Raw genomic sequence first — 121,896 nt, forward strand, 5'->3', positions numbered from 1 at the left:
AGGTGTGAGCAAAAAACACAGGAATGTTCATGTCTTCCCAGCTCATGTTACATCCCCAATCCTTCTCCTACAGCCTTTGGGCACCTGGTTGCACAGCCCAGCTCAGCCCACATGTTTGCAGGAGTTTGAACGGTTGGGGTGGCCACAATGGAGAAGATTGGACTCAAAACCAAAGTCCGGGGGAACCAGGCCCCCCAGCTGACCTGGAGGTTATGGGCTTCCCACGCGGCACCCGCTGTCCCACCCCACCTGGCTCCAGCCAGTGGGCAGGAGCTGCCTTTGGTCAGCCCCTGCCCATGCTGTGCTAACAGCACCATCGCCGCCTCCTGTGACCAGGCTCACCCCTCCCTGCCTCATCCCCAAACAAGGCTGATTTGCAGACGCACTTCAGAGATCAACTTTTTCTTCTCTTTCTCAAACCTTTCCCAGTCCCCTTGGTGCTCTCTCCCCTTCCCAGGCATGGTGTGTATTTGCTCTCCTACAGGTCTGGTGGCTTGTGGACAACTACTATCTTTTCTGTTGTTGTACAGCTGCCTCGGAGCTATCAATTGCCTTTGTTCAAAGGTCACCTGCCCAGATGATTTTACAACATGACTACAATGATCTGTTCCATTTTGCACTTTATACTGATGCCACGGTGATTTTTACCAAGTCAGCAAGTGAGTAATGAAGCACTTGAGTCTGTAAACACATGTTGTTCTTGTTTATGATCATATTAATAGCACAATAAACCATTGCTCACACAAGCAGCTGCTTTCAAAACAACAAAAAAAGTTTGTTTCTTTTTGATTTCTGCATGGAAACTGGAAAGTTGTGGTTTAATTTCTGCTGGGAGCCCAAGACTCTCTAATGGGGTGTCACTTTTAAGTTGGAACACAGAGCCATCATTTTTTCTGCATTGCACACAGAAGTCTTCAGCACAAATTGTGTGGCAGCTCAGCTGCCAATCAGGCTCTGCCTGAACTGCAAACACCACCCAGCTGGCAGATAGGTTTGAGCCGTCCTTCTCACAAGCTTTGGGAACCCACAACACCCAGATGAAGCTGTGCACCAAAGTCCCTGGTTAGGCTGATTTATGCCAGCTGAGGAACATGCCCATCGTGGTTATAAGAAGATGGGGGCCTCAAGTTTCTCTTTCCTGGTCCTAGTGGTTGGCAAGTCTATGAAGTATTGTGTGGATCCAAGAGGTTTTTCCTGGAAAGAAGGTGGAAGCAAGGCTCTGAGTGAGGTACAGCAGTGCTCCAGGGGGTGTAGGGGCTCTGTTGCTCATTTTTTGATCACTCTGGAAGTGCTTGGTGGTGCAGAGAGGCAAAGTCACTGTTACTTCCCAGTCCTTGTCCGCTGCTTCCTTGCTCCTCTCCAGTGCTTTTTATTGTGAAGTTGGTTGTGTACCAGCCAGGGAAACAACTCATGTTGCTTTCCAGATCAATGTGCTGCAGTAAGTAAATGTCCAGGCTACTTACTTGTGTAGCAGCTAAACCAGAGCTGAATATTCAATCTCACCATTGTATGCATAGAAGAAGAAAACAAACAACACTGCTCCTTTCATCACATCAGGTGGTCCTTCTTGGAGAAAGCTCTGTGGCCAGGGGTTGTAGGAGGTAGTGTCTCCAAGAACCTTTCCTGTTTAGAACCAAATTTACATTGAATAACCCAAAAGACACTTAATGAGGAGCAATAACACCTTTTGCAAAGTCTTTTTATTTCAGAGAAGCTCCTCCTCAAGGGGAAGCTTGGTGAGAAGCAGCACATCCTAAAAAGGCTCTTGTTAAAGGGAGTTTATCCCCAGCCTGTTGTCTTCTCCGAAAACCCCATATACCATGTTTCAGTAAAATTTCTATCAGTAAAATTTCTACCCAAGAGTACCCGCCACAGTAGGTGTTGAGAGGAAAGAAGGGGAGCAGTGTTGGACTGTCTTTATGGTCAAACTTGGCAAAAAGCAGCTTTACAGTGTTCTACTGCTACTGTGACTGTCAGCATTTACCAGCCTTCTTCATGTTCTTGTATGCTGTCTTTAATGTTATTAGGAAATGCGTTACTATTGGAATCTAAAGATTTTTATAACAAGCATTTCCACAGCAGTGTTAAATGTGGCTGAGAGCAGACCTTGGCTATTGTGGTGTTTGAAAATATTGGAGTCTGAGCTGCCTCCAGGGCCAATTCCTCAGCTGGTGCAAGGTAACAGTGCTGAATTGGTCTCCCATATAAACATTTAACCTCGTTGATGGGATGTTATTTACATTTCCCAATAATCCAGAAAAAACAGGAGAAAGTGGGAAAATGTTATTATTCAAGTAGAAGAGTCTGTCTTGCCCTGGGTGCAAAGCTAGCTGCTTCATGTCTGTGAAAGCTTTGGGAGCCCTCCTCTCAGGGATGAGTGCAAAAAGAGCACATGCGGGGGAAAGAATGGATAGAAAAAAGTAAAGTAAGAGTGCCTCTTACTATTTTTTCCTCCAAACCAAGTAAATGGCTCAAAGAAAACACTGATGAAAAATTTCAGCCCTTGTCCCGTCTCACCTGTGCTCACATTTCCCCTGTTCCAGGGCAAGGCATGGGACTGACCCTCCTGCGGGACTGCCCGAAAGATTGAATGGGAGGAAAGGAGAGGTGGGCACAGACGGGATGCGGAGCGGGGCCCTAATGTCGCTGTTATTTCAGGTGTTGGTATCATTCTTCCCATCTGTTCGCTCTTTGCCTGTAATAAAGAAGAATAGCTCTGGCTCGTGAAATGAATGGAAATGACAGGCATTTAGCTGCAGGAGCCCGCTATAACATCCGACTGAAGCGGTGCTTAAGCTGCTTTTAGTGATATGGCCTTAGCGAGCAGGGTAGGAAAATAGTGCTGGAGACACCACCCCTCCATGTGTGAGCAGGAGGACTAAGGTGAGCGGCAAGGTGGAATCGGCAGTGTTAATCATTTACCCTGAGTGCGACGGAGGCTATAATAGACACTCTGTGTGTGTATAGGGATCTGTAAGCATAAATGTTAAATGGGGAAGCTGCTGCTCAAAGGGCACCATAAAGTGGCCTTTTGGGGAGGCAGTTTATCCAGATCCACCTTTGTTCGCTTCGTGGGAGCACTTTCCTGTGCTGTGGTGCTCTGTCATGGGCAGGGCCATCACCATGAGACAGCATGGATGGGGACTGCAGGGTGATTTTCACTCCTGAGCCTGACCTTGATGTCTTTCCTCCCTGATCAATAATGCCTCAGCACCAAAGAGGAGCAGAGGACTTCCATGGAAGGTGATGGCTAATGGTGAGCGTTCAGGAATAACAGTGGTGTTTGAGCCTTGCTCCATGGGAATTCCCTTGGAAGGGTGTAAGCTTGCTTTTCTGCTGTCCTACAGTATTTAAGTCATAAGTATTATGTCATCATGGATATAATATATATTATTTCTATAATAACAAGGCAAGATTTGGGATTGACTTGGCAGTCAGATGTGGCTAAACATGTTGCCATCACCTTCCTTCGACAGGAACAAGTGATAAATACAGGTTGTCATTTCTCCATAACCAAGTTTATCCCAGTCAACAGCAACACAGACCTTACTGTGTCTTTAGCTTGGGTTACTGGCTGCAGCGGTGCTTCAGGTCATGCCTCAAAACAGGCTTTCCCCAGGAGCAAGTTCTTCCTGCTTGCTGAGGTGCAAGAATGATCTTGCAGTTCCACAAGAGTCTGTAGAAAGCCCATGATAAAAACCAAGGGTAAAGGGATATTGTTCCTGGATGTGTTTCTCTCTTGGTACATCACAGAGCTTGCTCCTAAATCCGGCCTTGCATCCACAGAAGAGGGTCTATGAGCATGAGCCTGGTGTGTCAGCTTGGCCCTGTGCTCTGCATTCAGGGTAAATGTACCTGCAGTGTCTGTGGCTCCCAGGAAAGTCCCAAAGCATGAGAGGCCACACAGCTTCTCTTGGAGGAAGCAAAGCTACTCCAGAAGTATCTATCCCTGCAGGAAAGTTGGTCTCATCAGTATTCCTGCAGCAGGCTTTGCTGCATGCCCCGGAGTGATTGGCAGCAGCTTGAGCTTTGCTTTTAAATCATGCAGCTTTGCCTCATATTAGAACATGATTAGAAAGGATTTAGCAATTTAAAATATTAATAATGGACAACTCATTTCGGAGCAGCAAGTTTTAATAACAGTGATCCTTCTTGGACGGGCTCTGCTCTGAGGTTATTGACTTTGACATTGCTGCTTGTCCTGATCTTTAGACAAAGATGCAGAATTCGTCCTCATGTTGCTTCCTTTCCCCTACTGTGTGGGCTGCCCTGGGCACCCCCATTTCAGAGCCAGTGATACCTTTGCTAAAGGTAACATGAGTAAATAAACCTGGGGAGAGAAGAGCCACATCTGCCCCATCACCTTGAAGTCGCATGGTTGGGAGAGCACGAGCAGCACCCTGGGGTGCTCATGGGGAGGGAGAGCTTGGCCTGCCCTTGTCTCCTACCCCTGGAAATTTGTATCTATGTCTAAAACAAAGTTACAGACAGGAAAAGAACTGCCTTGTACAATTTTGCGGGATGACAGCCAGGGCGTATTGGAGACACCACTAGCTGGTTTGAGATGGCACTTCTCAGGAGCTCCAGGTTTCAGAAGGTCTCTGTGCTTGCTGTGGTTTTTCTTTTTGAAGCCTATGGTTGGTCTGACATGAAGATACCTCTTGACTTTTCCTTTTCTGTCTTGCTTTTCCTTTTTGGCTTGGTTTGTGCATCACCAATCATTTTAGTTACAGCAGTGTCAATGGGGCTTGTAACATAACCGCAAAATCAGTTACATCTGGAGCATGTGGAGCAAGGTCACTGGGGATGGAGTTTCTTTTGTTTTTTAACGGCAGCCTGAATAAATGGCAACCAAGCCCTCTTGCATTTGCAGGAGGCAAAAGCCAAAAATAAAACCACAATAGCATCCATGTTTTCCAGTTAAAATAGCTGTCTTCTACTCTTGTAATTAAATTCAGTTTTGATTTTTCAAAGAAAAACAGGCTAGGGATCAGTCCATAATTAGTAGGAAATTGGTTTGGATAGAATAAGAATCTTCTTATCTCTTCATCAGAAACCAAATCTAAACAAAACCAGAATATGATTTGAGGTTTATAAGCTTTTTTTAACTCCGTATTTTAGTGCTTCTGAATTTCCCACTGAGATCCAAAACTAGGAGTAAAAAGTCAGGGAGCAATCCCTGTGATTTCTCGGTCCTACTCAGAACCAGGAAATTTGGGGACTTCCTCAGGAGGTTTCCTGGGAGACAAGCATGCTTTTTTTTTAATCACTGATGCCTTTTTTGAGGTGCACAATTGGGCTGCAGAAAACACCGCAAATGTTTAGGTTATTTTCCACACTGAGTCAGGCTGCCCAATGTGTTAATTCATCAAGTGTGCTGTGTTTCTGCTAATTGCCAGCTTGGGTCTAGGCTTCAGCCAGCTCAAAGTGTATCCTCGGAGTGGAGGCTTATCTCATGAGCTTCCTGAGTCTGCAGAATTGAATGAAAGTCTCACCAGGAAAAGTGGTTTGTTTTGCTTTTAGTTTGTTTTGTAAGAAAGCTGAGAATTTCCCTTCCCAGCCAAGTCTGAATTGACCACAGAGAAGCTCACAAGTTTCAATGCTTCAGATCCTCGGGCTCTGCAGACTCCAGAAGTGCTAAATGCCTCTTAAAAAAAAAAAAAAAAGTAAATCTTGCTATGCATTTTCAGTCCTCCATTGAAATTGAGTATTAATTCAGTTCCAATTTGGAAAGAGGCTGTGAATATGCTGTCTTGTCAGCTGATTTCCTTCCCTTCCCCAGAGAGATTTTTGGTAAAACATTGCTAAAATGTTTAATTTCTATCAGACTTTCAAGCTTGGTTTCCCACCTTTAACCCTGCAGTGATGAGGGCACTTGCGGGTGTCATCTTCACGTAAGAGGTCATCTGTTGCTGCATCCACACTTGGTCAGTGAAGGAGCTGAGATGCAATGAGGCAAAGTGACTTGCTGAAGGTCCAACAGGAGGTCAGTGGCAGGAATGGCCCGGGGTTCTTGTATGTGGATTTTGTCATGGGACTGGAGTAAAAACAATCTATATAGTAAGGTTTGGATTGGGTTTGCGAAATGCAACCATTGCTGGGGTCAGCCAGCGGGCATGGGACAGTCCTGCTGATGGACCTGAACCTGCAAACCCATCTTGGAATGGAGTTGAGCTGCTGTTGAGCAGCCCTGGCCATCCCTGCCAGCACCATGCTGTCCCTCCTGGGGCTGGAGCATGGCTCCTCCTGGGCTTCTGTGCTCCCAAAGTACCAGGGGCCTTGTTCACTGCATAAAGGTCAGGAGGGTATTTATACCACTAAGGTGATGCCCAAACCAAAACATCATCTACTTATATAAAAATCCTGTAAAGGCAGATGTGTAGTAAATGAAACTATTCTCTACTAGGTGGACTTCTAATCTGTGCAGTAGTTTTCCTAAAAAAGATCATTTCAGGCTGAAAGGCAACAAAGGTCCTCCATTTCAGAACAAAAAGGGATTTTGTTGGGGGGAAAAATAGACTAAATTTGGAAAACACTTAATAACAAAGTTGCCTTAATTTAACAACAGCTTTTATTAGATTGCACTTGTCCAACGAGATTAATGGATGTTTTCCTTTGAAACTCTGGGAGTCTTTCCTAGACACTGGGAATAAGTAGGCTCCTTCAAATGTTCTGTTTCCTACAGGATTTACTGGTGAAAGATTTAATACAATTCAGCACAAACATTTTAACCTTTCCATCTAAAATGCTGAATTCAACCGTTTCCTGAATGTGTATAATTTAAAGGCTTGTGTTTTCCTGTGTCATGCTCTCTGAAGCATTTTATGTCGCCTTGCTCCTATTGACTCTTTTAAGAAAACACTGCATAAGTATACAGTCACTTTCAGATAACTCATATGTTTACTTTATGAATGAAGGAGGAAATTGAATACTCAAATAAAGTTATGCATCTAAGTGCCAGAAGCTAACTGCCCTCTTAAATTTGCTTGTCTTCTTGAAAGAACCTTTAAATACAATTTATGACGTAAAGAGCCTTTCTGTAGTGCTGAGTAGGATCTCCACTGTCTCGGTTATAAATGGATGCTCTCAGCAGCTGTGTGTGGCTCTTGCTGAAGTCCAAGGCAGGGACAAATGTTGTGCCTCTGGGAGCTCATGTGCATCCCATGGATCTGGCGTGGGCTGCGAATAAACAGGCTGCTGCCTGCGCTGCTGTTTTGATGTAGTTATCTAGTGCAGGCGGAAGTACAAGTGGGTATAAAGCAAAAGGAAGGTTTCCAGCATCATCTAACCACTGTCATGGTAAACTTTAATATTAGGTTGAGATCTCACAACTCAGGGAAGTGGTACCTGGCTGCCTGGGTGAGCAGTGCCATTTGCTGTCCTGCTTCTCCTGCCCCTGGTTTGGAAAAACTTAAATCTGGTTTGGGTTTAGGGGTATAACTCAGGTCAGTCCCCAGTTATGCTTGTCTCTGCAGTGTGCTAGCACCTGAGGTAATTGTTTTTTTCCTTGAAATAATTAGCAAGCATGATTAAATTTGCCTTAATTAAAAAAATAAAGCAATTCACCAGTGAATTAACCTTGCAAACTCCCCAGCCTGTTTCTCTTCCCCTTTCCTTCAAGAAGGTTTCTCCCAGGATCTCATTCCAACTCACTAATGAATTGCTACAATAATGGGAATATGATTGACATGTTAAGTGTCCTTCCTTGAGCTGGAGTTGTTATAGGATGATAAATATGAGAAGGCACCTCTGGCTGGTTTGGCTCTGCCAGCCATGGGCAGGGCTTGGTGGGAGGCTTGGTGTGATCCAGGGCACCAGAAGGACTTGGCTGTAGCCCTCCGTGCAGAGCCTATGGCTTCAATGCACCTAAGCTCATCATTTGGCACAGGGCTTCTCAGCTTCACATCCAAGTATAATGCTTTGACATATATTGCTTTATTTATAAAAAGAAGAAAGGTTTCAGAGTCCCTTTGGGTCCTGTTGGCTGGGGTTTGGTTGCAGGATGAGGGAATAAAGTTTACTCTTGTGGGTCCTAGTTGGATGTGAAAGCTTGCTGGTCTTCAGCTCCGTACTCCTCAGCAAAGCCATGCCATGCACAGAGCAACCATGAAAATCTGCATGCTTCTGTCCAATGTCTCTGTCCAGAAGCAGGGCCATGGGCCAAACTCTGCTTCACACAATAACCTTTGAGCCAAGGACAGCTGTCACCTGCTCCCTGAAGGCCAGGCGGTGGGCAGGGGTGCAGGTATTAGCCCTGAATGGATTATTCAGGGAGCAAAACACTTCTGCCAGTGCAAATCCACTCTGTTTGTTCCAGTTCAGTGGGTTCTTACAATTTCTTATTAGCCTTGGAATATTTGATTTTTTTCCTTAAAGCTTCTGGTTTCATGCTATTACATCTCTGCCTGTGTTTTAAGAAGCAGTCGGTATCTCCATGGGTGGTGAGGAGGGCAGTTGGATCATGCAGGTCCAGTGAGTTGAGATGGAGCCTCAGATGACTGCAGCGCTGATTTAGGATGTTGGGTTTGGAGGGATGAATTTAGCTGTGGCTCAGAGCTATCCTGGAGCAGGGTGAGCTCAGGAACTTGCCTGCTGGGGACAGTTGCCTGGCTCCCCTCACTGCATTCTGCACCCAAAAAAGGGAGCAGTGGGGCTGACCTGCCGCTCCAGAGCCACTGCCCTGTGCTGTGGGGGAAGCAGGTATAAGCAGAATGAAGTGCAGGTAATAGCACTCCCAAACCTCCTGTGATTACTACATTAAAAAGAGAAGGCCCTTGAAAGCTGGAGTAATTGAGCAAGTGTAAGATAAAGAGCAGGAACCCAAATGAGCTTGTAGCCTCCAGGGCAGAGGAGAGGGCCAGATCTGGAGGGCAGATTGATGGGAAGAGGCATTGATTTGCATCCAACCTTCCCTTCACCCCCCCTGCATCTCCCCAGTACAGAGATCTGTTTCCCACGGACCTTCCTGCCATCAAGCTCAGGCAGCTTTTGGGGTGTGATGGAGGCCCACAGAGACCCAGCTATTCCTGACGGCTGGTCCCTTTTACAGAAGGGCCATGGCTGATGAGGAAAGGTCCTGGACCTTCCTCTCCCCTCCCAAAGTCAAAAATACCAGTGTCTGAGCAGGGACATGCTGGGGGTTATGCAGCAGGTGAAGGCAGACCTGCGAGCCAGGCAGAGGTCACTCGCAAGGTCCAATCTCTCCCCCAGCACGGGCTGCACCACCAGCAGGATCCCTATCGCACGCTAATATTGGATTATGATCGTGAGACTCCACAATGTCACACTGATAAGGGCGAGGTTTTTCCCTGTACGAGCCTGTTTCATTTTAACACGTAGGTATGTCAAGTGAAGGGAATATTTTCCCTTCTGCATCAGATGCCAACTTCACTGAGGTCAGTCACAGAAGCGTGTGTGCAAATGTCAGGGCTGGCAAGGAGTGCAGTTATGGGGTACAGGGTTCTTCAGAGCTGTGGGGAAGGGAAGGTGCTGGGTGGGCAGCCCCCAATGGGAATGGGGTGCTGTGGGCCAAGAGGTGGTGAAGGAAAGGTAGGTGCTCATGAGCTGTGCTGGCAGAGCTGCCTGGCTCTGCATTTCAGAGGTTACTGCAATGTTGCAAGGACAGACAAATCAGGAGGAGTTACCAGTTTTCCCAAACTTATCCAACTAGTGTTTCTAGAGCAGGCTAGAAGAACACCTTTCCTCTTGCTCAGGTCCTTCTGACATGAGCAAGAGCTTGGCACAGCCTGGGAGGGTGTCTCGCATCTCCATTTGCCTCATCCATCAGTGGCCAATGTGAGGTGCTTCAAAGGCAGAGTTGGACCAAGAGGTCATGGTGGAAACAGCTTTGCTAAATGAATGAGAAAGCCCTTTTGCAATCCTAGGAAAAAATTTCCACAAGAAACTGATGTTGCTGAGACAGAAGTACTCTGGGGACTGGAAAAACTTAATGCTGCTTCTGCTTGAACATGGCTTGCTTGCAAAGTGTGCCTCCAAACTAAGTCATCTTTGTGGAAGGAGAGGTAGGAGTCATTTGAAGAGGAAAAATATGGTGACAAAAAGCAACTTTGCAGCCCCCATTGTCCTGGACTGGTTCCCACACAGGCGGTGTGATTGCCTTCTTGCTCCCTCCAAACCCAAGGGTCCCTGGGGGAGAAGATGAAGTGGTACTTGAAGAAGTACACTGGCTTCCCTTGGGCTGAGCTCTAATTAATGAATTAAATGCAGAAATGCATCACAGCTTGTGTTCCCTGGTCACTTCCTACTGAAAAAACCCTTCAAAATCTCTGCCAGGTCCATATACATCTAAGTCAATACTGTACACCAAAATGTCAAAGTGGACAATAGCAACTAAAAATAGGCAAAGACAGGAATTTGCCTATAATATTTTTAAACTTGGAGGATGGCAAAGCTATATATAGTCAATACAGAAAAATGGGTTTTGTTGCTTAAATGAGGAAAACAAGAGGTGTGGCTGTTTAGCTGGATATCTGGTTTGATGCAGGTTTGATTTCAAAACCAATAATCCTCTTTGGGCACTGCACCTTTCTGCACTTACCCCAGGGCGGTGTGGGGGCTTCCCAGGGGAGCGGAGAGGCAAGTATGGATCATATCGCAAAGACACTGGGAGGATTTTACCCCCTTCTCCTGTTTGCTATTTAGCAGAGTAGGGGAGAGGGGTGGAGGACAGGGCTCTGACTGCAGGCGCAATTTAGAAGCAGGATCACGCAGCGGCCAATGCCTGGCTCCTTGGGCCGTGGAGCAACGTGTAAGGTGGCTCCTGCCTTCACCTTTTGCTCTCCAGTTTGTGCTGGAAACCTGCTATCCACACTGCTCCTCAGAGGGACAAGGAGAAGTGAGCAAGTCAAGGCTGCTGCTCCCTCTGCCGACTCCGGCTGAGAGCGAGAGGCTCAGCTCGGGGCAAGCTCCTGTTTGCCCAATTCCACTGCGCGCATCTCCAAGGGTGGAAACGCCATTGCCAGAAGAGCTGCTTTGGTAAATATTCAAAAGAGCAGTTTTGCCTTACATCAGAAGTAGACGAATAAACAGGAAATAGGGGGTTGAGCAACTCTTTCTCTTTTTTTATGTCTCTCTGTGATAAAGTACATGATTTTTACCAAAGAATGTCTTGATGATAAAGCATTCAGTCAGGATCAAATCTTGAATCAAGGAAAACTTTGCCATTGAATTTAATGGGAACAAGTTCAAGTCTGTAATCTGCAACTTGAGTTCCTCGCTTTTTTTTCCTGCAGATCCCTTTAATCCTTTAGCAACCATGTGTATTTTCTAAAGAGGTTTTCTGTGCGTCCTGGGGGTATAAAATCACAATGGGAAAGAAGTGCTGCTTATAAACTGCGAGCAACTGCAATCTGCCTCCAGCTCTGTTGGTAACACCCTGTGGATATTTGCTTCTCAGAGATTAGAGGAACAAAGCAAGAAGAGAGCAGTGTTCCATTATGGTAGAGCATATAATATTGTGATTATTACTCATGCCCCTCTGTCTAATTAATCATTTTGTGTGTTATTTGAAGACAAACAGGGCCTTTGGTTCATTATCGCTTGTACATACACAGAACTGGAGTCACTTCAGTGCTGTCAGACTTGGTTAATCCCTGCCTGGGTTTTGTACATGTCTGGGTATCTGAATCATGTACATGGCAAATGATCTACTAATATGTTTGCTCCACCAGTTTGCTCATATGGAGCCAAATATATGAAAGCATTCAAACTCCGGAAAGTGCAGATATGCTCTTAATGGGCTTGACAAAGGCACCTAATGTTAAAGGTTGTGAAAAAAGGGGTTGCTGATGAAATGCTTTTTTCTTTTAAAGTATTTTTTTTTTATTTCTTTTATTATTTATATTTTATCCTGCTTAATGTTTTGAACTGGGAGGCAGGAAAGGGGATCAGGAAAACTCCGAAAACTCTGAAATCTATGAAAACAGAATTAGGGGGCAAAAATGTCAATTTAATCTGAAGCAGAGGAAAAGAGTGATTGCTGAAGATCAGTGTTTTGTGGTACCCAAGAATTGGGAGCCAGACTATGAGCTGCAGCTCAGCCAGTTAACAGAGTTACTGTGATGCTGCAGTTGTGGAATAAATCACCGTGGCCACCCGGTCACCCAGGTAGCTACAACGTGCAGTTATCCTGCCTGCCTGCTCCATCAGGGCAGCTGCCCTTGCCCTGTCTCACTTCACGGCAGCCTTTCTTAAGCTGTCATTCTGAAAATCTGGGCCATGAATTTTAAAATTTAAAGAACCTCCACATGCTTTTCCTCTCTGCTCATCTGTCCGAGGACAGAGCCTATTTTCAGGCTCCGCACTTGGAAAGCTACATTAAGACTGTAACATTTTGATTACAAGTGATATAAAATGCAGTTTGCTTTATTTCCTAATTAATGACAGTACATAAAGCAACAGTAAACTCAATTGCTTCCAACAGCTTTTTATATTCACTTGGAGGCATTTTCAGAAATATGACTCTTTTACCCAGCAAAATCTTTCCTTGACCAGATGTACAAGGAAAGCACTTTTATTGGCTCCATGATAATATCGCTAAAGAGGAAACAAGCTATAAAAATAAAAAAACCCACACAATTTGAGAGTTGCTAAACTGAAAGATACAGAAACAAATACGGAGAAGATAATAAGGCCTTTAACTGATAGTAGTGTCCTGTGTCAATAATGCAGACACACTGAATAAGTCCCTCTGCAACAAGACTCATTAGAAACATGTACATCGGCCCAGAGCAATTACTTTGATTGTTCCCCGGCTGCTTTTCACAATAAATGTCCGCAGACCCACCAAGGTTGCAGTCATTTCACTCACCGCACATCCTTGCAGATATATGGCCATACTGAAAACAGGTAAGTGCAATGTATTTCCCGCTCAAGATCTCAGGCTTGTTGCTTTATAGACCGGCTTTCAGGAGAAGTGCTAGCCCAGGATGGTAAACAAGCCTGTTCAAATGGGTGGAGAACAAAGTACCCACTTCCATAAGGAATGACTATGGCCAAGGAATGTATTGACACATGGCTGTCTGGCGCATAGATCTTGTCTTGGGTTTGCATCCGCAAAGGGGTGAGATGCTCCTGAATTTCAATGAAGTCCATGTAGACCTTGCCTCCCTAAATGTCAAACCTGGTCACGAATGAGTCTGTTTGATTCATGGGTGGTTTTGCTTGAAATTGAAGATAATAGACTTCTCTACACATTGGCACTCCAAGAGCTCAGTGGTAGGTTTTTGGAGATGGGAGATGTCTGCCTCTTCCTTAAGCATGGGAGCAAAGCAGGGATTGCCATATTCTGTCCCGGAGGTCCAGGCTGGAGCGTCGTATGTGTCCATGGGGTAACATGGGCATCGAGAGCTCAGCACCAAGGCAGGAAGCACCCAATAAGTGCAAAATTATGCCTTGTGCCACCCAGACACAACAGGGGGGGGGAAAAAAAATGGAGCCAGGGAAAATCTAAGAGTTTAGGTGAAAGACATACTGGTGGGTGGCTTAGATCCACCAGCTGTTGTTTATTGCTTAGCATCAAGTCATAGCCTGGGTGGTAAAGACCTAATAAACAACTGGCTTCATTTTGAGAGGTTGCAGCAGTGACAGTTGTTAGCTGTGGGATCACCTTCGACAGCCTCTTCAACTGGCATAGTGCCCTAAGAGAAAAGTTGCCATCAACTAACCAGAAACGCCAGCAATGTCTTCAAGTGATCTTACTGGAAAATAAGGGCTACATGCTGTTATGTGCAGCACAACAGGACAGGCTGCATGCTTTATTTAAATAAGAGAAGTATAAAATTCAGGTGTTGGTCATGCAAATAGCTTTACTAAAGGAAAACTGAAATATTTTGAATTCTTGGACAAATACCCATCACCTCCCCTTGCAGAGGTAGAGCACAAGTACCTACACTGCAAACCATGTTTCTCCTGTGGGAATTGCAAGAAGTCTAGAGAAGTTTGGCTGAAAGGCAGGAATGAAAGCTAAATTTCCAAAGGTAAATTTTCTTTTTTTTTTTTTCCTGGTTTTAAATATTTTGACTGGGGAAGGTCCAATGAAAGGCCAAAATAAGTGAGCATGGGAGACTACAGCCCTTGGCAACATGATAAAGTGTAAGGTAATAATAAAAGTAAACTGAAAGCTGGTCAGAGTAAAAATACATAAGTTGAGGACGCTTTTGTATTTGCACTGTACATTGGTAGTCTGGAGGTAAGGATGTGGATAAATTATACCCAACAAGCAGAAAGACTAAAGCTGACTCAGAGCCATAAAATTGCATGGTAGCATGGGGAAAGATGGGCAGTGAGAGTCAAGACTGAACAAGATAGTCAAATAGATTTGTATATCACTGTTCCTAAGTGGCAATAACCCCCATTTCCCTCTTCTTGGTATCTCCAGTTTCCTCTTCTCTATACAAGTTTTACAGAGGGGTTGGACAAAGCCAGCCCAAAGCCTTTCTCTAGCAGAAGCTGGGCAGTTGCTAACTGTCCAGCTTCTGAAGGCAACTCTTGTTTTGTCATGACCATCCTGCTGTGGCAATGGAAAGAAGGACATCTCCTTTGGCAAGGCTGGAAAATGGGACCCCAGGAACAGGAATGCATAAAAAGATATATGGACAAAATTGAAAGGAAAGCAAAGAGCTGTCTAGCATTTCCTGAGATCCCCTTCCTTTGCAACAGTGCGATCCTCGCAACTGAATCAGAATGTGTATTTGCTCAAAAGAGTTAATCTTTATTAACAGCCCCAGAATGCCCTTCAGCTGGTGTACAACCTGGTTCAAAGGTTTTCAAGAAAAACAACATACCATAAACCAAAGGGCAACACTAATTGGAAGCAATGTAATTTCTCTGAAAACAGCAATACCTTTCTGTGGGTTAATAACCGGAAATTAAATTTCATGTATGTTAGCATAACCCATCATAAAGCACCAGGTGAATAAGGGGGCACAGGCAATAAGGGCAAGGGTTCAGAGCACACACAGTCACTGTCCTACAGCAACCCCTATTCCTTGGCCAGAGTCAGTATGCCCAAAGGATTAGTCTTCAGTCTTAATCCCCTTGGTTGAAGAAAACTATTTCCACAACATAGCTCCTGTTGCTTCTTTGGTGGTAGAATAAGGAGGGACATAAATTCAGTTGTCCCCAGAAGCAGCATTGCTCTGCTTGTGTCCTGGCACGTGGAGCTGGGGCAGCAGCAAAGGGTTGCTGTGACTTGTCCATCCAGTTTGATGTTCCCTCAATCTCGTGCTCACAGGTCACTGGTGCTTCGGGTGACCTTGCCTTCTGTGCTGGATACACAAATGAGAAACTGGTCTTAAAAAAATGAATGGAGTTTCAATGTTAAAATGTCATGAAATGGAGAGTGGGTACAAATGCATGCTGGGATCGAGTTTGCTGATGATGGCATTGCCTGAAATGGAAACTCAGCTAATATTTGGACTGCAGGGCGTGTGTCTCTTATAAGGAAATGGCTTAATCTGGAAAAGGAGGCAGAAATACAAGGTCAGATCTTCTCCTCTCTGCCCTCATTTCCTCTTCTGGCTGCTCAGACACTGCAGAGGAGTTGAGAGGCTGATGTCTCTGAGACTGGGCCCTGGGATGTCTCTCACCAGGGAACCGCCAACCCAGGGTGCACTGGCAGCTGTGAGGGGTGGGCACTGGGCAGGGATGCCAGAGCACCTCTAGTTTGGTGACATCTTGCAGATAGTACAGTCCTGAGGAGATGGATCCTGCCCAGAAGTTGTCCTGACCCTGCACAATATAATGAAGTCATCTGCTGGTCAAGCCAGGCTGATCGCAACATTTAGTTGGAGATACCATTGTGGACCGTCTTCTTTCCTGGGAGCTTGGTAGTGAATAAACAGAGATGTGGCCTCAGGCATTTACTGTGTCTGCGATGGCATTCCCTCCACCTGGAAAGCCCACACCTCTGCTTCTTAACACACTAGAGAAACATTTGCTGGTTTTTGCTTTATTTCTAGCTGCTGATGGTTAAGCTGAAGGGTGGGAAAGCCTGTAACCCAAAATACGCCTGGGCAAGAGAAAAACTCTCCATCTGCAGCATGGACTGCAGAAAGGATGGTGACAACCACGTGGCCCCGAGGGGGACGGCTCTTTGTGGCTGCAAACCATGAGCTCTGCTCATAGCAAGCTGCTGCTGCTCGGGGTCTACTTTATTTTTGCCTGTCGCTGTGTTCGGGAGACTTTTTGTCTGTAGGCCTCTCTCCCACTGAACCCATCCATCACCAGCGCTGACAGAGGTTCCTGCTGCCCGAAACGGCCAGGAAGACTCAGTGGAGCCAGAACCTCAGGGGTCAAGTCCAGGTTGTCGTGTCTGAGCAAATGCTGCTCAGGATACGCACGGCCCAACGTCGTGTTTGGAAGGCAGTAGCGGACTGAGAGGGAGGAGAAGGAAGGATAGGATGTAATCTTTCATCCTGCGAGCAAGCATGTGGGATGGGAATATTTCTTTTTGCTGCTGCTGGGGGTCTGGTCCCGAGCGGGTGGAGGAAGGGAGTCCCCAGCCCAGGCAGAGAGCAGCTGCTCTCTCCGCAGCCCTGGCACTGCTCTCCTGAGAATCTGCTCGCTATTTTTGGCTGCAGGAAAAATATAAAGGCAGAAAATGTTGGAGACACTGTACTGAACTCAGTGGTGCTTCTTGTGTGGATGAAGAAATAGAAGATCTAAAGGCACAAATGTGCCACGGTCATGATCCAGTGTGGATGTGCGAGCTGAGGAGGAAGGCTGTATGCATGGCATCAACCTGATGGACACAAGCATGAGCTCAGGGTACCCCAGGGCAGCTGCTTCCCAGCCCACCCCCTAAAGCAGGTTCTGGATGCACTGGGCTACCTTCCTCTGCAGGGTGCCACCACCATCTTCCTCATCGTTCTCACCAGCAGCACCAGTACTGTAACTAAATAATACATGCAGCTGGTTCTACCCAGAGCTATTGCCCAAAGCTCCCTGCACCATGTCCCTCAGTACTCCCAGTCCCAGTGCTCAACTGGTCCAGGCTGGCAGCCCTTATTCACCTGCCAGTCTCACCCACAAAATGCCATGTCTCCCTCATGGGTTTGGAGCATTGCCCTGGGGCTGAGGCCCCAGCACACGGTTTCTCCCACGTGCTACCCCAGCTAACAGGGACCGGGGGGTGCCACAGCCCACCTCAGCACTCTCACTTCCTATCAGGCAATCCCCCTAAAGTGACCCTTACTTGCTCAACATGCTGGGATGATGGCCCCAGAGATGGGCACCCACAGAGCTTCCTTCAAGCAGGCACTGGAGATGCCCTACTGAGCAGTGACAACGGGTACCCTGGTCATAACCCGCTCCCGAATTGCACTTTATTTGGTCCTGTCTCCCTGGAAGGATGCTTTACCCCCCCACTGTCCCCTCCCCAGGAGCTGCAGTGCTGCCTCCTGCCCCGGGAGCAGCCCCAGCCAGCACGCACAGAGGAGCGAGCACCCAGTCACACTCACGTTGTTTCAACACATTTACTTAATTAGCTTATCAAGAAATGTGTTTGGCCTCGTCTGATACTCGGAAAATGCTGTCTGTCATTTGCAGGCATCCTGAGGGGCCCCGGGGAGCTGACAGACCCTGGCTCCTTCCTATCTCTCCCTAACTCCATTTGCTGGGCCTATTTCCCATTATTTTTTTTTTTTTTCCATGTAGCACTCCCTCACCATTTTGGGATTAAAGTAACAGATAATGAAATTATGCCTAAAAGAAGACCATGACAGGTAGGGGAACAATGTGACTAAGGACTGGGAAGAATATCTGGAAAAATTTTAAATTAATGAAAGTGTAGGAACTTGAATTTTTTTTTATACCCCTCCAGCTAAATTCTCTGCAGATTGGAGCCACTTCATAGAAGTGGCAATGAATGAAAAATGACTAATTATGCATAAAATATTAATTCTGTGCTTCCCTACGCAGAGCAGAGGATGCTCTGTCCATGCTGTGTGGCCCAAATGAGAGGTGGGCGCTACCCTCATCCACCCCCAGCTGTAGCACATCCATCAGCCGCTGCCCAAAGCTTCCCTTTGCAATCATCTCTGTCTAGCAAAGCCTGTTTCAATGAGGATGGGCTGGATCTGGATAGTACTTCTTTAAGAGCGAGCAGGATGTGCCCCAGCCCTGTCTGGAGGGGCTGGGCTATATAAGGGAGGTGCTTGGGTGTTGTTGGAGAGGGGAGGTGAAGGTGCTGCTGGTCTCAGGTAAGCAGCAGCCACCCTCGATGATGCAGCATTTATCCCCATGTGAGTACTTGCTGCTCTCCTGGCATGCAGCAAATGAGGTTCAAAGTCCAAGCAAGCCCAGGACAAGTGAGAGCCATGGACCTGCTCCTGCCTGGGGCCCCTGCAAAATGCCATCTGTGTTACGTTGTATGTTGTCTCAGGGATGCAGCTTCAGGGTCTGAATTAATCTTGGCTTCTGCCAGAGGTGCTTCATTCTTCAGTGGAGAAGCTTGATATCTTCTCCCTTCCTTCACGGGGCTTGGGTCTGAGACGTCTCTGTTCCTCTTCCCAAACTGATGACAAGGACATGCCACTTTCTGTGCTCAAGTTTGGCAGGATGTGGCCCAGGGGAGCTCACCTATTGAGCTTCACCTGCAGCTGTTTATCCATGTGTGGGATTACTGGGGTAATGCAAGTAGTCCTGGCTGCTTTATTAGCTAAAAACCAGCTTTGCTGTGCTAAGAGCTGAGCATTTTCAAGGAATTATTTCTATTCTAACACTTCCTCTGGCTTCTGATGACAGTCTTGGGTATCTCATTTTGTTTCCTCTTGCTTCATAATCATTTTCCATAAGTTCACAACGTGGGGATTTTTTGGTGGGTAAAACATAATCATAGGGCTCTCATCGTTTCTCCTCTCAAAGCCATGTTAACGGCCAGCTAGCAGACAGTGAGGAAGCCAGCACTTGTGGGTACTAACCTACTGTGTCTGGTCTCTAACAGCCAGTTAATCACTGGTTGGCAAAGTCCTATGGTGTCCGAACTGATGCTTCATGGGCTTAATGTCTCTTATTCAACTCCATTCTTGTCTCAGACCCAACGAGCTGGAGTCAGACTTGCGGTGCTTACACAGCAGCCACTCTGTTACCTGGCATTGGTACCATGAGAACAACTTACTGCTCTGGGCAAGGCGGGGGCAAAAGGGGTCTGAAGAGGGTGACCCAAAAACCAGTTTTTGATTTGGTGGGCTTGGTGCAGATATGTCTCTTCTGAAATGAAAGCCTAAAGATGACCTTTAGCTTATACAACCTGCAGAAAAAAGAACATACTATGGCTTTTTCCTCCTGATAGTCATCCTTCTTTGTTAAGTTAAACAAAAATAGCTCAGGTGGCAGGGGGGGGAAACTTATTCTGTTCAATGCCTGGAAGAGGAACACAAGAGGCATTTTCAGACTAGTCTTCTCTTCCTAAAAAACATTTTCCCTAGAGGGGTCAAAGTTTACCTGTGTAGGCATGCCATGCTATAGCATCAGAGACCTGCCAGATAATGTCAAATAACCAGTAACATTTTGGTCTCCACGCAGGCACGTTGCTGCTCCAGCAGAGCCAGCACCAGGGAAAGACAGGAGAGCTCGGCATGGACCTACAGCTTTGACATGCATGCTCCAAAAATCCCGTGAGTACATCTGATGATCCTAAAGGGGTCTTCCTTATCTTTACACTATTACTTGGAGCTCAGGTGTGTGGCTGAATCATGTTACCTAAACAAGCCACTGCAATATCTGCTGAACAGCAGCGAAGGTCTGGGTGTGCTGCCAGCCCAGTGCCAGTGCTCAATGTCTGCCCATGACTGGTGGGGTGGAGGAAAAAAAAAAAATCTTCAACTGCTGCTGTTAAATTCTTGTTTGCACTGATGGGACCATGTGTGATAACTCAATGTGTAATGGCAGCTCTGTTGTCTTCAGTGTGTCTAATCCTCCCTGCTCATGTTGAAACTTGTGCATTGTGGTTGTGCAACCCTGCTTGCATCAGTGAGCTAGAACTGTGGTTTACCCCCCCTGTCCTAAATCAGACAGGAGATACTGTAACTCATCCACCTGGAAAGTGATGTCTTTCTCTTAAGATCAATGTAATTCTGCTTTTCCTTGTTGGGATTAGGAGGAGCATGCTTGCAGGCTCCCATTATCGTAGCGGAGGCAACATGGGATGGAGAGAGGGCAGGTGGTGTTGAGTGATCTTTGCCAGGTACCCAGCTGGTGTTGCCAAAGCATGTGGGGTTTTCCTCCAAACGCTTCCACGACAGGAGAAACATGTCTTCTGCTGCCAAGGGTACGGGAATGTCACTTTACTTGGGGAAAGCACACCATTGCAGTATGACAGCCACTTCACCAGTCAGTCCAGCAACGCTCTGTAAAAACAAAAGGTTGCGCGCTCCATGCCAGAAGGACTATCTTCACTCCCCGTGAAATACATCAGATGTCTGGCAATTTCAGGGAGACTTTCTCAATAAAAACATGAGGAAATGGGAGTCATGAGTTACACAGCAGTGTCCTCTACAGTTCAAGGCATGTTGGCTAAATATATGTCACATTCCTATAGCTCTCCTTAGGATAAATGTTGTACCAGCTACATCCAAAGTCTGCTTTCCTTCCCTATCAAAAGCCCCTTCTAGATCCAAAGCTATCTGAGCCACTTACATCCTGGATTTCTTTTGTTTGGGGTTTTTTTTAGCAAATGAACAAAGGTGGGTGCTTGTTTCTCAGATGTCACTTAAAATATAACACATTCATTTGACCTGCTTCTATGTGCTTCTCTCCCTATCACAACATCCTTTAAAAACCGTGACACAGGACAAGGGAAACTTGTCTCCATTTCATCAGTAGAAAGCTGGTGCATTCCTTGTCCAAAATTCCAGAACAGGCATATGGGGGTGGAAATGGAGAGGCACTGAAGAAACACTAGCTCTTAGTCACAGGTCTTTAGAAAAATAAGTTAACAGTTGGAGCAAGTTGGTGCTTCCACTGTCCAAAAAAAGATGGAAAGTAACATGAAAGCATCACTAAACTTTCCTGTAGATCTAAGACCAACATGTTAGCTCTCTGAGTAGCTGCACAGCTCTGAATAGAGTTTCTCTTTATGTAGGGGGACTTAGTTCTCAGTAGAAAAAGTTCAGTGCATATTGTCCAATGTAACTCCCACTGCAGTCTTTTCATCGAGGTCAGTGAAATTTAGACTGGTCTAAGTACTATTTAAGCACTTGCTTAAATTCAGGATGCAGTCTAACTCAGGGCTCTTCTGTGCTGTAAGCAATGCTTGAAGAGTGAATGCCGGTGCCCTTGGAAAGGTGACCAGGGCTCTCTGCTTGTGCACTCACAAGTCCTGAAGACCTCCACACACCATGCCCATGTTGCTGAATTCTTACTGATTGGTCATGCTCCCCTGTCCTAGAGGGATGGCCTTTAGATATCTAAGCTCACTTCTCTTCTGGAGTGGCCGGTAACATCACTCTTGTTCCCACGGGCTGGGAGAACGCAGCTTTCACAGATGCATCCTAAACTATATTTGAAGGAGTCCCTTCCTTTACTGAAGGTCTATGCCTGCATCTCAGTAACAATAGCGTGGTGTCCACAAGGCCACGCTGGCCTGCTAAACGTCACACAAATATAGCGTGAGTCACTTGCCAGCACTAACACTCAATATAAATACTCATTGCTGAAGAATAAATAACCCCTCTTCTTAGAAAGGGTCCTAAGCTTTGTTGGGTGGCACGTGAGTTAAGAACACAAGAACCTGTCCCAAAGGCTGTGAATATATGCTTAATTAAGTATGTAACTAAGTGACAGTATAGATATAACATATATACGACTCGGAAACAAAAAGCTCTTACTTATCCCTTCCTATATTCCCTCCAAATGCCTTAGGGAGACCACCTGGATAGTGTTACTTGCTGAGGTACTAGGAAGCACATAAGCGTATATCAACCTCATTCCCAACTCCACTAAGCAAGTGCATGAAGCACAGTTAATTAAAATACTTCAGAGAATCCAGTAACCCAGACTGGGATTAAGAAAGGAGCATCGGTCTGCCACCACCACTGTGCTGGAAGGGCTGTTTGTTGCTAACTATATTCCAGATTTCCCAAGGCTGTCATACCATCAAACACTGCCATGATCTGGGAGTCTTTATTCCTAGATAAAGATGTGAACTCCCGGCTCTTGTCACAGATAACAGCACAAAGCATTACAACGACAATACAAGGACTTAAAACTCGGCTTCAAATACGCAGCCATTTGTTACTGTCCTCAGTGCAGCTGCTGAGCCAGGCTGCTGCAGGTTGTTTGCAACCGGGAGAACTGAGCTGTGAGCTCATCTCTATGTCCTCCGGTTTCTTATGGGTTTTTATCCCTCCGCGTTGCCGTATGTTGCCTCTGTACGTGCCACCAGCCGCTGTGGGGCTGTTAAAGGCTTGTTACAAAGTGAGGATGTATGGCCTTGAGGTTCTTCATCCATTTCCTAAATCCCAAAAGTACCTGGCACTCGGCAGGGATGCTGCATTTCTCAGCTGTGGCCCCATGGGCATCTTTTCCTGGCAGCAGGTACCTCATCGCTGCTGTTCGACTCTTTAAGTGCTGGCACAGCAAGAGTGGGTGCACATCAGGGGCTTTGTGCTGCTGGGGCCAGGATCTGGCCCCGTGGGTTTCTCTCCTGTTGCATTTAAGGTTGAGAGTTGAGATCTCATTTTCCGGTTGCACGTGTTTGACCCATCTCCACTGGAAACCTGTAACTCTGGTTCATTTGCTATGCCGTAGGAAAGTTCTCCAAAAAAGCCTGCTTTTATAAGGAAACCTGTTCTGAAATGGTAAGTTGTTCAATGAAGACGCATCCAGAGTCCTCCACTTAGAATGACAATGAGTACAGAGTAATTCAAAATTATCTTTAGAGCAGTGCACGGCAAGAGCTACATCTTCTGAAGGTGACGTCTTTCCTTCAAGTAGAGTTGCACCAACTCTGGGCTGATGTAGCTGATTTTGGGGGACTATTTGAATTATTGATGATGTACTTCATTGCCTGCTTAGAGCTAGAAAAGCTCCTTGTACATCTCTCCCTGGTAGAAAACACTTTAAAAAATAATTCTCTGCTCTACACCGTTGCAAGTGACCTTTTCCATGGAGGTGGAGGCTGGTACTGTGGTGGTCCCCAGCATCCTCCTTTCGCTCAGCCCACTGCCGGTGACCAGGCAGGGACCAGCAGCGCCTGCTCAAGGCAGGGCTGGAATTGGGATCCCCGGTGCGGGGCCGCGGCCAGGCTCCCATTGTTCCCGGCCTGCCAGACAAAGGGTTAAGTAAATGTTTGGAGAAGATAAGGTGCCCTGTTGACAAGCAGCAGGCTCCAGCGGTCTCAGCAGGATCTCTCCCAGCAGTGATAAATGGGGAGGTTTTCAAAGTGGGATCAGCAGACGCCACGGAGAGGGCGGTTGCTGATGCCGTGATTGGCAGCGGGGAAGGAATCTGAAGGTGTTTAATGATCCCACACTCTGCCGCAGCTTTTTTAAAGACTCTGTGTCTAGCCAGAGGAAAGTCCTCTATCAGCCTCAGAGGCTCACACTCCCAGGTCTTTTTTGTTGTTGTTGCCTTTTTTTTTTTTTTTTTTTTTTTTCCCACTAAAACATGGGAACATCCACTGAAAGGGATTCTGATAAGGACCCTCTGGGATTCCTCATCCTCTCATATCGGTTTTGTCCCCTTTAATTTTCTCTTTGAAGTGTCCTGCATATAGTTGGTGGACTGTTTTGTTTGGCTAAATTTAGTCAGGGGTTGTGTTTTGGGGGAAATAGAGTGTATTAAACTAATAAGGTGTTTTTTTCTTCTCTGCATAGCTGTGTTATTCCAATTACTGACTTGCCATTCCTTTGTTATAGTAACTATATAATCAAATGGCATCAAGGATAAAATCCTCGGAAGGATTTGCACCCCTGATGTGACATTATTGGGTATGCAGACCATTAAAGGGTTTTCGCCCTCCTGTAAATAGAGCCCAAAATTTTTTTGAAGGGCTGAACAACAAATACTTTTTTTCCAGATAGGTGAAATATTTTCTGTCCTCATCTCTGGCCGAAAGCTGCCCTGGGTGCTCGGAAAAGCTGCGGTGGTGCTGTGAGAAATAGGGTAGGGAGTCAGGTCTGGGAGGATGAAGCTTTTCCACATGCATTCATGGGCTGCCTCTCAAATTAGGATTTTAGACAGTTGTATTCCCCGTGGAGTGCGAAATAGGTATAAAATGCTGCCTGGTCCAATCTACACCTGATTTACACCAAGAGGAGTGAGCTGGCTGGGAAAGCTGCTGGATAACAGGGATCCGGGCACAGGGAACGAGCTCATTCTTTGGGCCAACCTCGTCCTGGAAGGACTGGGATGGATGGACAAGTCTTTTTTTGGGGAGAAAGCAGCCTGGCCAGTGCTGCCACTGCTGAGCTGAGCGGGCTGGAGGGAGCGAGGGATGGGAGGCTGCTCGCCGGGCAAAGATGAAAGGAGCCGGGTATAACCCAGCAAAGGGCCAAATGAGTCGGGACATGAAAAGCAGCGGAAAGTATCTCAAGAATGTAAACACCAAGGTGGAAGAGGAATTATTTAGCATGTTACGGGACTGGAACTAGGTGCGAGGGAATGAAACAACAAGGAAAACTCACCCTTGCTAACAGGGAAGTCTTGCTAGCAGCTAAGTCTGAAGGTGAAAAGGAAAGAAACGGTTTCAGCAGAGCAACTCTAGAAGTCTCCTTGCCTGGAGGTGGGCGGGTGCTGGGGCAGGGGGGCAACTGGAGCCGCTTGCTTGCGGCACGCATCCGCGTGCTCTGCCGCGCCGCCTCCTCCTCCCGCCATGCAGGGGCCAAGCCCGGGCTGCGAGCCAAGGCGGGGTCACGCTGAGAACAAATAGGATTTAGTGATCGTAAGAGGGGAATGCGAAATGCCCGAAGGAATTTTGATTGAAATTTTATAACTTAAAGAAAAATCTTTTGCAGATAAATCAGGAGGTGGTTTAATAAACAGTTTGAGAGATTAGTATTGAAACAAATCCCAGTTAAGTCTCAGCAGAGGAGCGGGTAAGGGAAGACCACTGCAGCTAAAGGACATCAGGGGTATTACAGGCACTAAACAGAAGGCTTTCCAAAAATATAAACAATCTGGGGAGGGGGCAGATTGGGAAACCTGTAAAAATAAGCAGAACCACATTAAAAGGCTAAACAGTGGAGCAAAATCAAATATTGAACATGGGGTTGAGAGGGAGCTTTCAGCTCAGTGTTGGCGAGACCTGTCCTACCCGGGCAGGAGCCAAGGCCAGGTCCCCGGGGGTGCGTGGGGCCTGGGGGGCACAGCCCGTGCCACGGTGGCAGCCTGTGGCCGCAGCGACCAGCATCCTCCTCCAGAGATCAGGCATGAGATAACAGGGGGAAATATCCCTTTAATGAGTATCCTGAACACATTAGACACTAAGCAGATGTCTTCCACCCAAGATTTCCTAATATCTGAAGCAATAAAAGGGACCTGCAGCTAAAGGACCGTGTAGCAAAGCCCTGAAGATCTGCAGGACACAGGGATCCAAGAATAGAGGAAGGATCTGACATAGAGTGTGTGCAAGTGATTTACATGGAGCGAAAGCTGGGCCAGCAAAATCTTGCTGTAAGAAACAAGCTACAAGAGCAGGAACAGGTCTGCAGCAATCTTGCCCATCAGAACAAAAATCAAACCTATTTCCACTACAGAAATCTGTACATTGGTCAATAATGTCACTGAGAAAAGGAGAGGGGGCGGAGGCAGGGATCTTTCATTTGGGAAATAATTTGAAGCCAGAGTCTAAAATGAGCATGTAATACTTCTTCAGCCCTGCTTCCCACTTTCTCCAGGGTGCCTATGGAAGAGCAGGCATGCTGCTCCCTGCCCAGGCTCCAGGTCTCTTGCCTGCCTGCAGTGAAGCCAGAGTGATTCCCAGGTCCTCTCCCAGGTGGACACACCAGGAGCTTCAGTTCAGAGCCATCCATTGGGCATATTTGACTCCCCGGACACCCGTTACCGGCATCTCTGTACCACATCACTTGCGTCAGTGTGGGCAGCCCCTGTAATGAGAGCTGCCGTGCAAGAGGGTCCGTCAGGAGCAGGAGCCCCTCAGCCAGGGTGGCGGAAGGAGCTGGGCACTGATGCCGAAGGCACAGGCAGGTTTGCATGGGTGATGTCTGGCAGAGGAGCAGAGTGTCCAGCTGGAGCTGGTGGCATCCTCAGGTATCACTGTTGCATCTGCCAGGACCCATCCCGATGAAGCAGTGTTGGTCCACCCAGCTCATCTTTTGACAATCAACTTTGCAACCGTGCCATCTGGACTTGAGCAACCAGCCCTAGTCCGAAACAGCCCTGACGGAGGATCTGGGTGATCCACAGTCTTTTCAAAGCAAGATGTACTTCAGCCACCAGCAGAAGTAAAGGGAGATGTCCTGTCCTTGGGTGATGTGACCCCTGCAGATGGGAAACTGAGGCATGGGCAGGAGGGGACTGCAGAGAGTGACGGAGCTGAAACCAGGAGGAGGTGGTGCCTCCATCCTGGTCCTCTGGCCGACGTTTCCCATCGGTGGCACAGTGACAGACCCCGTAGGTGTCCACTGAGGGCCTATTTTTAATCACCTTTCCACTGGCTTTTTGCAACGCCCTGTTCACACTTGCTCTGTGAAAAAGGATGTCAGAGCAGATTAACAGCTGGTTCCTGCCTGCTCCAACAGCTCTGACAATGCGTCCCTTCTTCTCAAGGTGACAGGAACATGCAGCTGCCTAATGGGTACAGAAGTGTCTATTCTTTCCCAGTGACATTTATTGTGAAATATCTGAGTGGGACTGAGAGACATGCAAGGCTTTCCCTCCCTTATCAGGCGACCCTGGTCAGTGTCCTGCTGTCAAGGACTAAAGTAATTTATGTCAGAGCTGCAAGTGTTTACTTATCTGCCCCAGCGCCCAGCTCGGCCGAAAGCAGCCAGACTGGCTCCGGTGGGGCTCACCAACTTTTCCTGCCGGTGGGAAAAACTGGGTGCCGGCCCAGCCAGCCGGGACAGAGCCGCGGGGAAAGAGGGCGGAGGGGCGAAGTAGGGCAGCCGAAAACCTTCCCTCAGCTCCAGCGTGGGGAGAAGGCAGCAGCACGGATGCGAGAGGCAGGGCTGTGCTGGCAAGAAACAACATCCCAGGGCAGAAGGGGCTAAAGCAAAGCCCGAGCAGTGTCATGGGGCATCTGCAGAGGCGGCACAGGCTGAGGCGTGAATTTAGAGAGGGTTTTGCCAGGCAGAGGGGAGCAGCGTCCAGCCGGCGGAGGCTGTGGCAGGTCCCTGCCATGGTTTCCCTGGCATCACACCTGGGAGCCTGCAGAAAGCATTGTGTAAGGGTGGGAGATCTGCTTGACAGCTTCATACCCTCCTGGTTTCTCATTTTATGGACCCCTGGGGTTTTAGTGAGTGCGGGTTTGTAAGGGCAGCGGGGCTCCAGGAAGGCAGAGCTGCTCAGGGCACAGGAGCAGCCCCATACTGGGGACCCACGGCTCCGCAGCAGCTTGGCCAGAACATCCCAAACCCCTGTGAGCCTTGTGGGTGTCTTTAAAGGACTTCTCCCATGCTTCTGTCTTGTGTCATGACAAAAGCTGGAGCTTTTAGTGCATCTGGCCCTGATACTCTACAACTTTCCCTTAGATTCAGTTCCAAAACTCTCTAGTTTTATAAAGTAGCGTGATTATCCCTGCAGTCCTCCCCCCAAACCAGCCACCATCTGTCATCCCAAACAGGGGGACAACTTTCATCTCATCTGGAATCGCACATCCTTCGCGGCACGGAAGAGATGAGCACGGGCCCGATAGCTCCGTGCCCGCGGGTGACTCTTCCCTGATGTATGTGTCCAGAGATAAATATTAAGCAGTGGTAGTTTCCTCTCTGGAGCTCATGAGCTCTTGCTGCCGGGCTGGGAAACCTTTAGCTAGTTGGGATGTTGTGAACAATAGATTAAAGGAGACGTACTATCTCTTGCTAAATGAGCTGTTATTCTAAATTAGCTGCTTTTTTTTTTCCCCCCCCTCAATCCAGGGCACTCCTCAGAAAAAAAATATTCCACTGACATTGTTTTTCTCTTAACAAATATTTTTCTGAGCTGTCTCCCCCACCCAGCAGGGCATGATCAAAGGGCGAGTCCTGCGCCGGGGAGGAGCTGGGAGTGTTTGGGGCGGCTGCGGGGCCCCGGTGCTGAGCCCCCATCCCTGCCCAGTGGCACTGGCTTGAGCTCTAAGGGACCCCGTGTGTGCCCCCATGCTCTGATATTGCAGCAATGCAAAATTCTCTGGAGATGCTCTTTGGGGAGGGAATTGTGTGCCCATCATGGAGCCATTGGTCCCCTACCCTGCTCCCGCTTGCAGACGCGTAGCAGCTTGGAGGAGATGGGTGCTGGACGGAGGTTGCACCCTTTGGGCCACCAGCACTTCTCTGTAAGCCAGGCCAGGCTCATTGCATGGCTCCTCAGCACACCGTGTCCTAAAGGCAGCTCCTCAGCCCCAGGCTGCCCAATTTTGTGCCGGCGTGGGGAGCGGGCAGGGCTGTGGGACACGCTCATCCCAGGAGCGATGCCAGAGGGACGGCGGAGCAAGGCAGGCTGCAAAGAGCTCCGCAAGGTGCCTTTCACCTGGAGGAAAAAAAAACATATCTGCAGTGGGCAGAGCGGGAGCCTGACGTCTGCTCGTTTGGGTTTTTTTTTTCCAAATACCGGGAGATTTCTTAAGTGCAGTCTGATCCTATGAAGTGTAACGCCTCATATTTCTCGGTCGAAACCCAAAGCATGGCAGACAATAACACACAGCCCCAGAGCTCGTCCCTCCACTCTCTGACAGAGGCTTGTATGCAAAAGTACAAAAGCCTCGCTTAAAAAAAAATCAGATATTTATTATGCCTTTGATGTTCCATAAGAACAGTTGTGGCTTCTGCTTAGTCTCCGACGTCCAATTGACAATTGTTTATTAGTTTTAAAATAGCTGAAATTCATGTCAAACATTCCGCATGTTAGAAAAATGTTTATGAAGTGTTATCATAGTTTATTTAACTGTGAATGTTTAGGAAACCGGCATAAAATATAATGGACCACACAAGGCTCCGAGCAGCCTAACAACGGTAGGCACTTTTTATGGACCATGGGGAAGAGCGATGCCACCTTCGGTCTCGTGGAGAGTCCGGTGGCATAAAATGGTCTCTGAGTCACAGCACTGGGAGCCCAAGAGAACGGGCGTTTGGTTGGTTTTAAGGACATTCCTCCTAAAAAGTTTACTAGAGCAACGCTCACAATTGCAATTTTTGCGCAACTGGATTGAACACAGGTTTTAAATCAAGGGAGAGAAGGATCTCTTCTTGTGAGCCACAAAGGTTTTCTGACGGGCACTGAGTGCCCTGAGAGAGATTTCAGATGCAGGGCATTAATATTCATGCATCATGAATAGTTACACGGCACAAGCATGATATACTCTGCATTAATATTCATGGTGTCCGAGATACGGCAAATTTGGCTCCGTATTTGGGGAAAAAGATGTCTTTCTAACAGGTTTGGATGCAATTTTAGTCCTCCTTTCTCCAGGGCTGGAACTTCCAGCCCGGGGGTGTGCTGGCAGCTGACCATGCAGCCCAAACTCTCTTTATGTGGTCCTTTGCGTTCAGCTGGGGCTGGGCAGGCAGCATCCTCCAAACGTGAGATACCGAACGCAATCTGTGCGAGCAATGCCCATCCTTTTCGGACCCTACTGCTCTGCAGCAAAAATTTCTTCATCTTTAAGAAACCAGAAGAGGTGCAGGTAAATATCTAGAAGACAAGTATTAAATCGGCAAATGATTGCAAGCTGGCTCAGGAGCATCCCAGTGCCCTGACTGCATTCAGGACCCATGGATGTTAATGTCAGTGAAATATATGGTAGAACAATCCCTACAAGCAGTGACCATCAACAGCTGTTTGCCATCAATGGTTGCATATAGAATCATACGGGAGATCAAATTTTAGAAATTCCCCATTTTTGTGAGGTTTCCCTTGAAACCTGCGGTTTTAGCAGCTGGACGGGGGAAGGAAATGCCAGGTTGTTCTTCCCAGCCGCTGACAGAGAAGTGGAACAATAGGAAGGGATATTTTAGTCACTGGGTTAAAATGCTTTTTTCCCCTGATAAAAATGAACTCCTGGGTCTCTTGATTATTCCTGAGCCCAGGTGAACCCAGGAAGACCGGCCACAGGCTCAGAGGTCTTTATTCTGTGGCTTTAGGCCACCAGTTCTGCAAAGATGCTCTGACACTGTGAGCTCTTCCTAGAGCCCATTTCTCCAAGCCCAGAATCACAAAGGAATGATCCACACCCAGATTAATTGCTTTTGTCTCTAACATTTGAATTTGACAACAAAGCGCTGTTTCTTTCATTGATTTTATTTTTGGCCCTTGGCAAGCAAGTGGATCTGGTTTAAGTAGCTTTGCTTGTTGTTTTACAATAAGAAATTACTTTGTGCCTGTATCTCTGGCCTCCGGGGCCTGAGACTGTTCCCATTTAATAACAAATCCCGCCGGTTTCTGCGGATGCAGAATGGGTAGAGGGGAGGGTTGACACGCTGGGATGGTGGGGACCGCGGCTCAGCACGGCAGCGTCGCTGCCCTCGGTCACTGCCAGCACCACCAAAGGTACCAGCACTTTACTTCTGAGTTCTTGCCACTCCTGTCACCTTCATCTGAACATTTTTTTTCCCCTCCAATCATAAAATTTCTACTTTTAATATTTTAAACTCTTATTTCTCATAAAACCCCCAAGTATGAAAACTTCTTTTAAAGAAATATACCATTAATGTATCTTTATGATGTGCAGCTGATGCTCACAGCATGGGCTATGACTTTTTTATGTTCCTTGCTTGTCCTTGAGACATTTTATTTTGACACCATATCCTTACATTCTAAATTAAACCATATTTTTATTATCTGTTATATGCCAGTAGACAGCAGTGCCTTAAAGCCGTTGTACAGCTCCTCATGTCCATCTCAGGGCACCTTCCCCTCTTCCTCCCCACTCCCCCCATCCCTCCACCCCTCCAAAAAAACATGGATCAAGTTATCCCCACTGACAGCAATTTACAGTCCCCATTAACGGTCATATAAATTCCAGTGGATCAAGGAAGCTTGGAGTATATGATATTCAGGCACAGCTAATAGCTCTGGGCTAATTGCCATCTCGTGTTTCTGCTCTCCAAGCCCCACTGTTTATATCTTTGGTACAAGCAAGCGGTAAAACAAGTTTCCAGGTTCCCCAAGTCACCCAAGGAGGGCTGGGAGCTGCTGGCTCCAGTAGCAGGCGGAGGGCTGGAGGTGGCAGTCATTTCCCATATTTAATGCGAGCTGCTTCTGCGGGGCTCTCCCACTCCTGTCAGGAAACGGGGTCGGTCTGATGGTCCTTCTGCAAGAGTTGTAGGGTCAAAAATAGAGTCAGCCTGGTGTTATTACAGTTATCATCATGGACTGAGGAAACGGTGAGGGGCTGGTGGCTTCTGTTCGCACTGGGAAAGTGCTGCTTCGGTCTATAAAATAACCTGTACATAATCTATAATTTTATTTTTTTAATTGGTAGCTTGAAGGCTTGATCAATAGGGATATTTATTGTGGAATCATTGTTGGCTTGGAAAGCTGGATTAACAGGGATATTTAGTGTGAAATCTTTGCTGATAAATTAACACATGTTGACGGTCAAAGGAGTTTGGAAATTGGGACATTGCTCATGCTGCGGTGGGTTGGCGTGGTGGTAGCAGCAAGGAAAGCTGTCCCCCTTCTTCCCTCAGCCTACGGCAGAGGGGTTGGTTGTGTAGGACCTGGAATATATGTGCTCTGAGCACTGCAGAGCCAGAAGGAGCGCGTCTATGTGCATCCCATCACCGCGGCAGTGCTGGTGCCGCAGGTCCTGCCTAGGGAACCTGCGTCAGCATCCCCGGGAGAATTGTCCAAGTGATGCTGGGTCAGGACCAGCATCGCCTCTCAGACTGTGTGGGCAGTTTGCAAAGAGGTGGAGAGTTGTCACACAGGAGTGTCAGGGTTCGGTTTTCTATAGGGAGAAATGTTCATCGTGAGGATCCGGAACCTCTCCAGGGAAAACAACCTCAGTTTGGGGAAAAATTCAGCTTATTTTCCACATGTGTTTTTCCTCTTCCCTGTGATGCCAACCAAATGTTATTCAAGGGATGCAAAACTTGGCACCTTTATGACTTAAATCCTGCTCATGTGTGTCATTTCACCAGGATTTTTTTTTTTTGAGGGGGGAGTCTGCTTTGTTGGAAAATAAATCCAGCGCAGAGGAAAATTCAAGGGGGTCTGCATTTTCCTAGGCAAGACCAATACTGCTCTAACAGCTTACTTCCAATCGAGTCTTTTCAATCCTGTTCAAGCAGACAGCACCACAGCAAAGTCTCCGGAGCAGGATGCAATCCCTGGCAAGGAGCCACCCCACGGTTCCCCCAGCCCCGTGTGTCTGCCCATGCCGCCCCGTGCGCAGCCCGGCAGCAGATCCCCGGGGGGAATCGCCCCTTGGTGATGGTTTGCAGTGGCTTTATGGGCACTTTGCGCCTCCGCGTTGGGGTACACGGTTCTGGGCACCCAAGGGAAGGGCGTCGGTGTAGTTACAGGTTTCCATTGCTGATCGGTCATCCAGCATGTTGGAGGTGATGGGGACAGCTCTTCTTCTTGGGGAAAAAGCAGTCAGCTGAGCAGTTTGTGGTGTACCCCATGCCAAGAAGCAACTACTTTGTGTATTAACAGGCAACTAACCGTCCCAAAAAGTACGGGCAGAGCTCTGCGCTGGGCAGAGCGGGCAGGACACCATGGCCCAAAATCAGGAGCTATTAGCTGGGGGGAAGGGGGCTAACAAAAGCCAATGTCCCCACTACCGTGCCTCGGGGAGGAGGCATTGCCCCAGCCCCCAGCATGGCCATGCGTCCCCCGGCGGGTGCCCCCTCCAGCCACCCCATGAGGGGTGAAGAGTCCCTGGGTTCCTGAGCACGACACGATGCTCAGGGCCGAGCGTCCGCAGCGGAGACAGCGCGGCCCGTCCTCCTGCATCCCCCCCGCCCTTCCTCCATGATTCACTGCAGTGTAATGCCTCTCCCCCCAGCTCTTGTTTGCTCCCTTGCAAGCCAAGAAAACCCTTCTTATGTTTTTTTAGGAAATGAAAACGAATCCTCTCCATCACACATATTTTTAATAAATTATTTGTGAGCTCACGCCTTTCATGTCAGTGGGGTCTGTCAGCGGTGTTTGCTCACGATTGATTCATCCTGCCCCATGCCAGGGGGGGGATTTGATTACGGTACAATTAAGCCTGACAGGGTTATCAGATGACCTCTGGAAAAATTGTAAAGCACTTTCCATCTTTTGCAAGATAGATTGATAAAGCTTGAGGGGCTGCTTTGGTGCAACAGCTGAAAAATTGAGCTGGGGTGGGACTGCTGGAGGGGTGTCAAGGCGTAAGAGAAAGGGCAGAAGTCCCATCTGCATCTGGAGTGGGTCGTGTTCACGCCGCTGGCGCGTGCCAGGGGACGGCATCCCCTTCGCAGCCATTTGGGCCGTCGCGTAGGTACCGTGCTCTTAGCAAGGATGGAAGCAAACTGTGCTAAGCCTAAAAATGTGCAATGCAAAGGCTGTTCACGCTGCGTGGCTCTAAAAGGCTGAGGGATGCAGCTGCCCACAGGATGCGAGTGTCACTGTGGGGGCAAAATGGGGCTTAAAAAATCAGCCCTTCGTCAGCAATGTTTTCATAGTGCCTCTCCGGCACTGCGTATCCAAACATCCCCACGTGCCTTCCAGCCTGTGCACTCCCAAGGAAGGGATGGACCCGCTCTTCCCGGGCCCTTGCTGTGATTTTGGGGATGCCCAACGGCCCTCTGGCCAGCTGGCAGCGAGGCAGCAGGGCCGGATGCTGCGCACGGAGCCACGGCTGTTTACACTGCCCTATCCACCGCTCCCCCATCAATCCGCGGGCCTGGCGAGCGCCGCTGGCTCTCTGCGGGCAGACACCAAGGCTCGCTCCAGAAGCACCTCATTTATACGAGGCCCCCGCAAATGCCGAGCCAAGGACCACGCTCGGGGCTGCCGAGTGGCCACCTCAGACTGACATCCCTCCCTCCCCCCTGCAAAATCTGGGATCCTCACCCTCTTTTGGGTGGCAAAAGTGGAAACGTGCGTGCGCCGGCTCCCAGGTCTCCTGTACCCAAAGACAAAATCCCCGGGGTGGTTGGCAGTGCCAGCCCCGAACCCCATTATCGCGGGGTGCATGGCACCCCAGTACCCAGCCTGGCCGGCACGCTGGGCTTCACATCCCCTCCTTCCTATGTACCTTGTTTTAATGTGTTTCTGACTACGTTTCAGCATGGAAAGTGGGCCAAACCTATTAATATCGGGTAGGAGTTTCACCCTCCCACCTCAAACACGCTCTCCCGAGCTGCGCCTCTCCTTCCCGGAATTCGCTGTTATCCCCAGCTATTTGCTGACTCGCTCGGTTTGGCGGCTTTCTTCCTCCTCATCACTCCTGAAACATTTGCTTTCACTATTTGTAGAGCTGACCTAACCCTCTTTCAATATTTTTCTTTTTTTTTTTTTAATTTGGAAATTTTTTTTTTTTTCCTGCTACAATTTTTCCAGAAATTATCAGCAGGGCTGAAATTCTCTTTATGTGAAATATTTGCACTTACAGAGAAATGGGATTTTCGGTGGGGGAATGTGCTGGACAGTGAAGGATTTGCAAAATGTTACCATCGTGGCAGCCTGGCCATGGGTCTCTTCTGAGCCACTGCTAAGGGACAGCAAGCCTGAAGCGCTTTGGCCAAACTCTTTGCAATGCTTTCCACTAGCTCTGTTAAAACATGCATTGATTTTAGCCTTCAAAGCTCTAGAAATGAAAGTAGAGGTGTGGCTATGTGGGATTTGTTGGTAGGTTGGGTTGCACTGAATGATACCCAGCCACAGTGAAGTGACTTCTATGCGCCTACTTTTCCATTTTTAAATTATTTTGACCATTTGAATCACTATTACAATATCCTAATATTATTTTGAACATGCAGATTTGCACTTTCCAGCAAATAGTCTGGTTCCACTATGAAGAAGTTCACTTGAGGGTTTTTGCACACAGGCTGCTTTTAGTAGCCCCTTTTCTTGGCTGTATCCGGCATCCCCATCCCAAACCACAGCTCATGGTGGGGTGATAAACACAATTGAAAATCCTGTTGGAGAGAATAGGCCATTTCCTCTTTTCTTCACGGTTTGTTTTTTCAGGTTGGACTCTTGGTCTGCTTCTCAGAGAGGTCCAGCGGGAGGGAGCCCAGGTAGGCTGTCAGCTGTGGAGGGCGGCTTGGCTGTCATCGGGAGAGGAGCCGTGGTGGGGACAAGGCAGAGAGCGGGGCTGTGCGGGACACGGCTCTCCCGGGCACAGGAAGGGAGAAGCAACAAAGCCAAGGATGCTGAATGAATTCAGGTTTTCACTTTTGTGATTTTGCAGTAAACCCAAGTTCAGTAAATTGATTTTCGTAGTAATAAAAGCTGAACACTCATAACCCCCAAAGCGATAAACATTTTACTGCTGTTTAGAATTTATATTTTATTTCTAGTCTTTTCCTTGGATATGCCCTGAGGGGGATCATTTTATGTGCAGCTCTAGAAATGAACTGAGTGCAAATATTTTTATTTTCTGCTAAGCATCAAAATTTTGATGCATTCTCATGAGGCCAAATGCACTTCTTAAAAGTACAGTGAGCCAGCAAAGCAACTTGGCTGGGTTTTTTTCTGAAGAAAAAGCAATATCAGTAAAAAAGCTGGGCACCAGGCACTGAGCAAAACAATAAGTACCAATCTCTGATCTTGACCCCCTCATTTCTTGATGTTCAGAAAGAATTAATCAGGTTATTTTCTGTGCTTATGAGTCCCTGTATTTCCTACTCTAAGAACCAGAGGAGAAGATATTGAAGTGTCTCAAGAAGGATCATTCATGTCCCTCTGGTCTTGGATCAGTGTTTTCTAGTCTAATGCTGCGTAGGGCAAGGTCTTCTGCTGGTGTACAATAGCAAGGCTTGGTGGCTTGGACTGGTGCTGGGCTGATTTCCACCCATGGAGAAGCTGGTCCACCTTTTTGATTATAGTTATTAATTTCCAGGAGGGTGTGGTGAGAGGACATGCAATGCTCGCTTGGAAGCTTGGGAAGTCCTGAGATGTTGAAGCTTAAAATAACAGCACAGTGATGGATGAGGAAACTATTGCAGGTGCATTTTAGAGATTTCTGAAATGTTTGAGCTATAACTCTTCTCTCCTTACAAGTCCCCAGTGACCAGATTCACAGCAAAAAAATACACCTGGCTTTTTATGCAAAGGGATAAAAGAAGCAATACATATAAATGATATTAATGCTCTCTAAAACATCCTGGAAATATTCCTTCTGTAAAATCTATATGACAAGTATAGATGACATCTCGTAAGGTGACCCAGATGATTCAGCACTTGGCTGCACATGAGTAATGTGGCCATCCCTATCTCTATAGAAGTAACATCTTTATGCCGTGTAATGCCATCCAGGAGGAGGTGTACAGTGTTTGCTGTATATATAAATGAAGGCTGGGGGATCCGGATGCCCGATTTCGGCCAGCTCTCTTAACTGTTGCAATGCCCCAGAAAACTTGATGTGGGTAGGGAGCCTTGTTTGTGCATTCGCTCCAGCCAGTCGATGGGCTGCCTGGGCCCTCAGACATGCTCCATTTGGGTTCTCTTTTTATTTGCGTTTAAGATTAATAGCCACTTCTGTCCTACACCAGCAAAACAAGGGCAGGGTGGGACCTGGAAACACTTCCTTCTGCTTGGCACCAGCTCCAAAATTGCCTTCTCATCAATGAAACCATACAATGAGCCATGCTTAATGAATCAAGATGTTAATTCACACACACAAGTTCAGCAGCCCTGCCTGGATGATGGCTGGCCCCCTCTGCTACTATGAATTCCTCCCCCTCATCATCATCACATCTTCTGGCTCTCCCCTTCATTAGTTTTTATTTGATGATTTAATACCACTGTTAGCCAAAAAATTATTGGTGCTAGCATGCATGCACAGCAGACTGCAAGTGAGCGCTGTAAAACATGAGGCAATTCATGCTGCAAAGATGTCACACAACTAAAGAAATATCTCCCTCATTTCCACTGAGGACTGAATGGACATAGAGACTGAAAACCTGGCCAGCACCAGTGGATAGCACTTGATTCTTGTAGGAAAAAAGTATATAAGAGCCAGGTAAAATGAAAGAAAAAGTAGCTTCTTTGCAATAAAACTGGGTATCCTGGCCAGAAGGAAGAGGAGCATCCCCTCCTGGGACTGGCTTTTTGGAGGACATTTTCTTCTCATTGCATTTGGTATGAGGTGCAAAAGAGTCCTGTGCAAGCCATGTTACATTTAAGCATGAAAAGCGTAAATACGGCTCCATCCAGTCTGTGACCAGCCCTGCTGGCTTTCCCCTTTGGGTCTGCCTCTGAGAACAGCCCGTTTGCCTGTGAAAACAGCAGGTATCATGTTTTCCTCGTTTCAGGAAAGCCGTGTTCATTTACTCTCTGGTCTAATGGTTTCCATCCATCCCACCACAGACACACTCGTTCAGTGGTCTGAGTCAAATACAGTGGTAAGAGAAGGAGCAGGAGCCCTGAACGCCAAAATACGTGGGGCCCTTTGCCTGAGCTCTGCCAGAAGAGCTGCCAGCACCACGAGAGGAGCAAAGCCCTGCCGGCTGGTGCAGGCGGGGGATGTTTGCTGGCAGTTTGGCTGTTCAGCAGTGGGGCTGGGGTTGGAGTTAGGAGGAGTTTTGCAAAAGCGGAGCCACATCCAGCCCTTCCGGATACCTTGAGTACATCTTAGGTATCTCTCTGCCCCAAAACCCAGCCAAAAGGGGTCATTAGTTCCTAGTTAGTTAACCCTTTGTGGTGGTCCTTTGCATTCTTGATACTGCACTGTAAGAGCAGCTGTTGATGTGGCCATGTAACCCGTGGGGGAACCCCCATGTCCCTGCTGTAGTGGGATCTCCAGCCAGCCAGAGCATCCCATGGGTGCTGCTGGACTTGGGGAAAAGGCCAACATGCCTTAGGGATGCACCTAGCCCCTTCTCCCAAAACTGAACCCAAAAGCAGTTCACCCACAGCTACAGATAGTCTTGTTTTACATGCAAAAATGATAGGGGTGGTATTTTAACATGTTTTCTTCTCATGAGTGGAGAGTCCCAGCAAGCATGATTGACTGCCCTCGTAGAAACGACTTGCAGCCATGGGCCGAGGAGCTCTGGGCTGAAGATAAAGCACTGGGTTGACGGGTACCCTCCAGGGTGCCTTCTCCTGCCCATCAGCATTCACTCAACACACTCCTATCAGTTTGAATTTTGGGGAACCAGCATCAATCACCATGGGTAGAAGTGTTTGACATTGGAGCCTCTGGGTGGGCTCAGAGTGCTTGCTTTTCTTTGGTAATTAGGAAAGATTACACAAATGATTAAGTCTTTATTTACCATTAGTGACTTGGGTTTACCAAGCTGGAGCGCTGATCTGTCAGCTGCACACACTGGGGACTCATCCTGAGCGCTAGGAGCCAGAGGAACCCTTGGGCAAGCGCAGAATTGGGCTTCAAAAGGGACTTTTGGAGAAGGATGGGGGCTTACTGCCCTGCCTCTCTAAAGCTCTCAAGCTGCTCATGGTGCTACTGCAGCCATTGCCTTTGCTGGGTTTGCCCTTGGATGCTGAGCAGAAGGGAATATGTTAAGCGTCCCAGGCACTGACAGCTAAACGTACACACGGCCTAAATAGCTTGCACACTAGATAAAGGAGAGAAAACATCTCCTTGAGAGAAAACACAGGATTTCTCCCTCTGCCATTCTTCATCTTTGTTGACTCCTGATTTTGATCTCCCAGCCCACCAGGCAGGCGGCTCCTGGCTGCCTTCCCCGGCTACGGGGCTTGCAGAGCCACTTTCTGCAGGGTAGAGTTGCTTTCCCTGCAAACCATATCATCGTCAAGGTTCCCTATAGACTGTTCAGGTTTTATGGGGAAAAATTGGTTCCCTGTGGTCTTTGCTGGGGTTGCTGGGTGCCAGCAGTGGCTCGAACAGGACAAGGTCCTGGTGACATGGAGCACTCTGGACCACCCCTCACCCTTCTTTCTCTAAGCATCTTTCTGCGCTGTGCAGTACAAAAAAATTGCAAATCCCTTTTCTTTGGCTTAGAGAGGGAAATGTTTCTGGATCTAAACCAAATATTCAAACTCTTGCTTTCTGGCATCCAAAGAAATCCAGAGAGTTTTGTTTTGGGAGAAAGAAAGTGCTAGAGATTGAAAAGTGGTCTGCACAGGTTAAATACAGAGAAAGGTGGGGGTTTAAAGAAGAAAGCACCTTAAGAATAATGTTAATTATTTAAGACTAAGTGCACTGAACAATACGCCGGGAATTTTTTGTCCATCAGACAAGACTTTGGATCAATTTGTGTTGCCTTTGCACCACCATCGATTTCCACTCCCAGACCATTAGTGCTGCCAGGGGGACCTGGCTGCGGGTGAGGGCTGCAAGCTCTGCCGGAAAACTTCTGGCCTCATATCCATTCTTCACATAGGAAAAAACCTCAGAGGCTATGCAGTCCCTCAGAGATCAGTCCCTTTGCCTGGCTTATATGTGTCACCTCTCACTGGTGATGGGCACTGGGACCCCTGGCCAGATCCTCCATACTGGGCTTCAGGAGAGCTGCTGAGTGAAGTCAAGGATGGATTTGGTGAGTAGGCACAAAATCTTCCACTAATGGCCAAATCCTGCTCCCATCCCAGATGGCTGGAGGGCTGCACATATGCCAGTGTGGGCAGACTTGCTTCCTAAAATAGCTTTTTGGGGTTGGTGCTTGCAAGGTTTAACATTTCCAAAGATGTCGGCATGATGCTTTGTTATGATGTGCCACATCGGCCCATTAAACAGCATGCCATCATCCCTGATAAGCATCATAGGGACTAAACAAGCTACAGGGAAATTAACTGGAAAACTGCATCAGTCTCCGCCCAGACTCACAACCCTGCGTAAACACGTAGCTGCCGTAAGGTCACTGGCTGCCCGGAGCGACAGCAGAGCAGAGGTCTCTTGTAGAAAAGCAGAGATTTCAGGGATTTCCTTCACTCCTGCTCCAGGCAGAGGGAAGTCTCTCTGGACATGTGTTAGTGTGAGTCGCTTTCATTTGACCAGAGTGCTGTGAAGGATTTAAATCCAGGATTTTGCACAGACTGCTTCAGTCCTGCCTTTTTGATTTTCTCTATTTCTTTAATACCCACGAAAGACAAAACTGAAATGGGATATTTGTACCCCGTAGCTCTGCAATCCTCAGATGCCACAAATCTCTCCTAGCATTTTTATAATGCTGAAACATGGCCATTGCAGTCCATCCTTTGGGACAGGGAGACATCATGGTCCTGATCCACCAATGATAGAGGAAACAGGGATCAACCACTTCTAAACCAATGGGACCAGCATCACCAATTAAGCAAGCATTGGCTTTAATTATTTCTCTGCAACCTTGCTTTTCAGTTAATCTTCAGGAGCAGGGCAAAGCTGCAGGGATGGGGTGTCTACACCAAACCGGAGCCTGTGCAGCCGCCACGTTCCTGCTGGGATTTGCACCTGCACCCGGGTCCTGCACGAGCGGCAAAGCAGCCAGCACAGAGAGATGGGGGAAAAAGATTACTGAGAAAGAAAAGGGCTCTACTGTATCCAGATATAGATTAATAAGTGAACCATTCATCTGATAGGGACACGAGGGAAGTTTGCAGGTATTCGGCCCCACTACAATTCAGTAATCCCACTTGGCTTTATCTCTTGCCCGAGTAACACAAACATTTATGGAATTACATTTTAAGGCTTTTAAAGGTGTATTTAGAACATGTTTTCTTTGAAGTGTTATCTTTGCAAGCTCTCATACGCTGATAAAACCCGTGTTTAGCTGTCTCGCAAGTAGCGCTTGAAAACTGTTGGTTCGGGGATATTTCACTCTCTTTGGCCAGGGACAGGGCAGCCTCTGCGGGGGCCATGCTTTGCCCCATGCCGCTGGCGTTTGCCACGGCCCTTTCCCAGCAGAGCCACGGTGTTTGCAGGAAAGCAGCGGTGGGAAGTCAGCCTTGGTGGGACCGATGTGGTGGGTTGATCTTTGGAGGTGGGTAACATCCTTGGGGACTGAGCAGCAATTCTAGGGCTGAGGATGAATGTAAAGCTTTAACACAATGAAACAAGAGCCCTGGGTTTTTGCAGACATCGCCGTATGTGAGCTCTGCTTCCCTCTCTGGGAGCCTTCAAGAGAAGGGAAACAGCACAGCGAAACAAATGACTTCACTCCAGGCTGGTTCCAGTTAGCATCCCCATCCCTCCTCCCGGCCCTGCCCAAAGATGAAGACATTGTTCAACAGCTCATCACTCACCGGCAGGCTCCGAGCAGGCAGCCAACGCGCATACCCCGAGCCTCATCCTGCAGGCAGAAGACTTGACCCAAAGCTCCTTGAGATCCATGGAAAGGTTCCAGTGGATTTCTATGGGTCTTGGATCTCAGCAAATGTTGGCAAACTCTGCCGAAGCTAATGGGAACGCTGCTGGCAGCACAGGCTGACGGGTCAAGCAAAGGGAGAAGATTAATTCATCAACCAAGAGGATTTGTCTTCCCTTGAAGTTTCCAAGGAGTTTCTTAGCGGGGTACTCATTAACATACCTTTGAGGGAGGAGAGACGCCTCTCTACGTGCCATTTTAAATACCAACAGCTCCAGATTGGCAGCAGTGGTATTGCAAATAGCTCGAGGGGGTGTAAATATCTCTCCCCATCCCCTTTGCCCCTTTTCTGGTCCTCCCCAGCTCCATGCAGGCTGCCTCACTCCTGACCTCCACCCTCGCCTGGAGCCGAAATCTCGGCGCTGGAGACGGGCCATGCTCACTCCAGCCCCGCTCGGCCGCCCTTGTGGAGTTGCTTTCATTCATTTTTTTCCCCTCAAACATAGCACACACACCCCCCCCCAAAATCACCAGGCACGACTTGTCTGAACATATGCCGAACCTGATAAGCCTTTGGCAACCGCAAGAATAAATTGCTTTAATAAAAATGAAAACCATTTCGGAGGCGGGGGGGGGGGGGGGGGGGCAGGGAGGGAAGGCAAGCAAAAGCAAATGCAAAAGTAATGTGCAGGCAAGGGCCCATGTGATCACCTGGCAGGAAGAGGCATTCGCAAATCAAAGCGTAAATCATGGGGCTGGGAGCAGCCGGGCCAGGCGTGGAGGCAGGCGGCAAAGCCCTTCACCTTCAGGTTTTATTTGCACATTCATTTCTGCAAAGAGCATGGAGAGGGTGTTGCTTTTACCAGGTGATGGAGAGGAACTTGCTAAAATACTTCCCAAAAGGAGTTGCCTGAGGACCAGGCTCCCGGGGGGCACCCAGTAGCATGTGGCTTCAGTGGGTTTGCTGGGGTGGGTGCGCTTGGACCCCTCTGGGCAGGGCAGGCAGGTGTAGGGGAGAGGGAGGGTTTGCAGGAGCCATACCCCGGCCATCCTCGTGTGCTGAGCATGTTTGCTCAACATCTTCCCACGCCAAGGCAAGGGAGCAAGCCAGGAGAGGGGAACCTGCGAAGACCACAGCTGGAAAGTCACGATTTGGACACAGCCCTTGGCACGGGTCAGGGAGAAATCGGCCCAAATAAACCACGTTCCCCAGAGGAGCTTTCGCACTTGGAGAAGGAAATTTCGCAGAGATCCCTGCAAATGCATGGGACGATGTTGTCTTCTATTTGTGCTCATGAGGAAGGGACAGAAATCACAGGATGGCACAGCTCAAGCTGTGGCATTGCACAACTGCCTACGCCACTCTGTGACGGTTACACCACGCAAACGGCCGATCAGCAATGAGGCCTGAGGGTGAGTCTTACATTTCCAAATGTTTTGGCCCCAGAAGGAGAACATAACATCAGTAGCACCAGCTTAGCAATTTGTCTGTGTAAGTGCAGTGCTCGTTTCGGTCCTTTTCTTCACCTTCTGGTTTGGAGGCTATGGGAAACCTCTTCTAGGGGTTTTACAGCCTAACTTGGTGGAGAGCTATTTTGTCTTGCCTAAGAGCTGATCAGCCACAAATGCAAACTGAAGAATTGTGTTTTCTGTGGTTTTTCTAGAGCAAATCATTAGACACCAGGAGACTGGTGAGAAACCAGTGGTAGGCTAGTGGCAGTGGATGCTCCACAGCTGGTTTGACATTCACTCTTTCCACTCCAACCTGACTGAGGCAAATCATCTCTTCCTGCCTTTTATTTGCCCTGTACTGGGACCGGTGCTGTTTAACATCTTCATCAATGACATAGACAGTGGGATTGAGTGCACCCTCAGCAAGTTTGTAGACAACACCAAGCTGAGTGGTGCAGTAGACATGCCAGAAGGACGAGATGTCATCCAAAGGGACCTGGACAGGCTGGAGAGGTGGGCCTGTGTGAACCTCATGAGGTTTAACAAGGCCAAGTGCAAGGTCCTGCACCTGGGGTGAGGCAACCCCCACTATCAGTACAGGTTGGAGGATGAAGGGATTGAGAGCAGCCCTGTGGAGGAGGACTTGGGGATACTGGGGGATGAAAAGCTGGACATGAGCCAACGATGTGTGCTTTGCAGCCCAGAAAGCCAACTGTATCCTGGGCTGTATCAAAAGCAGCGTGGCCAGCAGGTTGAGGGAGGGGATTCTGCCCCTCTGCTCTGGTGAGACCTCACCTGTAGCGCTGTGTCCAGCTCTGGGGTCCTCAGCACAAGAAGGACATGGACCTGCTGGAGCAGGTCCAGAGGAGGGCCACCAAAATGGTCCGAGGGCTGGAGCACCTCTGCTACGAGGACAGGCTGAGAGAGTTGGGGTTGTTCAGCCTGGAGAAGAGAAGGCTGCGAGGAGACCTTATAGCAGCCTTCTAGTACTTAAAGGGGGCCTACAGGAAAGATGGGGACAATCTTTTTAGCAAGACCTCTTGTGACAGGACAAGGAGTAATGGTTTTGAACTAAAGGAGGGTAGCTTTAGACTGGATATAAGGAAGAAATTTTTTACACTGAGGGTGGTGAAGCACTGGCACAGGTTGCCCAGAGAGGTGAGAGATGTCCCATCCCTGGAAACATCCCAGGCCAGGTTGGACGGGGCTCTGAGCAACCTGGTCTGGTTAAAGCTGTCCCTGTCACTGCAGGGGTTGGGCTAGATGACCTCTAAAGGTCCCTTCCAACCCAAAGCATTCTATGATTCTATGATTCTATGATTGTGGTGTGACCGCTTTGTTGCTGGTTTTCCATCATGGGGTAGAGGAGATGGAAACAGAGTGAGAAAAACCCAACTCTGGCACTTTCAGGGTTCATACGCTGGGTAGTCAGGTGCTGCTGGAGGTAACACATCGAGGAGAGCCGAGGAGAGCAATGAAGCATCTTTCTTTCCAAGGATCTGCACCAGAAATGAAGTTCAAAGTAAGTTTTCTTGTCTTTAAGACTGAGATGTTATTGATGAATTAATTACAGAGGGATAAATGACATAGTTGTGTGTTATGGGTAAACCATTTAAAGCCTACCAAAAAAAAAGGGGCTGTCATCCTTTCCCATCTCTCGAGAGCAGGAGCCTTTCCAATGAAAAGCTTTGCTAATAAAGCAGTTGTGAAAAATATTTACTGCCAGAGTTTCTTCGATTGACATTTGCATCTTCTGTAATTTGCCAAACTCTCTGCGCAATTGGAGCCATTTTCATGGGACTATAACTTACGAAAAGGGTTTTTCCTGCACTTCTTGGTGTCTACTTAAAAAAAAAAAACCAAAAGCATCTTTGGCTCTGAAATTCACACTTAATTTTTTATTTCTTTTTGGCCAGGGGAGGAGGGAGGAGCAAGGGAAAATGGATATTGCAGGAGACAGAGCTGAGATGGAGGAGTAAGAGATAGGAAGGACTGTTAAGTGCAGAGTTTCTCAAACTATGGGTCATGACCGCTTAAAAGACAGCCAAGATGTGTCAGAGGACAGCAGGGTCCTCCCCAGTTCAGCTGAGCAGGAGCCAGCTGAAAACGGACCCAGCTTCTCTCTCCCCATGGAAAAAAAAGATGAATTTTGGGCAGGATCAGCATCCTGGTCCAGCTCGGACGGAGGTGCAGCCTGGAAGAGGGGCTGTCCAGCCATCCTCCATCCCTGGGAGGAGCAAGCCGGCTGCGATCACTGCCTGCACGTTTTCATGTTACTGAGGAAATGGTTAAAAAAACCCTAATTGCATTCATCACCTCCTTGCATAAGGAGGGAAAGGCAGAAGTGGAGGGGAGGTGAATCCCAGCACGTGCAGCCCATTCTCACTTCCCCAGCCTGGACCAAGCCGCTGCCAGCCAAGGAGTCGCATGAAGATGGATGAGCCAAAAAGAGGGCATTTTTGTAAAATTTAAGAAATGTTCATTTCAACACGCTGGTTTTCTGGGAGAGAAGGGGACAACTTCTGGCACAGCCCGCTCCTTGGCATCAGGCACCAGTGCACCCTGCAAACCACCCCATCCACAGGGCCGGCTATATTTTTTAGGATATTAAATATCCATACATTGAGCTATTGGGAAAATCTGAGCAACAGTGATAGGAACAGGTGAATTTAGGTGGGATCATGAAAACTTACAACGTGTTTTCTGACTAGAGAAGTTGTGCCAAAACCTGACATCGACAGCTACGTTTCCATCATCCTTTTGCACTTCATTGAGAACAGCTGCCACCCAGTTTGCTGATGTCTTTGTACTCTCCTGCACGTTTGCAGCACCTTGGAAGGCAAGAGCTGTTCGTCTAGCGTGTTTGCAACCCAGATGGTGCAGGTTCAAGAAGGTGAAGGAAAACTGAGCCGAAGTGGAAAGGACTCATCTGCTTCTCCTTCCAATTGAGAGAAAAATTACAGCTAAAGGGCAAAGCAGCACCAGTGGGAGGAGGTCTGGGGCATGGGTGCACCTCACCGGTGTGCATCCAGGGCCGGAGCTGGCAGCGCTGGTCCAAAGAGAAAGAAAAGAGGGTTTTTTTGCAGGAAATTTCCCTGCTTTCTGCATGAGTCTGGGCAATATATTGCCTTTTTGCGAGACAAAAGGATAAAAATTGGCCAGCTGCCTGATTTCTGAGTGACTCGAAGTTGTTCTTCTGGTTTTGTATAGCACGTTTGCCAGCGCTGGCATCGCTGGAGCAACACCAGCGACGGGCTGGATCCGTCCCTGCTGCACGAAGGACCCCGCAGCACCACAGCCGCCCTCCCACAAGGTGTCAGGTACGGTTTCTAGGGCCGTGAGCGAGCTCCGTTACGTTGGACAAATAGCTCTGATCTCAAACTGTCAGCTTCTGCATCTGCAAGGGGGTATAAAGGCATTTACGCGCTTCGGAGCAAAGAGCCGGGCGATCTGCCGGTGAGCAGGGCTGCCTAAGCACCACACCTTTATCTGCTATCACCATTTACTTCGAATCTCCATGGCTGCGTCTCGTGCAGGTGGGTCCTTGGATGCAGGAAAGACCTGCCCAAAAAGCGCTCATATCCTTACACCAAATATCCTTTCCAGAAATAGCCGTTCCCTGCCCACAGTGCTGCCGTGTCAGCGTGAAGCTCTTAGGTCTGGGAAGTGATACCCGTTGCTGTGGGTCTAAATGTTTAGCAGTTTCCCAGAGTTCATCCTCTGCTTTCATATGCATTTTGCTCCGGTTTGCTAATTATGAAAGGAAGCTTGCAAGCAGGTAGCTCCTGGCTTTGAAATCAGTGAGATGACTCAGAGAAGCTGAGTTATGCTCTCCAGGAGCAGATGGCAGGAGGCAAACCCATGTAAAAATTTAATTTATTCTGCCCATGCCATCAGTACACTTGCAGTGGCAGCCCTTCTCCCAGCTGATCTGTCTTTATATCTCTTAGTAATGGAAATTGAAGGTAGGTAATGCCTTAAAACAAGGTTTTTTGCAAGCAGATTTCTGAGATCCGTGGGTGTCCTCCAGGGTTAAAGTGGCTCCCTCTCACCTGTGCCCTGCGTCAGCCAGTGCCACCCCATGCAAACCCAGGGTGAAACGGTGCGACCGCAGCACACAAAAGTGGCATGCCTTTGTTATTTAGTGTTATTTAAATGCTTATAGCACCTGCAAGCAATGACTTAGCTTGATGTCTCCTTATCCCACTTTTGCAGGGCCTTTCCACCTTTGCAAGGCAAGAAAAGCAACCAGCAAGCTCTTCGCTCCGATCTTCCAGGGGACGAGGCATCCATCCCTCGGGTCCAGCATCCAGCGCTGCTCAGTCTGCTGGGACCCCCTCCAGGCCTGCGGGCACACGGATCCTGCCCCAGGCAAGGCCCGGAGCCGTGTCCTGTGCCGGCAGCTGCAGGCAGCAGCGGCGTTTCCAAAGCCGGCGAGCAGCCTCTGGTGGATGCTGCCTGCTATGTGTGCTGCGTGTGCTGTATGTGCTGTGTGTGCTATGTGTGCTATGTGTGCTGCGTGTGCTGTGTGTGCTATGTGTGCTGCATGTGCTGTATGTGCTATGTGTATGTGCTATGTGTGCTGTGTGCTGTGTGTGCTATGTGTATGTGCTATGTGTGCTGTATGTGCTAGATGTGCTGTGTGTGCTATTTGTGCTATGTGTGTGCTATGTGTGCTGCATGTGCTGTGTGCTGTGTGTGCTATGTGTGCTGTACATGCTGTGTGTGCTGTATGTGCTATACACAGTGTGTCTGTGTGTGCTATGTGTGCTGTATGTACTGTGTGCTGTGTGTGTGCTAGATGTGCTGTATGTACTGTATGTACTGTATGTGCTATGTGTGCTGTGTGTGCTGAGCAACCTGAGCACCCTGATCTGGTTAAAGCTGTCCCTGCTCACTGCAGGGGGGTTGGGCTGGATGACCTCTAAAGGTCCCTTCCCACCCAAAGCATTCTGTGATTCTGTGATTCTATGTGCTGTATGTACTATGTGTGCTGTAAGTGCTATGTGTGCTGTATGTACTATATGTGCTGTATGTGCTGCTCGGCCATAGCTTGCAGCCTGCCCGCGCCAGGGAAAATTCGTTATCTCATTGCAACATCTGCCTGGTTGGATTTATACAGCTCCCCTTTATATTTTTTGCCTTTGTTTCTGCAGGTCTGCTGCAGAGCAGCGTCCTCCCAAAATAAGCCTCCTAGTGATGCTGCTCCTGCCTGCTTGTTCCTGCCAGGGAGAGCTCTGGGCATCGGCCGACGGGTTTGCTCTGTAGGGGGCTTTATGAAAAGCCCAAGTGGATCAGGCTCTGAAGTGCCCTCAGGCTTATAGCAAATGTCAGTAACAACATCGGTCAGTCAGGGCCAGAAATGGGGAGGCATCAGCCTCAGTCCTAGTGGGTCAGGCTCATCCTCACCACCACACACCCCACTGAAGCCTCGTGCAAGGGGGACGTTTCACACCTCACCTCCACACTCAGCTTATCAGCAGGGACCCATGGGTGGGTGTCTGCAGTTGGACCAAGTTGAAAAGTCCTGCATATCCATGGGAAGATTTTATTTCCCTGTTAGTATGGGTTCGTATGTGGCACGGACAACTGCAGTCAACTCACTTTGCTTCCCAGGAAACCCGTGCCAATGGAGCAGTCGCTTCCCAGCAAGGTTTCTGTGTGCAGAGACCACATCACTTGCCTTCAAATGAGGGAGAGGATGTATTTCCAAAAATTTCCTGTTCACATGACACACACTAACGTTTCTTCAGAGAAACTGTGCTAATTGTGGCTACAAAAATGCCAGAGCCCTGCTGACAAGGCAATGAGGATTGCAAGCCTGGAAAAATGTTTCTTAAATCTGCACTGAAATGACTGTTAACAAGAATGAAACAGAAGAGGCAGCAAGAAATCCTACATGGACTTTTTTTATGCTAGATCTCCAATCTGAGATAACCAAAGTCATCTGGAGCTCTGGGCTTTAATTGCACCGCCTGCCCCGCTGCACCTGCACTGGTAGGTCCTGATTTCAGCCTAATCCCAATTTATTGTTTGCTTACAGTGTAACAGGGATAAGGACCGTGCTTCTTGCAAAAAGGCAGCCGCTGGCAAGGCAGGTGGAGGATAGAGTCTGTGACCTTGCCTAGTATCTAAATAGGAGTAAGGATGGGCAGGAAAGCTTTGTGCTGGGTGACCATGCCATGGAGTGGGAAGGTCATGGCAATGCAGCCAGGAACTGCAGTGGGTGCTCCTGCTGCGCATCCTGCCCTGCAGCTGGCAGACGCTTCTGGCTCCTCAGCCTGGGTTTATACTTCTTTTTTTTTGGCCTCAAAATACTCATCAGAATGGCAATGGGGTCCCGTGAAGTTACATTAGCAGGCGGGGAGGTGTACGCTGCAGAGCCGCCGGCTCCCAGGCTGCTGCGGGTGAAGTTGGCTCCAGTATCACTGACACGTGCTGCAGTTGGCACTATGGATCTACCCTAAAATTAGGCATTGGGCTCTGCTCCCCATTCACCTGATTCTTCAAGTCCATAAGTGATTAGTAATGATGCAGGGATGGTTTTGTCAGGGCTGTGAGGGCACTAATGGGCTTTAACAGCCCTGAGCAGCCTCACCTGGGGCCTCCGCCCACACCCCTGGCCCAGGAGCCCATTTCAGCCCAGCGTGGGGCTGTTGGTCCCTGTCCCAGGGATGCTGCAGGATGCTGGTCTCCAGCTCTGGTCAGGTCACAGTGAACTCACTTGGTGACCTGGGCTCTTGGATGAACCTGCCTGTGATCTCCAGCTCTGCCCTGCTCCTTGCTCAGGTACCGCAGCCCAGCCTGTGGGGAGGGCCCCCTTGTAATCACGGGGTGTCTTTAGACCCCTGGGGTGGCCCCTTCAGTGGGAACAAGCATTTGCTTTCATGGAGTTCTTCCATGAAATAGGAACTTTTCCCATTCTTTTGAAATCTGTGGAATGAAGGATAACCTACATCCATAGTGATATTTGTGGCACCCATTTTTCCATGAAAGCTTAACTCACATTTGCTCTCTGATTTTGGGTGGGGGTTGGTATGAATCAGCTCAAGGAATGGGTTTTCTCACCATTAAAACAGTTTCCTTGTTACATATACTGAGCTGATTCTCTCAGACCAATTACCTTGATCTTCTTTAATGTGCTATCAAGTGCTCTGGTACAAAAAGGTGGTGGGAAAACTATGAGGGTTGCTTTCTTTGGTAGCAGGAGAGGGAGGGCTGCCCCCCTGCTGCCTTTGGCCCCTATTTAGACAGTCCTCAAAGCTATGGGCAAAGAACAACCAGCTTTGGGAATAACAGCTGCCTGGGCCCTGGCTCGGGTGGGTTGTGGCAGAGGATGGGGATGGTTCCCACAACATGGGACTCGGACCTCCCAGGCCTGCAGCTGGGCTCTCTGTCTTGGGAGGGCAGGGCTCTCTCTGTGATTTCAGCCGCGTCCTTTCCAGCCAGCACATAGGTTGAAATCTGTTGAAGGTCTTTCTTGTCTTGTGCAGTAAAGGTAAGAGCTGGAATTTGGCAGGGTGAGAAGTGTGCTTACAAAGGGAAAAACATGCCTGGACTTACAGAAAGAATCAATTCAGGATAGGACTTTTTTTTTTTTTTTAATATGCATTCAATCTAATGCTTAGAGTCTGCTCTGGACACCCACCCTGGCAAATACCCTCCTCCAGGTTTCTTACAGGTTCACAGCGCTTTCCCAGCAGCGCATGCCCAGGGTGACTATGGAGGAATTTCTGCCCTGAGTCCAGCTAGTGATCACCCTCTTCAACAGCTGATACGTTCTGGCAGCAGCCTCTGACAGCTCTGGCTCTGAACCAGATTGCTTTTTCCCAGATGCAATTATCTGATGGCCCCTTCTTCCATGCTGCCCGTCGCAGCCCTGGTGCTGCAGAGCCTCCCCGCCTGCCCATGCAGTGATGCTCTCCTGCCTCACTGGTTTTCCAGTTGCAGCCATGTGCCTCAGTTTTGATTAGACACCTCCAGCTTGCATTAGTGGTTTTGTGTTTCTTTTCTTGGAAGAATTTTTTTTTTCTAGAAAAAGGGCTTGAAATTATTTATTTTTATTTAAGTTCCTAGTTGGAAAGAAACTGATGTCCTGTCCAGATTTTCTAGCTTTTCAGCCTGGAAGCAGAGCTATCTTGGTAATAGTGGTTCCTGTGAGCCGTCTGCGTGGTGTCCCATAGACACCTTCAAGAGAAGGTGGAGATTATTTCCAAAGTGCATCACTTTCTGCTTCCTAGAAATGTCTGTTCTGCCTTCTCGTGCACCAGCACAACCCTTCCAGGCAGCTGCTCCTACCTCGAGTCTCCTCACTCCCCACAAGCAACCACAACCATTAAGCCCTCTTTTTATTGTTTCCCTTCCCAATGCCCCTGTGTGTGCAGATAGAGCAGTTGCTGAACTGTTGGAAGCAGGCACAAGGTGGTGGTGGTGGTGCCCCCGTGGCTTGTGCCACATCTCCCACCGCCGCTGCTCGGAGGTCTGGCTGCTGCAGGTTATCTCCCCACGCCTCCCTGTTACCCTACTGCCGCTCCCATGATATCACCGGGCTGGTCCAAGCAAGGATCTCTCTTCCATGTGGTTGCCCTTAATTCCGCCACCGCAAACATCAGCCTGAGGTACTGGACCGTATTGAGCAATCAGTCTCCAATTGCCATATCCCTCAGTAAAACAAAAAGACCAAAAGGAAAGAGGGAATAAAGAGGCCAAGAGCTTCCCTCTGCCCATTGCAGATGGCTCATGAGAAGCCTCAGATGGAAAATAACACCCCTTAGCCCCATGCTATGTCCCTCTTGCAGAGGAATGAGCCAGGAATTTCATGCACGTAGAGCAACCGCCAAACAGTCCCTACAGGTCTGCCCAGGACCACTGCTCACCAAGTGGCTGCTTGTTTACCTGCCGCCCATTTCCATAGCGTGGGCGTGCAGCTGCATTCCTGGGAGCCCCGGCTGCTCCCCGCCTGCCCGACCTGTCCGTGCACAGGTAACAAAGCTCAAAGCCACCGTTTGGCAGCAGAGCTGCAGATGAGCGATGCAATTGCTGTGGGGAAACGCTGCCAAGGATGCTCAGCGCCGGCTTACTTAAGGAGCCAGCTCAGCAGCTGGGGTGTAAATCAGCGTGGTGATATTGCTGTCGGTGGCTGGACACGACTTTACACCAGCTGAGGGTCTGAGCTGTTGGCTGGGGACCGAGCTAAGGGGTTGCACAGCACGGCAGAGCTGCCTTCTTCACACAGGATAACTCGGAGGAAGAGCTCAGCCTCGGTGCTTCAAATCCCCTTCTTCAGGAGCTCTCCCTATCCACTGGCCCTGGAAATATCACAGGGAAACCACCCTCCCAGCTTACGTGTCCTGTTAAGCAACACGGACGCGTCCCTCCTGAGCACAGAGCCGCGCTCAGAGGCGGCTGCGCCGGCACAGCAGGGCCCTGCGCTCGTCAGGCAGCTCTCTGCCGAGCAGGACATGCCATCTGGGCCTCAGATATGTAGGCAACAACTTTTTATTGCTTTTTATTTGTGTTGTGCTGGTGGTGAGCAAGTGTACCTCTCATTTTCACAGCCCCTGTGTGCCGCTGCTGTCTGCAGCGATGTGGGGGAAGGCTGTCCCTGCCCAGCTTTGGCAGAGACAGGCAGGGGAGCCAGTGCCAGCTTTTTCCTGGGGGATGCTGAAGTAGCTGCACTTCAAAGACTCGGGACGTGTCCACGTTGCCTTTGGCTCTGACGGCCCACGGTTTGGGGTGAAAGCTGCTTATGTCAGCAGCTGGAGCTGGGAGGCAACCCGGGCTGAGCCAGGGCTGCCAGCCAGGATCAGCACCCAAGTCATCCTGCCTTTCCCTGCTGGTCCCCAAAGCATCCCCAGCCACTGCAAAGTGCCCCCAAGAGACAGTCCAGGACCACGGGCTTTCATCCTGCACTTGCAAGTAGCCATTTATGGCAATTTGGGCACGTTCCTTCCCCTCTCCCAACCTCTTTGGGCTGAGGGCTGTTTGCTGCCTGGGCTGTGCCACTCTGCAGCAGCGTCCCGAGCTGAAATGCAGCCTCTTGTCCAAGCTGTGCCACTGGGAAATGGCCCTCCCAGGAAGGCCACGGCAGAGCACTCCACGGAGGCAACATCCCTCTGAGCAAGGCAAGCAAGTGCATAAGGGATTAGTAGGAGGATGCTGCTGTCACATTTGATTTTTCTTTTTTTCCTCTTCCTCTCTGAGAGAGCCAAGTTATGTAAAATGAAAAAAATCCCATCTTAATGGTGGATGAATTATTTAAATGGGTCTGTTTGCTAATGTGATTGACTTCAACCAACAGCACAGGTTGAACTGTAATTATGGGAAAACAATCAAATCTCTATCTGGGTTCAAACCATACTGGTCTTGCCACTTTTTTGTATTATAGCAGAACCTGTTAGGCAGCTTTAGTTAAGCTGAGCCTCCTTTCTGCTGCTGGGGCAAAGAAACGCAAACCAGTAGAGCCAGTTAGACTGCAAAGAAAAATTATGGCTTATTGTCTGTGCAAGTTCACCCACACTGCTCACTCCTGTCTCCCGTGTCCCAGATGACCGTCTCTTGATCACGACTTAACTGAGCCAGAGGAGTCGAGGGACAGACACACAGAGACAGCCCCCCAATGTGAGTATTGTGCCTGCACTGATTTTTATCTGTCCCCGGCATCCTCGGCAGTGTTACATAGCTGGGAAGGGAGCTGGCTTGAGCTGCGCATGGAGAATTGCCCAAAAACCATGCAGCGCGCTGGGGAGAGCTGTCACTCGGTGCTGGCAGCCGGAGCCTGCTCCAGCTCCCATCTGATGGGCAGAGGCTGTTGAGTCACGGGTTTGCTTGCTTTTCTATCCCCTCTTGGAGTTCGTGGAGGAAATTTTGGATTTTTCTAGCAGCTGGGGACTTGATGGCTTGTTGCAAAGCAGTGGCTCTGCCTCTGCGGGCGTGCGGGGTCGGCAGGGAGCGGAGCTGAGCCAGCCTGGGCTGCGCGGTCACTGCCCAACCAGGACCCCGCGGCTCTCCTCTCCTCTAACAAAAACTTCTCCTCTGGCGTTTTCCACTTGAGCATGAAAGGTAATGAGATATCTCTGGAATCTGAAATGCAAAGAAACGGCATCCAGCTCTAGCTCGGGTGAAATGAAATAGCTGTGCGAGGGTCAGAGCAGTTCGTGGGTGTCAGGGTTTATGTGAGTACCGGGGAGTCTGGTCACGTTTGCATCTAGAGAGCAGGGACCAAAGGCAGCAAACATCAAAGCTTTCTCTGAGCAAACATCCAGGGTGTGCAATAGCCATGGTGCGAGCAGAGCGGGGTCCGCGGCCACATCGGGATGCACCACGGGAGCGTGTGGGGTGGCAGCAGTGCCCGTTCCGGGCAGGCAGCACTGCTCACCCAGGCATTAGTGCCGGGCACCAGGGGGGCATCACCTTTCACGCCCGATCCACCTCCCATGCAGCATCTCGCGCAGCACTGGCCTGCGCCAAACCACGCGCGTGCTCAGCAGTAAATAACTTTAATGGGATAGTGGGGCTGCAGTGACCCCTGTGAGCTGGGCGAGGTGGCCCTCTGTCCCCACCACCTTCAGACCCTCTGTTCCCATTGCATTCCCCATGGGACATCCTGCTGGTGCCCTCCCAGGGCAGGCAGATATGCTCCTGTGGAAAGTGCAAATATTCAGCAACGCTGGAGCTTGCCGGAGCTCCAGGGGCAGCCCCAGGCACGAGGTGTGATGCTGATGTGGGCCGCCGTCCCCCTCGCTGCTCTCCCCTACCTTAAATCCAGGTCGAAGGAAGCGATGGTGGGATTGCTGCAGGGGGAAGGCTGTGTCTGCACACGCTGCCTCCCTGCACAGGCATTTTGCTGCTGTGGGTTGGACTGTCCCCATCGCCTGCTCCTTGTCCCCTCTGCTGGGACGGTCCCATGATGGGGAATGCCCTGAAAGCACTTAGAGGGGAGATGACCACAGATCCTCTCATAGCTTCAGTGGAGGGACACAGGACACTGATGCGTGGTATTGATGCAAAACCCAGCCTGTGCAGCAAAGTGTCCCCAACACCAATGTGTCACCAAGCATTTGGGACAAGCAGAGGTGCCTCAGCCCATAAAAATGCCTGGCTGTGCTGTCCCACTTGTTGAAGAGTACAGTGTGGGGCTGAGCTGGTAAGAGAAGACCCGTCCATGATGCCTCAGCAGGGCTAAAGTCCAGGTGGAGCAGAGCTGCCCGGGAGAGGATCACATCACCACTTGATCTGGATCAGATGCAGGATGAAGCCAGCAGAGATCTGCCCAGCAAGGTGGGGAAGCGTGGTCCCGTGCAAGCCTGTTGAAGAAGCAGAGATTTCCCAAATACAGCATCTCCTACTGAGCTTTGCCCTCGATCCGCTTGGGAGCAGTGCGAGAGTGCACAAGTCCCAGCTAGCCCGCAAATATGCGGTGTGCTAGGGGCTGCGCTCAGGAGCGGACTAGCTCTGCTTGGCAAACACGCCTGTAGCTGGGTGGACCGACGTATGGCTGTGAGGAAGGCCAAGCCACGCTGGGTGGGTTTTTCTTCCAATTTAGAGGCGTTGGACACTTTCCCTCCCCAGAAGCGAGGAGGTAAGCAGGACCTCCCACCTGTTTTGACATGAGCTGCAGGAATTACTAAAGGATGGAGATTTGGTGGAATTAGTCCTTGGTATCTTTTGTCAAAGCTTCTGTGGGGCTTTCGGAGGCAGCTCATTTGTTCCAACTGCCCAACACCGTGAGCACATTCCCAAACATCACCAGAGCAGATGCCGAGGCTGGGAAAGGAAAGCATCCACTCTTCCTGCCCTGCTTGTGCTCAACCTGAGGATGCCCCAGCTCAATGACGCCTGAACCCTGTAATTGCTCAAATTTCCCCAAAGGAGCCTTGAAAGCAGAGAAGCAGCATCCAGAGATTTGCTCCGTCACTGCCTTAGAAGAGCAACATGGGGTGTGTGGGGAAACCCGAGGCACGAGGTCTTGCTCCAGGCTGGAGCAGTGAGCGTGGTGAATGAAAGGGCCCCTCGCAGCCCCCGCCGACCTCCCCAAACCAGGCACCACCGTGGTCCCAGCAGCTCGCAGCAACCAATGGCCAAGGGGACCGTGTCCCGTGCAGATGTCCTGTGGGTGGGTGGGAGGAGCTTGTCTGGCAGAAAAACAGCAAACACAGCAATGTTGCCCTGGGTCTTCAAAGCAAGCGGAGCCTTTGCTGCAGGTCCTGCTATTATAAAAGAGAAATATTTACTCACCGCCGAGACTTCAGCCTTACATCAGCGGATAAAAGCCTGATGTCATCTCCCAGCCCCCTGAAAGCTGGACATCCCCAGGCATTCCCCATTGGGGCATCCCCATCGGCAGGGGGTCCCAGCCACCTGGTTCAGCTTTTGGAGCTGCACCACCAGTGGCTTTAAGCTGCCCTGGCCATGGGGTTAGGGACAGATCCAGGACCCTGAGGCCCTGGGAGCTCCTGCAGAGGAGAGGTGTCATAGGCCATCCCACCCCCATCCAGCTGACCTGGTTCAACCAGTGGGGCCAAAGTATCCAGGATGGTTCTGCAGGACTGAATCTTCCTAGCACATAACCCCTTTTTTTAAATAGTGCTGAAGAGAAAAGCTGATTCAGTTAAAGACTTCATTACCTGCACTCTATCCGGGGGAGAGAGATTTATTCTTTTCATTTGCATGGCCATTAGCTTGACTCAGGATGCCCACGCACAGCCTAACACAGCAGGAGCAGAGGTCCCAGTTTATGTGAGCTTGGTTACGATGGATCTTCATGCCCTGTACCCCACACAAGACCTGCTTGCCCATGCAGGACCACGAATGAAGGGTCTCCCATCCATCAGGAGCAGTGTGGGCTCCAAGGCATGCTGCTGTTGAGGTCTTCTGCCATGGAGGAGGAGACAGCAAGACCGAGATGCTCTCCAGGTGCCATGCACTGCATAACGGGATCGCAAGCAGAGCGTGGGGTGATACCGCGGTCTATCAGAGTTTCCCAGGGTATTTACCACCAGCTTTCCCCAGCCAAGGGCTCTGGGGACAGGGGAGGCAGCGGGAGCGTGTTGGCTGGGCTGGGAGGAGGCGGCGGCCGCGCATCTCTGCTCCCAATGGGGCCTTGAGCTATTCCCTGAGCCTCACCGCTTCTCAATTAAAATGCCTGAAAAATGTGATAATGCTTCATTACCCACTTCCCAGAGCATTTTGAGGTGTTAATTAAGTAATGTTTATAGAATCTGTGGTTACCCTGAGATGCACAGGCAGATAAGTGGCTACTTTTAATCATCTTCTGAATCCTCATGCGGGCACACAGTTGTGCCTGCAGATCTCACCAATGCCCACCGCGCTCCGGGGAGCATCATGGCATGGTTGGCAGGTCCAAATGCCATTCCTCCTCGAGTGGGGAGCAGGACAAATATTTACTGCTAAACCTCAGCAAAGCAGCAGGGAGCTAGGGAGCAGGAGGGCAGAGCCTCCCTCATAGCTGGGGATGGTGCAAGAAGAGACCCCTTAACTGCTCACCCTACTCTATAAAATCCAAAGTCCCATTCCTGGGTATATTCAGGCATTGCAGAGGACCAACTTTTCCTGCTTTAGCGATCCTGCAAGCTCAGGGCAGCAAAGACTCTATGCCAGGAGGAGGGATGTTCCTGTCCCCAGGGGACACAGGGACACCCCCCAGCTAGGGGCTGTCAAGCAGAAATAAGGTAATGGAAGAAAATCCCCACTGCTTTGGTGATTGCCACAGCAGTTAGAGAAGCAGAAGCTGCCTCCAAAGGGCTGGGGTGGCGGGGGAGAAATTGAGCTGCTGGGTTTGTGATAGCCGGGGCTGCGCTGAATTATGGCAGCACAGACTGAAGTAAATAGGGCTGAAGTAAATAGGTGCGCAGGTTGGGACTTGAGGCTTCTCTTGGAGGATTCACTCTTGTTCTCCTCTCCATGAAACGGGGCATGTCTGCGCGCACGTGAGCAGGGGCAGCATCTCCCTGGTGCTGCCGGTCCTGTCTGGCTTGTTCAGGGGGCTGCGACCAGCGCCGGTCCCCAGCAAGCCCGAAGGGCCGGCGAGGCGGATCATGGCCCCGCTGCAGCTCCACGCTGCCCGGGTGGGATCCCCATCCTAGGTCGGTGGAGGCAACCCTGGGGCAGGGTGTCTGCAGCAAGGGCTCGCTGCAAACCGGCCCCCGGGCTGGCGGAGCAGCACAGAGTGGCTGCCCTGCTTCAGGGAGGATTTTCGGGTTGTGCGAGGCACCGAATCCTCCTCCCTGGTGAGGCAAGAGCCAAAGCTGCTCCTCCTGTCTCACCCGTCGGGGGGTAATTTTGCAATCTGCCAGCCCCTGTCCAACGCCTGTGCGCAAAACCAGCGTGGTGGAGAGCAAGCGCTGGGCTCCATTTTAGGATAGCCTGTGCCATGTTAAGTCATACAAATAAATAAATGCCCAGCAAAAAAAACCCCAAACCCAACACACACAAAACTTTCTCCACTCTGCCAAGTGCACAGCACATCAGCAAAGCAGATCAACTTCACCCCTGCCTGCAAAATACTCCTGGCACTGCAGATTTTCCATGAGTGATCAGGCAGCTTTTCTGGGTATAAATTCAATTTATAATTCTAAAATTAGACCAGGAATGTAGTAGGGTAGCCAAGAAAAGAAAATTTGGCTGGTAAAAGCAGCCCTGCCCGGCAATCGCCCAGTGAAAGGTATATTACGTAAATCCAGCCTGGAGCTGAACAACTCCAGCGCTGCTGATGGGGAAATATCTGGCTGTAAATCCATTAAGCTTCACTGATCCGAAAGTGTCAGATCTTCGGAGTCCTGCCTTTTTTTTTTTTTTTTTCTTTTTTTTTTTTTACCATCTTAAGCTCATTTAGCTAATGAGCTGCTTTATTCTTCTGAAAAGAATCAGTGCTGAGGGTGAGGATGTGCCATGGCTCGATGCAAGCGTGGCTGGCAGCACCAGGGATGGTAACAAGAGGCCAGAAACCTTCCAAGGAGCAGGGAATGGGGGACAGCTGTGCTGTCAGAGCCAGCAGTCCCAATCCATCCCTTCCTAAACCCCCTGGCATGGGCTAGGAAATAACATCCCTGCCGCTTTTCCTTTCCCCAGCTGCAGTCAGGAGCATCCCACCCCAAGGAGCAATGCCATCGGTACCCAGGCGACGCCGGGGGCTGCCCCAGCCCCGTGCGTGAGAGCCGATGTGCTGGGCACCCTGTGCCCCAACCTGGACCCTGCGCCCCAACCTGGACCCTGCGTCCCACCCTGAGCTGAGCATCGGGACCCGGAGAGCAGGTGAGCAAAGCCACAGCCTTCAGCAACAGCCCTGCCCCCGGGGGCTTGAGCTTTCCAAATCCACCAGATTTAGGGGCTGGATGAGGAGTTCGCCTTTGGTTCCGAACACTGGGGCTCTGTTTGCAGAGGGCACCCGTCACTTTGAAATACGCCCGGCCCCACCGGCACGCCAAAGGGCTGCTCCCGGCCCCGCCATGGGGCCGCATCCGGCACCTCCGGGTGTATATTACAGTGACAGCTCTGGAAAGGGCTCAGGGCTGTAAATGAAATCCCTGTCTCAGGGAGCGAGCTCCACACTGAGGGACTCTGTGGTCTGGTCTTCATCAATAAATCTCCAACAATAAATCCTTTTGAGCCAGGCAGAGGAGCGGGGGCTGCGGCTTCACGCCTTGGCCAGTCCACGCTGGGTGAGAAGGGAGCAAAGCCGAACCCCTTGGAGCACCTGGGCTGTCTGCAGAGTTGCTCCGCTGCAGCAAAAGGCTGAATCCTGGGTACAGACATACGGGGGACGATGCTCGTGCAACATCTCTGCAACTGTGCGTGTGCACGGACCAGAGACCCAAGGTCCTCGCCAGGTTTGCTGCAGAGTGGCAGCCCCGTCTGCAGGCAGGGACGGATGCCGGCATCCCAGAAAGCACCAAAAATGGCAACAGCTTTTCCCCGCTGATCGGATCCCCAGCAGGTTGCAGATCCCCACTGACCTGGGGGCTCTGAGGAAAAGAAAATCAGGACTGAGCCCCAACCCTGGTGGCACCACAGCCACAGCTGTGCAAGGAAGGGAAAGCTGCTGCCCACACCCCAGCCCCAAATCCTGATCTGGCGGGCTCTGCCCACAGCGCTGAGTCACAGCGGCAGGGATCTGGTGTTGAGCACCTGGGCTGCCCCCGCGCCCTCCGCTTCCCACCACATCCAAGCCCAGCCCTGCCTCCCCGAACTGCAGGCTGGCACGAGCCCCAGCCGGGATGTCACCTTCCCGGGATGTCACCTTCCCAGGATGTCCCAGCTGGAGCCCTATGGCCCAAAATGCTGGGTGCTGTTCAGCCCTCCGAGACACCAGTCTTGGGGAGAGGGCAGCTCCGAGGTGGGCAGGGGCTGATCTGGCACCAGCGAGCATCGTAGGGAGCCCACGCGGCCGCCGCCGGCTCTGCTCCCAGTTGCAAGCCCTTCCCAGTTTACAGCACTGGGGAATGCAATGGGAATTAGTGCCTGAGCACTTCAAAGCCCTCCCAGACGGCACGCAGGGTTTTGGCCCCATGACGGCAGCGGTGGGTCTCTCAACCTCCCTTCAGCCCTGGGCAGGTGCTTTGCCCAGGGCAGAGCCGAATTTAGGACTCAGCGATCCCAGGAAGTGCTTCCCATTAACATCTTTTCATCAGGGGTTTGGGGTTTTTTGGAGTAGAACCGGGTATTATTTCACCTGGCTCGTTATTCAGCTATGGCTTTTGGGGCCGAGCAGCAGAGATCTGGTCCCAGTCCCATTTCACGGCAGCTGATCCCGAGCTGCGTGAGCCATGACAAGCCACGCCGTGCCTTGCATGGCTTTTACTTGCTGGGAGAGATCACCCAGCCCTGGGAAAGGGTGGGTTATGCCCAGGGAAGTGGGAGCAATGATTTTTTTTTTTTTAATCGTTTCTCCAGTGAGATGTCTGCTTGTTTGCTCAAAAGGCAGCAAAGCTGTTTCGCTGATCCAAGCGTGGTAAGAGCACGCAAGCCAAGCTCCCTGCTTCTGCTCACCGGCGCGTGCCTCATTTCTTTTGAAAGTCAGACGCTTTAGGGGAAAGTTTCTTCTTCCAGCTCTGCATGCCCACATCTTGCATATGCAGGCGATCCGGCACACCTCTGCTCTGCATGCAGATAAAGGCACAGGCGGGCTGCCGGCAGGAGCCGGGCTGGGAGCGTGCCGGAGCCCAGCGGAAACCTCCCCGTTTCGCCGTGGGGCTGCAAAACCCAGGTTCCAGCCCGGCCTTTCACCTTCGAACAACAGAGGGGAGGTTTTCTCCCCGGTCATCTCTGCATGGCTGAAGGCTGAGTGCCCAGGTGCTTTGCAGGGAACGGGGTCACCGGCCATGGCTCAGTAACCCAGCGTGACTTTTGGGGAGAAGCTCCCATGTGGCGATGCTGAATGCCCTCATGTGGAAGTCCCTTTTCTCCCAGCGTGGTTTTGGTGGTCCTGGAGGACACCCCGGGGTGGGCAGGGCTTTGCTGACCTGCTCGGGGGGGCAGGGAGGTTGCACACCCCTCCTGCCCAAACCCCGGGGGACCCTCCGCAGTGCTCTGCGGGGATGCTCAGACACACGCCCGTCCCCAGTGCCACCATGGTCCAGGAGGGACCTGGGCCCACACCTACTTCGGGGGATCTGAGACTTCCCAAGTCTTTGGCTGATGGAAAGGAAATTCAAGTTGATCCCAGCGTCAGCATCCCAGGGAGGAATGAGGTCATCACTGATGTATGAGCTTTCTCATCATCAAAGTTTCCGCTTTCCATCCCTGAGAGTAATTTCAAAATTTATGATCACTGGGATTAATTAGAGCAAAATTCTTAAAAAACAACCACTTTACTTTCAGGCTGTTTGTTTACCTCCTGCCTTTCCCAGCTTACTGAGCTGGGGGTGTTGTGGGCTGCTCTCCACCTCTCCTATTTTTGGGGGAGGTTTCAATGAAAAAACAAAAAAGTGAAGTTTTTTTAGAAAGCAGAGCACTTTATCTGTTCTCAGGGATTATAGAATGCTACTGCCAGCGCTAAGTGATGGCACTCAGCTTGATGGAGCATCAACAACCCCGTAACATCGTTGGGGAAACTGAGGCAGGGGCAGGCTGAGCAGAGACCTGAGCCCGGGGCAGGAGCTGGGGACGCTGCTCCTGGTACGGGGGGGCTGGGGACAGCCAGCACACCCCGGGGTGCCCCAGCTCCCATTCAGCCCCACGAGCGCTGTGCTGGCACCGGCTCTGCACCCACCAGGCTTCCTGCAGGGCTTGGCTCTGCGCATCACCTCTCCAGGTTTCCCTGTAAAATGGGGTGAATAACACTCAGATTGGTGTCTCCCAAGGGTTTGAAGAAGCTGCCGCCAGCAAGGCCACGTGGGGAGCCTGGGCGATGACAGCAGGGCAGCCGAGTGGTACATGTTGCCTCCGTAGAAGCTGTGCTTGGTGCCAGAGGGAGGAGGGATGCACGGGAGCATCTCAGGACCCAGTGGGAGATGGGTCCATCAGGCTCGAGCACCAAAGCTGCTCTGAGTTTTCCCTTCATCAGTCCCCAGCGATGTGGTCCCAACACGAGCCCTGCAATCCCTTCCTCAAGAAGATACCCTGCCCCACCTCATCCCAGAGAAATGTGATTTAAACAGCTCAAATTGTAGAGGAAAAGTCTGATTTTTTCAGCTGGGCTTTCAGTTCTCCCATTTTCTGAGCCATCGCTCTCTGCTTTGCCCATGCCCCCAGCCTGGGGATGAGGCAGGGTGGACAGGTCTGAAAATGCCTCCCTGGCTGAGCCTGCTGCTTTGTGCATGTCCATGGTTTAGCAAATTATTTCACTTTCTAGATTTGGGTTTTTTCCTGTTTCCAAGTCTTTGGACTTGGAACACCACATACACAAGACACTTCTTTTATTGGACTTTTAGTTTCTCTTTTAGGCTGAAACCAGAATAATTTGAAACGAAAGGACATCCTCGCGCTGGAAGCAGCCCAGTGTGCAGCACAGCCCTGAACATGACCACAGAGAGTTTTGCAGAGTTCCTGAATAAGCTCAAAGAAATCCATGAGAAAGAGGTCCAAGGTAAGGAGATATGAGAAGCCTTACTAAAACCTAGCGGAGGTCCATTTCTTTGTGATGCCACCTTGATCTGTTTGGTTTGAAATAACCCGAAGGGAGGAGAAGCGGGTGTGGATTAGGGAGCTTTGGGAATTAGGGCTCAGCAAGGATCACCCACGGGGATGGATGAGGATGCAGGGTCACAGCCTGGCCCTTGGGGGACCACACCATCTGACGGCACCTTGGTATGGTTTACCCAGTGGAGAACAAGGTTTACTGAGAAAATCAGTAACTTTTCAGACAATGAGAAGGAGAAGAAGAGAGAGGGTGTTCCTGCATCCAATATCCCTGGAAATATCCCGCCTGCGGGAATCCCACTTGCTCCAAGCATTAATCACGGGGGATTGGGCTCCTTTCCTGCTCCTGCTGCTATGGTCTGTGATAAAGGTGAATCGGGAGGTTTGCAGAAGTGACGCGCACACCCACTGGGCATCTTCTCCAAGCGGCGTGGATTGAGTGTATTTGGCTACTGAGGGATCAAAGGGAAAGGGGAAAGATGCAATAATCTGTAAGACTGAAGTAGCAGGAGTATGAGGCTCTGTTAAAGAAAACCTTAGAGTCAGGATAGATAGTATATTCCTCTAGGGAATAAATTGTTCCTTGGGTCATATATTATTAAAATAAGAACCATTAGGTTAAGCAACCAAATGCCAAATCCAATTGTTTTCCTATTAGAATAATTCCCAGTATCAATATTATGCACAAAACAACAGCACTTTTGGAGGATTCTGGCTTATGAATTCATTCTTCTCTTGTGTAATTTCAAGCCGTGTGAGAGTTAGAAGAAACTATTAAGCAATTTAAACCACATGTTTACATCTACTTTGCATAAAATGGATTTGACAAGATGTAACGTCTGCAGATCCATCAACAAAAGCCATTCTTGTTCAGCTGTAAATATCTTTCAAGATGCTTTGCAAGCCCTGAGAGTTATAAAATACTGCCCACCTGGGAAATGTGTGCTTTAATGAGAAATAAGTAGAAACAAAACTGAAAGAGACTTTTTGGCGGTGGGGGGGAAATGCAGACTCATGAAATAGTGGAAATACAAAATGTGCTCATATTTTGTGCAACTTTTGCTGCTCTATTAAACTGCGTGATGTTGTTTAGCACAGGCAATGTGTTATTCCTTCTCGGAAATAAGGTTTGTAAATTGATGAGGTTTCTGCAAAGCCAGGCACCCTCCTGAGGTTCTATCATTGTACTTTGTTTCTGAAGTGCTGGGGAATTGGCAATAAATGCCCACCTCTCCGTCTCTGTTAATTATTCCAGGTCTGCAAAGCAAGCTGACGGAGCTGACGACGGAGAAGTGCCGGTGAGCAACACCATGTCTGCCCTACCCACACCACCGTGGGGCGGGGGCGGGGGAGAGGTTATGCCACTTCATTTTCAGACCTCCCGGGCACTCCTTCGAGGCTGCTTGATTTAGAGAGCATAGTTTGCCTTTCTGGCCCTGCCAAATTTAAAACTTTTGGTGACTTTCACCATGCAAGTCCCCAGCGCAGGCGGAGCTTGGGGTGATCCCAGCCCACCTCCAGTTTACCTTCCCACCAGCAAGTGATGCTCGTGCCGGCAGGCACTTGCTCTCTGGGGAAGCAATAAAACGGGATGAAGCAAGCTGCTGACTCCAAGGGCGGGTGTCGCAGGGCAGCGTCTGGGCTCTAACACATTTGTTTCCCCTCCTGCCACACAAGCAAAAGCAATTCAGCCATACCGATGGGAGCAGCACGGCGGGCTCAGGGCAGAAATCCTTCCCCTTGAAAGGGCGCTGCGGGTAAAGGCACAGATTTTGGGGAGAAATCTAATAAACCTATTTTCCTTGTTCTGTTTCTTCAATTAGTGATGCTCAGAGAATTGAAGAGTTGTTTGCTAAAAATCACCAATTAAGGGAACAACAGAAGGTCCTTAAAGAAAATGTAAGGGTGTTAGAAAACAGGTAAGATTTCTTTTTCAATAGGGTGCTGTTCGGTGGCAGCAAGTGCACCCTGCTAGGGGGAGAGTTTGGGGTTTGCTGTCTTCCCAGAAGTGGGATGTAGTACACAAACTTCTTTTTTGCTCATAGCTGGCTGCTGGGAGAGCTGGGGGAGCCCAGGCACATGCAGAGAACCTTTCCTAAGCTGATGGTGGTGGGACTGGATCTGGGGGGGTGGAAGGGCCAGGGCTGGGCTGCCCTGGTGATAACCCCTCTCACCAATTCTGGGTGATGGGCTGGGTGTTGATGCTTCTCCGTGGGGAGGGCAGGAGCTTATTTCCCCCTGGGGAACCGTGTGGTAACGAGCTGCTTGCCATGGGTTTTCCTCCAGGTTGCGAGCAGGTCTCTGCGACAGATGCATGGTCACCCAGGAGCTGGCAAAAAAGAAGCAGAATGAGTATGAGACCTCCCATTTCCAGAGCCTGCAGCACATCTTCATCCTCAGTATGTACCACTGCCCGCTGTAAGCTCGGCTTTGGCTGGCTGAGTCTTTGCTCAGTTAATGCCTCTCCAAGATACTTGCATGTGAGCCCTCCCGGTGACCGGGCACCCAGGAGGGGTTTGGGGATGGGGAGAAGGGAGGGAGCCAATGCGAGTGTGGGGGCCTTGAAAAATCAGATCTGATCAGGTCTGTGAATGGCAGCCCACGTCCCCCCCAAAGCAGAGGTAACTGCTCACACCAAGTGGCAGAGCTGGGGGGGCTGCAGCCCTCTGCACCTCCAGGAAAATGAGAGATGCTTGCACCGAGAGAAGCCCTGAGCTGGCCAGACTGTGTCAGCTGCCTGGAAAAAAGATGCATTTGGCACCGCAGAAGCAACACTCTGACAAAGACAGGAAAGTCATAGCAGCAGCTCAGCACGGGTAAATGGAAATCAAGCAACACGTGTGACGGATCTTCTCCAGAGCCTTTGGCAGAGCTCCCAGCACCACTCAGGCTCAGGGTGTTTTTCCCTGGGGATCGGGCTGGCCCAGGGAGGGTTGCAGGGTAAAGAAGATAAGGCATTAGGAGGGACGGAGAGGTGCCAGCAGCCCTTGGTTTATCTCCCCTGTTATGCCATTGCTCCCCAAGTGCTGCTTTTGAGCAGGAGCAAGCCGAGGCGGCAGCCTACCCTGCCCCGGAGCCTGCCTGCTCACGCTCCCTGCCTCCTCGCTGCGGTGCCGGGTGCTGGGTGCTCACAGCTCCCTCCGGCCTTCATCTGACCCCACTCGAGGCCCCCAGCCCTTCCCCTAACACAGCACCCGCCCATCAGAGGCAGCCATGCCGCTCGCGGGCAGGATGCTGACCATGTCCATCCCACCGTGCTGCAGCCACCACCCCGTCTGGGCTGCACGCTCCCCCCGAGCTGGATGGGCTGCAAGCAGACCCCAATCCTGACCCAACCCGAGTTGGAAAGTTGCTCCCTTTTATCCCTTAGCCCCCAGAGTGTTGTCAGAGAAGGAAGGAAATTTGGCATCCCTCCCAAACCTGGTGCCATTCCGTCCTCCTCCCCCGTGCACCCCAGCAAGATGTGAGGAGCATCAGCTCTCTCCTTGCAACGCCTGAATCCACGGCACAACTTGTGTCCCTGCAGCTAACGAGACGAACCGCCTGAGGGAAGAGAACAAAACTCTCAAGGAAGAACTGAAGAGGCTCCGGAGCCTGGAGTAAGTGCTCTCCTGGGTTTCATTCGTTACAAGGGATGTTGGTAAGGACAGAAGCATCCCCAAGGCCGAACAGAGCTATGTCCAGACTGCAGAGTCCTCAGGGGTATTTTAGCATCTAATTCCTATGGATTCCTGTAGATTTTAGACACCAAAACACCTGCAATGGTCTCTAAGTCCTTGTTGACCTTTGCTCACTCCCCTGTTCACCTGCACCCAAGGATTCAGTTTTTGGGGAACAGGGGTATGCAACAGCCCCCCATGGGGGACTGCTCATGGGAAGCAAAGGCCTGGGCTGCTCACCTTGGCCACGGACTTCAGCCTGGGCTTCCACAGCTTTTCCATGGCACCAGCTCTCCTCCTGCAGCAGCCAGAGAGGGTCTGCAGGCAGCAGGTTGTGTTTTGGGGGAAGGAGAGTGCCACGCAAAGGACAGAGACGGGGTTAAGAGGGAGAAGCGATCCGCACCAACAGGTTCATATCCCAGCAGAGCGCTGTGCTGAAAGCCAAGTAACCTGCCAGGCTGGCTAATATATACAAATCAGTTCATTCCTCAAAGGCTTACAGTGCAGAGGAATTAGCACTGAGGGATTAGTTTAGAAATGTGTTTTCTTTGGAGTACAGAAGCACCATGCACTTAAAGAGGAACTCTCGCTTTTACTCCCCGATGCTTCCCAAGGCCTGAGGAGTTTCAGAGCTGTAGGTCGGGCTGGGTTTGCTGAGCACCAAGTGCTCCTGCTCTGCTCTGCTCTTTCCTGAGCTGCTGAATAGGAAGATTTCCAGCCAAACACCCATGTCTTGGCATCAGGGTCCAGCCAGGACTTTGTCCATGACATAAGCGTGTGTTTCCAAGACTCAATGACTCCCTCGTAGTGATCAAGAGCATCAGCCCTACCAGCTCGATACAGTGAAGGGGGACAGCAGCCACATGCCCGTGCTGAATGCACCCTTACATCAGGCTGAAAGGCCAGCCAGCGACGTACAGGTTCTCACAGAGCTTTTGCAATAGCCGCAGTTGGGTTTTGGCTTACCCAACGTCGTGGCTTCCTGCGACATTACCCACAGGCAAGTGGGGAAATCAGACCTTGAGCTGTTGTGCTGGCTCTGTCCCATGCTCCACACTGCAGCTGAGCTAGCGATAAGATGCAGTGGAAGGAGGTGAGTCTGAGGATCCAGTATAGCCACATACATATACGTATAAATATGTATATTTATGTATCAGGCTCTATAACTCAGAACTTGCAGTACAATGGCTCTCCAACTGGTGATTTCCTTCTCCTGCCCCTTCTCATTCATTCATGTCCTCCTTTCAACAGGGACAGGACAAAGACCCCAGGAGTCACCTCCAGAGAAAGCAGCTCCACCCCCAGCTCCCCCTTGGCTTTACTGTCCCCAGCGAGCAGGAACGCCGGCAGCGAGAAAGCAGCTCACAGGGGAGCAGAAGAAGCCCACCACGACCTGCCAGGCCTTGAGCTGGGAGAAGGTGGGTGCTGCTGGCTCCCACCACCCTCAAGGGACCTGGGGACGGGAAGAGTGACTGAGCCGTCGTGCAAAGCTGCTCTGGGAAAGGGTCTGGAGAGCAAAGACCAAGCTGTTGGCAGCTCAGGTGGGCATTGCCGTGGTCAGAATAGCTGCTCGGGGGGAAACTGCATGTCAAGGGAGAAATGCTGCTCTGCGTTAGAGCAAAAGAGTGTTTGGGTGCCCTCGCTGTCAGACGAGTGCTGTGCAGTTGTGGACCCGCCACCCATTTCATGCAGAAACCATGTCATTGCCTTGCTGCCACCCACACAGGCAATGTAGGGTACGTTCAAAATCCTCAGGAGGAGGTGGTTGGTGCCAGCCAGCGGCGTCCTGGGGAGGCTGCAAGACTCAGGCATGCAGCAGGGCAGGGCAGCCTGCAACAGCTCTGCGGGACCGTCACAGTGGCTGGTTGTGTCTTTTTTTGCAGAAAAGCCTGCAGGACAGAGAAGCTCTCCAAGCAGTAGGACTTCCCCAAGCACCGTCCTCCAAGAAGTCAGCCTCGCAGAAATTGTGAGTTGCTGGAGGTAGCCAGATGTCCTCAGGCCTTCTCCCCACCACTGTGGTCATCTGAACTGGATCAAGGGGGGTGGACTAGGATAGAGAATGAGTAGGAGGCACTTAGGGGGTAAAATAATTATCCGGACTTGGGCAGTTGGCCATTGCCAGAGCCAAGGAGGGCACCTACCAAATGCCACATACACAAAAGCATTGTTTGGCACAGGCTCCTGTCCCCACTGTGAGCGTGCACATCTTTCTTTGCTCCTGTGTTTGTCCTCCATGACAACATGTCTAGCATCCTTGAGTCCTCTGCCCATCACTCTGGTTCCTCTCTCAGATGTCTTGCTGGGGAAAGCTCTGAGGAGTGAAGGACATGTGCTGAGCCACATTTCAGTGTAGCTTATCCTGAGTTACAGAGTCAGCTCTTCATTATCTGGGCAAGCAAGAGGCTGGAGCATTGTGAGTGTTGGAAAAGCCTGGAGAACATGTAAACTGTGGGAGTTGTGGGTACTGAGAACAAATACACCACAGCAGCCCTGCCCAACAGCATCGCAGATGTCTCTCCATCTGCAGCATAATGAATATTGGTATTTTCAGAGGGCCTGGCATTCAGTGGTTGCTATTTTGTACATTGATGCAAGCCTGCCATGCCTTTAAAACACAGAGAGTATGTGTCAGCTGAGGGATGCTGAGTGATATGGTGATATTGGGCACTGGGAGATGAGACTGCAGGACCTGGAGCCCTGTTCCTGGTCGTGGGAACTCAAGCCCATATACACACCCACACAGATGCTTCTGTTCTGGCACAGGCTTCGCTTACCTGAACTCCACAGAAAACTTGAAAGAGCAGGTGAAAAGGGGTTTTGGTAAGGCTGCAGGCAGGCTGTGAGGATAATTAATAGGGATCACAGGAAGAGCTGGTGACATCTCCAGGTGGGCAGGGAAAAGTCAAGTCAGAACATGTGGTGAGCCTTTCATGACAGCAGATGGAGATGATGATGTCCTGGCCTCACAGCCAGGTACTCCACTGGAAATACACCCATCAAACCAGTGCATGCCAGCAGCTTGCATGAATAAAGTCTATTGGCCTGACTAGGGGTCGGGGAATTTGCAGGGTCTTATCTTGGTTAAGCCACTGAATCATGGCTTGGCTTGACTTGAGACACAAGACCTCCTGAGCTACAAATCAGTGCAGCCAGAAAATAAAGAGTACTGTAGATCCTGCTAGAAAACATGAAGGGGAAATTTCCTGGGAAAACCAATAAAAATATGGTTGAGTTGTTGACCAGAATTGTATCAAACAGAGCACTTAAGAGCTGTCTGTCTTGTTCACGCTGGTGAAGAGCTGTGTCTCTGCTCAGCGGGGCTCTCCTCAGCCACGCGCTGCCCAGGGTGCACAGCAGACCGGCTCACCTGGACTTTCTCCACTCTGCCGCAGGCATCCCAGAGGATCGCCAACCAGCTGCATGGAACCATTGCCCTGGTGAGACCCGGCTCCAGACCCTGCCTCCTGGAAAAAAGTCCTTCGGGGGTAGCAGTGTCCCCACCGGCAAGGAAGACTCCTCTCCCGACAGAGCGCGAGCGCAGCCCCAGCCTTGAGGCGTGAGTTACCTGCTCGTGGGTCGCGGTGTGGGCCTGATCCACGGCCCGTTGCAGCTGTCCCACTGGGCAGACTGCGATGAGATGGCCGGTGTTCACTGTATCTGCCCATCATCTTCTCCAGACTTCTCCCACAGCCTTGGGGAGGGCGGGGGGTCTCCCAGTTTACACCAGCAAAAAATGACTGGAATCCAGCCCGACGAGATCAGCTTCTCTTTCCTCCAGCTTCGTCAGACAGACCCATAAAGCCGTGAGGAGAAGGACTTGCCTCACAGCAGGCAGCAATCCCTGCTCCTCCTTATCTATTCTAATGGGCTTTTCTGCAGGGCTCAGCACTTCCCCGGGCTTATCCTCCCCATTGATTTCAGAAGCGCAGAGGGCTCAGCAAAGCCAGTGAGTTCACCTGTAGAGACAGCGAGTTTCCCAGAGTGGGAGTAGGTCTGCCAAACATTCCCGGGAAAAGCTCGCACACACGGAAGCTGCCAAATAACCAGCGATAGCAGGGACTCGATTTGCAGGGCGGGTTCATGCACCGTACCAACCTTCTTAGCACGGCTGTAAAAATCTCCCATTGAGTGAGATCAGGGGAGGGTGGGCTGTTCCTCTGTCCTGGAGGTCTTCAGGCCCACCAAGGCACGAAGAAAGCCCAGTGGGTGTCAGTTAAGATGCTTCTGGCTGTAAGGCATAGTTTGACAAGTGACTTCTCAGCAGCAGTGCTGACATGAGCAGTCACTGCATCCCCCCACTCACTCAGGCCCTTGCCTGGAGCTGCTGTGGCCCAGGGACAAGAGAACGCTGTTGGATGGTGGGATGGTGATGGCTTCTTGCGGTGTGCACAGCGCAGAGACCCGCTGCCGGCTGCCTGACCCCTGCGGCCACAGGGATCCTCCTTCCCAGCACAGCACCCAAAGGCAAGAGCGATGCACAGGCCAAAAGCTGCAGCAGGCAACAGGGCACAGAAAGAGCAGAAGAGACCACGCACATCACCTGCAGGAGCTGGGAAATCACATGAAAATTCTCTCATGAACGTCATTTTTTTTTTTTTTCCTGCTTCTTTTAGTTATTTAACACCAAGCAAATCAGACTCCGCCAAGGTTGCTCCATCCTACGAAAACCTAAAACTGACTGCCCGGAGAGAGCAGCTCTGCCTCCTCCACAAGCACCTTTCCCTGCACCAGCTGGGGCTGGCGAGCAACTGTGCCTTGGCCGACCAGGACGGCGGCAGCTTCTCCAGCCATTTGCTCAGGGCCAAAGATGCCGATGACAGGACGCGGTCGCGTGATGGCTGGGAAGATCGCGCAGCCTTGCTGAAGCTCCCTGCCGCCATGGTGTACGTGAGGGATCAGCACCTGGAGGAGAAGCTGCACCTCCTCAAGCACAGGGAGCAGCTGCAGCATTTCCTCATGCAGCAGTGCCAGCCAGGCCAGCGGGCAGATGGAGACCCAAAGCTCGCACCCGAGGAGCGGCCCCTCTCCCCATGGCTGAGCACCACTCCGGGATGCAAGGAGGAAAGGTCCTTCCTGGAGGATGCTGCAGATGGGAAGGAAGAGAAGGAGCTTTGGCTGAGCCGGGACATCTCCGAGCTCCGAGAAAAGGCGAAGGTGGCAAGGGACGATGGTGCAGATGCGCCGCTGGATCTGTCAGACTCCGGACGTGGCAGGGAAACAGGCTGGCACAACCGCCGGGAGCCACGGGGAGCCAGCAGCCCACGGCCGAGCCCCGGGGAGAGCCCCGCTGTGCCGGCAGCCCACGGCCCCTGCGGGAGACACGGGGCAGAGCGGGACGACTTGCGCTTCACCTACTGCTGGCCCAATGCCATCCGGGCACTGCCTGGTGCTGTCAAGGAGGAGGAGGAAGAGGAGGAGGAGGAGGAGGAAGCAGCTGTGGTGAGTACAGCTCATATTGGCATCAGCCATGGCTCCTTCCCCTCCCCAGGGTGTCTGGCACTGGTGCTGGCACTGTTATGACCACCCTTAATGTCCCATGGGAGGATGGCTTTGCTGTGTGTGAAGCCAATGGGGACAAATTTGCACGTGGCAAAGCCGCAGCCACTCCGGCCCGGCTCTCGTTCCCAACCTCCCCTCCCCTCCGCTGCCCGCATGGTTTCCGCCCAGGTCCAAGGACAGGCAGTGCCTGTGCCCCGTCCCACAGGTTGGTGCAGGAGACGTGCTGGGCTCGTGCGACACACCGCCAGTGCACAGAAATGCCTCTGCGATGCTCGTCCCCATGGGTGTCACAGTCACCGTAGGGGCTGGGGATGGCCCTTTCCTCCTGCCTGGCGAAGGCGGCATTTGTGCTCCCTCTGTCCTACAGCTCGCACTCTCACGGGCACATCCGACAAACAACTCCACGCCGAGTGACCCAGAGGCCCTTCCAGAGACCGGGGTGACACTGGCTGTCAGTGCACAGAAGGGAGAAGCAGGTAAAAAGCCCCAGGCAAACATGACATTTGAGAAGGCAAGAGCAAAACGTGCATTTTGGTGAAGGTGTCTTATAGCCGGGAGCTCTCTGTGCTGGGCTCTGCACGCCCCCGCAATCCCTGCCAACCGAAGCCGTAGCTAACCAGCACGGGACACCCTTCCTGGGACCCACGTGCCCCTGGCTCCCAGCTCTCTTGGGCCATCAGGGGAACTTCAGGTTTCACATTTCCATCCTTGATGGCTCAATTTTCAACCCTAGGGATGCCCAAAATTCAGGCTCAGTATCTGTAGGGAGAAAACAACCCCGGCTGTTCTGGAGAAGAGCCCAGTATCTCTGCCCAGCACAGACCAGGAGCCACCCGTGGGGTGCCCTTGCACACCCTGCAGAGCACCCTGCACTCGCTGCTGGGTGGCACGGAGTTCTCCAGGAGCTAAAGAAGTCAGTTTAGCACCAACCCATTGGCAAAACCCACTCCACGGTGAGCCGTGGACAAGACAGCATTGCTGCTCCAGCATTACCTGCCCCTCTCAGGGAAACAGAAGCTCAGAAGTCCCCCCAGCAGAGAAGGGGAAAATGCAAGAGGTTTGCAGGACTAGCACCAGAAAAACCATCCCTGTCTGTGCCCCCATGCTCCAAAGTGCGCCCTGTGCTGGCACAGCACGTAGGGCTGAGCACGGAGCGAGGGATGCTGGTACCTGCAGCAGGGAGGACAGGATGCTCTCCTCGCTTTCCCTGCTCCATTCCCTGTAAGAGCCCTTTCCATTCCCAAAAACAGCAGTGCCCTTCATCTGGGGACACGTGGTGCTTTCTCCCTGCCCGACCACCACAGGACGTGGGTGCCAGATTTGCCCGGCGGGTGGGAGGCAGCAGCCATGGGGAGCGGAGCAGGAAGCACGTCTGCCAAGAGCTGCTCCGTACCAGCCTTACTGGCTCGGCCAGAAAGTTGAGCTCACCTGGATTAGTTGGTCTGGGCGTGTCGGAGCGGTTTGGGAACACTCTCGGGAGTAGGATTTTGCACAGTGGAAAAAAAAAAAAAAAGGGGGGGGAGTCCTTTGTGATTTACATGCTAAGGAGATATCATCATAGCAGAAGAATTTCAGCTGATTACATTCTGGGTGTGGGAATACAGGACTTTCTTCTGTTCTCACCTTAAGGTTGACACAAAACCCAGGAAACAATACACAAATATTTCTGCACTTTCTAGTGAACCTTAACCCACAGAAGGATAAAGTGAGGATGGAATCAGACTACAGAGGCTCTAGGGGTGCCTGAAAGCAGCACCGTCTGCTCTCCCACCTGGGCAGGGGCAGCAAGGGAGGCTGCCCTGCCGACAGTCCCACCCCGCCCAGACCTGGGTGTCAGGAGCAAGAAGTATTGAGGTCCTGGAATGCCCCTGCTCCTCAGAAAGGGGCACAGCCCTGTCCCCAGCCCTTTCTGCCCCTCCACAGCCAGCACGGGTGTGCCGCTGCAGGTGCAGACAGGGTGATGCCACCACCAGCAAGGCTCGGTTCCTGGCGCGGGCAGCTTCGCTCTGTGCAAAGGTCGGGTGCGTGTCTGGTGCGTGCAAGTACGTGTCTGGCGTTGTGTAGCCTCAGGGTCTGTGTGCAGCAAAATCCTTTTGCTGGATAGGGAAGCAGCTTCCCCGCATTTCCTTCCTCTGCTGCTCGGCACAGGTTCCCTACTGAGAGCCACTGACCAGCACCAGCAGCAAGCTTGAGAATTGTCCATTTTGGCTACTTTACCCGGACACACTTCTCCCCACCTGGGTCTCAAACAGGAAGGTGCAGTCTGGGGTTTTAAATACCCCTCAGCTTCCCAAACTGCACGTGGCCATGGACTTCGGGGCAGTGCTCGCGACCTTAGGGTAGCAAAGTCCTTCAGATACAGCTTTACTGGGAGCTGGTTCCCCAACAGAGTCCTGTTGGATCTCCCATAAACATTCATTTCAAGCCATGCAGCTCGCAGTGCCTCTGCTTTGCAACACAGTTTATTGCTGAATCTGTTTTCTGCCCCAATGGCTTTCAGAGCCTGGGCCAGTGGCTCTGCATCTGCTGATGATCTTGTCGGCCCCGCCCCGTCGGCCAAAAAAATCTTTCCTTTTTTATTTCCTTAGATGATGATGATGCTGAGTCTGGGAAGCAGGAATCTGATGAGCCAGACACGACGGACAGTGAGGTTTGTTTGCTCTCCTCAGCCCATTAGCTTAGGCTGTCGGGTCCGAGAGGTGTAAGACAAGTTGTGCCCACCCGAGCTCACTCCAGAAGGTGATGGCTCTTCCTACACAAGGTGCCAAATCCCATTCCCACACTATTACCCAACTTGCTGCTGAGGGATAGAGATGTCACTCTTTCCAGCTAGCCAAGAGGGTTTATTTGTCACTGCTCCATGGCAATGGTCACAAAGGTCCCCGGCAATGCAGCCGGGCCATCAGCTCCCTGGGAAAGCCAGGGTAGTTTGTAGACTGACTGCTCTTCTCGTTGGTGTAGGTGGCTGCCCCATACGAAGATGATATCCTACAAGAAGCCCAGGCTGATGGGAAATATTTTTGCACCAAAGGCAAAGCTCATGCACTGCAGAAGAAGAGAAAAAGAGAACAGGATCCCTGGATAAAAGGTAGGGAGGAGGAATTCCTCATGGCATCAGCTCAGGGCTACAACTTCTGCTGCTTCCCAAGGGGCGCCTGTGAGAAAAACCTGAGGGCACCGGCCGCCTTCGCTGCAGCCCAGAGGAGGGTGCTCCTCTGCCGAGTGCATGCCACGCTGCAAACAAATGTTTGCTCAAGGTGATACAGTGGAGTCTTTTGTTTCCCTGCCCTGTGTTTTGGCAACAGTTGTGTCTCCAGCCAGAGAAGCCCCTGCTAATGGTTAGCCAGGGGAGCCTGGGCAGGGTGGCCAGGGGAGCACTCCCGAGCACCTAAGCTAACAGGGCTAAGTCCCTCGTGTTTGCTTGGCCGGTCGGAGAGGTGGTGATTGGAGAAGGCCAAATTCCCAGGGGTGAGTTATTGACATTCAGAGAAAGGTTTCTGCCAACTCTGTTGATCTCCCAGTGCGGCTGCGGAGGTTTTCCCTGCTGACAGAGGAATGTGTTGTGGCCGTGTTTCCTACAGGTGAATAAGCAGAAACCTGCTCCTGATAAGGGCAAGGATAAGGCAGTGTGCCTGTCAAGTCTTAAAAAGTGCTCTGTCAGAAATACCCAGCTCCTATAACCCCCTTTGTACCGTTGGTAAAGGCAGGGAGATGTTGACCCAAATATAAATGTAGAGAGGGGCTGTTGCTTAAGCATGAAGGGGCTTTGTTTAACAGGCAAGAGCTGCCCCTTGCTCTGTGCCCGGCCTTTGGAGGTGCCTGCTTGCTCGGGGGACACCACCGCAGCTGACTGAGAAGAGGATTTGCTCTACAAAACCAGCTGCTCGGAGCAAAAACAGCTGCAGGGGAGAAAGCTGCCCTGTGCTTCCCAGGGCAGACGCCATCTGACCCTCCACGACTGGATGGGGATGCCTGGAGTGAGGGCTGGATGCAGTTGTGGCAGGAATGGGGTGATGGAGAGGCATAATCCCTCTCTCAGCGTGCGGTCTCTGCCGTGTGATGCGCTGCAAGGGGGAGAAATCAAAGAAATGCATCCCGCCGGTCTGGGTACCCTCTCAGGTACACTCCTGCACCAGGTCGGCTCTCTGCCTAGTTCTGCTTCCCATGTTGTTTCTCTTTCCAGGGTCACAACAGCCTCCTCCAGGTACCCATGCATCTCGCATGTGAGAGGGGTTTCTCTTCATCTTTCCTTTGCTGAGCTTTGCTTCCTCCTGCGCTGTCCCTATTTTGGGACGAGGCCACGCTGACCTCGTACATGTAAATCCATTGCTCTGTGGTTAACTCCTGCAGTCATCTTGCTGTTTACAGGAGCTAAGAAGTCAATGAGAGGAAGAAAGAAAGTCAAAGTGGAGCAGTGCTCAGCAGGGATCACGAAGGAGCCGGAGAACTGCTCCGCTTCCCACAATGATACCTCCAAGGAGAGCTAACAACAGGGCAGGATGAGAAGCGACGCAGAGGCTGCAGACCAAAGGAGAGGGCTCGGAGACCTCAGCATCCCACCCGCGCTGGGAGAGCGACTCCTCCTGCCGTGCTGGGCCAGGCAGTGGGGAGTTCATAAGGACTCATTAATGAGTACAGCACCCTGAAAATCCTCACTCGGTGCCCCGGGAGGGGCTAGGCAAGGAAGAGCCACGCAGGTGATACCTGGAGCAGCCAGGTCACTGCTGATGGAGCAGCACGTCCGGTGACCCCCAGCGCTGTGCCGGAGCAGACCCTCAGACTGGCGCTAGGAAGAGGAGAGGCCCTCTTTGCAGCACTCACCCTGGATCAGGACCACGTTCTTCCCTGGGATTTCAGGCAAGGAGAACGGACTACCCAGACCCCGCTCCCCAAGTACGATGTCCTGGTGGCTGGCCGAAGGGTGGTGACCAAGCTGAACACCGCAGGGCCCCATGCACAAACCTGCATTGATTAAATCCCTACCCAGGTTTCATACATGTGTGGATCTCATCTGACCTGCAGAAAGCCCATTTTTTTTTTCTTTACTAGTTAAGTGAGGAGCAAGCACATGGGCAGGTGGGACATGACCCTGGAGAGGGCAGGGAGAAGAGCGTGGGAAGGGAGGGCTTGTGTGCTCTCCCCAGGGTGTCCCGCGTGCCTGGAAAAGGCAGGCGTGTGACACCCAGCTGTAGCTCACAGCAGCGCACCAGCTCAGCACTTCACACTGACCTTGGCAGGATTGCTGGGAGCTTGTTTTCACATGGATAAACTGGTCTTAAGCAATTTTTTCTGATGTGTTAATCATGGGCAAGTTTTCCTTCATCATCATCATCCTAGTTTTTACTTTCATTATAAATGATCCAGCCACCAAGCCAGGAGGCGTGGGGTTGCTGCTCTACCCTTAATTGGTTTAATGGTGGACTTGGTAATGTTAGGTTAATGGCTGGACTGGATGATCTTAAAGGTCTTTTCCAACCTAAACGATTCTATGATTCTCTGATTCTATGATCAAGTGACAGGGCTCTCTAGCCAGGGATGGGATGAGAAGGGCTACAGTGAGCATCCCTGCAGCCACGACATTGCACCAGGAGTCAGGCTGGGCTGTTCCTAGCGCATGTGCGGAGAACAGGGCCGAAACAGAGGGAGACCAGAGGAGAAGTGCCAGAGATGGTACCTGCCCTGCCTGGTGCACCACCATTTCCTTTACCCGCAGTTATTTCTATTTAAACGTGGTTTCGTTTGCCCATTCACAAGAACGAGGGGCAAAGCACAGCAAGCCAAGCGCCCAGCCTGTCAAGAGCATCCTTTCTGCACATCCCACAGCACGTTCCTACCTCCCCAGAGCAAGCAAGCAGAAAAAAAAAAAACCAAAAACACCCCAAAAAGCCCCAGCTGCAAGGGAGTGGGGCCGGGGGGCCGGGCTCAGCCTTGCCCGGGGCAGCTGCAGGGCTCGGGGATGTCAGCCCTGCACCCAGCCGGGAAGGGGGATGTTTTTTCCCAGGGAGACGGGCTCAGCCACGCAGGAGGGCACCCCAGGGTCTGCCCTGAGCTGGGCGACTGATGGCTGCGGAGCCAGGGAAAGGGGACCAGAGGGGCCCTGCCAGTTCCCACACCAGGGAAGGAGCAGGGAGGGGGGTGGGGGGGTCCATGTGGCCATTTGCTGCCAGAATATTTCAGAGCAGCTAAACTTCCCAAGCTGAAAAATTATTTCGATGGCTCTCATCTTCCTCCCGTCTCCGCAGTTTTGCAGAGCTCGTTGGATGCCATGGGGTATCTTCATTAGCAGCAAGCTGGCTGTGGCAGCACAGCCTCCAGCCAACCTGGGCGGAGCAGCGGGGCAGCACGGGGTGTTGTATGTTGTGCAGAGCATGTGGGTTAACGCGCTTCTGCCTTCACCACGTCCCAGGTGGACTGCAGCCCTTTGCCAGAGATCATGCCCCTTGCCGATGGGTTTTTCTTCCGCACATTCAATCATCTCTCTCGTCAGCTTCTGATTAACACCAGGCCAGACCCTGAAAAAGAGTGAGGGTTGACAGGCTGGCATCGCAGCAGGAACTTGTATCTCACTTGCACTGCTGTGGCAACCGCTTCCCCCCAAAAAACCCTGCAGCAGAGGCTGAGCTCGGCAGGAGAAGCTCCTCTGGGCTCAACCCTTTAGTTGTGCTCTGCGCCGAGGAGCAAAGTCCCAGCTTGTGAGTTATCCGCTGGCAGCGGATATTCTGGGAATCAACGTCCTGGAGGTCTGTGCTCAGAAATGCTTGAGACATCCAGATTATAAAGTGGCAATGGGTCTGGCGGAGAAAGCGGCACCTCCATTCCCAGCTCCAGCTGCGCTGGCGATGCACCGCATCCCGCTGAAGCAGAGGGAAGCGGCTGGGCAGCGCAGCCCGGGGCTCTCACGGCACAACCACCCGATCGCCAGACCCCAGCTTGCACAGCACCTTCCCCTGGGGACCAGCTCAGCCCAGGTAACGTCCATCTCTCATTTCACATCTCAGTGCTGCGGGCACAGCGCAGAGGAGCTGGCACAGGGAGGGGCTGGGGAGGGGGGTGCAGGGTCGCAGTCCCCTGCTCCGACTGACTTGGGGCAGCCATACCCAGAGCAGCGCTGAACACGTGTGGTGAACTGGATAAATCTGTCTTTTAAAAATACCACAGCCAGAGAAAAAAAAGAGCGAAGTGGAAATACAATCCTGTAAAGAGGCCCCTCAGACTGCAGGGAGGCAGCCTGGGACCGGGAGAACTGCAGGAGGGAGGGAACTTTTATGCAACTATAAAATAATCTCCTCCCTGTGACAAACCCTTGATAAGCAAAATGTGCAGAAGTCCTGCCAGAAATAATGAACTCCTCAGTTTTTTCTACAAAGATTTTTTTTTTTTTTTATCCCATTGCACAAGACCACAACAGATTTCACCTTCATTTGTTGGACTTTTCTGTTGCTTCTTGCCTTTTTCCAGCAGCGTTTTCAGCTGATGCCCCGCACCTCCGTGCAGGATGTGTTTGAGGGGCTGGCAGGGACACATATTTCATAGTTAGGGCAATCCCATAACTATAAAAACAAAAAATAGTTTTGTCAGCTCTGAGCGAAGTACTCCTCCAAGCAAATTGCTGAAGTGAAATAAACTTTATATGCTGCACTTGGTCCAGCCCTGGAAACTCTGCTCCTACCCAGGCCCTGGCTTGCTGTTACCCCACCACCACACTGCAGAAACACAGATAGTTGCTGAAGTCCATTAATACTTGTAATTATGCCCATCAGTCTCTTGTTCAAGTCATTCTTGACAGATAAATGCACGTATTGATTTGGCGATATGCAGGCAGCCTCAGACTTGAACTATTCTGCTGTGAGAAAGAAATCTGAGACCCGCAAGGAAACCCGGAGCTTCCCAGAGGTTTTCTGGGTTTTCTGTACGCAGGTTCAGTTCTGCTCAAGGTCGCGTGTTTGCAGGACCGCACTGGGCAGCATTCAGCCCGGTGGGCTGATCCTGCCTGCCCTGAGAGCATGGCAGCGCTTTAATAACTTCACTGGAGTTTGGCTAACGACTCTGAGGGGCGTATGTCTACCAGAGCCAGCGATCTATGATTTTTGCAGAGTTAAACCATTTGTGTTGCCACATTTCCATACAGCACAAGGGCTGCTTTACACAATGATCTCCAAAAAGCCACTGAAATTGCCCTTAGAGTTACAACTCACAGAGCAATAAAGCAGAAGAGAAGCCGTCCCATGAAGAGATCAGTCCTTCTGGGAGACTGGCAGCTCATGTTTATTTTGTTGAGACAAATTATAGCTCTGACATCATCAGTGATGCGATGTAGGTAGGACGCCTGGGCGGGTGAACTGGTTTCCCAGAGGAACGGGTTCAGAGCACAGCTTGGGTTCAAACTGCCTTTTGAAATTGTTGGATTTGAAATTGCACACAAATCTGAAAGAGCAATGGTGTAAGCATTTCTGTTCGCTTTCAGTCCATCCAAAATAGCAACGATTGAATCCTTTATTGCCCGTCATGCAAAACAATTCCGATAACAGGCCATCGCAACTCTTTTCTTCCTGATCCTTAAGCATCCGTACACGCTGAATCACCCTCACGGCACAGATCGCTGCTCTCAGCTTGCAGACCCCCCCCAGCCCTCCCCGTGCATCAGCCTCCCACTAAACTCAGCAGTAAACCGACATTTTCCGCTACTCTCTAGACTTGATTGGTAAAATTTTGTGAGAAATAATTTTGTGCAAGTCTAGCCGTGAGTATAAATCTCCATGTCAGAAAAAAACCCCCAGCCACCACACAAAGGTTCCTCTCTTGCACATGTAACCGAGATGGTGCTGTGCAGGAAAGCAGGAAGTCCAACGAGCCCAAAGCAAAGGGAACTGTGCTGGGGACACAGCTGGTTGCAATGCAGGAACCAAAAGCACCAAAAATAGAGAAATGCACATCAGATTCTTCTCCCTTAGAATCTTCTGCGGTGGTATTGCCTCTACAGCAACAGATATTTTGAAGGTGGCTTAATTCATGCCCTTTTCATGAGACTGATCACCACCACCTCTGTAGTGAAATCCTTTTGGCCGAGATCTGAGCAGTAAGGAATGCCAATTTATAGTGCTGGCTTGGGAAACACAGCTTCACTCTTCAGTTCACCATAGGAAAACTCATTCCAGGCATTACTGAAGTCTTGCTTAAGTCCCATTTTGGGGATTTAAGCAGGCTGGGCATTTTGTGTAGGTCCTTCCCAAGGTCAGATGCACCCTGCACATGTGAAAAAGGCAGCGCACACCCAGGCAGCGTTGCGTGCAGCAATGCGGGGCGCAGCCGGGAGCTCAGAGGGGCCAGGGACAACGCGGGTGTTCAGAACAGAGCACGGGGCAAGGCTTTACACTTTTGAAAGGACGCTGTGAAGTCGTGGATAGGCTTAGCAAGTCCAGCATGCAGTGGTGGTTCTTGGAAGGGAGAGATTTGGGGAGTTCCTTTGCTCCTTTATCTCGAGCAAAGTTTGTTGTAGGAATTTTTGAGCCAAAGTGCATGTTCCTCCCGCATCCCTTGGGCATCACAGCTTTCTGCTCTTCTTTCTCTGGCAGGGCTGTGCTGCTCGCCCTGCTCTTACCAAACTCACTGCTAGATGTGCTGATCTCCAGCGGGACCTCTCCAGAAAACACATTTTACAAGATACTCCCATGAAATGTATTGATCTATTAATAACAGCATGTAGTGCAGCGCCACATGGTTCAGGGGAGAGGGTTTGATTCATTCATTCACAAATCCTCGTGTAAACGCCACATACATTTTTCATTCCGCGAGCGCACGGCCCTCCCAAGTGCAGAGCTATATGATTAAATCAATCAGCTCCGCGTTTTTTAAATACGTGTCACGTGGGAGAGCCTGCCTCATTTTGCCAGGCACACAGTTATCAGCACAGAGGTCTGTTGGCAACGCTTGTCTCCTGGAGCTCCGCACGTTATTTTGCTGTAACTGGAAATCTGCAGCGAGAGCGGAGGATTGGCACCCGCCGCGGGCGAGCACTCGGGAATCCAGGAATCCAGGGGACACGGCCACTCCACTCCAGCAGTGACCAAGACAAACCAGGACTCCCAACTGGAACCAGCTGGAGGCAGATTAAAACCATTGCAGGTCGCACGGCTAAAGTACTGGGGGGCCAACAGCTTGAGCCAAACCCAGCTCACGGGTTTGGGATGCAGGAGAGCCAAGGGAGATGGATGTGCCAGCGGCGAGCAGGAGTGGTCCAACGTGTAGGCGTAGTTAGGAAGGGTTTCATAATTTCTTAGGTACATAACACATGTAGGGAACGGTACCTCCGGGCGTTTTCCGAGACATACTGAATAGGAGGGGGAGGATGTGCTCCAGGGAATGCAGAGGCCCCAAAACACGGTGGCTGCTCTTTAGATGGATGTGGTGAGTGTGAAGCTTAGCTCCAAAGAGCGCTGGTCCCCCCGGGTGTGCTGATTTAAGGAGAGGATTTAACAGGGGTGGACTGTGATAGGATCCCCGGGACGAGGACCTCGGATTAGAGCCTGTTCAGGAGAGAGGGGCCGGTAAGCTCTGGATGCCCGTTGTACGTACTCATCATCCTCCCAGGCTCCCAGAGGCCTCTTGGATCCCCATCCACACCCCGCTTAGGCTGGAAAAATGTGTACAGAAATTTCTGGTGCCTTATCTTAATACCAGCAGTTCCTCCAACTGCAAGGCTGTTCTTCTGGCTCCAAGCCTAAATATATTCATGACCTGTTTATCTTTGCTTGATTTTGGGCCATGATTTTGTAAAAAATATAACACCCAGCCTACATATGTACTTTAAATTGCTGTCTCATATCAGGTGCTTAGACCAAATCCTGCAGTTCTTGCGTGTAGAAAAATCCTGGTGACTTTGGTGACTTTATTCCCCACATAATATTAGAAAAAGGGCTTGCAGGCTTGGCCCGCTCCAGACCAGCTCCTTCTGCCCGCAACCCCTGACCGCTCAGACGTGGATCCACACAGCCCAGGGCTTCCTTTAAGGTAGAGCAGGAGCTCCAGGAGCAAAATGAGCGTGAGCTGAGTATTGGAGATTCAGCGTAACGCTTTACACTTGAGCAATAACACTGTTGGAAATGCAAAACTACCTGCCTTCCCATTTGTCTGGGGGTTTTGCAGCCGTTCAGATTGGAGGGTGCTTCAGCCCAGAACCCAAAGCTGCTGCGCAGCAGCACCGTGATGAGTGCAGCCTTTCTCCAAAGCATCCTGGTGTATGAATTCGGAGCATCTCCAGTCAAAACGGAGCTCGGGCTCCCTCCGTCCCCCGGCTGCAGCGATTCCCTGGTTGTACCCAGTCGCTGCCATTTGTGGAAATGATGCTGATGTGCCACCCATCTCTTTTAGCGGCAGATTCCTTGAAACACAGCAGCGTGCCCGCTGTACTCATACACTGTGAGCTCGTTCGCTTGTCAGGTGGAGACGAAAGCTCCCCAGCATTAACAGCAGCAACACCCAAACAGCTAAATTCAGCTTTGAAGTTAGTGACCCACTAAGCCATGGAAGCTGGCTTCTTTCTGCTTCCTCCTGCGCTCACTGGGACAATTTACATCCTACAGCTGTTTTTACAAGGAAAGAATGGAAAAAAAAAAAATTATTTTTTAAAATCCAGTCTTGGGTTCTAGAGAATTGTTTGCAACAAGCCTAGCTGGGCTTCCATGCCCATTTATCCCTTGGCTTATTTGATGAGCTTGCCAGCAGGAAGGATTTTAATTCCTTTTTATCCCAAATTATTTTTTCCACAGCTGTGATATGAGATGATTCTGCCAAATAATTTAGGCTCAAAATCTGACCTATATTGAATAGCATAAGATGCTGAGGATATTCTTGGGATTTTAAGGGGAAGAGTTTATAATTCACTGTAGGCTCTTTAATGGAAGCCTACAAGAAAACATTGTCATATGTTTCCTATCCGAATCCTATTATTATTATTAAATGCTATTAATACTATAAGACAAATGTTGATGTCCCACTTGCAACAGTATACAAAAAAGGATCTTGCGAAACAGCCATATGAAAAGACGAAAACCTGTAAATATGTTTTATAGGACCGTTTCAAAATCTATCCTTTATTCAGTGCCCATATTTCAGGTCATATTGTCAGACATCAGTTTGATTGCTGGTGTAAACTGCAAGCAATATTAAGAGTTGTCAAGTAGCTTCTTTAAACATACTTGGCAAAAGCATTTACCGTTCTGATGGTCCAGTGTTGCAAATACATTAATACCTGCTTAACTGTAAACATCTCAGTAGTCCCTCATTAATGGCAAATTTGGTCTGATCTGTCCATGTCTATGGACAAAATCCCGCTTGGGAGCACAAGCTGCTTTGGAGCACGTGAGGTGGGAAGCACGGGAGTCTGCAAGGGCCATTTCGGTTTCGGAGGAACACCGAGGCCACCAGCACCCACACCCTGCTGGTCACAGCACCAGAGGCTTCATCACGCCCAGCAAAGCTCCCAAACCTCCTCTGCCAGGCCCGGTGGCATGGGCATCATCGGTGCACATCAGCGTCCTCCAAGGACGGCGGAAAGGGCAGAGCTTTCTTACTTGGCAAGCTGTCAGAGCATCATCCCGGGACGTGGCAGACATCGGTTCCAGTGCCTAAGGGGTATGTTTATTCCATGCAGTATAAACATACCAGTCCGGGAAGCGGCATGCTGTGCAGAAATGCCTTGAGTCACTTTGTGGAGATAAATACTAAGTTTATGCTCTCCCAGATCTGGGTCTGCCTTGCCCATATACAGCACGTGACCGGCGCTGCCTCGGCTTTGCTTCAGGGGCCGGGAGGCATGGGGATTCATCCCTCCGCACGGGTTTCGGGGGCTGCCGGTGAGTCTCAGAGCCTTGCATGGGTATCCACGCCATGCACGGGGATCTGCGCCCTTGGGGCCGACGGGCTGGGGCCCACCCCAGCCCCACAAGCCAGAGGGCCGGGTCCCAGGCTGCTGGGCTGAAGCAAGAGGAGCAATCACCTTCATCTGCTTTTGTAGGAGCTGTCTGATGCGCAGAGCCGCCCGCCGATGGTTTTAGCAGGTGTGTCCCCTGCCTGCAGGAAGGCCAGGAGACCTTGGGATCGGGTGACTGGCCAGAGGCACTGGGGGTTTGGGTGGGGAGATGGAGGGAGGAGAAATTTTTAAAAAATTGTACAAAGGGGGATGGTGGATGTTGCATGGGGATGTGGCGGGTGTTTGCATGGGGACACGGCGGGTGTTTGGGTGGGGACGTGGTGGGCAGTTTCGTGGGGCACGGTAGGTGTTTGCATGGGGACACAGCGGGTGGTTGGATGGGGACACGGTGGGTGTTTGCGTGGGGCACAGTGGGTGTTTGCGTGGGGACGTGGCAGATGTTTGCATGGGGACACGGCGGGTGTTTGTGTGGGGACACAGCGGGTGTTTGTGTGGGGACACGGCGGGTGTTTGCGTGGGGCACGGTGGGTGGTTGGATGGGGACGTGGGTGTTTGTGTGGGGACACGGCGGGTGTTTGCGTGGGGCACGGTGGGTGGTTGGATGGGGATGTGGGTGGTTGGATGGGGACACGGCGGGTGTTTGTGTGGGGACGTGGCAGATGTTTGCATGGGGACACGGTGGGTGTTTGCGTGGGGCACGGTGGGTGGTTGGATGGGGACACGGCGGGTGTTTGCGTGGGGCACGGTGGGTGGTTGGATGGGGACACAGTGGGTGGTTGCGTGGGGCACGGTGGGTGGTTGGATGGGGACACGGTGGGTGGTTGGATGGGGATGTGGGTGGTTGGATGGGGACATGGCGGGTGTTTGTGTGGGGACGTGGCAGATGTTTGCATGGGGACACGGCGGGTGTTTGCGTGGGGCACGGTGGGTGGTTGGATGGGGACACGGCGGGTGTTTGCGTGGGGCACGGTGGGTGGTTGGATGGGGACACAGTGGGTGGTTGCGTGGGGCACGGTGGGTGGTTGGATGGGGACACGGTGGGTGGTTGGATGGGGATGTGGGTGGTTGGATGGGGACACGGCAGGTGTTTGTGTGGGGACGTGGCAGATGTTTGCATGGGGACACGGCGGGTGTTTGCGTGGGGCACGGTGGGTGGTTGGATGGGGACACAGTGGGTGGTTGCGTGGGGACACGGCGGGTGGTTGGATGGGGACACGGTGGGCTTGCGGCTGTGCTAGGGGAGTACCTGAGGGAGGACGGGGCTGCCTGCGTGGCGGCCCCCGGGAGAGGGCCGGGGCGGGAGTGCGGGCCCGAGGCCCGCCCGGCTGCCGGGGCAGCCGCTGCCCGCCCGGCGGGGGCACCGCCGAGCTGCCTGGGCCGAGGGAGCCGTTGCGCGCCGGCGCTAGGACCCGGCGGAGCTCCGCCGGCCGGCGAGGGGAGGGCGGGGCCACCCGTCATGAGAAGCCGAGCCAATGAGCGCGGGGCCGCTGCCGGTTTCATTTACATTCCGGCGCGACGCAGCCAATGAGCGTGCGAGCTGCCGGCCGCGCCGCGCTCCCGTCGCCCCGCCCGGGCGGTCGCGGCTCATTCGGAGAATGGCCGCGGCCACGGCGTGCGGCTCCCCGCCTCCCCGCCCGCCCCGCGAGCAGCCGCCGCCGCGGAAGCGCGGTGACTCCCGGCGGCGGCAGGCCGCCCTCTTCTTCCTCAACAACATCTCCCTGGACGGCCGGCCGCCCTGCCCGCCCGCCGAGAAGCCGCCGCCGCCCGCCGGCCCGGGCGAGGGGGAGGAGGCGGCGGCGGCGGCGGAGCCGACCGGAGCCCCCCCGCGCCTGCTGTCCCCGCCGCCCGCATGCCAGCCGCCGCCCGCCCTGCTGCTGCCCGGCGGCCCCCCCCCCCGCAGCCGGAGCCAAGGGGGAGGCGGACCCCCACCGCGGGGGCATCTTCCTGCCGCAGCTGCTGCTGGGCGGCCCGCTCTGCCCGCCGCCCCCGGCGCCGCCCGCCCTGCCGGGGATGCTGGCGGCCGCCAAGCCGGGCGCCCCGGGGCTGCTCAGCCCCACGCAGAGCGCGGCGGGCGGCGGCTTGGCGCTGGAGGCGCAGCGGCAGAGGTGAGTGAGGGGACGGGGCAGGCCGGGCCAGCCCGCACCCCCCACCCCCCCCCCCCCCGCGGCGGGGCCGCCCTGACCCCGCGGGGCGTGGGAAGCGGCGGGACCCCCCGGGGCCCTGGGAAGAGCCGGACGTTCCCAGGGCCCTCGGCCGGCCGGCGGCCCCGGGCGGGGGGAGCGGAGCGTGGGAAGCGGCCGCCCCCGGGGAGAGCGGCCGTGGGAGGCGGCGCCGGCCCCGCTGCCGCCCCGGCCCGGGAAGGGAGCACCTGCCCCGGGGCAGCGCCGCCGGCCGTGTCCCGGGGGCGGGGGGGTGTTGGGGCTCGCAGGGGCCCGGCCCCGGGCGCGGGGGGCGGCCCGCGGGGTGCCCCGGCGTGCGGCAGCGGCTGCCGAGCGCGGCTGCGGGGTGTTCCGCTCGCCGGGGCTCTGGCTGCAGTTCGGCGGCATCCTCAACCCTGCCTCCTGCTTTTCCCTGGCCCAGTCTTTGCGTTTTTCTGTTTCCAGGTGAAGCCGAGAGCCATCGCTAGGTAGGACGCTTCCCCGTGCAGCGGCCGCGCTGCTGCTGCAGTGCCTTCTGCTAATCTCTGCTGCTTGCCTGTGCAGGAGCTCTGTGTATCAATAAATGCTTCTGTGCTGGGAGCTTGGAGCCTCAGGGGAGGATGTTCTGGCCTTCAGTGCAGGATTACCATTGCATTTCCAAGGGACTTCTGTCAGCCTGAAAGTGTTGGGTTTCTAATCTACAGGAAGGCGGGCTCTTGCTCAGATCTTGGGGATTTGAGCTCTGAAGGAACTCTGTTCAGGGCGTTTCTTGCATAAACAGCTTTGTAAAGTGAGCTGGTCCTCTGAGCCTGCAGGTAGGCAAAGCAGTATCAAAGGCTCGAAGTCTCCGTGGGCTTTATAGTGGCTTCCAGAGCTTTGTTAGTGAGCTGAAATAGAGATGTTGTCTCTGCTTGAAAGCTGGGGAGCTTTGCTAATGCAGCTGATGGGTGTTCCCTTTCAGTGTAGTCTCACAATGGAGGTGTCCTCTTGATCCCCAGGAAATGCCTGCGTGGAGGTGAACGTAAAGAAAAGTAGCTGTTTATGAGGTGCGGGGGTCCTCTTGTGCGTCATCCCTCCTGTGTTTGTTTTTTCTTCCTTCTTGAACTGTCATTTACCACTCATTGCTTTCCTTTTTGTAACGGAAGGGACCTTTCTCTCCTCACTTCTTAGAGAAATTGAAGCTGGGCCTGCTAGAGGGATGTCCTGTATGCACAGGTTGCGCTGTTGTACTCAGCTTGTTGCGCAGGAAAGCCTCAAGTAAGGGTGTTGCTGTGGTACAGCTCCTGCCCAGCATTCCTGGTCCACAAAAGCCAGCACGCTGGGTGCTGTGCTATTCATTTCATTGCTTTAATATTGTAGGTAAAGCTCTTGAGGGCGAGTTTTGCATCAGGAGCTTTGCAAGCGCAGTTACCTCTGTGGGTGACGTTCGGTGTGCCTGTGCGTACCGAGTTCTGGACCGCTGGAGGTCATGTAAATGGTTCAAGCCTTCCCCTTCCCATGCCAAGTTAAGAGGATGCTAAGAAAACACTCTTTAATACGTATTCCTGGGGTCGTCTCGCTTGGTGTCCTTCCTGCCTCTTTCCTTGGCATCTGATTTTTAGATGTTGTTACGTTCCACTATTGTAATTCTAATCAGCCCACCCGAAAACAATGATAAATTGGAAATAAAAGGTATAGAGAAGTGCAAGGAGGATACTTGGAGGAATGAAAGGGCTTCTGTGTGAGTAATGGCAAAACAGGCCGTGATTTTTCAGCTTGGAAGAGATGGCTGAAAGGGTATATTGTATGCAAAATGATTAATGCAATACTACTTATGAGGGTGATTTGGAGTGAGAATTCCATCTATTTCTTGTCCTTGAAGAAAAGAGTGAGTGGAGAACATCCGCTGACGCTATCAGGCAGAAGATCCCCATCTTTACACGTTTTCTGACAAAAGGGCGGTTTTACGCCGCCTGCGGGGCTGTGTTAGACCCAGCGTATCTGCTCCCAGTCACCTTGGGCGCAGGAGCGGGTGCGGTGGACCATCCCTCTGTCATCACGATTTCACCTGCGACTTGCAGGGTGAGGGACCTGGAGCGCTGTTGTTTCGCTGGTCGGTTCCATGGTTTGCTCTGCGACAGAGCATCCCTTCATCCCTGCGGAGCAGCGGCGTCTCCCCTTGTTGATTCGGGAGCTTTCTTTCCTGCAGGACGGTGGTGGTTGTGCTGCTTCCCCTTCTGGTGTGGCGTGCTGTTTGCAAAATAAGATTCGGAAATCAACAAACAATTGCAAAATGGGTTTCCTTTCGTTGGGACTCGGGAATCTGGGTATCGTTTTGCCATACAGTAACGCTGCTGCTCTAGATAGGTTCGCTGCGTGCGTCGTGCAAATATGCAGGCGTATGAAGTCACCAGAGGGAAGGGGGAGGTGGAATCTGCGCTGCGACTCTGGACATCTAATCTTTGGTGCCCACTTAAGGCAGCTGCTCTGCTCAGAGTCCTTTTTTTAGTCACTGTCAAGAGCTGCTTTGAATTGCCCTTGGTGGAGCCTCCCTTAAATGCTCCGGGAGCCCGGGCTGAAGGGGCTCCAGATTCGCTCCGTCCGTGTTCGGTGACCAGTGCCACTGCAGTCCTGTGCCGTGCCCGGGGATTCCATCGTGCTGGGGCTTGCCCCGATCCGTGGAGATCGCTTTATCTAGAACTGGCAGTTTCACTGGGCAGAGTTTTATTACAAAACTTGACCTTGTTTGACTTGATGGAGAAGTTGCAAGAAGCTGGCGTGACCAGCCAGTGTAGCTCAGGGTGGGTTGCGATGGCACCTCTGCTAGAGTTGGTGGTGATTTATTAGCAAGAAGCAGAACCTTCAGTACAGCCCGAAGAACAAGCGATCTGCTCAGCTGATGTAACATGGAGTTTCTTGGAGTTGCTCGGTAGCTCTTAGGTCCTTTAGGGTGGAAACTTCCTTCAGCGATGCACGTTCCCTCGGAGGCACCGTTCAATCTGGATGCTTGGTTTCATCTTGCGCTGCTGGCTGAGCATTATAAACTTGGTGACTTTAACCTTCCCCTCTTGTTTTCCTAAGGAATCTTCTGTTTACAGGATCTTAAATTACAATGCTGTGTTATACCAGCTTGCTGAATCTGCTTGCTATCCCTCCTCCCCTCTCCTTTTCCATTTTGCTGTGTTCTTTTGTTCTTTCAAAGAACAAGCCTCACAAAAAGCAGTGGAGGGAGGCAGCAAACACCAAACAAATCGGCATTCACACATTTTTTTCTTAATGAATTTCTGCAGCTGGGTCTGAAACTGGCAGAGCTTTCTGGGGAAACACAGATAACACAGGGCCCCGAAAATAGCCAGGTTATGAAAGCATGAAGAATGGCAACAACAGCCCTGAATGTCGGTGGTTGTTGTGCTTTTGAGGTTTTGGTATAGTGTAATGTAAAGCAGCTGGTTCTGCCATATATTCACTGCATTTGGCTGGACCTAAGAATAAATACGGAGACTAAATTATTTGCAACTGATGCTTTAATGTCGTTGGTGTTTAGTGGTCAGGGAGCTGAACGGAATGTTCATGGTTGCTGATAAATCAGAAATGACTGAGCTAATTTAGGTCATTTTAAGGGTGAGAGTTTAAACAACAGTTGATAACAACAGCACTTTGTACCAACTCTGCTTTTAAGTGTTAATTGGATGCCATATTGCTGATATAGGTGCGATCAAACTAATTCCTTGGGTGGAATGGTAGAAATGCTTGGTCAGGCTTTTATGCTTATGATGGTTAATGTGTTGTTTTATCCTGCTGTCAGCTTAGCTGCTGTTTTCACTTCGAGAAATATAAATACTGAAAAAAAAAAAAAACCCCTAACAAAAACCAGCCCTCTGCTAATAAACAGATTTTGTCGAGACGGATGAAATCTAATGCTTGAAGGTCTTAGTTTTAATTTCTAAGCCTTATTTGGAGTAACTTGAGCACACATGGTGCTTTTTGGAGTCTGCGAGCTTTGACCTTTCAGGCATGAACAGACTGGGATGTGCTGCTTGGGGCTGAAAATGAACATGTTCTAAACATGAACTTTGTTTAAAAGTCAGCCGAAATGTTAAGGCTGCAGTCTCCTCCTTGGCAAGCACAGTTTGTTTTGACAACTTTCTCTCGTATTTACAACTGCAGGTGAATTGCATGTGCCCAATATTAAATGTTTTCAATTTATAGCTGCTTGAAGTATTTATTATCTGCTGTTCCCAGCCAGGTACATTAATTGGAATCAGAAGTACGAAGTTGTATGCCTAGCAGGAAACTTGGAGATCAGAAAATCCACATCTTTGTGTCCTGCGCGGCTCTGCGGATGGCTCTGGGTCAAACAATCCTAGACACTTCTAACACCAAGGTTATTTGACCTCTTCATTTAAAAGAGTCCAGAGGCTTTTCAAGTCACTTTGATCTCCAGGCAGAAGGAGTCTGTACAGAATTAACTGTACTCGCAGTTGATTTCACCTGCGGGTGGGTCGTGTAGCTTTTCAGAGCAGTTGTGCAGGAGCCCCAGCAGCCAGGTTTCGGGATGCCGCAGGAAAGGGAAGCGCTGTTCCCACCTTTCCTCTTCCCTTGCTGCCAGCGTGGTTCCTCTCTGCAGGAGGCAGAGGGTGGTGGGAATGATGTTGTCTTGCTGCTTCAAGTCAATGAGTCATCAGCCGAGAGGGAAAATGCTCCCGGATGAAATGTAAAAGCTGAATAGCTGAACTTTGGGGAGGAATTGGTGGGGCCCCGGTTCAGACCCCCAGTAAGCAAGTCCTGTAGGAGGGTTGTGGCCGGAGCTTCCTTATCCTGGTGCTCCTCTGCTGTGGACTTGAATGTACTGCCAAAACCTATGTAGCAGCACAGCCTTCGTGGCTGTGTTCTAATGTTTTACTTCCAAGATTTACTTTACAAGCTTCCTTTGAGTCAGGAAAAATAACGCAAGCTTTATTGGACCATTATTTTCAAACGTAGCTCTTGACTCTGAAGTCTGCAGGATCTCTGTGTACTGGCTTAAAATGTCATTTCTTTGATTCACAGTCTAAAATAGTTGTGTCCTCTCTCCTCTTTGCTTTCCTCCCCCCACATCTCAGCTGGTGAACAAGTGCTGCCTCCTGACTCCGAGCACCCAGAGCTTGTGCTGAGCAGCAGCTGTATGCCGAGTGCTGTGGGTGGCGGTGAGGAGGACGTGTTTAGGTTGTCGGTGCTCCTCACCATAACTTTGCTTAGCCGCAAAGCCCTCGATAATTGCAGAGACGTGGGCTGCCCAAACTTGCATCTGCTTTGCCAGCCGACTGGACGGCCATCTCGCCCAGCTGCGGGTGAAGCTGCTTCGTCGGGGCTGTTGTGTTCTCTCGGCACCGTGACTGAACCAGAGTTCAGAAGAGTTACTAGCGGTGGTTCTCACTTTCTTCTAATTTACTGTGAGCTGTGGGATGAGGCAGGGAGGGAAGGATATTTACTTTCCATTTTAAAGAGTAGTTCTGAGCTACAGAGAGCTCTTCTGCTCTGGGTTTGGGTATGGTTTGTTGGGTTTAGAGGCAAGGAGGGGAAGTGGCGCTCTCAAAATTCTCTATTAAATTTTTTTTTTTATTTCCTGCAGTATGTGTGTGTTATATTAAATCTGGAAGACAACTTCAGCTGTCCTGTGCTCCTCCTTTTTTCCATCTGTCAACTAGTTAAGCTGTGAGGCTGTCAGGCTGAGCAAGCCTGAAGATGCTTTTGAGCCTTCTTTTGAAGATTGTTCTGAAGTCTTCTGACTCTGTAGTTTGAGTTTAAAAACACACAATCTGATGTGCAGTCGAACATAATGAAATTTGGATTCTTTAATGAGCGTGAGGTATTGTTGATAAAGCAGGTGACTGCAGATGGAGGGTGCTCGCGTAAAGCCACTTGTCACGCTAGCTCTTCAAATGCAGAGCTTGAAACTCCTAACCTTTGGTTTATAGCTGTTGTATATATAATTTATTGTAAATCATTATAGTCTAACCTCTGAAAAAGATGTTAAATGAAGAACCTTTAACTGGTCTCATAAGTGCAAGCGAAACGAAAGCGTTTCACGAGATAGCCCTCTCATTTGTGAGATGTGTGGAGTCTTGAAAAACTAAAAGCTTGCTGCCAGCAGACCCCGCTGCCTGAGGCTGTGATCCTGGAGGCTCTGAACGCCCTGACCCTGCGCAGCCACCTTCTCCTGGGAGCACTCCTCTCGTGCCAGCTCTTGCTCAGCGTGGTGGTGCCCGAGCTTGGCGTAGCCTGCTCTTGCTCAGCGTGGTGGTGCCCGAGCTCGGCGTAGCCTGCAGACCTGCGTCGGAGCTGGCTAGCCATTTTGTTGGCTAGCCAGCCACAGCATGGGCTGAACTGCTGCCAGTCAAAGCTGCTTGCTCTACAGCATGGACAGACTTGCACTTGCTCTGTTGTGGTCGCTGCAATTTAAGCAAAAAATTTTGCCCTGGTGAGGCTACAACCTCTTGCTTGTGGGTTGGAGGGGATGACAGATGTTGCGGTGGGAAGAACCAAGTGCCCATAAAAACACTGGGAGACCTCTCTAAACTTTCTTTGACTGGGTTTCCTACAGTCACCTGTTTTGAATTTTCTTCTCCTTCCCAGTTAAAAACTTCTCCTTTTTTTTTTTTTTTTTAATTGGGAGTTTTATTGTGCTGAAGGCTTTTATTTTAACAAGGCACGTGATGAAATGACACCACCATCTCTCAGGGAAGTGCGTGAATATTTCTAGCATAATGCCCCCAGTGCTATCAAGGACACACTTTGCATTTCACTTGCCTGTTTCGGTCAGCAGTTCTAGTGAGCAGAGCACAAAGGACAGAGGGAACCAGGTTGGTGAGCTAGGAACACCTCCAGAAACTGGTAGAAATTTGGAGAAATACAGTTAACAGCTTGTGTCCTGGCCAGCACATCCAGTTTGCTCTGTGAGAAGCAGCAGGGATTTTGGAAGTGGGCTCTGGGCACGCAAACCTTGCATCTGGTTTGGTGGTTCTGTTGCAACAGATGGCTTTCATAATACTTACGGAAAGGCATTATTTTATCCTTGGATTTCTGAACACTCTAAACACACAAAACAATGTGATTTATGATGTGCAATGAATACAAAGCTCATTTCTTAGTAGCACTAGGTCTTAATCATATGTGGTTGTGAATCAGCAGTGAAGTAGCAGCCGCTGTGAAGAGTATCTAATTTCTCTCCTTGTTAGTATTTAAAATCTCCAGGCTTAGTGAGCTTCCCGCTTACCCTGCCTCCACCTTCATTCAAATTATACTTCATTTTTGTTCCTTCTTGCCCGTCCCACAGGGTGCATGACATATTCTTTTCCTTGCACGTGGCTTTACTGGTGTTTGAGGAGCACAGGATTTTCTCCTGGCTGTTTGGGACCAGCAGGCAAGCCCGTGGTGCCCCTTCGGTTCTGCAAACGAACCTTGAATAAGAACACAAAGGTGAAGAGATTGGGCCTCCCACCTCATCCTGAGGTCTCACAGGGGGACCTGCTTTGAAGCCAAAAGGTACTTTCCATGCTCATGTGGCTAATTTGGGCTTACTCTTTAAAATGAAGATTACCGGAGGAATAACTTAAACTAGCCCCGCTGTGAGACTTGTATTTATTCTCTGGCAGTCTGATACTTAAACAAATGTCAGAACGAGTTCCTAGGACAGTGGCCTGCAATCCAAACTGCACATTTGGGATGCCATAAAACAGCGAGTAACTGACTTTGTAAAGAAGGAGCACTTAGCTGTATGCTTACTATCAGTTCTGCAGGGTGTCTGCTGCTGCTGTTCTCATTGAACATCAGAGCTGAAACCATCTATCCATGGAAATGGCTTGCTCAGTGCTGGGCACTTCATGGTGTAGATTCTTCATTAAAGTAATTTGTCTCACCAAATGTGTGGTTTTGAAGGTGATTCAGTATAAACGTGGTCTCTGACTTCTTTTGGCTTTAATTACTGAGAACTTGTTGCTACTGGTGAGCTGCGCTCAGTCTGCTTTTGAGCAGGAAACTCACTCGTGAGCGCCGAGGGTGGTGAGGCACGGGGCACTGGTACGAGAATAGGGATGCTCACGCCCGTGCACTCTGAAAGGCAAGCCTGAAACCAGTGAATGTCTCCTGGGCTGCATAAGTAATGGCAGTTGCGAAAAATTAAGCTTAAAAACTGGAACTGGTTTTCTTAATCCCTATTTTACCTAGTCAAACCGAAGCACAGTTCATATCGGGTTGTTGGCTCACCTGTAAGGAAGGAAAGCAATACAGCTTAATCTTTAAAATATGTCTTGGCAAAACAAATCTGACAGGTATGTCTTCCTATTTGTAAACAGGATTTGGGACCTGGATTCTTGTGCAGATTACTTTTGACAGTTGTTACTAAGCTAGAGCTTCCAAAAACCAATAAATTATTTTTGTCCTTGTTATATTAATAACTCAGTCCCTTGACGACTGCGATTATACTGACACTTGTAAAGGACCTTACAACGGGACATCCATATTAAAATAAAACTCTTCCAAGTGAGACATAGGAAACCAAATTCTATTAGCCCCTAATTTTACACAGTAATTAAAAATCCTTGACCTCCCCCATTCCACCCATCTCTTAGGAGTACGCATGGCTAAAGAGCAGCAGAGGATATAAGCCTTGCTGCTAATTTTAGCCCAGTGCCCGGGGGGGGTGAGCCGGCGTGGGCGCAGGCAGCGTGGCATCCTTCCCCCAGCAGAAGGGCGATGGATGTGACTCCATCTGAAACAAATCTGCCCCGCCGGTCCCTTTGGCTGGAGGAGGTCTGCAGTCATGTCTGGCTCTTGCAGCACCTTTAAACGCTTGTGTCGCAGGGCTTGGCGATGCTGGAGGTGATGAGGATAAGAAGTCAGGGCAGAAGGTGAACTCGAGGTGCTGCGTCGGTGAAAATAGCTGAACGCTGACTGAACTCTGGCTGTGTGGTTGGCTCGGAGTGCAAACCTGGCCATGTGAGAGGTGGGGGTTAATTGGAATGGGAGGAGAATCCCTGTAAGATTTTAGAAACTTCTGATGTAACCCTTCAGGAAGGAGCAAGACAAGCCAGTCCATTCACCTGCTGTAGCAGAAATGCAGCAACCAGAAGGGCAAAACAGAGAAAAGCTTCAAAATGGCCAAATGGCAGCTGCATGCCGTGGCTTAAGAAAGATCATTGGCCGCTGCAATTTAAAGACTGATCTATTAGAAGTTACAGTGAGGTTCATGAGGGCTGTTGCAGAGCCTGGGAGTGCTGAGCAGGGACGCAGATGCCCAAAGGGCTGCCCCACTGTCCCCTGGAGGACACAGTGGCCCAGGAGCAGGCGTGGAAGAGGCTTGCCTGTGCCTGAAGCTACGTCTGATAGCGCAGGGTCAGTATCTCTTTTGCATTCAACTATAATATCTGCTAAAGAACGGTCGACTTGGATACTTCCAACTACAGCGACACCCTGAAACTTTACCCTTGTCCTCTTGGGTGTCTACAGGTAGCCCAGCCCGTGGGTGGGAAAGGGGAAAATACTCGTGGCAAGCTGTCGGAAGGGGCAGTGTTCTTTAATCTGGAGCTGTGAATTAACCAGCTTTTTCCTCTTAGCTGTGTCCTGTTCTGCTGGGAGCACTTAAGAGCTGTGTCAACCCTGGGGCTGGGGATCCTGCGTGCGTTTGTCTGTTGTTGTTCACCATCTGCAGAGAGTTTCTCTGCCAGCGCTTGGTGGGACACCAGCGGGACCAGACGAGGACAACTGGGAAGCTGGAAGCACTCAGAAGTTGGGTTTCCTCAGTGGGAAATCCATCAGAAAGGATATACGTGTGGGCTGGCTTCTGCTTCCCAGGGTGGGAGTCAAAATGAAACTCAACATAATTTGTGGGGTTTTTATCCAAACCCAAGATTTTTTGTGGGGCTTTTTTTTTAAGGGCATGTTTAGCTCATCGGGGATTCGGCAGCCGTGTTGGATTGTGCGCGTCCGTGTGTGCACATGGAGATAACAAGCCAAGGCGTAATCCAGAATTCCTCTGCTTGATAACCCCTTATCTCTGAGCATGTGCTGCGTGTGTTTTCTCTCTTGGTGGGTCCCCTCGGAGGTGCTGGCTGTGTCAACACAGTTGCTGGTTTTAATGTTGAAGTTCTGGGAGGGTCCTGCTTTATTGGCTCCTGAAATAGCGGGGGGGGAAGCACCCAGAAATGAGCTCCTGGCCAAGGACGTACAAACAAACAAACCCTCTATAGCTTATCAAGGAAATGGTATCAGCGAACTGCCTGTTTGAACTTTCTTTAGTATACTGTTGAAATTACAGCCTGCTCCACAGAACTCATTAACGTTTTAATATTGGATACTTTGATTTCTAATTGGCAGGTAGCATGGTGGTAAGGGCATGTGTAAGGTAACTTGCAGTGAGTGCGTGTATAGGTGTTGGTATTCTGTTTTAGTATTTCGGTTGTGTTTGGCAACAAACATTCAGTGTAAACTACTTAATCCTTTGAATTCCGGTGGATCAGCCCACAAGCAAGAAGTGTTATCCTAGGTGAAGCTGCTTAGCACAGGGTACGTGACTCGACGTTTTTTCATCGAAGCTAGCAGCTGCTGAAGCGATCCTGTGCTGCTTATTGTTGAAGTGTGGATTTGCTGCATGAGAAGAGCACTCAAACTAAGGAAAATATTGTTATATACACACACATATATGTGCAGACTACTCAAAAAGTGTTAAATTTTGCAGCATACTCCAAGTACCGCACTACCTGACGAAGTTCTGTACATTAGTCGTGCTGAGGAATCTAGCGAGTCTCTCGGACTGCAGCAAGGGAGCTGTGTTGCTGTAAGGCGTTGGCTTGGGCAGACAAACTTTCAGGTACTCTAACTGGATTAGTGAGACCTCTTTATATACACCTTGTTTTGAGATTTGCGGGAGAGCGACTTGCTTAGCATCTGGGATTCCTCCAAGGTGACAGCTTCACTTGAGGACAGAAAATATTATTTACAAGCGTAGCTAAAAATGAAGTTTCCTGTTGGCAGAGTAGGGATGAGTCATTGTGGCTTTGAGTCAAGGGACAGGATCTGCCCTTCAGTGCAGCAGGCTTTTCCTTCCCAATATGCTCATACAGAGCAGCAGGTTCAGGTGTTTGTCACTTTTGTCCCTCTTCCTGAGAAGGCGAGGTGGTGTTCAGAAGGTGCAATGCCCCAGGTGGGTCTCCACAACACCCTTGTTGACCCTGAGGGCAGCTGCACCTACAGCACTGTGGAGATAGTAGCGAGGGTCTAGCCGTGGCTCTCCCAGTCCGTCCAGTTGACTGGCATCCTTTTACAGAACTACGTGCTTTTTTTGTAGCAGTGCCTGTTGTCAGCATTAGCTGTGTTTCCCCTTTGCTCACCGCACATGGCGTCTTTGCCTGCATCCAGCCAGGTTTCCCCAGGAGGGGAGGAAGACTGGGGACGTTACCAGCTGCATTCGTGCCAGGAGGTTTGAGCTTGGTCTCCACATTTCATGAAGGGTTTTTTATTGCAGGTTAGATGCCACAGTAGATTGGAGAACCACGTGCATGTGAAAGCATTAAACCAGTTCACACTGAAAAGCAAAAAAAAAAAAAAAAAAAAATTAAAACTGAAGTGCTGGTGAAGGGCATTGAAGCTGTGTCGGGAATGTTCTTCAGTAGCACCCTTAATAGCTGTTGATTTGTAGGAGGTGGTTTCTAGCAATACTGAAGGTGTTAGTCCTGTGGGAGGATTTACCTCTCTTGTGTTTACAGAAAGGGACACTGATTTTTCATCCTCCTACCTGTTTGAATTGTGATTTTTTTTTTTTTTTTAAAGCCTGCCTGAACAGCACTGTTAAGAATCTGAAGACAATTTCCTTCTAAGGCAAAAAATAAAGTTTTATATGGGAGTATAAGTTATTCACAGAGAAAGGGCACTAATATTTTATTAAGGAGATTGTAAGCACACTTCAGGAAGATGAAAAATGCTCATTAGTTTGGCGTTTATTCTCTTTATGCGCTTGGGAATACAGAGAAAATGGTGAATTGTTTCTCATGAACTTGTAGTGGGGAATGAGGAACTAACCTGGTTTCAGGAATACTCAGATTGAAGTGTTATTTTGCAAAGCCTCTAGATAATCGTTGATAGGTACAACTACAGGAATCACTTCAGAGGCCTTACTGCAGAGGCTTGCCTGCAGATCAGCAGTTTTAAGTAACATTTATGTCTATGTATAAGGAAGAATACTGGAACAGCATCTTTTCTAAAGTGCTGGCTTTTGTGTTCCTGGTATAGCTTGAAGCAAGAGGGGCAAATACTCCTGTTGCTGCTGTCTGCTTGTTGTGGAAATCCATAATTTTATAGTAAGTTCTGTGCATCCGCAACGCTGCCTATAACAGCGATGTGCCGTGCGGAGGGAAACTGCCGCGTCTCGTTGGCACAGTTTCTGGCAGGCAGCTCTGGCAAGAGCTCCAAGTAGCTCAGAAGAAAGGAAATAACTTGCAAGAAGGGGGGAAAAGAGGTGAAAGCACCTGTTTTGTCACTTGGGTAATTTGCATTACTAGACACCATGCTTAAGAAAAAGCAGACGTATTTTGTTCATGTCCAGAACTCTGGATTGTCTCTTCTGTAGCAACAAAGCAGTGTGGTTTGGTTTCTTACCCAGCTCAGGCTGGAGAGGAGGAAAGGCAAAGTCACTAGGATTAGCAGATGGTCCAGCTGTTTCAGAATCTTGAAGTGCTGGCCTTCAAGACCAGACTTAATCCCAAGTAGCTTTTTCTGATCTTTTAACTTGCATCAACGGAAGCTACAAATGGCTTTGCTGTGTAGAAACTCTTCTGTAGCTGTTTACAGTTAATAAATCCCATTTTTCTTCACCTCTCCCCTACCGCCACACCCTTTGCACCCACCCACGGTGCCATGCTTTTGCTTTGGTGTTGGATGCTAACTTCCAAGGCATGAGAGCCTGGCCTTGGTCTGTCTGAGCGGTTTGGCTGCTCATGGGTGCCAGAGATCTGATGCAGTTTAAAGTTTGAATTTTTTCCAAAAGTATATCTCGTCAAACCAGAGTCCTGCAAATTTTGTCTCGTATGCTGCTTCTACATTGACTTCCATGGCAGTGTTGTCCATTAGTTGAGTTACTGTGTCGCTTTGGAAGAAAACCTTAGACTTGAATGCATGTGGCTTATGCTAAAAATGTAGCACAACATATGCTTAAACAAAAGCAGAAAATAGAGAATCTGATAGTTGTAGTGTCAGTGTTTTGCTGGTGGCGGTTGAATCTGGGTGCACTGTTCCTATGGAAATTGCAGTCATAGCTTCACAATTAATTTGTAAATCTCTACCAACAAAGAATGTCTTGACTTTGACACTAGTAATGTATCTTACTTTGGCAAGGTCTATTTTTTTGCTTAAATGTAATATCCCATTACTGTTACACTAACTCACATGATTCCTACTATTATTCTCCTTGCATCTTCCATGCTGGGATTTCAGATGGGTACCAAATACTCTTTGCTTCCTCTAATAGCCTTCTCTGTTGTTTTCCAGAGAGATCTGTCAATTGTATTGAGCTACTGTCATAGCCTCTCAGTCTGCTGACTCCTGCAGCTGGAGGCGAGTGTGTTCTGAATTGAGAATACACACAGATGCTCAGTCATCATACAGATATACCTGTGTCTGTCCATAGATTGATATAAAATGACTTACTCCCTTGCCTTGATGAGGGGGGGCTTTTTGCAATATTTCTTGTAAGTTTTTAAATGAGCATTGGAAGCTTTTTAGGTGTTTAACTTATAGGTAGGCGTTCTCATGTGTTGAAGGTAGTGAATGCTCCTGTTAATGAAGTTGGTATAAATATGTACTTCAAGGGTCCTGGAGGGGGAGATAAGTTCTTGGCCTTTTTAGGAACTTGAAACTCTTAGTTAAGCACTCTTCAAACAAAAAAATCCAGAAAACCTGCCGTTTGTCCTAAGAGCTCATAGATCTGTTGCAGTTCATAAACTCAGAGGCCATGAACTAATATTGTTCACTCTTCGTGGTGTTGTACATTTTACAGAAGGCGTTTTATCTCCCAGCGCTGCTCTCTAGACTTTTTAGAAGACATAGTGGAATATGCCAGTGTACGAAGGTACTTTTTTCAAAAGCAGCATTAATCTCAACTCGTTGCATGCAGTCCTCTCCTCCCTCCACCCTCTTCCACGCCAATATCTGAGGTCCTGCATGCTAGTGCTGCCATCTGATCATACAACTGGCATGACTCTTTTTCAGAGCACTTAACAGGTGGTGGTGTTTCTTTATAATTGCAGAACCAAGCATATATCTGGGTCTCCAAGACACAAAAGTTTGAAGAAGATGCACTTCATCAAGAACATGAGGCAGTATGACACCAAGAACAGCAGGTAACTTCTGGAGATGAAGGTGCCTCCTGTACTCAGGTGAAATAGGATGCGCTCAGCGGTAGACTCTAGTTCAATGCAATTAGCCATTTAACGTCAGTGGGAATAAGGTGATGTCCTTGGGGTCTTGTTGATTTTATACATACTTCTATCGAAGGCAGTAGGTGCTCATTTCTGCTACATCTGCAGCAATATTCTGATGGTTCTGCCAGCCTGCTCTGAGGAGGTTAAATCATTCTCTTCTAACACCCTTCTTATCTCCAGCACGCAGAGAGGTTAGAGCTGAGGAGGATTTAAGGAGAATGGCTTGGTTTAGCCAAATTCTTGGCTCATAGTTGCTGGGCCGAAGAGAAGGGGCGGGGGGGGGGGGGGGGGGGCGTTCATATTTATTATTAATAGAGGTGTGAGACTTCATCTAAATGTAAAATATTATCTACGTCTTTTCACAAGGTTTATGTAAAAACTACATAAATATAGATATATGTATATAAAGACTAGGATCTCCTTTGAGGAGCTCCCAAGGCAATGGCAGTTACTGAACGCTGGGTTTTGATACAGAACTTGGCTCTAAGGACCTACAGGGTCAGAATGAAACCTCTGCTTTTGTGCTGCTTTCTGAAAACATAAAATCTATAGCAGTATCTATGTAGCTTACAGAGCAATTTAAGAGGAGTTCTGTGTTCATGTTCCATAAAAAGCTGCTTTGTAACTTCTGAACCTTAATTCTTATCCTGATCTCTTCCCATCTGCTTACAGGATAGTGTTAATCTGTGCTAAACGAACACTGTGTGTGGCTTTTTCTATCCTACCTTACGGGGAGAGTTTACGGATCAGGTGAGTCATCTTTAACTGCTTTGTGAAATGTCTGGTCTATTGTTTGCAGAAGATCTTTGAAAAAAGGGTATGGTTGGTGTAGGTCTCCTGTTTTGAAGCAGGTGAACTTACTTAAATTACCATTTATGTGTAAGGACAAGAGCTTGCTATCAGAGCAATAAAATCAGACATTGCCACAGTGTCCAAGTGCTCATTCAAACTCCCAAGAGAAAAACAGTGGAAAAGGCTAGACTTTTCTTCAGGTGTTTATTCACATTTTAAAGCACTCCAGTCCCGTGAAATCCCTGAAACCAACTTTGAACAGATGATGTGATTTGTTCCTGTGTAGGATTTCTTATGCTCCTAAAGTGGTCAGAAATCAACTGTCTTTAGTGCAACAAACAATTGTGTCAGCAAAATGCATACAGAGCGTCAGGGAAGGATGCTGCTGCCTTTAGTAGAAGCCTTCAAGGTTTTATAGTGAAGTTACATCTAAATAAGTTTAAGAAGTTCTTCTGTTTTTCAGCTCTAAGCCATGAATGTCACTATTTGTAGTCCAAGAAACCGTTTAGACTGATTGAAACTGCTTTTAGTGTTTGTATTACATTTTTGTATAGAACTGTCAATACGATCACTTATGAGAAACCAAACCTGGTAACTGGATTTCCCTGCAGCTTTGTTCAGTCCCTTGTGAAGTCAAAGTTGATTCTGTGAAGGTCTGTGATCTAAAAGTGTACCATAGAAAATACTAATTTTATTCTAATGCACTTTTGGCAAAACAATTGTGTTGTCACTTGTGTCCTGTACATAACTTACGAACAAAGGAAATGGATGTTTAATAGTGGGAATTGTATTGTATGCAGATACCCTTGCCATAAAAATAGTTGATGGGAAAATACTCTCTCACTTCATAGAAAAGCAGCAAGGTCACTGGAGCTATTTTAGAGTGGTTTTGAGCACTGTGTCGTTCTGCTTGTGTGTAAGCTGGCAATGCAGTTCTTTAACTGAAAGCTGCTTTTTCACATTGGAATATAGGCGACAAAGCTGCATGCTGCCATCGCTGAAGCAGAGTTCTGCTAGCAGCCTTAATTCTTAATTTGAGCTTGTGTGCGCAGTGGTTGGAAAATTGCAATTGAAAGGCAAGTTTCTAATCCTGGAAAACTAGTAATATAAGCCATGTTTGCTGTTAAGTGTTTGAGCATTAGTGTGTTAATGAATGGTATGGTCTTGCGCAGAAAGACCGCGTTAAAAAAAGTTTATATTTGCTTAGGTGTATTGTTACGGATTTGAGCTGAAATGATATGAAGTACGATTCTGCAGTTAATGAACATCTGTAAATCTTGAAAAGAGTACTTAAAAATTAATAATTTCTTGGAGATGGGATTGAGGGATTACACTGTTCTCACATAGAACTCTGACCTGGTGGTGTTGGCTGTAGCTAGTGAATAGGCCTGGTGTTTAGCACAGAGGAACCTGGGCTTATGCTGCATTTTCCAATAGCGCGTTTTCTTCTCTGCATTTAGTGATCTAAAAATGGAAGGACAGAAGCAGCGACACCCTTCTGGGGGAGTTTCAGTCTCCACTGAGATGGTGCTTGGACTGGAAGGAGTAGAGCTGGGTGCTGATGGCAAGGTAAGGAATTTTTTTCTTGTTTTATCTTTTTTTTTTTTGTCTCTTGATCTGTAATGCCAGTGACCAAACCACTGACTGGAGCTGGGGACAGCAGGTGGGTAAGCTGGCTGCTTTCACCCTGGGACCGTTTCATGCTGGGGCAAATCACTTTATGGATGGCAAAGCACTGCATAAGTTAAGTGAGAGCTGTAACTTTCCAGAGCAGTGGAAGTTTGGTTTGATCCTTAAAAGTTCAAAATGTTTGGCTTGTGATAAAGCTTCTTCTGAGGAGGCTGTTAAAGCCCATGATCGCTTCTGCCTCTGTTTCTGGAGAATTGATTTGACTCTGGTATCTCAGGCAACATGTGAGTGATGTTTTGATAGAAATATGGGCGAAATTTATACCTCTTTAGTTAAATTTACATACTTCCAGTATTTTACTGATGTGATCCTCCCCTTTTCTTTGCCACCCCACCAAATCTTCTACAACACTTCCACACTCAACTCATGGAAGCAAGGCATTCCTCATCCAACTTTTCCCTTTCCTCCTGTCCCACAATTTCAAGGTCCCCACTCCCAAATACAAACTCCAGGGGACTTTCTGAGTTGGAAAATCCTAGATGTCTGGAAATAAGCTTTTTCATAAATTTTCCTCTGTAACTACTACAACTTTCTCTTCTTCAAGGTTGTGTCCTATGCAAAATTCTTGTATCCAACCAATGCCCTGGTTGTTCGCAAAGCTGACAGCCATAGTGCTGTTCCCTCGTGTCGAGCTAGTGCTTCACGGAGTCTTCCTGGATCAAGATATAAACCTGTGACAGCAAAAACAGTACCAGCAGGAACAGACGTTGGTAAGGACAGCCATCAGCTTTGTCACCACTTGTGCACACAGCAGAAAACCAGAAAAGGAATATATTTGTCTGAAACAATTGCAGGTGGTAAAGTGCATTATTAGGAAGGATGTGCTGCAGCTGGAAGGAGACTCTTAGCACAGCCTAGCAAAGAAGGCTTCTTAATGAGGTATAAACAAGGAGCCTTAAAACTGAGACTTGCACACATTCCTTACGTCCTCTGTGTATCTGGGCTCGTTCTGTTTGTATGCAGTTCAAGGCGCGCAAAGGCGTTTCCTTGGAAATGTGAAGTTTTCTATTACTCAATGAGAAACATCTGGTGTACATAGGTAAAGGTGGTCCTCCTTGTCCTCTAGCACAGTAACAATGCATAAGCCAGAGAGTTTGTGACGAGAATCCCTCCTCTCATGTAAAAGAGCAAACCTGATAGCTCTGCTGTCCGCTAGATTGGAATATAGGCAAAAGAATTCAGTCTTGTGCTGTTGTTTTCTGTGCGTATTTGTGGATGATGAACTGCTAGTTTGCAGTAAGTCTGAAATGGTGCGTCAGGCACATGCTGGAGAAAGAGCTTATGTGTTTGGTTTTTTTAATAATTCTAATACCTGACTGGTGCATTCATGGAATGCAAACAGATGACTGTAGCTGCAGTTTGCCTGTACTGTGGGGTCTGCCAACACTTTTAATATTTGCTCTTTGAAAACTTTTTTTGAAAAGGAAACAGGGAATTAGAAGTTCTGTATCTTGTGACCCAGTGTTGTGCTTTCCTCTTTCCACTCAGGAAGTGAAGCTGGGGAGGCCGCAGAGTATGATCCAAATATTCTGGATGATCCTCAATGGCCCTGTGGAAAACATAAACGTGTTCTCATCTTTGCCTCTTACATGGTGAGTGACTGGCATACCTAAACAGAGGAGTGAGTGCCTGGAAGATCCTCCTATAAAGAACTTCCTTGAGGAAGAAAAAGTTGTGGCTTTTTGAGAATTGATTAAACAGAAATAGTTGGGTTTGTACACTCAGCTTGTTGAGGACCAACCTGACATGTATCTTCCTGTTGTCATTTGCTTCTTGTAACTATTTGCTTACTAGTTTTTTTAAGATTTTGTCTGTGGTTGAGATTCAACATGGTCTATTACTTAGGACATTATAGAAATGTTAAATTGTGAATAATAAAACTCAGGTTTGCCTTTGCATTAGTGTCTTTGGAAGACTTTTTTGGCTGTCAGTACTGTTCATTAGAGAAGTGATAAATTTTGCCTCTTGTCTTTCAGACTACAGTCATAGAATATGTGAAACCCTCGGACCTTAAAAAGGATATGAATGAAACCTTTAGAGAGAAGTTTCCTCATATCAAGTTGACACTGAGCAAAATTAGGAGGTAAGAAATAAGCATTGAATAATGAGAACATCTTCTATGCTGTACAAGGCTGCTTTTATCTTCCACTTGTATGGAGTAAATACTAGGTCTATTAATAGTATATATGATTAAACGCTAATCTTTTGTTGCCAGTTGAGCTGGCTGTAGGATGACAGCCCTGTACAGGAATGTTTAGGATGCTGAGAAAGGGTAACAGTTGCTTTTCATAGTTCAGCCTAAAAGGGTTTTGTTTCACCAACTGTGGTGTACTAACACTCGTAGCCAATTAACGGTGAAGCAGCATTATCCTTGAAACTAATACTTGTAACCTGATTGATTGGCTGCAGTGCAATCCGACTCAAACTGGATTGTCTTTCTGAACCCTCTGGCTATTTTTGCCTTTCAATTACCAGACTCACTGATGATTGTGGACTCTAACAAGATTCTAGGATAAAGAAGAGTGTTAAGTCTGGGGAGTCTCGGTAAAGAAAAGCGTTTTGTGAAGGCAGGACTACGCCACACAGAATTCCTCATCTTGCAGGAAGTGCATCTGGCCGCTCATCAGCGAGAGGCACTGTTGCGCCTTCCGAGAGCCGTAATCGTGCTGGTATTACACGGTGGTTAATGCAGTCGGGGCCTTCTGAAATAGCCAGCGTAAACACGATTCTGCTGAATCACCCGGGCTATGTGTAACTCTCGACTCTGAGTGGAAGGCTTGCTCAGTCAGAGTGTGTTCTGCCAGCGCCCTGCATACTCCTCTTTGTAGCTGTTCTGAGTAGTGTGCTTGCACAGATATCTTCTTGTAGGTGTAGCACGGATGGCAGCCATGAGAGGTAGCATCCACCATAAAGTCCGCCTCTATGCTGAAGGGCCAGCCGTTGTGGGAAGTGTGTAAACCAGTCTGCCTTCCCCCTCAGACCTGACTCTTCCGCGAGGTGTGTGGTAGACAGGTCTCCATGCAGCAGCTGCCGTGATCTGCACGGCTTTGATGTGGTATTCTGTAGGTCAGGGTGCTTCAGTCCTACAGTATGAATCACGAACCAGTTCAGGAGCCCAGAGGGACCCGTACAGCAACAGCCTGTGTGTCGGGGGGCAGCTAAGCCCCTGGTGTTCATGGGCTGATGCGGAACTGTTCTTCCACTGTAGATGTCAGCCAGGTTAAATCAGTTGGTGGATCAGCTCTGGCTTGCTGCCAGCTGGGCTTCTTCAGTCTAGGATAATACTCGTCACTGTTTTCCAAATGAGTCTTGCCCATATGCTCTTCTGAGTTCCCATGCTGCAGTGTTTCTAGAGCATTTCATAAAAGCTGTTGTGTTTGAGAGGGTGTCTTTTTTCCTATTCCCAGTTTAAAGAGAGAGATGCGGAACCTGAGCGAAGAGTGCAGTCTGGAGCCAGTTACTGTCTCCATGGCTTATGTTTACTTTGAGAAGCTCGTCCTCCAAGGCAAACTCAACAAACAGAACCGCAAACTGTGTGCCGGTGCTTGCGTTCTGCTTGCAGCCAAGATCAGCAGTGATCTCAGGAAACATGAAGTTAAACACCTTATAGACGTAAGTACTATGAGACTTGTCTCGGGTGTTCTCAGAACCTTTTCTCTAGCTCATAGAACAAAACAAAGATTAAAGCCAAGACTTCCAGCAGTGCACGCTTGCATTCAAGACCAACTCTTTCAGTCAGCCATGTGTTTCATTAGGGCTCTTGGTGGTGTTTGTTTTTTTTTTAAATTCATTAAAACTACGTGACTGGTGCAGTAGCTTAATGTCCTGCTGATCCTACAGTGAGGTTATTTTTGCTCTTACTGTTTCTCAGGCAAACATATGTCACTGTTGTGTGGGTGTCACAGCTGAGCTGATAAGCTGGTTTACTTGTCTGATCCCTGGCAACACTTTTGATTCTGTAGGTACAGTTCTGGCCATGCATCACTGACTCTGTTTTATGTTGACTTAATCTAAAAGTACGTTGGTATCTTGTGGGTTAACTGATTCTTTCTCCCGCTCTCCCTTTTTTTTTTTTTTAATTATTATCATAGAAACTAGAAGAGAGATTCAGATTCAACAGAAGAGATCTCATTGGTTTTGAATTCACCGTCCTTGTAGCTTTGGAACTGGCTCTCTATCTTCCTGAAAACCAAGTTTTACCTCATTACAGACGGCTCACGCAACAGTCTTAACCAAAGCTACGCTCCAGCTGACATCCAGCGGCGCTGGGGATCGCATCACTGAACGCTGCTGGTGAAGTTGCCGCCGGCCTTTCTGTGCCGCTGTGTGCATCCTGCCATGGCTACAGCTAGTTTTGAAGGCTGCGGGGTGTTATTAAACTGTCGAGGTGTGCATTACAGACACGTATGCCAAGTCTGGGGGATGGTACAAGAAGAGTTATTGAACTTTTATTTTCTTTTGGACATTTAAAGCACAAATATTCACCAGTCAGCTGTCATGGCTGCTTATTATTCCTTATTTATCTTTTTGGTTTTACTAAAACTGTTCTTCCCTATGAAGAATACTATGGTATTGTTGTTTTTTTTTTTAAGCCTTTATTGTATTCCTTGAAACTAAAGGAAGCATCACTTCCATTCCAGTGCACCATAAAGTTCAGATGTTTCTAAGAATCTTCTTGCATTTTTACATTAATGAAATGCATACTTTATTTTTTTAAAGATGTGCCTAAAACTGGCTGGTCTGGTACCAGTGCTTTTTAAGTTAGTTACGTTATTTAGCAGGGAATCCTGAATTTGTACAGGCATTTATTCTTTACCTGCATTGGCCTTGCATATAAGGAAAACAATTCCAGTGTATCTGCACTAATGATACACAGGGCTTCTATTCTCTACTATACTATAGATCTGTAAGTAGCAAGATTGAAATCACTCCGTTCCAATTTAGTTACCTATTAATACCTTAGAAATATACATTTTATTTTAAAAGGAAAGATTGTTTGAAAATCTGTCATGAAATGCCACATGTTGAACAAGGTAGCCGCAGCAAAGCGATTGCCGTCCTAATTCACTCTTCAATGGAAGATGAGCGCTTGACTAAGAGCAATTTGCTGTCAAATGTATCATTTATGATTTTTGTTTGTGTTCCGTGGTCTGAAATAAGCACCTTTTTAGTATGACTGTATTATATATGGTCTTATGTGCTCTGAGCAAATACTTAAGTCAGTAGAGCTACTGCTGCCAAACTAAGCCAACGAAACCAAGCATGCTCAATATTTAAAATGCTCCTTTTTTACTCCGTTCTTCCAAGCATTGCATCACTGTGATGGTCCTCATAAACCTGGCATTTGTTGCACATCTGAACAGCCACTTCACGGCTGGTGCCCAGCAGTGCTCTGATGCTTACTCAGAGGTTAAATAACTTCTCTGATCATTGGCTATTCCTTCTTTTTTTTTTTTTAAATGTCCAGGTTGGGAATGAACTCTGGTTATATGTGGAACCTTCAGTGATACTGGCTCTTGGGTTTATTTTCTGAAGCAATATTATGATACAAGTAACTGTGTCTACTTGCAAGGAACAAAACTGATGCTTGGCTATTACAACTGAGAAATTTGTAATTTAAATTTGACTTCTAAATGAAATACTAGACCTCGTACTGAGGTAAGGGACCTGCTATCTAATATGTAAACTAATGTAAATTCCTGTTCCTTGTATTAGATGTTGGTTGTAGGCAAAACCAAAGCTGAGTCTTTGCTCTTCAGCTATGTTTTGTCTGAAGCTAATTTGGCTTCATTAGAATTGCAGCAAACTTTACTGGAGCCCCTTCTTCTTTAAATAGGGCTCAAAATGTATTTTTCATATATAATTACAGTGACTATCAAATCTTTTGTAACTGTGTTCAGCGGTATGTAGCGTCAAATTATTTGTGTAAAATTTAATACGCTTGTGACTTCTCTCTAACACAGAAGGACTTTCCAGTCTCCGTAAGGGAGATGGTAGCTAATAAGTTAGACAATAAGCTTGCCAGTTATCTTCCAAAAGGGTTAAAAAATTGCCTACTAGCTAAACTTTCTACTGAATATAACTGTCTTTGCATGCAAGAAATAGTAACATACTAAATGTAGTGTATAACGAGCCTTCAAATTAGCAAACAGTGGTGAAGACAATTCAAGTAGTCCACTACTTCCTAAAGTCATTAGGGGAAAGAGGTAGAGCTGAGCAAAGAAGTTTCTCACACGGTATCTCATGAAATAACGCTTTGATCATATGAAGGAAATCAGAAAATGTCTTTCTCTGGGAAATTCTTTCTCTGGGAAATTCTGTTTAGCGTATAAAGAGTTTTCTGTAACAAAATTAACTTTCCTTTCTCACATTCTAAGGAAAAAAAAAACCCACACTTTGGTTTGCAACATTTTGCAGTGTCTATTCAGTGGAAGTTTGCCTAGTTGCAGTGGGCATTTGGGCTGGAGTGACACTCCCAGAAGCTACGATTTCACATCCTAAAAGGGCAAGCTTTTGTTTTCTCTTTCAGAAGAACAAGTTAGGGTAAGGAGCATTAAATTACAGAATGCTGAATGTTGTCTAAAGGTTACTCTAAACGTTGGCTTGGGCACGTGCCGTGTTCTTGAGCCTAAAAGTTGGAGCACAGGCCAAAAACGCTGCGGTGGAGCGAACGCTGCGCTGTCGTCTCTGCAGAGCGGGGTTTTGGGGCCGATGCCGTCCAGAGGCGCAGCCTGCGGCTCGTCCGTCGGTACCTCTGTTGTGGTATCTGTGTGGAAACGGTCCTTCTGCAGAGATCCGTAACTTGCGTGTGTACATCTGTTGATTTTTCTGTTTCTAGAGTGTAGCTTGCAGTCTTGTGTGGGAGTATTTTCTCTTCACCTAAAACCTGCCACCATGTGGCAAAGGACTCTACGTTACCTATTAATAAACTCAAAAGTGGGACCCAAAATCATGCGTGGATCTGCCGGCTTTACATTTTTACAGCCCCCCTCCTCAGCTTCGCGGAGAAGGGCTGGTTTGGGCCGCGGGCCGCTGGCGCGGGGAGCTCTCTGGCGAGGGGCCGCGCGTCTCCGTGTTAGCACCGCTGTTACGGTTGTGTCCTACTCCATTATTTAACAGTCCGATTGTAGCCTGTTCCCTTGTTGGTTTGGTCCGTGCCCCCCCCCCCCCACGAACTTGTGAAATGAAGATGCTGTGAAATAAACCCTCTTTTGATACGTGTTTTGTACGCCAAGCCCTTGTTTCCGTGCTCTGTCGGGGGGGGGGGGGGGCCCGGCCCCGCGGCTCCCTGAGGCCGCGTCCGCCCTCAGCGATCGGGGGGCAGCAGCGGGGCCCTTGGGCGGGGGGGGGCTTTAAATGCTGTTTGAGGGCCGGGCGCCTGCGCTGGTGACGTCATGCCGCTACGCCGGAAGCACGCCGCTCCCTCTGACGTCTTTCCGTTTCCGCTGCCGTCCCTTCCTTTCCGCCGCGGCACACGCGAGGTAGGGGCGGCTGGGCTCGCTGCTCCGGCCCGGCGGGCGGCGGGCGGGACCCGGGGGGGCGGCGGGGGCGGGGGGCGCTTTCCTCGGCTGCCGTGAGGCCGGGGGAGGGGGCGGCGCGGCCCTGGCCCGCTCCGCTCTGCTCCCGGCCTTGCGGGGCGGCCCCTCAGCCCCTGCCTTGCGCCTTGCAGGTCTTCCCGCTCGGTGCCTGTGCCTCAGCGCGACCCCAGCGAGATGCAGAACGACGCCGGGGAGTTTGTGGACCTCTACGTCCCTCGGAAGTGGTGAGCGGCTCCCCGCAGCGGGGTGGGGGGCTGCGGAGCGCCTGCCCCGCCGAGCTGGGCCCTGCGCCGTGAGCCGGGCCAGAGCCCGGTACAGCCCTCGCAAAGGCGGGTTTGGTTTGGGGTTTTTGGTTTTTTGGGTTTTTTTTTTTGTTTGTTTGTTTTTTTTTTGTAGTAGCGAATATTTATAGGGAAAATAAAAAATATTCTTTTCTATCTGTTTCTGTATTTTTAAAAATCTTCTGTAAAACGTGCGAAGCAAAGACTAAAGTTGAAGAGGATGCTGTGCGTAACTGTGAGCCTACAGCGGCCGTCGCAGCTCACGCACGGTTCATTTCCGAAGTAAAGGGGCACGTTTGTGGTACGCTCCTGTTTCTGTGCTGCCAGCTCTCGGAGTGAACCCGTTTAGAGATCGCTTGTTGCCTTGGTAGCACATCTTAAGTGCGATTTTGAAATTATAGTAAGTGGATAGTGAGAAGATTTTGTAAATGTGTTCGTTTTAAAAAAAAAAAAAAAATCACTAAAAAATTAAACCATCTGTATGCATTTTAGTAGGTTTAAGTCAAATATTTTTTACAACCTGTGATTTCTAAGGGTTTGCAACCTGAGTATCTTTTGACAGCTGTACTGGCTCCCAGTGAAAAAGGCATAGAAACTGCATTCTCATTAATTACTTTGCTGTATTTTTTGCACTTTAGAAAAGAAAATCTTGATATTCTGTGTGTTTTGAAGGCCTGTGCTGCTGCGTGCACTGTATAGGGGTGAACCAGGAATAAAAAAAAAAAGTGAAGGGATAGTTGGCAACTTAACATGATGCTACCACGTGAAACTCTCCTGTAGATGTACTTAAAACTGCATTTTAATTTTCTGAGCACTGAAAGCTTAAACTGTTACTGTCTAAACTTTTTGTGCAGCTTTAATTTGCATGTAGATTTGGCTTTAATAGTTTTTTTTGACCTTGTCACTGTCCCTTTCCTTTTGTTCAAATATATCTTGTTATTTTATTCCTTAGCTCTGCTAGCAACCGAATAATTGGTGCTAAGGATCATGCTTCTATTCAGATAAATATTTCTGAGGTAAGTTTCAGAACAGAAGTATGTGATGAGAGCGCTACACCTTCAAACTTTCGATAGAAGTTAAGAAATACAAGAGCTTGTGATGCGTCTCCAAATAATTCACTATAGACCATGTAAGTGTAGAACTTGAGGGCTTTCGAACGTGCAAGTGTGTTACTGTGTCACCCCTGGTTATTTTTCAGCCTATTGGAAAAATACTCACCAGAGGGAATTTCCTAAAGCTCTGTATAGGCTGTTCCAGTGCTTAACTGTTTGACTAAATACAACTTCCTAACTCTAGATCTAATTTAGAGTTATATAAATTAGGGAATTCCTTGTCCTGAAGCAAAAAAGAAGAAATGCTTGTTTCTGGGCAATTCTTATCCCTTCTACCTTTGCTTGTCTGTAAGAATGTACCGTTCTTCAGTCTGTCCTTGTGCACCTTGGTTTTTAATTTTTTATTCTTGTTGATATTCTCTGTGCTTTTTGTAGTTTGTCCAAACTTTAAGAAAGATACAGGTCCCAGAGCAGAACTCTGTTTCTCTTCTACTTTGCTTAACTAAAACGCCATCTTCGTGTTTTGCTTGAATCATTTCTATTAATATTTGACACTGCTGCTCTTGATAGGTGACAAATGAGGTTGCTCGTGTGTTTTGTGTGCAGTGTCATCATTTCATTAACTCAGTGCTTTAAGCATTACCTGCTTTTTTTCCTGAGGCATGCTGGTTATTTGTATTGACTTGGTATTGTACATTTAGGGTTTTTTTTTTCTGTAACGTAAGGAATTTGTTCTTGTCTAAGTTTAATTTAATCTTATCAACATAGCTTTATTGCGAATCCTTCCAAGCTTAATGCATATGCTCAGAAAACCACAGTAGACCTTGACTCCTGCAGGATCCCAGTTAATGCACACAGGCTCCAGTTAATTTAAACTCTGTTTAGCGCGCTTTTTTTTTTCTTCCCCATTTATTTATTGGTATTCACCTTGCAGGAATTCTGCGGGCACAGTTTTCCTACAGCTTATGAGCTATATAGCTTGATTTATTTCTTCTTGAATGGGAGACCACAAGACTACATTCTTATATTTTTAAACAACCGAGTCTCTTGTGTTCTCTGACTTAAGAAATAATTTTAAAAAATGCTCTGTTTGCGATTTCCTGTAGATATTAACGTAAATACTTTCCTTGTTCGCTGTGTTTCATTCCTTCAGCGATCACTATTTGTTGCTTTGAAAGGATCAGATTAGCAGAACTCCAAAACAAACTCACATGGTATTACAGGGTTCACTACAGTGTTTAATTTTGTGATTTATATTGTTTAGTCTTTTCCTGTTAAATTTCTCATTAACTGGAGGAAGTGAGACAATTTGTGTGTCTTGACTTGGGCATTTTTCTACCTGTGTAACAAGACTGCCATCTTCCCCCCCTTCACTTCAATTTTCCATAATAATGACCTTAATTAAAAAAAAACATGAAAAAAATAACAAAGGCAGTAAAATCCCCAAGTAAACTTTACATTTAACTTTTCCATTATTTTTCAAACTCAAGCATTTTCTTCTTCTAGCTACCATTTTGTGTTGTGTTCTTGTTAGCCTTGTGAATTTCATAGCTGCACTGTGTAATTAACTACAAATTTGCAGTGAAAAGATATTCTATATTGTAGTCTTTCTAACTTCAGTATTTGCCTTGGGTTTTTGTAGTTTGCAGAAAAATATTTGCAAAATTTAACAAGTAATCTTTATCTTTGAGTGCTTGGCAAGTGTGATGTAAGAGCATAAAATTTTATAAGAATCTGTGTGGATTAACTTACTTTTAATTACAGGTTGACAAGGTAACAGGCAGAGTAAATGGCCAGTTCAAAACGTATGCCATTTGTGGAGCAATTCGTAGAATGGTAAGTATTTTCTTGAGCTACAAAATGATTGTGCTTCTTTTTATATTGATTAGTAATTTTTTAGATTTATGTTTGGCCTTGAAAACACAGTGTGCCTTCAGCTCATTCTAGAAGAAGAGCTTTTGTGGAGATAATGAAGACAGAGTGAAGACGTGAACAAATTCACTTGCAAGAATCTGTTTCTTTTGGGTTTTTTTTCCTCGGTCCTTTGGTTTGTAGAATTATGTATGCTTATTTTTTTTTTAAAATCACTGAAGGATGCAAGTGGATTTTTTTTTTCTTTTAAGAACATACTAAGCTACTAATACCTGGCTTTTATCTGTTGTTTATAATTATTAGAGATGCTGCTGCCATGACTTAAATTTGTTAAACGTGGTGTGAAGCTTCGTAGGGTTCATCAGAAGTCTGCTTACCCAGAAATATATCTTGTTAATGCAAGTGTATATTTTAATGAAGTTAAAACTATTTCTTATTTTAAAGGATGACAAATAATTTAACAGCTTGTTTTGAAAACGCTAATCTGTGCATGTAAAATGTAGTGATCTGCAGAAGGCATTGTGCATTTCATTACCGGCATTAAATGCTGCAGATGCCTCTCTTTTTAATGTGTATCAGCAATTATTTGGTCACTTCAGAATCATCTTTTATTTGTTTAAAGGGTGAATCAGATGACTCCATTCTGCGTCTGGCAAAAAATGATGGAATTGTTTCCAAGTATGTATCTATGTTTATCTTATCCTCTAACTCTTGCAGGGGTAACTTCCATTCCCAAATCCAACCTTTAGGGTGAAAATGTATACACTGTATTTATAGGATGATTACACAGTTGGTCAAAAATATTTACTTGAGCTGTTGAAGCAAACTGGTTTGTAACAATGTTTGTTTCATTTTCTTCTAGGAACTTCTAACTGAAGAAACTCTGGTATGGAACATCTGATGTAAAATAAACAGTTCAAACCTATATTGTGCTATGTCTTTTGTTCAAGTCATAAACATCAGTGAATTTATTATAGCTAGTCTTAAAAGAGTTAGAAATGTGTGTCTTCAAAAGATACACAGATTCTGATTCTGAGTTCTTAAAACAAATCAGCTTGTAAAGCGGTGCCAGAGTTGAAAAATCAAGAATTTCAACTTCACTCTTTGTTTCACTATCATCTCTCTTTTCCAGGTTTAATAAGTTTCGCAACTGTAGCTCAACTGCTTTTTTGATCTGTAATGGACCATTTTGCAATGTAGCAACCTAATTCAGCTTGCTGCTTTTTCACTGGGAAAACGAAGGCAATTCTTTTGGTTATGATATCAAAGTTTAGTGGGTTTTCTGCTGATAGAGGCTCACCATATTTATTCTGCTATTGACACACATTCTTTAGGTGAATTATTAAAACTGGAATTCATGGAAAAATGTCTTCCAGAAATACTTCTTGGCATGCTAGCAGATTGACTGCCATGTGACAGACTTAAAAATTTTACATTTTTACTCTTATGTAAGACCTTAATGCTGACAAGCAGGGAAATTAAGGAGAAATAACTCTGAATATTTGGCAATATTTTAATGAATTATTTAATAGCCCTTTAAGGGCTAGATAGACTTTCTACCTGCTGATGTGTTATTTTTTTAGCTATCTTACTAGCAGAATTGAGGGAGGATGCAAGCAGTTTGAATGACACTACATCTGCTGACATTGCCTCTCTTATCTGTCAGTTCCCTGTCTCCAGCTGATTTCCAGCACTTCGTGCTTCTGATGTCACACACACAAGTTTTTGTGACGTAGTTTGAAAGAGTTGCTTCAAGGTTTTACGTGTTAAACTTCAGGTGTTTAGTTTTAATTTGAACTGGTTGGTTTTCTGATAATGTAAAGCTTCTGAAGTAGTTATTGTGAAAGAAAAATATTATTTGTGGGCTCAGACTACACTGATACTCAAACCACAAGCTTTGCCAAGCTACTGTCAGACATTAACTTCAGATGGTGGATTAGAAATAAGGTTGGTTATCCTGCAGGGCTGAGATCATAGATGTACTGTCAGGTGTTGAAGAGATCCACAGTCATCCTGACCTTGCAGTACTGTATTCTGGTACCTCTGAACTTGCTTCTGCTTTGTGTGCCAAAACACACCAGAAATTGTTTCATCGTGTTTTGGTTTTCTTTTTTTTTTCTTTGATCAGCTCTTCACATTCAGCTTGGTATTGCATTTGGAAAGTGCTATGCTCAAGGTGCTATAGCTGTGCTGCTGAACGTTTGGGATCTCGCGTGTCATTCTAGCGGGCCACAGTGCTTTCAGCAGTATTACAACTTTGTTATGTCTTAACAGTGTTCAGCACTGTATTAAATTGCAAAAGCTCTTTGCAATCTTTATTTTCTTATACTGTCTACAGAATTTGAGAGACAGAATTGCAGTAGAAGCAACTGCTGGCACTAAGATACGGGTATCAGGTGCTCAGAGAAGAGCAGACACTTTATGCTTTGGTGTCTTAAAGCATCTAGTTAAAATCATTGGCACCTCTGTTGGGAAAAGAGATTTCTGATTTACTTTGGCTATAATTCCACAAGGACTTAAAAGTACGGTCTCTTTTCTAGTGATATAATGTCTCTCAGATTTTTGTCTTGCAGGAGGGATACAAGAAAAGGCTATACCCTTTCTTCCAGGTGCTGCGTTTGTGTTGGTAGATTTTGTTTGCACACAGCAGGTTTATTTGTCAGTTGGTGTTTATTACTTAAATAGAATGTCATCTGTGGTTTTGGTAGTTTTAAAATATGCCATGGTATGACTAGTATTGAAAACTTCCACTGTGAGCCGCATTTTACCAATTTCATAACACCTACAACTATACGCAGGCTGTCCTTCAGATCGTATGTTCTGATCTGCGCGTTCTCAAGAATTACTGAGAGGTTATGTCCAGATTACACTGTGTTCGCTCCTGTGTGATCATCCCTAGGACAACGTTTGCAGTTGTCCTAACTCCAATCTCTGCGTAGGCCCTTTCTCAAAGTTTTCTTAAGTGCTAGAAACTGTTTTGGTGATGCTATCCTCTTTATGCTGTAAGCTGTCTCCATGTAGAGCTGGTGACCATGTGGCTTATTTCAGATTTGTTTGCAAGTTGCTGTGGATGCCTGTGGGTGTGGGAAAGTTAAGCCTCAGGCTTCTCTCAGGAGAGCCTGCAGTGGGGATGCTATCGCCTCTGAACTAAGGAGGAGGATGGCTGAACTGCCCGAGTGTCCTGGTTTCAGCTGGGATGGAGTTAATTTTCTTCCTTGTAGCTGGCACAGTGCTGTGTTGGGTTTAGTATGAGAATAATGCTGATAACACGCTGATGTTTTAGTTGTTGCTAAGTGGTGCCTACACCAGTCAAGGGCTTTCCAGCTCCCCATGCTCTGCCAGGTGCACAAGAAGCTGGGAGGGGGCGCGGCCAGGAGAGCTGCCCCGAGGGCCATTCCATACCATACGGCGTTGTGCTCAGTATAGAAACTGGGGGAGTTGGCCAGGGGGCAGCGATCGCTGCTCGGGGACAGGCTGGGCGTCAGTCAGCGGGTGGTGAGCAGTTGCATTGTGCATCACTTGTTTTGCATATTTTTTTATCATTATTATTATTTTCTCTTCCTCTGCTGTCTTATTAAACTGCCTTTATCTCAACCCACAGGTTTTACTTTTTTTTCCAATTCTCTTCCCCCATCCCACCGGGGGGGAGGGTGAGCGAGCGGCCGCATGGCGCTTAGTTGCTGCCTGGGGTTAAACCACGACGCCAAGTGTAGTATCTTCCTCCTTATCTGTATTTTTCTTTCTTCTCAGACATGTCAAAATGCAGCATATTTCTTTGGAAGATCCTGTCTTGACACCATGGATATCTCTTGAATCTAAGCAGAGCAAATTGGGCCGTGTTAATGTGTAGTTGCAGTGTGGTGTGTTTTCTTAATTTAAATCAGGGTTTTTTTCAAATCATAAAGTGAATTAGGATTTCAAGTGTAAGGCACGTTATAGATATAATGAAGTATGTAACTAAACCTTTGTTTCAGGAGCAGTTTCAGCAGAGAAGACTGAAATCAACAGGCTAGTAGCCCTTTTTAGCATAGCTATAAACTAAAACATCTTTGGTTGCACTTTCTGTCTTCCCACTGATAACACTTGAATTTACTAGTCCTCCTCCAAGCTGATAGAACTTCCAAAAGATAAATTCCGGGATGTTTCAAGTAAGGGGGAACTTGGCTAAAAACACCCAAAAAAACCCTTCATGTTGAATTTATTGTTGAACTTAATACAGAAAGCACACAAATGAGAGGCCTTTTAAATACCACAAGCAGAAAAAACAAATGAACCCACACTTTATTTTTGAGCTATTTTCTTCTGACATCTAAGTCAACCATGAAGGATGCATTAAAAAAAAGAGGCGGGGGGGAATGACTGTTAGTTGTGATTCTTCTGGAAATAATTCATTTTTCCAGCAGATAAATCTGTGAAAACACTTACTGGAAAGACAAATACAGTCTCCAAACTGGAGAGATTTTGGCTTGGCTTATGTCCAATCCTCATTACTTTCCATTGTACACAGTAAAAGGAGATAAGTTTTAATTGGACTTGATGTTTCTTTCTGACATATCTTAAATTAGCTGCTTCTGCCTGGGATTAGGGTAGAACTTTAAATAAAACCAGTAACTGTTTACTGCTGATAAATGCCTAGTTTACCAAAGAGTTTAAATATCGTTGACTTGCTTCTAATCCCCTGGGACTCTGTTCATCCATGTGGATTTCAGTGGAATTCCTCCATAAGGCAAAGTGAACTGACAGCTTAAAAGCTCAAGATGAACTTGAGGTCTCTCAGATGTCTTTTTAAGCAATAAAACTCCGTTAGCATACAACCATACCAAATTTACACTTCTGATTTGATTAAGTATTTAAGAATTATGTTGTAATTTAAAACATTGCTTTCTAATGCTGTTTGTTGCCATTTGTTTTTCAGAATTTTTAAAAATTTAAACAAATTACTTTTGCATTAATTTCTGGTCAAAATAGGCTTATGGAATGTTATGGTGCCGTGTCCTAAAACCTAGTTCAGCTGGAAAGGGATTAGGGCTGTGCTAAAGGCTTCCTGAAGTTCACACCGTCTTCACCAGCGAGACTGCATAGCACATAAGGTCTTATAAAAATTTCTGCAGAATCCTAACAAGGGAGGATATGGGTCCCTTTAAAAATCAATTTTGAGATTCATTTTCTGGTATTGTGATCTAAAATGTTCTTTGTTTTCCTGGGACAGGAATAGTTCAGATCTTCTAGAGCCATGAAAGGGAATGAACTGTACTTGTACTGTACAAGATGGACAGAGTTGCCCTTACATGGTTACATTGCACCAAGTCGTGAAATTCTTTTCTGTTACTTACGAGGACTTGGCAGTGGCATCCTAAAGACATCTGATTTAACTGGGGCTATTTTAGTGTCTTTGGCCAAAATTTTGCTGCTCAGACAAGAGCCTATCTACTCCTTAAAACACCTGGTTTTTTGGTAACAGCTTGTAGATGTCTCATAATACCAATTTTTCTTTTAAGCCTTGATGTTCATTTAATGAACTACATGGTGTTGAGAAGCTGCTTTAGTCAATCTCTGCTGTAAGTGTGTCATGATCAGAGGACCAGGGTTAGGAGGCCACTGCATCTTCTGCTGCTGGGGGCACGGAATTAGCAGCTTTGGTAACATCACCCTTGCTTGCAAGGTGCCAAACAGGCAAAACGCTGCCGAGGCTGAGAGAAGACAAGAGGCAACGTGCTTCCCTGGCATCACTTGTGCTTCACTGCAGAAAGGAGCACTGGCACTCAGAAGAGGAATAAAAAAGGCCAAGAGTGCCTTTTGCCTTCCTGTATATCCATTGCCGCTGCTCTCTGCTTCCTGGCTCAAGCTTCCAAGGAGCGCGCGGAGCAGAGGCTGTCCCGCGAGTGCTCTCTACAGAAGGGAAGCTGGGACGGCTTGGGAGGGATATTGTTTGTTTTCCTAAAGCATGCAGTGATGCTGGAGGCTGCTGAAAGCCTACTTAGAGGACCAAGCTAAGCTGTTATGCTAGATCTGGCAGCAAATCTGCTTTTCAGTTGGATGTTAGGGAGAGCTGTCTATTCCCATCTCCTGTTTTGTTCAGTTGCTGTCGCTTCTAGTGAAATGCAGAGATAAAAACACCTCTGCTGCAAATATGACTTTGAACAGGTTGTCCTGATTTCAGCTGGGATAGAGTTGATTTTCTTCCTAGTAGCAGGCACAGTGCTGTGTTTTGGATTTAGTAGGAGAAGAATGTTGATAACACACTGATGTTTTTAGTTGTTGCTAGGTACTGCTCATGCTAGTCAAGGACTTTTCAGCTTCCCATGCTCTGCCAGGTGCACAAGAAACTGGGAGGGGGCACAGCCAGGAGAGCTGACCCAAACTGCCTAAAGGGCTATTCCATACCATACGGCGTCGTGCTCAGTATAGAAACTGGGGGGGGTTGGCCGGGGAGCAGCGATCGCTGCTCGGGAACTGTCTGGGTATCGGTCGGCGGGTGGTGAGCAATTGCATTGTGCATCACTTGCTTGGGATATTATTATTACTATTATTATTATATTGTTATTATTATTATTTTACTTTATTTTATTTCAATTATTAAACTGTTCTTATCTCACCCCAGGAGTGTTTCTCACTCTTACTCCTCCGATTCTCTCCCCCATCCCACCGGGGCAGGGGCAGCGAGCGAGCGGCTGCGTGGGGCTGAGCTGCTGGCTGGGGCTGAACCACGACACAGGTTAAGGGAGATTTGATTTTAGTTAATTCATTGATGATCGTTTGCGTTGAGGTGTCCCAGGGGAGGCAGCTTCCCCATATGGCTAATCAGCCACGGAAAAAAAACATTGGGCATTTTTTTTCTTGCTGGGAAAATACGCTATTGTTTAATATCAGACGGGAGTTCTCCTTGACTAAATCCTCAATAGGAACTGCAAGTACTGAGATTTTAAGAATTCAGAACAATTA

The 121,896-nt window shown here is 49.0% G+C and overlaps 3 protein-coding genes across 3 annotated transcripts; all 3 read left to right on the plus strand.

Moving 5' to 3' along the window:
* Positions 1 to 62,957: 62,957 nt before the first annotated feature.
* On the plus strand, positions 62,958 to 76,722 carry RBBP8NL (RBBP8 N-terminal like). The gene is made up of 13 exons (XM_075721312.1): positions 62,958 to 63,024; positions 64,333 to 64,375; positions 64,901 to 64,996; positions 65,364 to 65,476; positions 66,604 to 66,676; positions 67,988 to 68,154; positions 68,620 to 68,702; positions 70,129 to 70,292; positions 71,350 to 72,175; positions 72,603 to 72,711; positions 74,824 to 74,885; positions 75,197 to 75,323; positions 76,604 to 76,722. Exons 1-13 carry the CDS (start codon positions 62,958 to 62,960, stop codon positions 76,720 to 76,722), a joined length of 2,049 nt encoding a protein of 682 aa, XP_075577427.1.
* Positions 76,723 to 86,758: 10,036 nt separating this feature from the next.
* Positions 86,759 to 110,512, plus strand: CABLES2 (Cdk5 and Abl enzyme substrate 2). The gene is given in 10 exon segments (XM_075721393.1): positions 86,759 to 87,054; positions 87,056 to 87,268; positions 101,557 to 101,649; positions 102,403 to 102,480; positions 103,983 to 104,091; positions 104,756 to 104,921; positions 105,700 to 105,803; positions 106,188 to 106,294; positions 107,619 to 107,823; positions 108,303 to 110,512. Coding segments are annotated over 10 exon segments (1,512 nt in total). The 3' UTR covers positions 108,444 to 110,512.
* Positions 110,513 to 111,667: 1,155 nt separating this feature from the next.
* Positions 111,668 to 115,879, plus strand: RPS21 (ribosomal protein S21). Its single transcript, XM_075721104.1, has 6 exons — positions 111,668 to 111,692; positions 111,881 to 111,973; positions 112,983 to 113,046; positions 114,847 to 114,918; positions 115,577 to 115,632; positions 115,817 to 115,879. Exons 2-6 carry the CDS (start codon positions 111,924 to 111,926, stop codon positions 115,824 to 115,826), a joined length of 252 nt encoding a protein of 83 aa, XP_075577219.1. The 5' UTR covers positions 111,668 to 111,692; positions 111,881 to 111,923; the 3' UTR covers positions 115,827 to 115,879.
* The last annotated feature ends 6,017 nt before the right edge of the window (positions 115,880 to 121,896 follow it).

The sequence above is a fragment of the Pelecanus crispus genome, chromosome 14 (assembly GCF_030463565.1).
Source record: "Pelecanus crispus isolate bPelCri1 chromosome 14, bPelCri1.pri, whole genome shotgun sequence".
In the NCBI taxonomy this organism is placed as follows: Eukaryota; Metazoa; Chordata; class Aves; order Pelecaniformes; family Pelecanidae; genus Pelecanus; species Pelecanus crispus.

Excerpts from the sequence above, each read along its gene's own strand:
- RBBP8NL (XM_075721312.1), top strand. The coding sequence starts at position 62,958 with ATGACCACAGAGAGTTTTGCAGAGTTCCTGAATAAGCTCAAAGAAATC. Across the intron at positions 63,025-64,332 it reads CCATGAGAAAGAGGTCCAAG|GTCTGCAAAGCAAGCTGACG; the intron begins GTAAGGAGATAT and ends TAATTATTCCAG. Across the intron at positions 68,155-68,619 it reads AGGCCTTGAGCTGGGAGAAG|AAAAGCCTGCAGGACAGAGA; the intron begins GTGGGTGCTGCT and ends CTTTTTTTGCAG.
- RPS21 (XM_075721104.1), top strand. The coding sequence starts at position 111,924 with ATGCAGAACGACGCCGGGGAGTTTGTGGACCTCTACGTCCCTCGGAAG. Across the intron at positions 113,047-114,846 it reads TTCAGATAAATATTTCTGAG|GTTGACAAGGTAACAGGCAG; the intron begins GTAAGTTTCAGA and ends TTTTAATTACAG. Across the intron at positions 114,919-115,576 it reads GTGGAGCAATTCGTAGAATG|GGTGAATCAGATGACTCCAT; the intron begins GTAAGTATTTTC and ends ATTTGTTTAAAG.